The 144,179-nt window shown below is 41.2% G+C and overlaps 3 protein-coding genes across 8 annotated transcripts; all 3 read right to left on the bottom strand.

Moving 5' to 3' along the window:
* Nucleotides 1-6,808: 6,808 nt before the first annotated feature.
* Nucleotides 6,809-19,441, bottom strand: GREM1 (gremlin 1, DAN family BMP antagonist). 3 transcript variants are annotated; one of them, XM_036844841.1, is made up of 2 exons: nucleotides 19,257-19,441; nucleotides 6,809-10,743 (listed from the first exon to the last, which is right to left on the bottom strand). In XM_036844841.1, the coding sequence occupies exons 1-2, from the start codon at nucleotides 19,421-19,423 to the stop codon at nucleotides 10,188-10,190; spliced, it is 723 nt and encodes a 240-aa protein (XP_036700736.1). In that variant the 5' UTR covers nucleotides 19,424-19,441; the 3' UTR covers nucleotides 6,809-10,187. The 3 variants fall into 3 exon arrangements, with proteins under 3 accessions (XP_036700736.1, XP_036700737.1, XP_036700738.1); XM_036844842.1 differs by lacking the exon at nucleotides 19,257-19,441 and adding an exon at nucleotides 18,608-18,747; XM_036844843.1 differs by lacking the exon at nucleotides 19,257-19,441 and adding an exon at nucleotides 15,244-15,326.
* Nucleotides 19,442-50,235: 30,794 nt separating this feature from the next.
* Nucleotides 50,236-102,247, bottom strand: SCG5 (secretogranin V). Of its 2 annotated transcripts, none has more exons than XM_036844078.1 (6): nucleotides 102,149-102,247; nucleotides 100,111-100,343; nucleotides 65,123-65,272; nucleotides 61,552-61,664; nucleotides 54,694-54,747; nucleotides 50,236-50,809 (listed from the first exon to the last, which is right to left on the bottom strand). In XM_036844078.1, exons 2-6 carry the CDS (start codon nucleotides 100,334-100,336, stop codon nucleotides 50,714-50,716), a joined length of 639 nt encoding a protein of 212 aa, XP_036699973.1. In that variant the 5' UTR covers nucleotides 100,337-100,343; nucleotides 102,149-102,247; the 3' UTR covers nucleotides 50,236-50,713. The 2 variants fall into 2 exon arrangements, with proteins under 2 accessions (XP_036699973.1, XP_036699974.1); XM_036844079.1 differs by having other exon boundaries at nucleotides 50,434-50,809; nucleotides 61,552-61,661.
* Nucleotides 102,248-104,909: 2,662 nt separating this feature from the next.
* Nucleotides 104,910-137,360, bottom strand: LOC118890791 (rho GTPase-activating protein 11A-like). Of its 3 annotated transcripts, XM_036844074.1 has the most exons (13): nucleotides 137,350-137,360; nucleotides 131,405-131,925; nucleotides 127,238-127,308; nucleotides 125,347-125,443; nucleotides 124,559-124,812; nucleotides 123,719-123,882; nucleotides 123,406-123,552; nucleotides 115,539-115,613; nucleotides 114,580-114,744; nucleotides 111,239-111,368; nucleotides 110,643-110,751; nucleotides 107,844-107,982; nucleotides 104,910-107,440 (listed from the first exon to the last, which is right to left on the bottom strand). In XM_036844074.1, the coding sequence occupies exons 2-13, from the start codon at nucleotides 131,531-131,533 to the stop codon at nucleotides 105,855-105,857; spliced, it is 3,066 nt and encodes a 1,021-aa protein (XP_036699969.1). In that variant the 5' UTR covers nucleotides 131,534-131,925; nucleotides 137,350-137,360; the 3' UTR covers nucleotides 104,910-105,854. The 3 variants fall into 3 exon arrangements, with proteins under 3 accessions (XP_036699969.1, XP_036699972.1, XP_036699970.1); XM_036844077.1 differs by lacking the exons at nucleotides 131,405-131,925; nucleotides 137,350-137,360 and adding an exon at nucleotides 132,249-132,307; XM_036844075.1 differs by lacking the exon at nucleotides 137,350-137,360 and having other exon boundaries at nucleotides 114,616-114,744; nucleotides 131,405-131,977.
* Between the last annotated feature and the right edge of the window lie 6,819 nt (nucleotides 137,361-144,179).

Here is a 144,179-nt window from a genome sequence, read left to right as displayed (position 1 = left end):
ATTCTTCAGAAAGTTTTATCCATACACTTGGGAAAGATGGCTGTCAACAGATTTTGTTCTCCAGGCTTATTAGGACTTGTGATCCTAGAAGAGGAAATAGATCTCCCAGCCCTCATATTCAAATCTTAAGGAAGATTCTACGGACTCAGCTTGAGTTTCAAGCCCATTTCTAAAGCCAATCGTGGTGGCCAAGTGGAATGAGTATTCTGATTTTCTGCTGTGGCCTTATGTCACCCCTATGCCCAGAGAGGGATCAGGGAAAAAAGATACAGTGATTAGAAGCCTGGATGGCACCACATGGAATGAGGGAAGGATAGTTCTAAAAAAAATTAAGGAAAAGAGATGAAAGAAGTAACAAACAATAGGTATCTACTTGAAAGCTATTCCCATATTTAAACTTCTGCTGTCATTGTGCATAGTATAAACTTCTACATTCAAGGGATCAGTATTGACAGTTGTGTAATGGATTGTCTGGATGGCAGTGAAGCTCATTTCCAATGGACTCATGCTACATGCGTTTAGTGATAAGTAGGATAGAGAAGGTGGTTTTGATCATAAGCATGGAAGACGGTAGAGTCCTTTTGTGAGCATCAGAATCTAAGCCTTGTTTTTATGATGATAGGGAACAGTGAGAATAATTATTTTATCATTTTTTGTTTGTTTTTGTTTTTTATTAATTTTTATTGGAGTATAGTTGCTTTACAATGTTGTGTTAGTTTCTGCTGTACCGCAAAGTGAATCAGCTATACGTATACATATATCCCCTCTTTTTTGGATTTCCATACCATTTAGGTCACCACAGAGCACTGAGTAGAGTTCCCTGTGCTACGATAGGTTCTCATTATCTGTCTTATACGTAGTAGTATATGTATGTCAACCCCAATCTCCCAATTCATCCCACCCCCCATTCCCCCCTTGGTATCCATACGTTTGTTCTCTACATCTGCGTCTCTATTTCTGCATTGCAAATAAGTTCATCTGTATCATTTTTCTGGGAGAATAATTATTTTAAATACCTTGATACATCCAATTATTTTAACCTTTTTTCCCAGTAAACTTGTTGGTGCAACAGGAAGTGAACACTGGTAATCCTCTACTTGGTAATCACCATTAAGATCATAGGAAGGGGTTTAGCACTGCTGTAATTTAGGCTTTTATCTTTTCCCACTTAAACGTTTGCAACAAGACTAAACTGTAGAGTTTAGGGATTCACAATTTGGTGACAAAACTAAAGATATGCAAAGAAATTACTGTAAAAGTTAGGAGAGTGATTATTATTATGGTGTGAAAAAATGGTAAAATTGAGCTGGGGCATAGAAGAGCTTCTGGAGAGACTGGAAAAATTATATTTCTTAACCTAATGGCTGTTAAAAGAGTGTTCGCCTTATAGCAATTCTTTTTTTTTTTTTTTAATTTATTTAATTAATTTATTTATTTATGGCTGTGTTGGGTCTTCGTTTCTGTGCGAGGGCTTTCTCTAGTTGTGGCAAGTGGGGGCCACTCTTCATTGCAGTGAGCGGGCCTCTCATTATCGCGGCCTCTCTTCTTGTGGAGCACAGGCTCCAGACGCGCAGGCTCAGTAATTGTGGCTCACGGGCCTAGTTGCTCCGCGGCAGGTGGGATCTTCCCAGACCAGGGCTCGAACCCGTGTCCCCTGCACTGGCAGGCAGATTCTCAACCACTGCGCCACCAGGGAAGCCCCTACAGCAATTCTTTATTGTAAATTTTGAAATCAGGAAGTGTGAGTCCTTTAACTTTGTCCTTTTTCAAGAATATTTTGGCTATTCTGGGTCCCTTGCATTTTCATATAAATCTTAGGATTAGCTTGTTAATTTCTGCAAAGAAGCCATTTAAGGATTTTGATAGAGATTGTGTGAAATCTGTAGAGCAATATTAATTCTTCTAATTCATGAACACAAGGTGTCTTTCTGTTTATTTAGGTGTTCCTTAAATTCTTCAAACAGTGTTTTATAGTTTTATTATACTTCCTTTGTTAAATTTATTCCTATGTATTTTGTTCTTTTGATGCTATTGCAAATGGAATTTATTTTAATTCTGTTTCAGATTTTTCACTGCTAGTGTATAGAGTACAATTAATTTTTGAATATTGATCTTGTATCCTGCAACTTTGATATTAGCTTTTGCTATGGTCTGAATGTTTGTGTCCCATCAAATTCGTACGTTGAAATCCTAACCTCACCAAAGATAATGGAATTAGTAGGTGGGGCCTTTGGGAGGTGCTTAATTCATGAGGGTGGGACCCTTATGAATGAGATTAGTGCCTTATAAAAGGGGCTCCAGAAATATCCCTAGCCCCTTTCACCATGTGAGGACACATGAGAAGTCTAGGACCTGAAAGCAAGCCCTCAGCTGACCAATGTAGCACCCTGATCTTGGGTTCCCAGCCTCCCAAACTGTGAGAAGTTACGTTTGATGTTCATAAACTACCTAATCTGTGGTATTTTGTTATAGTAGCCTGAATAGACTAAGACAGCACTAATGCTTTTTTTGTGAATTCCTTAGGATTTCTACATATAAGATCATGTCATCTGAAAATAGAAATAGTTTTACTTCTTCCTTTTTAGTCTGGATGACTTTATTTTCCCTTACTTGCCTAATTACCCTGCTAGAGCCTCCAGTACAATATTGAAAAGAAGTGGTAAAGATATCTTAATGGGGAAAGTTTTCAGCCTTTCTTTCACCTTTAAGTAATGTTAGTTGTTGGTTTTTCATACATGCCCTTTTTCAGGTTGTGGAAATGCCCTTTTATTTCTAGTGTGTTGAGTGATTGTATCATGAAAGGGTGTTGGATTTTGTCAAGTGATTTTTCCATATGACTGTGTTTTTTTCCTATATTCTATTAATATGTCATATTGCATTGATTTATGATTAAACTAACCTAACATTCCTGGGCAAATCTCACTTGAGCATGGTGTATAATCCTTTGTATATGTTGCTGGATTCAGTTACTCAGTATTTTGCTGAGGACTTTTGCATCTATGTTTATAAGTGATATTTGTCTATAGTTTTCTTTTATGATGTTTTGTCTGGTTTTGGTTTTCATGGTAATACTGGTCTCAAAGGATGAGGTAGAAAGTGTTTCTATTTTCTTAGAAGAGGTTATAAAGAATTGGTATTAATTCTTTAAATATTTGGTAAAATTCACCAGTGAAGCCATATGGTCTTAGGGTTTTCTTTGTGCAAAGCTTTTTGAATATGAATTCAATCTCTTTATTTGTGATAGTTCTATTCAAATATCTGTTTCCTCTTGAGTCAGTTTCAGGAGTTTGTGTGTTTCTAGGTGTTGTGAACACCTGTATAAACAGAGTAGACCCTTACCCAAAGTTGGTTCAGACCGATGACACCACAAACACCCCAAGAGTATATGAAAAGATTTATTACTCACATAATGAGGCTTTCTGTGGAGAGCAGGGCAGGCCTCCCAACATGGTCTGAAAATGGCTTAAGAGAGCAGGGAAAGGAAACTGACTTGCAGTTTTTATGATGGTTAACAAATGATGCTGGGATGAGGGTTCCCACCTGGAGGAGAGGGGCCCTTGTATAGTTCAATCATCTCATCAGTGGTAAATGGAAGAGAACCTGGGCTTTCTTATCAGCTTGCTCAGATGTGGGACAGAAGGGGAAGAGAGAGGAGTAAGGCTTAAAAGACTAGGAATTTGTCTGTTTTATCAAAGTTTCTAACTTGTTGGCATACAATTGTTTATGGTATTCTTATAGTCCTTTTTATTTTTGTAAGTTTCATAGTACTGTTCCCTTTTTTATTACTGATTTTAATAGTCTTCTTCTCTCCCTCTTCTCTCTCTCTCTCTCTCTCTGTCTCTCATCAGTCTAGGTAAAGGTTTCTCAATTTTCTTTTGCCTGCTCAAATCTGCTGTTCAGCCCCTCTAGTACAATTTTTATTTCACTTACAATACTTTTCAACTTTAAAATTTCTATTTGGCTCTTTTTTATGATTTCTACTCTTTACTGATATTCAGGATTTGGTGAGATTTTATTCTATTTTTCTTAAATTCTTTAGAAATGGTTTTTCTTAGTTCTTGAACATATTTAAACAGTAGACTTGAAGTTTTTGTCTAAGTCTAATGTCTAGGCTTCCTAGGGGACAGCTTCTTTGTTTTTTGTTTGTTTGTTTGTTTGTTTTTCCTGTGTATGGGCCATACTTTCTCGGATTTTTTTTTTTTTTTTTTTGGCATGTCTCAACGTTCTGTTGAAAGGTGGGCATTTTAAGTAATATGATGTGGTGACTCTTAAAATCAGCCTCTCTCCCTCTCCCTAGGATTTGTTGTTGCTGCTGTTTGTTGCTATTTGTTTTTTTGTTTAGCAACTTTTCTGAACTAATTATGTAAAGTCTGTATTTTTTGTTGTACGTGGCCACTGAAGTCTCTGCTTGGCTAGCTTAGTGGTCAGCTAATAGTTGAACAGTAATTTCCTTAAACACTTGGAACCAGTAAGTCTTCCAGTCTTTGCTGAGGGGCTCTGTGTTCATGTTGGGGCACACCTTCAACACTCAGCCAAGCAGTCGACAACTCTGCCTTAGCCTTTGCTTTCTGCCTATGCAGAGCCTCAAGGTCAGCCTGAGGTAAGAGCTTAGGGCCTTCTCAGATTCTTCCTGATCATGTTGAAAGCCCTGGGCATGGACACAGCCCTATACCTGATTTGGCTTTCTAGATTCCCAGTAATATGTTGAAGCTTTTCAAAGTTCCCCCCCCAAAATTTCATTCTGTAGTCTCCTTTTAAGCTTTTTGTTTAGCCTATGGCTTGCCCCAACTGCTATCTACTGCCTCAGGCAGCCACAAAAATAATCAATTGCCTCTGTTTTCAACAGGGCTTTTCACACTTGGCAGTTTCCAATTAGGTCAAGTAAAGATACCTTTGCAAAGGGCGGAGGGGGGGGGCCTTCAGGGCCTGACAGGTCAAATAATTACAATTCTCTGGTATTTGGCTTTGAAAGAACTCCAATCCCATTCTACCTGTTCCAGTGGCTGCCAGATTGCTGGTATTCACTATAGTTGCCAGCTGTTGGTTTTCAAGTCTTCTATGGAACTGGAGAGGGCGATGAGAATAGGGCAAGTTACAGTATCAACAGTGCTCACTGTTGTTACAGAGATTCAGCTTTTTCTTCAATAAATGCTTCTCAGACTGCTGCAAGCCTTAGGTTAATTTCCAGAGTTCTAAACATTTTTGCCAGTTTCTCATTGCTTTTATGGAGGAAAACATTTTCAAAACTCCTCACTCCCACACTTTTGCTGATGTCTTTTTTTTTTAATATTTATTTATTTATTTATTTATTTATTTATTTATTTATTTATTTATTTATTTATTTATTTATGGCTGTGTTGGGTCTTCATTTCTGTGCAAGGGCTTTCTCCAGTTGCGGCAAGCGGGGGCCACTCTTCATCGCGGTGCGCGGGCCTCTCACCATCATGGCCTCTCTTGTTGCGGAGCACAGGCTCCAGACGCGCAGGCTCAGTAATTGTGGCTCACGGGCCTAGTCGCTCCGCAGCATGTGGGATCTTCCCAGACCAGGGCTCGAACCCGTGTCCCCTGCATTGGCAGGCAGATTCTCAACCACTGCGCCACCAGGGAAGCCCCTGATGTCTTATTGCATACTTTTTTTGACACCTAGAACGCATTTGTTTCCAATCCCACTACCTTTTCAAACCCTGTCCAGCCATTACCTCCGAGGTGTGAGTGTGGCTTTTCTGAGGGCACTGTGTCCTTGGTCCTTGCTGCCTTCTTTCCCCTCCAAGTCCAAGGAGGCCATGACAGAAAGAGAGGTGGCAAAGAGGCTTTGAATGCTTCAGAGCTGGGGCTCCTGATGACGCCATCTACAAACTCAGGGTGCCCTTCATCAGTAGATGAAATAAGCAAGAGTTGGATCTATTTTTAGACTGCTGCATTCTATCCTTAAAAAGAACAAACTGATAAGTTGAAAATCTCACAATTTCCCATAGTGTTGAAGCGCACAGCTACTGCAGTAAGACTTATGAGTTCACTACCTCCTAGCAGTGATGATAATGGTATACATATCGTTGAGTCACTATGAAAATTAAGTGGAAAACAAAATAAAATCCTTGACAGTGTCTGGCATAAGCACTCTATATATAGTTGCTGGCACTTTCATTATCACTGGCAGAGTACCAATACATAGTATAAATCCTGTATTGTACATCTGAGTAGAAAGGGACCTCAGAAACCCACTCATTCAATTGCATATCCAGGACAGTAAGTCACAATGCTGCAAATCCCTATCAAATGATATGTAGCATACGTTTTAATATTTCCAAGGACAGGGAGTTGATCATCTCAAAGGCAGCTCATTGCATTGCCGAATCACTCTCATCATTAGAAAGCTCTTTCTTCTACTGAGCCCCAAATCTTTCTCCCCCTTTTCCCTTGAACACCTCAAAATAAAGCTATTATCTTTTCAGTGTGACAATTCTTCCACTATCTGAAGGCTTCTCAGAAGCATTCTAACTCTTCTTTCTAGCTCTGGGGAAAAGGCTGGTACTTTCCACTACTCACCAGATTTCCCCTGCCTCTAATTGCCATGGCCTGAGGTGTCCTCCTGAAATCAAGTGGGACCTGGAAGGTCTGAGTGGAGAAAATAAATTTCCTTTCAGATCACAAGAGATCTCATGATCTGTTTTCTACCTCCCTTCCCATGACAAGTGAATCCCTGCCCCAGCCCTGCCCTGTGAACATGACCAGTGAAACACACACACACACACACACACACACACACACACACACAAAGAGAGAAGAGTTTCAATTTATTGATTGCTCTTTGGGAAAGGTTATATAGAACATTATTGGGGTGGAATTAAATTCTAGTCACAGATTCATAAAACGTTGCTTTCAACCCAATTAGCTTTTATGAGACTATCACATCCCCTCTCATCCTCATAGACAGCAAAGGACCCCAATCATAGTCTTCATAAATTTGTTGTTTTAAATGATTAAAGCAGACATAATACATAATGCAGTTGATATTAAATATATTGAGAATGACAAATCAGTAGAACTACTTTCACTCGTCAGCATTAACTGGTGATTTATAAATGTTCTGTACATACATTTTTTATTTTAGATTTTCTCCTTAAAGGAACTTGTGAACTATTCATTATTATCTGCTATTTGTTTGTATACACACATTTTAATTCTTCCAAAATAACATTTAAGATCTTTCTTAAATTGCCTCAGTTAACCTTTAAGGAACATTCAATTAAAAAAATAAAAGCTCAGGTCTTGACTCTGTAACACACGTTCAGATGTGTCAAGATTTTGTTTCCCTCTGATAAAATCCTCCAACAATATACAATGCGCCAGCCTCTTCTTTGCTCAACTCAGAGGAAGTCATATAAAGGAGAAAAAAAAAATGCTTGAAATCACAGTGACCAAAGGATTTGAGTTAATAATTACATTAAATAACCATAACTTTTTGATTAACTATTCACATTCCACACAGTGGAAATTATCCTTTCCTCCAGATTTTTCACTTACATTTTTAACTTTGCAGAACTACAATAACAAAAAACAACTTACAGACTTGCAGGATGTGTTTTTCTCTTTTAATGCCAAGCACAAAGTGTACATCATAAAATTCATATTTGGTGTTTGGCATTATTTTAATAGGAAAGATCTAGATCACAAATATCTTGCCATAAAAAATTCTACTATAGTAATGAAAAAAACATATCATTACATCATCGGTGACTCCAATACAAAATGTAACAGATATGGCACTTTCAATAAATGTTGGAAGACACACGGGACTTGGGCTAGTCTTAATGTAGGCACAATAAGAAAAGCAGACATTTCCCTCTTTGGCTAGTGCTGTGCTTTTAGGGCAGTTATGCTGCTGATTATCCCAGTGAAGCTCATTTTGAGGAAATTCTCTTTACTTAAGCCAAATCCAACTTACATGCAAGACTGTGGTACAAGCTACTAAAAGAAGATTCCTGCTGCCAACTGAAGTCATCTCTTTTTAACAAAACTGCATGCTTGTGGCAGAGTTAGAACAAGAGAGATTCGGTGTCTGCTGGTTCTGAGTGTCATTCTTCCTCTCTAGTGTGGTTTTATATTTTCAGCTCCTTCCCCTTTTTCCTCTCCCCCACCCTCAAAATTCTAGCTTAGCATTTGCATGCTTAATTAAATCCATTCTGTGTTTTATTGTTGGGAGGACGTGGATGACACAAGGATTTAGGGCAGGGGCGTACGGTGCATGTGACATGCACAGACTATGTGTTTGCACAAATTCGCCTAGTGTAGAATCATCAGTAGTGAATTTCAAAGTTTTAAAACTAGACCCAATATTTCGGGTGTTCAAGATGACTTCTGCCTCAAAGTATGGTTCCTATTTATTCGTTAGTAGGGAGAGCACTGGACCAAAACAAAAATAAAATAAAAGCAGCCTCTTTAGTTGCATTGGTTCTTTGAATGCTGGAGCCTTCATGGGCAACTGAAACACAAGTCTATGGTGTTTGTTTCTCATGTTCCACATGACTTGGCTGGTGAGACTGAGAGGATGCAAGGCAAAAAGAGTATCGGGGGTGTGGGGTGGTTTACATATAAAACCTCAGGCTTGAAGAGAGCAAGTTGTCCAAATCCAAAATGCAGGAAGCTTCACCCACCCTGTGCTTTGGCCATCAGATAAATACTAAATACGCATTGCAAACAACCTAAGTTTAATCAGGGAACAGTAGTTTCCAAATGGTTACAATGTTACATAAATCCTACCAGCTGTAGGACAGCTAATGCACACAAATACTCTGATTTCTTAACTGGGGGTTCCCATTAGACCCTTCAAGGGCAAAGGAAGAAGGGCTGGTGTATCCCTTACATGTCCTCCCTGACTTTTGACTACTCCTTAGCCAGAGGCAATCTCCTTCCTTTCCTTACTCTCCAGCTCAATCTCTTATAGATGGCTAAAACAAAAAGACCCCAAATATACTTCTTTCTAAAAAGGAGCAGGCCTAAACTCTCTTATCTTAGCCTGGTCCTTCACTGTCAGGTACATTCAGCAGAGGCAGAATCTTTACAATACAGGGTTGTGGCTCTCAGAAACATGACACAGGAATAATGAACTGGGAAAGAGGTTTATACCCCAGCCGAAAGGAAAGATAAGACCTTCTGCTTATAAGGGTTTTGTCTTTTTCCTATTCCTGTGGGGGGGGGTTTCTGAACTACATCTTTTGTCCATCTGAGGGGCAAAGCAGAAGGGGCTGTTTTGGTTTCACTCACTCCCTTGGTTCTGAAAATAGGAGTGGTCAATGTTTATGTTTTAAGTTTGGTATTGGGTTACAGCTAATTTCGACAGTCACAGTGACTCACAAAGTTAATGATTTTTTTTGGCAATTTCATTTCTCCTCTGTTCCCTTGGGTTCTTTAAATACCAGGAAAAAACTTGCTAAAGCATGGGTCTCACTGTGTTTGGGGGTTGGCCTTTCCAGGCTCTGCACATCTTCCTCCTGAATTTTGCTGGGTCAACTGGTGCTCACCTGTGATCTCTCCCTTCTCTCAATCCTCTAACCTTCCTGCCCTACCAGCCTCCCCAAGAGTCTGAAAGGTCTTCCCCAAATAGGAAACATTTGCATCTGTGGTCAAGCGAGTTACTTTAGAACCTCTGGCAGGTAGGGGATTAGACGGAAATAGTCACTGAGATCCTAAGAAGGGATGGTCTGTGACAGGGAAGAGGAAGGGGGAAAGCAAGCACAGGTTGAAATATCCTTTCTAAGGCCAAGGCAGCACTAAAACAGGTCTCTTGCCCTCAGAGCAGCCTCTTCCATTAACATTCATTCTGAAGGGAGGTTCTGGTCCCCAGGAGGGCACATGGAAGACCAAGGCAGAACCCGACCACAACCCTGCCCCTCCAAGTGTGCCTCAGGTGGTGCGGCTTTCTGTACCATCCCGCATGGAAGCAGATACGTCTACATAATAGGAAGTGCCCTCTAGCAGAGACTGTGTTTCCTCTGGTGTCTGCAAACACCCACAGGGACCCACGCACACTCACGCACACAAACTACGCACTAGCAGGCTCCTGGCAGGAGGCAGCTGGTGGTTCTTCTCGCCTCTAGATTTAAGCCAAGTGAGAATCAGGTTGATTTAGGTCTGGTTCTGGGCCCGCCCGGGGGCTGCACCCCAAGGACAGGCTGGGTAGGGCCGGCTTAATCCAAATCGATGGATATGCAACGACACTGCTTGACACGAGTGACCCTCTTCTTCTTGGTGGGTGGCTGTAGTTCGGGGCAGTTGAGCGTGACCATCATGGTGGTGAACTTCTTGGGCTTGCAGAAGGAGCAAGACTGAAAGGAGCCTTCCTCCTTCCGGATGTGCCTGGGGATGTAGAAGGAGTTGCACTGGCCGTAGCAGAAACGGTTGATGATGGTGCGGCTGTTGCAGCCTTCCTCGTGGATGGTCTGCTTCAGCGGCTGGGTTTTGCACCAGTCTCGCTTCAGGTATTTGCGCTCGGTCACATGCAGGGCCTCCTGGCTGGACTCCAGCACCTCCTCCCCGGGCACGGCAGTGCCCCGCCCCTGGCCCCGCCCCCGGTTCCTGGAGCCAGGCTGCTGGGGAGACTGAGTCTGTTCCGAGTCATTGTGCTGGGCCTTGTCTGGCGGGGGGATGGCCCCTTGGGACCCCTTCTTCTTCCCTTCAGAAGCCGGCAGCAGGGTCCCCAAGAGGAGAAGCAGGGCTCCCACAGTGTAGGCCGTACGGCTCATGCTAAAGGGGGGGGGGGGGGGAGACACAGAGAGGAGAGGCATGAAAAATGGAAAAGAGAATTCATGAAAACATTCGTAAAACAGCTAATGTTTTATCAGGCACTTGCTAAACACTTGACGTAAACGATTTCATTTCCTCTCACGGTATCTCCGTGCATTAGGTACTGTTATTCTCGTTACCCTCTGGGCCATTAAGCCATGGAGTAGCTTGCCCAGGGTCAGCCAGTGAATAAGCCAAGATGTGAACTCTGTCACTTGTCCTCCCAGGGGAATTGCTTCCTGGCTTCTGACACCAACTACGTTTGACTTTGTATTATGGTCACTGAACTGGATTCATTCTTTTTTTCTTTTAATTGAAGTATAGTTGATTTATAATGTGTTCGTTTCAGGTGTACAGCACAGTGATACAGTTATATATATTTATTCTTTTTCAGATTCTTTTCCATTATAGGTTATTACAAGATATTGAATGTAGTTGGGGTCCTTGTTGTTTATTTTATATATAGTTATTCATTCTCGTACTTGACAATACTTGGTAAGTTCCTACTATGTAAATAGATGAAGTAGCCTCGCCAGCCAGAGGGCTCATCTGACAGGAAAGGGTCTCACTCTTTCTCCCTGACTGGCCTGAGCCCTTCCTGAGTTCGCTTGGTTGGATGCTTATGAGAGGTTCGGTGTTATCAGGCATCGGAAGGAGATGTGTGGAGACCAGACGGAGGGAGAATCCTTCACAGGAAAAGCACTAGACGAAAAGTCAAGACTCAGCTTCTAGTCGAAGTCCTAGGATAACAGCTTGCTTTCTGACCTTGAGAATATTTCACTTTACTTTTCAATAAATGACTTTACTTAAGCAAAGATACAAACACCTCATATCCACAGATATGTTGTTCAGATCAACACTGATGTAAACCTGAAAGCGATTACAGAACTAACTAAATATGGTGGTACTGCAGACAGAACAAATTACTTTACCAGAAAGATCGCGTAATTCATAAGATTCCTGGATCACTCATTCTCATTTTTAAACTGGGCACAGATATTCATTATATCATTCCTAATACCACGATACACACTGTTCTACTTTTAAAATAATGAAATACGTCCTTCACATATGTGTGTGTGTGTGTATATAAAATTTAGAAGGTAGAAAATGGACACAAGAGAATAGGTATGTGCAAATATTTACATTAGTAAGGGCCACAGACATGCTGAATAAGTTAATGATAATGAATTATTGTGGATGGGTCTGGAGTTAGATATGGGTCAGTAGGAACAATGGCATATGAACAATGGCAAAAAAAAATTAAATAAGGGGAGTGGAGGCAAAGGGAAAACTGACAAAAAAACCAGAAAGCAAGGATGGAGAGAGAACAAAGTGAAAGGAGTGAGGAATGTAAATCAGAGAAAGGAGGATTATTCTAAAGCAGGATATTCAGGGAAGGCGGGGCAGATAGAGGAGGAGGAGGAGCTTATTTTTCAAAAGAGGGTGCAAGAGAGAAGCATCAGAGTCTTAAGATTCTCCTGGGACAGGGCTTCTCAAACCTGAGTGTGCAGACAGTCACCTGGGGATATTGTTAAAATGCAGATTATCATTCAGTAGGTCTGCCTTTCTAACAAGCTTTGAGCAGCAAGACCTATAGCACATGCAGCCACGGGGCACAGAGGGAGTTGTGAAAATGTGGAGGGATTTTCTTCTCAATGAGTGCAGTTTCAAATTCACAGCTTCCCTCCTCAGGCCATCACACCAAGTCTGACCTGAATCCAGAGGTTTCCCCTGTCTTCCACGCCCACCACAGTTCTGAACCCGAGGACACAGCTGTGAAGCACCCAGGTCCCTGCTCCCTTCTGTCCAGCAGGGTGACACATGATAACCACTAAATGCAATTTAATAGTAACCTCACCGTGGTCCCCAAGGAACTATCCAAGTTGGTATTAGTAGCTGCGGCAGTTACCTTTCAAAGACAAAGGCAGGGTGGAATCTACATTCTCTAAAGGGCAGCCCCTGTAAGTAAAGACCATGCAACCCTAAGGATAATGTCAAATTAAGATAATTAAATATTAAATTCAAAATATCCTTAAATGGCACCATCTTTTAAACATTAACCTAATACTTTTGAGCAAGTTCAAGTTTGGAGCTGATAATGTGACATTTAGCTCCTGCTCTGACTGTAGACTCCCTGGCTTTTGTCAGTTTATGTTACAGCATCTTTGTTCTTTAAACAGAGCATTTTTTGCCTCAACAACAGCAAAAAATTAATTTCCTTGTTTTGTCTTTAAAATATCGCTCATGAGGAAAGCCCAGTTATAAAACACTGCTGATTTTCTCCAGAGAGCAGGACAACTTGAGCCAGGACGGTCCAGTCTCCTGGGCAAACATATTGTGAATTCAAGAAGCTTTCACAAGTTTCTGTTTTTATTCAATTCTGGGCCAGGATCTAAACTAAAATTCAGTCTCTGCCCATTTCCAAGAGGAACACATAAGACAGCCCTAGGCCTCCACCCACCATCTTCCCCATCCTTCCTAAAAATGGCCTCCAGAACAATCCAAGCCTCCAGAGCAAGATTGCAGAGCCAACATCACAGAGGCCAATCTGAGACTTGACTGGGAAGGTATATTGACTGCATGGGAGAGGTTCAAGTCATGGGGCCAGCCATACCCACAAACATCTATCAAAAAAAATGCAATTTTCTTTCTCTACACCACTTAGGACCTTCTTTATACTCAGCTTTCGCTATCTGGCATTTCCCATCTGTCATTAAATAAATACCAAGTCTGAGAGTCATAAGGGCTTATTCATCACCTCTTCCTCCATGCCTGGCAGAGTAGATGCTCTTTTGTTCAATGAATGATTGTCATGGAACACACTGACCAACAGAGTTTCTGTTCTTTGCATTTAAAATGCCTTCACACATGCTGAAGATCAGCAGAGTCTAGTCTAGGGAGCTTCTTAATACTTCTCTTCCTTTTTCCAAAAAAACTCCAAATACCCACTTCTTTTTACCTGGTCCCATGGAGAACACCATAGGGTTTATATTTCCAATTAAAGCCATTGTATTCTCTCACTTCGTCCCAGCTTACCTTCCCCCTCCCCGTGTCCTCAAGTCCATTCTCTACGTCTGCATCTTTTTTCCAGTCCTGTCCCTAGGTTCTTCAGAACCTTTTTTTTTTTTTTTTTTTTTTAGAGAGAGAGTGGCATGGACATATATACACTACCAAATGTAAAATAGATAGCTAGTGGGAAGCAGCCGCATAGCACAGGGAGATCAGCTTGGTGCTTTGTGACCACCTAGAGGGGTAGGATAGAGAGGGTGGGAGGGAGACGCAAGGGGTGGGGGATATGGGGATATGTGTACATGTATAGCTGATTCACTTTGTTATACAGCAGAAACTAACACACCATTGTAAAGCAATTATACTCCAATAAAGATGTTAAAAAAAAAAGTCATTGTATTCACTCTGGAAGAAACCAACAATAAAGCAGTACATTCAAAATTAGTCAACTGTGCTTTTCTGTTTTAATTTGGACTGACTTCCTGTTCCTACGGGAGTGTGCAAACCCCATGAGAAAAAGGGGTCTGGAGTGACAGACTTTTTAAGAAAAGTAAATTTTTCTCAAAATTTATTAGGTGTGAAAAATATTATGAAATGGTTTTCATTTTCAAAAAGCCCTACTCTTTAAATATCTTTAGCTTTTGAGTTCTTAAATCTTATAACTGGTTATTTGGAGAGAGGAAAAAAACAACCTTAGGAATCTCAGTCAACAGAGACCTCAGCATCTTAGAGAACAAAGTGCTCTGAAGGACTCTTGCATATCCCACACAAGTCAGAGGGAGGGGGATGAGACCTATAACTGGTACTAGAACCAGGGCTCTGTCAAGTCACTGTGGTCAATCACCCAACCTCCTCCACACCAAAATGATCTTGATCACTCATTGAACGAAACAGGGCGGTTGTGTTCTTGAAATCCCAATTGTATTGCCGCCAAATAATTTGCACTCTGTAAATATCACAGACGTGGAGGAAACCAAGAAAATGTAAATTCCTTGAGGATAATTCTTTTTCCCATCAACACCTAGCAGAGTGCCTCGTTATCAAAAATGAATCCAAAGGTTAATCCAGATTTAGGTCTTATGAATTATCATCCATATCCAAACAAGAGCTGAAAACATTTCTGGTAATTTGCATTCATGAAATGACCCACTCACACTATTAAATTAAAGCTGCATCTCATGGACCCAGAGTGCATCAGACACCCACAAAGACCTCCCTTTATTCTCCTTTGCAGACAATATTCTTTTCAAATGCTACCTCAACTTCCCCTTAATGTATTTCTGCTTCTCCAACTAATGTGATCATATTTTCATGATGAGTTTCTCTGCAACTGTCTCCCACCAGCAAGACCCACCCACCCCTACCTTTTTTTTTTCCTTTACCACTGTTCTCCCCTCTAATCCATTTGTCCCAGAGGACATAGATACTCTCAAAGCATGTCTCCTCTACCTGATGCTTTCCTTCAGGTTGCCCCAAGTGATCAACAGCAAACATCTGCACAAAGATAAGCCATATCAGCCACCTCTGTCCTGTGCAGGTCATGGTGATTTATTCCAATCTTCACCAGGCTGTAAGAACACAATCATGTAATTCTGGGGAATCAGAAATAAAAGTGTTATGTGTAACCTGTTTCTAATATTCTCCATGTCTTTGGGAAAGTTTAGGCCAGCTCCTTTCAGCACTCTTCTTGCCGTATTTCTCATTTTAGCTAACCAACCTGCTTGTATTCAGTTAAATGGAGTGCTGAGTGGGATAAACAGTGAGGAGACAAGGATCAGCAAGCCAGATGTCTGTGGCTGATCAATTCCTCCTGATGAACTGAATTTTAGAAAGCTATTCAACAGGCATGACATCAAATTATTCCCCGGTATTAAAAAAATAATGGAAGTGACAGCACAGGCTCTAAGTGCAGGCCAGGTTTTAGAAGACCCTATTCCTATTTCTCAGAACTAAATCTTTGAGAAGGGCAACGGTTGTTTTTAAATTGGATCTTTAATTTTTAAAAAGATAGTCAACTTTTAGAAATTGAGCAGAGAAGCTCTTAAGAATATACTGCGTTGATTTTTTTTGTTTTCAGACAATTTGCACCAAAGGCAAACTAGTAGAGGATAAAGTCTCATCCTGTATGTATTGCAAGTACCCTAACTGTAACCTCCCTATTCTGGAGACCGTTCAGGCTAAGTCAGGCTGGGGCCCAACATCATATAGGGCAGGGAGGAGACCACCTAGTAGTTAAGTATCTCAGGAGCTCTCTAGGCTCATCCGAAGATTTTTTGGTGAAGTTAATGATGGTATACAATTCTTGTGGTCAACAGGACACAAGTTAGAAAGTAATAAATGTTAAATGTTCACTGAGCGGCCCTATTGAGAGTCGGTCAAGTCATAGGTTCTATATCGTAGTGAAAGATGTGTGTTGGTCCCTGTGTGAGTGGGATTTGTGATTTCATTTCAGAACCACCTTGTGGTACACGCTGATGTCCTATAATGTTACTGCCTCTCCCAATACCACCACTAAGAGCCACCTCTATTTTTTAAACCCTATGCCAGGCATTATGCTCAATTCTGACTGAATTTTATAATTGATTTTTCACAACAAAATATGAGGTAGATAATACCATCTTCCTTTTACCGATCAGGGAATCCAGACTCTGAAAAGTTGGGAATTTGTCCAAGGTCACACAGCCCCTCACGGGAAAGCCAGGGTTTGAGCCCCATTCTCCCTAGCCCCCAAACACATGTCCTTAACCTCTATTCTATGGACACTCAGCATGGTATTTAATAAGGGACACATGGACTTGTTTCTAATGCAATCAAATTTGAACAATATTGTGACTCAAATAATTCTCTATTTTGTTCACATGTAAAGAAAAAAAAAACCTTTCTGGTCCCAGGAATTATTGTTGTACTTTGTATTTCTAAGAGCATATGTTAAAACTAAAGACAATTCCTTGCAGATGTCAGACATAGGCTGATAACACTGGCCTGATTTGTGCTTTCAGTTGGATGCTACAGTCACCTCCCCTACCTCCCCCACTCCTTTTACATAAAAGGTTTAGGTTTTCCCGTCTGTCCTACACGCTCTATTCTGCACAGCTTTGCTGCTCCACAGCCTTGCTGCTGACAAGCATTTCTTGGGAGCAGGGTTTGTGGCATAAAATTTCGTGGCATTGTATCACTTTTCACACTTAAACCTTAAGATTAGGGCTTCAGTTCAGAAGACAAGGCAGGCAGCTCTCATTCAGAGAGGTGAGGATGTAATAGGTTTTTATTCTCCCCTGTGTAACCATTCACATAAGTCTATGTTAGCCAACTTGGATTTCCCATAGATCGTGCATGGGTTACCAAAACATTTCACTCAAAACGAACTTTTAAGAAAATAGGAAATCTGTGAAATTACAAAGTTTACAAAACACTTTAATTCCTACAATGACCTGGGGGATAAACACACACACACAGCCCTACACACAGCAACAAAGTTCTAAAGAGCCCTTAAATAATTAGTTAATACTAACAATTTGGAGTGTGCAATTTACCCAGTGATGGTAATCAAATCACCTATTACTGTAGGATGCAGTGTGCCGAGGAGGAGATGAGAATCTGTAGTTTTTTATAATATTCTTCTTTCCCTCCTTGCTTTGAAAAGTCCATCCTTTCAAGTCCTGCATCCCAGAAAGAGAGGCAGAGAGAGAGAGAAAGAAGGGAAGGAAGGAAGGAAGCAAGGAAGCAAGGAAGGAAGGAAGGAAGCAAGGAAGGAAGGAAGAAAGAAAGAAAGAAAGAAGAAAAAGAGGGTGCTGGAAAGTGGAAAGCCCTGGGGTGAAAGAAGACTCCTCACCCTGGGTTCAGGGTTATCTTAACCTCTTCTCCGCTATTTATTTAACTTGTGTGTACAGCCAAAGGGAAGCCACTACTCTGGGGTCCCTGGGACAGCTTAAATCCCTGGTGACCCACTTAACACAATAGATTGTTTTAATCAACTCGTGTCCTGGCACCATCTCGAAGGGGAACATAAACAGACGCGCACACCGCTTGGATCTGCTCTTTCCAGCGGGAGATCCAATTACCTACCGATGGTCGCCTCTCTGCCCTTGTAACATTTAAGAAGAGATTTTTAACCCCTAACTTCGAGGCTATATTTCTGTCTAAAAGAGAAGAAAGCAGCACCCAGATTTGACCGGGGAGCCCCTTCGAGCCAGCTCTGGGCGCGCTGGAAGGGCTTCACTGGAGAGGCTCCTGTCTGCCCCCTGCCTCGCCCGGGGGGCCGTCACCAGAGCCCTGCGCGGGGAAACGCCAGGCTGGGGCGCCCCCAAGGCAGAGCTGGGATCCGAAGACAATGCCAAGCCAGAGCGGTGGCGCGTCTGTTCTTCCTAAGCCAGAAATCTACAAATAACTCCGGCCGGCAAGGTGACGGCCCCGACACCCCACCGCCCCCCGGCCTTGCTCCGTGAGCTGCAGAGGGGTCAGCAAAGTGGCGGGGGAGGACGAGGGATGACCTGGGCGTCCAAGCCCGGGGACCAGCCTCCCGCCGCCAGTCCCGCCTAGTCCGTCTCTAGGAAGGCGCGGCGAGGTGCAGGCAGGGGCCTCTCGGACACAAATTAAGGGGTACCCGCACAAGTGGGACCCGGCAGGTTGTCACCGCCCATCGCCCGGACGTCCGCGGTTCAGCCGAGAAGCGCATGGGGCAGGGAGAAGCCTAGAAGAGGAAACAGCGCGCACGAGCGCGCAGTCAGTGTGTGCGGTGTTTGCTATGTGAGCACCGCGGGCTCGCGGGACTAGGCGTCCGGGACCGCGCGCCTCACTGCAGCTGTCCAGTTACCTGACCCTTGGGTTTCCGCCACGGCGGAACTCCGCAGCTCCGCTGGTGCACGAGTCTCCATCTTGGGGATACGCAAATGCATCGCTGATTCTCAGGATCCACCACCTCACGGCAGGATCTCTCACGGCCCTCCGACGTGCGCGCCCCGAAGTCCCCAGACCCAGCGCCCCGCCTCAAACAAATGAGACCCTCTCATTGCAACCTGCCCTGGCGTTTGCGGTCGAGCTGCAGGTCCCCGCAGCGCCTCACGGCTCCCGCTCTCCCATTATCCCTCTGCTCCTGCGCTCTGGACTCACGGACTCTGCGCCCTCACCCAGCGGGCGCGACTGGCAAGCGCGGCTGCCGAACACACCAGGAGCGTATTAGCGGAGCTCCGGGAGGTGGAAGTGGGATGCGGGGCTCTTGCTTTTGACATCCTCTTTCCCAGTCTTGCCCTGCAGACCGCGCAAGGTGAGGTCATGGCAGCCAAGACCTTGGCACGAAAGACCCCGCGATGGTTCTTCAGGGTTCACCCCAGGGATCGCGGGGCCTCGGCCTACGGCAAGTCTGCACGGAGCGGGACGCGGCAGTCGTTTGCCGACCCTTACACACACACACACACACACACACACACACACACACACACACACGCCCGCGCCTCCGCGCTCACCTGTCAGTGCTGCGGGCCTTCGGGGCCTGCGCTCTCGACGCGTGGCGCGGTGTGCGGCCGCGGCACGAGCCGCCCGGGCTCGGCGCGGGGTCAGCGGGACGGAGAGCACCGCTCTTGCTGCACACTAGGTCGCCCGGTCCGCGGAGGGCGCACCGAGTGCGGGGCATCGCTCCGTCTCCCGTTTAAATGCCGGCGGCGGAGCGCGGCGCCCGGGGCCGCGCCTCTCCATTGGCCAGGCGCCGCCGCCGCCGCGGGACCCGCTATCCGCCCCCTTTCCCGGTACTGCCCCCGCCCCCCGCACCCCTCCTGCCTCCCCGCGGGGTCCCCTCTCCGCCTGCCTCGCCTCTTTGTCTGCTCCCCCCGCCCGGGCCGGCTGGGAGAGGTCACCCCAGGGAACCGCGCCTGGAATGCACAGCAAATCACATTTTCCGCTCCCGTTGGAGGGGGAAGCGCGGGAGGAAATCCCCCCGGCTCCCGGCCCCTCATTCCTCCTCTGCCCCAGGCCTGGGCTTTTCCTCTCGCCGGCTCCGCTCCGCCTGCGTCGGCCCGGCGACGCTCTCGGTCCCGGAGACTGCTTGGGAAGAGCAAGACCTACGTGGGATCGCGACCAATTAGGCGATCCTTTCCCCGTGGAGGGAGCGGGACTGCAGGGCGCTCTGGTTGAGCGGTCGCCGCGGCTCTGGTGCGGCTCCGCCCGAGGCCCCCAACTTCGAGGGCGCTGACCCCTGCGCCCCCGTTAACCCCGGCGGGCTCGCCGGCCGCCAGCAGGAGCCTGTCGCCAACATGACACCCTCCTGTCCTCGCCCGCCACGGGTTCATTCAGCTCAGATGCCGGCGGCCTCGGGTGTGAGTGTACAGAAGGGAGTAACGGGGGGCAGAAAAAAACCTAAAAGGACCCTAAAAAATCTAAAATGGAAAGTCAAGCTTTCCATTCCTGAGCCATTTTTAAAAGGGAGAGAACAGTCGCTAGGAGAGAAGAGGTTTTCCGTAGCATGTTAAAGTTTAATAAATCAAGAAAATAAAACCTCAGACGAGGAAATAACTTCCCAGAAATGGAAGACAAAAACTTAACGTATGTGAAAAACCCATGTCACATTCTGTGTTCATTCCTGAGAACCCGATAAGAGTGGGAACATACCAAGCGCAGAAATATTTTTGAGAGATGAGCGAACACTTTAATTTGTTCTCTTAGCTTGGAAATTGGTTCCTCAAAGAGGCTGTAAAGTTTTGTGTGTCGAAGTTAGAGCCCGTGCAAAAATCAGCTCGGCTGCAAGGTCTGCAGACCAGCTCCATCAGCGAGGTCAAATGATGACTTTGAAAAACATCTGTTACAGAAGGAAATTTGAAGGTGTTTGTACTGACCACAGCAAAATAAACAAGGCAATGAAAGCCATCAAAAGGTACTTATGAGACATTCGTGATTTAAGTATTTGGCTTAAGAAAACAAAACAAAACCCCCAAACAGTGTGTTTTTCTGTTTTGTTTTTGTTTTTGTTTTTCTCTCTAGGCAGGCATTAGGGGGAGGGGGCAAGAAATACTGAACTTCTACTAGATACTGCTAGGAACTTGAAATCGATTTTTCAAAATAAATCAAACAAGAAGGAAGCCTGCATTAAATCAATATCTAGAGAATCTTCATCATCTGAATGTTTTGTTTGTGCAAACAGCGGTTTCTATCCATGAACTCAGTGCTGCACTTTAAATGTTTTCAATAATTTTTTGTTAAATCATCCCGTGAGCCATAGTTTGTAGTTGCCTGCGAGATGCAAACATTCAGTAGGGCTCAAAGACTTATCTTGGTCAAGTGGGCTGCAGGAGAGATACACAGTCAGAAATACACAAAATACTTACGCAGTTAACAGCCCAGCCAAAGTGCACCACCAAGTCCTAGGAGCCAGCTGTTCTCTCCCTGTGTAAACTATTCCGCCAAAGAAAAGGAAGCATATTTTACAAATTCATTAACTCCTTCTAATCTAAAATCAACGCTTTAGTCATGTTTTTTTTCCAAAACTCATATGAACTGCTCCAAATAAAAATACGAAGAGACAAGAGCTTACCTCCTACATTGGAAGTAATTGTTTAAGAGCCCGGACCCTGTGGCTTTATATATCCCATCTTTTTCTCACCATCTCTATCTAGTAAATGTTGTTCATCATTAGGATCCCTCCTCAGGAGGCTTCTCAGACCACACTCCCTACAATAGAAACATCCTGACCCCCATCCCACCAGCCCACAACTCCTGCCCCATTTCACTGCATCTTTTTTCTTCATTGTCACTTATCTCTCCCTGCCACTAGAATGTAAGCTTCATGAAGGTGGGCACTTTGTCAATCTTGGTCACTTTGATTACACGAGTATATAGAATACAGAAGTATCTAACACAGAATTGGTATTCAATAACTAGCTGTAGATTGGGAATATTCAGCACATGCTCACTCGGTAAGATTATCAGCTGAGCCAAGGCTGGGGATATAACTATCATGCAGATGGTAAAGACGGGCCCTCGTCTCGCCGTTTATAGTCTAGTATGTTGGTAAATATTTATCAAGCTTTCTGCCTCACATTTGTGTTTCCACAGCTCTCAACCAGTCATTGCAAACCATTATCCACTCAGGATGAAGGCATAAGAGTAAAAACTCTTCAGACCTCTTTAACCATAATTACATAATTGAAACCTGCTCTTAGTAAGAGAGGGAAGAAGTAGAATGACTCCATGTAGGCAAACTTAAAATTTGAAATCTGAGATGCCTAAACAATAATCACTAAATTATAAATTTCACTTACAGAAACCACTTTCAAATTAATTTGAGGCTCTTGTGAGAAGTGTTGGTGCTACTGGCTTGTAAAACGAAAGTCCGTTTCTCTTGTTTTGCTCTCCTATCTAAATATAAAAAGTGTTTCTCTCCATCTAACTCACAAGACGCTAAAAGGGGGCTACTCTCAAGATCTGGAGAATAAATTTGAAGGCCTTTGTAGGGAAGTTTTTGCTTAGATCTGCAAAACCTATTTATGCCTGTTCCCTCAATTGCAGAGACCGTGTATGCCATCTTGCATTGACTTAAAAAAAAGAATAAAGATCTTTACCCATTCGGAACTGACCTTGTATGGCCCTCTTTAAAAAAAAAACGTGATAATGAACTTGACAATGATTAAAGAAAAAGATATTTGCAATGGTCAAATAACAGTTAAATGATTCGTATCCAAAATGGATTCCTCTTATAAATTAACAAGAAAAAAACTCCTCAAATAACTCTGTAGGAGTTGGCAAAGCACATAACCAGGCATTTCACAAAAGAAGAAACCTGAATAGCCAATAAACATGAAAAGGTGCTAGATTATACTAGTAAATAGTGAAATGCAAACAGAAATAAGAAGGTACCCTTGCTTATCAAGCAGATTAGCAAAGATTTAAGTCTGTCCGTATCCAGCATTGAAAAGAGTATGGAGAAGCAGGTAATTAAATGCATTGACAATGAGACTGTAAATTGATACAACCATTTCAGAGAGTAATTTGTCAAAATGTGATAAAATTAAACATGTACCTAGTATACCATCTAGCCATTCCACTTCTAGGCAAACACCTTATAAGAATTTGAGCGCATGTATGAAGGATAGAAACTTGTGTGAGCACTTCTATTGTGGTTTGTTTATAACAATCTTAGTGCCAATTAACAGGAGTAAGAGAAGGCATAAGAAATTATTTTATTTATATAATAAAATGCTATACAGTTACTAAAAGGAATGGACTAGAGTCTTCTGTTTCAACACACAGCTCAAAAACTTAGTGATATTTGAAAAAAAAAAGCAAGTTGTAAAGTGATACAAGCAGTATGACACCATTATGTATATTTTATAATGAACATATAAAACAATAGTATAAATTGTTTATGGAAACATATGTGTTCATGTAAATACATAAATAGTGGATTGGAAACCAGACCCTTGACGGTGCCCACCAGAATGGAGTAGGGGATGGGGTTGGACTGGGGATAGAAGACAAAAGAGATTGCAATTTTATAATGCTTTTGAAAATTTTATTTTTAAAAAAATCTTGAAACTAATATGACAAAATGTTGACAATTTTCCTCTCTGGGTGGGGGTATGTGGATATTTGTTAGATTATTCTCTTTACATTTTGGTTATTTTTAAAAATTTCTCAAAGTTAAAAAAAAAAGGATCTGATCTTTCTATCGTGATTTCAAGAGTGATTTTGATGCTCATTTGGGCGCTGAGGAGTTTTCCTTCCTGAGTGTGCTCTGTAACCAGCTCTAATCAAGGTAGGCAGGCTTTCAGAACACATACAAGCCCTTACTGGGGTCTGTATGTCTGCAGATCTGTCTGAGGGTCAACTCCTGACTAGTCACCTTGCTCTCTACACATAAGCAGCAAAACGTTTACCAGTTGTCTGTATATAAAAAAATGCGTGTGAAAATTCTGAACAATGCTGCCAGATGCAAGCATATGAAAGGCTGAAGCATGCACATTTTAATACAGTTTGGACCTAATTCTAAACAAGTATTTATTGTGCACATTACACGTGCAGTGCAGTATATAAAAGGCGAAAGCATAAAAGTCCTTCCCAGTCAATATGTAGGCACAGTGGAAAACACACTGAACTGGGAATCAGAAAAATCAGAATGTCCCGACTCCTCCTCATAGGAACCGAGTGTCCCTGGGTTAGATATTTAAACCCTCTACCTAAATTCAATCATCTGTGTTACAAGAATGGGAATAATACCTACCTCTGGGTGGATGATGGAACTAAGTAAAATAAGCTCCATGAAAGTGCCAGACATGTAACAGACACGTAATAAACAGTGGTGTCTGTATGGATATTAGAGTTCAATTGGGAGCTCAACCAAGACAATGAAAGTATAATATCAGTATGGGTCGTGTCTTATGAGTCTTAATTTCACAATGCATAACGCAATGGATGCCACATAGTAGGTGGTTGATAAAGCTACTAAATGAGTACTTGCAGAGGGGAAAGGAAGAAAGGGAGGGAGGGAGGAATGGAGAAAGGGAGAAAGAAACAGAGGAAGGAAGGGAGGAGGGGGAGGGAGAGAAAGAAAAGAAAGGGAAAGTAAAGAAAAAGAAATGAAAAGAAGCAATCCCATTCCAGTAAATGGCACAGTGACTTCTATTTTTGGTAAAACCAGTGAATGGTATAAATACCCCACAGAGGGGCTCAAGCAGAACAGAAAACCCTTCTGGCGCTCTTCTGCCTGTGTCCTAAGAATCAGTTTAAACCAAAACTTACAACCCTCAGGATGTTTTCACTGCAGTGACAGAACTTGAGAAAAAGAGGCCAGAAGATTCCTGAACGTGTAACAGGAGAGGCTGAAGCTCCCCGGCCGAGGTCTGCCGGCAGAGACACGGGAGTGAAACAAGACAAAGGCAGAGACAGAAATGTATCTCAGCAAAAATTCACATCCCCGGTGCCAGAATATAACGGAACCTGCTGAAAATTAGGCTCCCATCTTTGTGTGCAGACTAGGTGACTTGTTAAGTCTGAAAAGTTTCTATTTGTTTTGAGCTCTTTGACGTGACCTCCCTCTTGGAAAAAACTGGATGGGATTTTAATCAGTTATTGATTTCCTGCTTTCCCTTACTGTTTGAACTGCTGTGGGTCTTCATTTTCTAAATCTTTTTTTGGGTACACTTCCCAAGAAAAGCTCATTCTACTGCAAATTTTAAATGCTGGCGCCTTGGAGAAGATCTACTGAAGGTGCTTATTAAACTGAAGTTCTCCGGGTTTTACCCCATTGTCTTGCACTGCCCTGTTCCTTCTTTTACTTTTGGCTCATTTAATTCACTTGCAGCCTTTGTTCCCTCAAGATCTCTGCTATTTACTAGGAACTATGTTTTAAGATTTATCTTTTTTTAAGGCATGGAAACATATACCTGATTTTGCTCTTGCTATAACTGTCCTAATAAGTCACTTGTTCTGGTTCATTACATTGAAAAAAAAAAGAGTTTATAACATTACAAGTATATTATAAACTCATCCTAGAAAACTTGGAAAATAGAGAAAATACAAAGAAATTTTCCATAAGCTCACAACCTCCCCCAAACCACTATTTACACATATACAACACATACACACACACAAGCCATATATACATATATGGATTTACTTCCAGTGATATAAAGTGTGTGTATGTGTGTGTGTATCTTAAAGTTGACTTTTATTAACTACTTAACATGTACCGAACACTAGGCTTTACATACATGATCTAATTTAATCTTTATTACAGTCCTATGAAGTTGCTTCTATTACTTGCTCTCTTTGAAGGTGAGGAAACCGGTGTCCAGAGAGGTTGTGTAACTGTCTCAAGGGCACACAGCTGTATGAGGCAGAGGAAGTATTCACAGCCGGCTGATTCCTAGGCCCCCTCCACTTACCTTCCACACCATACACTGTGTAGTTAAGAGTCTACACTGCACACTGTGTCAGAGCTGGTATTCAAACACCATGATCACTCCAAAAAACAGCACCCTAAATGCCAAGCGATTTAAATAATTCAATAGCTGGTATTGTCAAGACATTGGTTATGTAAGATATGAACATATATATGAGAAATATGAGTTAGATTCTACATGACTTTACTTATAAAAAATTCTGAACACGTGGTCATTGAAACCTCAGATATGCCCTGTCTTCTTGGGGTTTCATATGAAAACTGCTTTACTGCAATTATGATTGTTATTAGTGCCAGACAGTATCAGTCTGTTTTTAAAATTAGGAGCTCATCAATAAGCTCAGTGTTTGGGGGTCTGCTCAGGGCAGAGAAGCGCCAAGCTGGAGGTAGGAAAGTAAATTCAAGACCTACTTTTCCCATCTAAAGATCAATAGAAGCTCATATGTCAGTTTGCACTTGGCTCACAAAGCGTTCAAATTTAAATCTCTTTTAAGTCATGGTAACTTCTTCACTCCTTCCCTCCCTAGCTTAAAAGGTTGGATCATCTGGAATATGATTTCTCATTCCTTTTTAAAAGAAAGACAAAAAATGTAAACTGTGGGCTCCTCGCTGCTTATGTCAGAGTAATACATGTGTGCTTTATATAAACTAACCGTTTGTCTATTAATGTTTGTAAAGCTTCGTAGACATAAGGTATTTGGGACACACTCTCTAGAGAAATGTGGTGCCTTTGGAAAGAGGATCAGAGAAGGAAGAAACCAATGGGAAGAGAAATTCCTTTATCCTCACATCCAGAATGTGAAAGGACATCTCCAAACTGCATTTCCCCCTATATTGAAGGCCATGGCAGGAGCAGGAAACTTCCAAGGAGACTAGGCAGCCTGGCCTATAATGTTGGTTTCTAGATTCCATGTTACTTATCTGTGTGACAAGAAAGAGAAAAATACAGAGGACATACTTTGGACTGGACAACATGGCAGTGTGTCCCCAGGTACTGGCTTGCAGATGATCTCCCAGAGGTTTCCTGGTGACCGGTTACCCCATCAGCCTGAGTGGTGAGGGCATCTCAGGATCTCCCAGGGGCATGTGTCTACCTGCCCACAGGCCCACCATGTTGTAGGGAAGTGCAGGGCTGAGCACAGGCTCTTAAAGACTATAAAGCATGGACAAAACAAAGTAGTGAATATAACAAAAAAGAAGCAGACTCACAGATACAGAGAATAAACTAGTGGTTACCAGCAGGGAGAGGGAAAGGGGGAGGAGCAATATAGGGACAGGGGAGTAAGAGGTACAAACTATTAGGTATAAAATAAGATACAAGGATGTATTGTACAACACAGGGAATATAGCCAGTATTTTATAATAACTATTAATGGAGTATAACCTTTAAAAATTATGAATCACTATATTCTACACTGGTAACATATAAATATGTACAGCAACTATACTTCAATAAAAAATACTGTCAAGCATGGTTCTTAGTCACTGTTGCGTAGAGCCAAAAAAGAAAAACTTTCTGAAGATAAACCATGATTCCTGCTGCAGCTACTCTGCTAGCCAGAGAGATGCATGGGTCTGTGGACAGATTAGGATATACTTTCCCTCGACACATCTCTGTGACCACCTCTCGACACCAGCAGCCTCAAAAAGCCTGCCTAACCAAAACCTCAGGACACTAGCCTGAGCCCTTGTTAGGATGCCAATATTCTTGAAATGATGGAAGGGTGAGAGGGAGGGAGAGAAGGAGGGAAGGGATCACACCTTTTAAATAAGAAAGAAAAATTATTTCAGAAAACAACAGCTTCCCTTAATTGGTACCTAAACTTTGGCTCTGTCATTCTAAGTGTCTATATTAATAGCAGTGATTGCTATGTGAGCTCTGTGCTGTCAATCTAGGGAAAAGAATCTTGCCCTAGGAAGAGGAATTTCAGAGTTATAGAGTTTGCTTTTGATACAAACATTTGATACAAAGTTGCACCAATACAGCAGAGGAGGGTGGGAAAGGAGCTGCAAGTGTCCGCTCCTGCCCCTTTCTCACTTTCTGCAAATCCAACACTTGAGCCAAACTGGACCAAGGGCTGGTCCCCGAATACATACCCAGATCCCGGCTTCCAGGCTTTTGCTCCTGCTTTTCCTTCCACTTAGAATTTCCCACCCTCACATCTTTCTTTTAAATTCCTACTTCTACTTCAAGGCTCCTTTTCAGACGCTTTAGCATTTTCTGTGATTCTAGTCCCATTTTTACTTTGTTTTAGTTGCATGTTTATTTGACATATTTTGTCCATGGAACACAGACTCCTTGAGGTCTGGCATCATTTCTTTCCTCATCCTTGAGTTCGCTGTGGGTCTAGGGCTGTGTGCTGAGCAAAGAAGTTACTCACTCAGTAGATGTTTGTTGAACTGGAAGCAAGGATTTCACTTAAAATAAAGGAGGCTGAGTTGACTCGTAACAAAAGTGCCCCAAATCTCCCTATTGTTTCAGTCTTCTGTTTTATCCCATCACCTGTGGGAACTCTGTCAGAAGTACTAAGCGCTAGCATTCATCCACCAGCTAGTTGCTGGTGGTGGCCGTTAAGGTGCTGAGTTCGAATCCACCCCATCTCTTTGCTGCCAGCACCCCACCCCAGATCACGGACATTTCTCTCCTGGACAGATGCAGTGTCTTCTTTACTGACTCCTCTCCTCACTTCCACCGACGCTGACACAGAACTGTTGGAGTCAACTTCTTAAATCACATACCAGATCATGTCGTTCCCCAGCCTAAAAGCTTTCTTCCTAGCTCTTACTGAACTTGTACATTATTCCGTTTGTTAGCTTGCCTCGTTTCTGTCCGTCTCCTCCACAAGCTGTGTGAGGCAAGAACCGTCTCTGGTTCCCTGTCTGCCTGGGCCCTAGCATGGTGCTTGGAATATAGTAGTTGCTCACAGACATTTGTTGAATGAATAGATAAAAAGCGCGGAGTTATTATCATTCTCCTTCACTTTAGAAACCTTGCGCTACCTCGCATTTTCCTGGTTTCTGCGCTTTGCCTGGATCTCACTGGACAAATGAGCGTGGTATGGCTCTGGTTCTGAGCCTTCCAGTGGAACCTCAGTTCTTAGTTTTGTTGTGGAATCAGAGAGCACATCCCTGTGCTCTGTGTGTACCCCACCCGTACAGGACCAGCCAGCAATGATGGCACAGACTCACTCTGGGAACTTCAACTGCATCCCAACACCCCTTGTAAAACCAATCATGAGACAACATTCCAAGGCCCCAGCGAAGTGAGGAAGTTTCATTGCCTGCCAGATAGGATAGCATCCACTCCACTAAAAATATCACGGTAAAGTTTTGTGAGAAATTAATAATACACTGTTCCTCTTGTGTTTGGGGCAGACCTTAAAGACTTGCTGTAGGCAGATATTTTTGTTTTCTTAGCCTGATGAAATAGGGCACAAAAGAAGAAAGCGATATTGAACGAGAGAAGGAACATTTGTGCATGTAGCCAGGAATGATGCACATTTTGCCACTGATTTTATTTTTTACTCTTTTTTTGAAGCACGGTCTAGTAAGTACACTTTCAGGGCATCCATATTTCCAAATGCCTCTTCTTTTTCTTTTTTTTTTTTTTTTTTTTTTGCTGCATTGGGTCTTTGTTGCTGTACGCGGGCTTCCTTTAGTTGTGGCAAGCGGGGGCTGCTCTTTGTTAAGGTGCGCGGGCTCATTGCGATGGCTACTCTTGTTGCAGAGCACGGGCCCTAGGTCGCGCAGGCTTCAGTCGTCGTGGCGCGTGGGCTCAGTATTTGTGACAAAATACTCAGTGGCTCAGTAGTTGTGGTTCACGGGCTTAGTTGCTCCGCGGCATGTGGGATCTTCCTGGACCAGGGCTCGAACCCGTGTCCCCTGCATTGGCAGGCAGATTCTCAACCACTGCGCCACCAGGGAAGCCCCCTAGTTCATCTTGAGGAGACAGGATATAGCGACAGCATTTTATCATGGTTGTTGTGGCTTCTGAAAGCACAATTCCAAACCACAGGAGTATCCAATGGCCATTTGGAAGGAAGTGGGCTAGTTAGAAAGGTCTGGGGTCTCAGAAATAAATTCAGGTGATGCTAAGGCATATTTTTCAGATCTGGTAGAATTTTGTGAGACTGACTGTGGTTGGGTGTACTTTTGCCCACTGCTCACACAGCAGTGGAGTGCCTGTATTCCACCCCCTCCTCTCCTGGCCTCTTACCTTCACCCATTCTCACACTATCTCTGGTCATAAGTGTGGGCATTGTTTCCCCAAATGGACCATGCAGCAGAGTCATTGGAGGGACTTACTTTTTTTTTTTTTATTCTCAGAGCTTGCTCTAGACTATTGAATCAAAATTTCCTGGGCTAAGGCCCAAGAATCTGTATTTTTACAACATTCTTCAATGATTCTGACAAGTAGCCTGGATTGGAAATCACTGGTGTGGTGGAAAGAATTCTATTTTCCCCTAAACTCAACCACCAACTGCCTAACCAACTTTAGACAAGTCACCTCTAGGACTATCAGGAAAACAGAAGAAATGACACCTACATAACAAGGATGCACAGAATTAAAGGAAATTACATACGGGATCAATCCTTATGGGTATTTAATAGGCCAAGTTAGTTAATACTCTGCTGGTGACCTAGAGGCTTCCCAGAATCTTTTTCTGAAATAGTGTTTAGCTTCCTCTTCTGTGTTTAATTCCTTATGGAACTTCATTTCTCCCTTTGTCAGTCACTAAGAATAAGGCCATATGTAGATGAATCATAAGACCATTACGCCATGTGTTCTAAGAGCCTTCCAATTTCATTGCTGCAAGAAATGCTCAACATTTAATGCATATTGCTTCTCGCTATCTCTTTCCAAATTGCCAGTACAGTTTCCATTTCTGGGAAATTACATAGACATGTCTGGATCCAACTCTTTTATCTTTGCATTTCCAACTGCTCTGTTTTCCTTCTTTCTTCCCATCAAATTCTCATATTTTGACAGTTTTAAGACCAGCTCTTCCTTGATCTTTTCCTTCCTATAATATATTGAATTGAAATGAGCCCATTCTCCTTGGTGTGCCTTCTCTCCAAACACAAGATATTCTGAAGTTCAGATTCTCTGTCCGTGAGTGGGTTAACATCACAAAAAGTGTGGTTTCCTCCATCATAAACAAGAGTGTTTTAAATGAACTCTGTTTCTTTCCTTCCAAGCATCACAAAAAGGTTGGGACAAAATGAAATGAAGTTTCAGTAGGAAAAGTTACGTGTTAAAAATAGTGACAAGAAAAGTATGTAAATTGATTCAGGAGAAAGAATTTGTAAAATGCTTTAACTTAAAAGGAAATACTCTGGTAGACATTCACAATGAATCAGGAGGAAAACACTCCAGCCTCTTGAAAAAAGCTGTTACACTGTTTAGTATTGACAAAATGTATCAAAAAAAAAAAAAGCCCTTTCCTCTAATGATGTGAGGGAAGAAGACAAACTGCATGTGAGAGCATCTGATCATACATACTTCATTGGGGAATGTATACCCACTTGATCTGAGCATATTAACAAGCATAGTATTAGCTGCTGACAGTGTTTTGTATTGAACACACCCATTTGTAAAAATAAAAGAAATACTCTATTCACATTTTCAATTCTCCTCTTTATTAAAAAAAAAACCTGCAATGTGGTTTGAGTTGTGAATCTATTGAAGACAGCTTTGATGAATCAAGAGTCAAGACATATGTAAAAAGTGATTTGGAAAATTTCTTCTGGGTTATGGGAGGGGTGGGTAGGACATTGGGGCATCTCTCCACACTCTTTCTGGCTTTTCCATTGGCCCTTTCACTCTCTAAGTTCATCTGCTGTTACAATAAAAATAACTCCCTCCCTCCGATGCTAAACTCAGAGTTTTCTGGGGGTATGATTGACTAATTGAAAAGTAATCTGACCATTTTGGATAATGGGTGTCACCTGGATATGATGATGATTCCCCATCAGACACTCTAAAATAGCATCATCCAATTTGAAAGCTTCCCAAAGCTGTGGAGGACAAATAAGGTAGCAACCCAATCCAAATCTCAATCAAAAAAAGGACAAAGTATAGTGAAAAATGAAAAAGAAAACCCTCCATTTTTCACTTTTTTCATTCATACCATTGTACAAATGGGGGAGATGGCTCTTACGTCAATACCAATGATAAAGCTTGAGTCTGATTACATCTTTGCTGCAATTACTCATTTTCTTTAGAATACACTTTTTAATTTTATCAAACAAGAATGTTGTTTTAAAAAAAAAAGTAGTTGAAAATTCCACAGTCTTCTATTTGGCCAGACTTTCTCCTGTGGAGCTATTATAAAATGATGAACTGATGGCTAAACTGAGATCAGGTCAACGGGCTCTACTTGGACCTTTGACAGAGCATTCAACAGACCTGTGCTTCAGCCACTCCTAGATGGAAAATATAGATTTCCTGATGATTTACTTGACAGAGTGGAGCAAGGAAATGTGATGTGGACTACCTTTACTTCTAAGAATAATAGCTTATGAATGCTGGCCTAAATTTCTATATCTATTAATCACGATGATTAACATTTAAGATCTCTTATGTCAACACTGTGCTAAGTAGTTGAAACATTGGATGTGGTCAACTGGCACACAGTATTTAGTCCCATCACCTTCCATGCGCCTTCTTGTATAGCAGGCACTGGAAACCTCAAAACTGCATTTGCTAACTTATGGGCAGTGAGGATTCTGGAAGCAAAACAGAACACCAGATAGATGCATTCCCACAAGTTTTGGAAGAGGAGAGAGAACAACTATTTTTCTGCTGTTCTGCTATGAAAGACAGTAGCTGAAGGCAAACTCGGCACACCTGTGTCAAGACAGCTGCTTTGGGGGTGTCATAGCAGTGTGGTGTCGGCAGTTACAACAGTCACCGTTCCTGACCTCTGGATCCTGGTTATGCTGTTAACCTTGAACTGGCTAAGCCCAGCCATGGGCTCCTTCCTGCTCCTCCATATCTTCAAATAATTTTGTAAGCACCTAATTCTTTTCATTAAATTGCTTTCATCTGGAAATATCCAGAGTAGGGAATTCCCTGGTGGTCCAATGGTTAGGACTCCATGCATGCTCTCACTGCCGAGGGCCTGGGTTTAATCCCTGGTCAGGGAACAAAGATCCCACAAGCCGCATGGCATGGCCAAAAATTTAAAAAAAGAAAATTTAAAAAATGGAAATATCCAGAGTAAAGACTTTCTCATACTTTAATCTGACTAATTCTGAATTTGGCACCCAAATCAAGGTTTAATACAGGTGTGGTATCACAAGGAATTTGTCCTCACATCAGTTTAATGATCTAAGTATTATATTTCCCATTTGACAAATGAAAGAATTAAAATTTGGTGAGATAAAATAACTTGGTCAACATTCGTTCAAGATGGCAGAGTAGAAGGACGTGCTCTCACTGCCTCTTGCAAGAGCACCAGGATCACAGCTAACTGCTGAACAGTCATCGACAGGAAGATACTGGAACTCACCAAAAAAGATACCCCATATCCAAAGACAGAGGAGAAGCCACAATGAAATGGTAGGATGGGCACAATCACAGTAAAATCAAATCCCATAACTGCTGGGTGGGTGACTCACAAAATGGAGAACATTTACACCACAGAAGTCCACCCATGGGAGTGAAGGTTCTGAGCCCCATGTCCAGCTTCCCAACCTGGTGGTCCGGCAACAGAAGGAGGAATTCCTAGAGAATCAGACTTTGAAGGCTAGTGGGATTTGATTGCAGGACTTTGACAGGACTGGGGGAAACAGAGACTCCACTCTTAGAGGGCACACACAATGTAATGTGTGCATCGGGACCCAGGGGAAGGAGCAATGACCCCATAGGAAACTGAACCAGACCTACCTGCTAGTGTTGGGGGGTCTCCTGCAGAGGTGGGGGGTGGCTGTGGCTCACCGTGGGGACAAGGACACTGGCAGCAGAAGTTCTGGGAAGTAATCCTTGGCATGAACCCTCCCAGAGTCCGCCATTAGCCCCACCAAAGAGCCCGGGTAGGCTCGAGGGTTGGGTTGCCTCAGGCCAAACAACCAACCCAGCCCCACCCATCAACAGGCAAGCAGATTAAAGTTTTACTGAGCTCTGCCCACCAGAGCAACAGCCAGCTCTACCCACCACCAGACCCTCCTATCAGGAAGCTTGCACAAGTCTCTTAGGTGGCCTCATCCACCAGAGGGCAGACAGCAGAAGCAAGAAGAACTACAATCCTGCAGCCTGTGGAACAAAAATCACATTCACAGAAAGATAGACAAGATGAAAAGGCAGAGGGCTATGTACCAGATGAAGGAACAAGATAAAACCCCAGAAAAACAACTAAGTGAAATGGAGGTAGGCAACCTTCCAGAAAACGAATTCAGAATAATGATAGTGAAGATGATCCAGGACCTCGGAAAAAGAATGGAGACAAAGATCGAGAAGATGCAAGAAATGTTTAACAAATACCTAGAAGAATTAAAGAACAAACACCTAGAAGAATTAAAGAACAAACAAACAGAGATGAACAATACAATAACTGAAATGAAAAATACACTAGAAGGAATCAGTAGCAGAATAACTGAAGCAGAAGGACAGATAAGTAACCTGGAAGACAGAATGGTGGAATTCACTGCTGCCAAACAGAATAAAGAAAAAAGAATGAAAAGAAATGAAGACAGCCTAAGAGACCACTGGGACAACATTAAATGCAACAACATTTGCATTATAGAGGTCCCAGAAGGAGAAGAGAGAGAGAAAAGACCCAAGAAAGTATTTGAAGAGATTATAGTTGAAAACTTCCCTAACATGGGAAAGGAAATAGCCACCCAACTCCAGGAAGTGCAGAGAGTCCCAGGCAGGATACACCCAAGGAGAAACACGCCGAGACACATAGTAATCAAATTGACAAAAATTAAAGACAAGCAAAAATTATTGAAAGCAACAAGGGAAAAATGACAAATAACATACAAGAGAACTCCCATAAGGTTAACAGCTGATTTCTCAGCAGAAACTCTACAAGCCAGAAAGGTGTGGCAGGACATATTTAAAGTAATGAAAGGGAAAAACCTACAACCAAGGTTACTCTAGCCGGCAAGGATCTCATTCAGATTCGATGGAAAAATTAAAAGCTTTACAGACAAGCAAAAGCTAAGAGAATTCAGCACCACCAAACCAGCTCTACAACAAATGCTAAAGGAACTTCTCTAGGCAGGAAACACAAGAGAAGAAAAGGACCTACAAAAAGAAACCCATAACAATTAAGAAAATGGCAATAGGAACATACATATCAATAATTACCTTAAATGTGAATGCATTAAATGCTCCAACCAAAAGACACAGGCTCGCTGAATGGATACAAAAACAAGACCCATATATATGCTGTCTACAAGAGACCCACTTCAGACCTAGGGACACATACAGACTGAAAGTGAGGGGATGGAAAAAGATATTCCATGCAAATGGAAATCAAAAGAAAGCCGGAGTAGTAATACTCATATCAGATAAAATAGACTTTGAAATAAAGAACATTACAAGAGACAAGGAAGGACACTACATAATGATCAAGGGATCAATCCAAGAAGAAGATATAACAATTGTAAATATATATGCACCCAACATAGGAGCACCGCAATACATAAGGCAACTGCTAACAGCTATAAAAGAAGAAATTGACAGTAACACAATAATAGTGGGAGACTTTAACACCTCACTTACACCAATGGACAAATCATCCAGAGAGAAATTTAATAAGGAAACATAAGCTTTAAATGACACAATAGACCAGATAGATTTAATTGATATTTATAGGACATTCCATCCAAAAACTGCAGATTACACTTTCTTCCCAAGTGCACACGGAACATTCTCCAGGATAGATCACATCCTGGGTCACAAATCAAGCCTCAGTAAATTTAAGAATATTGAAATCATATCAAGCATCTTTTCTGACCACAACACTATGAGATTAGAAATCAATTACAGGGAAAAAAACGTAAGAAACACAAACACATGGAGGCTAAACAATACGTTACTAAATAACCAAGAGATCACTGAAGAAATCAAAGAGGAAATCAAAAAATACCTAGAGACAAATGACAATGAAAACACGACGATCCAAAACCTATGGGATGCAGCAAAAGCAGTTCTAAAAGGTAAGTTTATAGCAATACAAGCCTACCTCAAGAAACAAGAAAAATCTCAAATAAACAATCTAACCTTACACCTAAAGGAACTAGAGAAAGAAGAACAATCAAAACCGAAATTTAGCAGAAGGAAAGAAATCATAAAAATCAGATCAGAAATAAATAGAAACAAAGAAAACAACAGCAAAGATCAATAAAACTAAAAGCTGGTTCTTTGAGAAGATAAACAAAATTGATAAACCATTAGCCAGACTCATCAAGAAAAAAATGGAGAAGACTCAAATCAATAGAATTAGAAATGAAAAAGGAGAAGTAACAACTGACTGCAGAAATACAAAGGATCATGAGAGATTACTACAAACAACTATATGCCAACAAAATGGACAACCTGGAAGAAATGGACAAATTCTTAGAAAAGCACAACCTTCCGAGACTGAATCAGGAAGAAATAGAAAATATAAACAGACCAACCACAAGCACTGAAATTGGGACTGCGATTAAAAATCTTCCAAAAAGCAAAAGCCCAGGACCAGATGGCTTCACAGGCGAATTCTATCAAACATTTAGAGAAGAGCTAACACCTATCCTTCTCAAACTCTCCCAAAATATAGCAGAGGGAGAAACACTCCCAAACTCATTCTACGAGACCACCATTACCCTGATAAAAAAAACCAAAGATGCCACAAAAAAAGAAAACTACAGGCCAATATCTCTGATGAACATAGATGTAAAAATCCTCAACAAAATACTAGCAAACAGAATCCAACAACACATTAAAAGGATCATACACCATGATCAAGTGGGATTTATCCCAGGGATGCAAGGATTCTTCAATATACACAAATCAATCAATGTGATACACCATATTAACAAATTGAAGAATAAAAAACATATGATTATCTCAGTAGATGCAGAAAAAGCTTCTGACAACATTCAACACTGATTTATGATAAAAACTCTCTGGAAAGTGGGCACAGAGGGAACCTACCTCAACATAAAAAGGCCATATATGACAATTCCAGAGCAAACATTATTCTCCATGGTGAAAAACTGAAAGCACTTCCTCTAAGATCAGGAACAAGACAAGGATGTCCACTGTCGTCACCATTATTCAACATAGTCTTGGAAGTCTTAGCCATGGCAATCAGAGAAGAAAAGGAAATAAAAGGAATACAAGTTGGAAAAGAAGAAATAAAACTGTCACTGTTTGCAGATGACATGATACTCTACATAGAGAATCCTAAAGATGCCACCGGAAAACTTGTAGAGCTAATCAATGAATCTGGTAAAGTTGCAGGATGCAAAATTAATGCACAGAAATCTCTTGCATTCCTATACACTAATGATGAAAAATCTGAAAGAGAAATTAAGGAAACACTCCCATTTACCACTGCAACAAAAAGAATAAAATACCTAGGAATAAACCTACCTAAGGAGACAAAAGACCTGTATGCAGAAAACTATAAGACACTGATGAAAGAAATTAAAGATGATACAAACAGATGGAGAGATATACCATGTTCCTGGATTGGAAGAACCAATATTGTGAAAATGACTATACTACCCAAAGCAATCTACAGATTCAATGCAATCCCTATCAAATTACCAATGGCATTTTTTACAGAACTAGACAAAAAATCTTAAAATTTGTATGGCGACACAAAAACCCTGAATAGCCAAAGCAGCCCTGAGGGTAAAAAACGGAGCTGTAGGAATCAGGCTCTCTGACTTCAGACTATACTACAAAGCTACAGTAATCAAGACAGTATGGTACTGGCACAAAAACAGAAACATAGATCAATGGAACAGGATAGAAAGCCCAGAGATAAATCCATGCAGCGTTGGTCAACTAATCTATGACAACGGAGGCAAGGATATATAATGGAGAAAAGACAGTCTCTTCAATAAGTGGTGCTGGGAAAACTGGACTGCTATATGTAAAAGAATGAAATTAGAACACTCCTTAACACCATACACAAAAATAAACTCAAAATGGATTTGAGACCTAAATGTAAGACTGGACACTATAAAACTGTTAGAGGAAACATAGGCAGAACACTCTTTGACATAAATCACAGCAAGATCTTTTTTGATCCACCTCCTAGAGTAAAGAATAAACAAATGAGACCTAATGAAACTTAAAAGCTTTTGCAAAGCAAAGGAAACTACAAACAAGACAAAAAGACAACCCTCAGAATGGGAGAAAATATTTGCAAACAAATCAATGGACAAAGGATTAATCTCCAAGATATATAAACAGCTCATGCAGCTCAATATTAAAAAAACAAATAACCCAATCCAAAAATGGGCAGAAAACCTAAATAGACAGTTCTCCAAAGAAGACATACAGATGGCCAAGAAGCACATGAAAAGCTGCTCAATATCACAAATTATTAGAGAAATGCAAATCAAAACTACAATGAGGTATCACTTCACACCAGTTAGAATGGGCATCATCAGAGAATCTACAAACAACAAATGCTGGAGAGGGTGTGGAGAAAAGGGAACCCTCTTGCACTGTTGGTGGAAATGTAAATTGATACAGCCACTATGGAGAACAGTATGGAAGTTCCTTAAAAAACTAAAAATAGAATTACCATATGACTCAGCAATCCCACTACTGGGCATATACCCAGAGAAAACCATAATTCAAAAAGACACATGCACCCCAATGTTCATTGCAGCATTATTTACAATAGCCAGGTCATGGAAGCAACCTAAATGCCCATCGACAGATGAATGGATAAGGAAGATGTGGCACATATATACAATGGAATATTACTCAGCCATAAAAAGAAATGAAATTGGGACATTTGTAGAGACGTGGATGGATCTAGAGACTGTCATACAGAGTGAAGTAAGTCAGAAAGAGAAAAACAAATATCGTATATTAATGCATATATGTGGAACCTAGCAAAATGGTACAGAAGAACTGGTTTGCAGGGCAGAAATAGAGACACAGATGTAGAGAACAAACGTATGGACACCAAGGGGGGAATGTGGCCGTGGGGGGGGAGGGTGATGGTGTGATGAATTGGGAGATTGGGATTGACATATATATGCTAATATGTATAAAATGGATAACTAACAAGAACCTGCTGTATAAAAAAGTAAATAAAATAAATTCAAAAATTCAAAAAAAAAATAACTTGGTCAAGGTCACTCAATATGAAAGTAGCAGAACCCAAGGTCAAATGCAAATTTAATTACAAAATTTTTGTGCCTAACTACTCTGATGAACTCTGATGGTACAGGGTCAAATACATAATAATAGTGTACAAATAGCTGAAGATTTTTTATTATTTATTTGTTTATTTTGCTACAAAGTACATGAGGGAAGAGTCTACATCTTATACATCTTAGTATAAGAAGACTCCCAAATCCCAGAGCATGGCTCAGTATTTGGCACCTAGAATAGTTCCTTGACAAGTTACTGCTGAAAGAATAAATGAATTAATAAATGAACTGTAATGTGATGAATACTACCAAGGAAAGTGACACCAAAAATGACAATTCATATGATGGCCTGCTTGTGGTTTTATTAAGTTGTCAGACTGGTTTTATTAAGATGTTTCTCACTCCTCATGTGTTCAGTTGCCTCTACTAGGAGCTATTACAAATATTTTTCTCTTTCTTGTGTATATATTTTTAGTTTCTGTTGGGAGGAATAGCTAATCGACAAGCTCTCCTGCCTCATCAAAGGCATCAAACAATAGAACATTCAGTCTGTTAGTATGGACTTCCAGGTCTATTTATCTCATCCCATCCTGTAGCAGTTCTTTCCTAAAAAACCTCTTTTCAAGGACCTGTTTCTACTAGAACCTTTGCAAACACCTTGCCTTTGCTTCCGAAGCCAAAAGGTGACATCCACAAATCTCTTGCTAGTTTTCTCCAGTGTTTCCTCTGTGCCCATTAGCAATCCAGTTTTCTTTCACTAGTTATGGTAATTTTCAGAGGCCCCTGCCTTCTTTTAGGGCTGAGAGCTCCCAGATCTGCTATATTCTATACATTTTCTTTTCATTGCCAAACCCATGTGTATTGTAGGAGGAAATTTGATCCGTCTCTTTCTGATTCATCTACAACTCAGTCACCAAACTGGGGAGAGCAGCCTGACAGCCACAAAGTCCTGGTAGAGTCTCTTTTCTCCTTTAGAAACAGGAAGTTATGGATGTGAAGAGCGAGCCCTCCGAATCCTACTAGGCTCAGGCTGTTGGTAAAACCAAGGTTTCGGGAGGCTTCAGGGAATGATACTTTCTCAAAATATATGCCTCTTCAGAAGACCTAAATAGACATTTCTCCAAAGATATACAGATTGCCAACAAACACATGAAAGGATGCTCAACATCACTAATCATTAGAGGAATGCAAATCAAAACTACAATGAGGTATCATCTCACACTGGTCAGAATGGCCATCATCAAAAAATCTACAAACAACAAATGCTGGAAAGGGTGTGGAGAAAAGGGAACCCTCTTGCACTGTTGGTGGGAATGTAAATTGATACAGCCACTAAGGAGAACAGTATGAAGGTTCCTTAAAAAACTAAAAATAGAGCTACCATACGACCCAGCAATCCCACTACTGGGCATATACCCTGAGAAAACCATAATTCAAAAAGAGTCGTGTACCACAATGTTCACTGCAGCTCTATTTACAACAGCCAGGACATGGAAGCAACCTAAGTGTCTATCAACAGATGAATGGATAAAGAAGATGTGGCACATATTTACAATCAACTATTACTCAGCCATACAAAGAAATGAAACTGAACTATTTGTAGTGAGGTGGACGGACCTAGAGTCTGTCATACAGAGTGAAGTAAGTCAGAAAGAGAAGAACATATATTGTATGCTAACACATATAGATGGAATCTAAAAAAAAAAATGTTCTGAAGAACCTAGGGGCAGGACAGGAATAAAGACACAGACATAGAGAATGGACTTGAGGACACGGGGTTGGGGGAAGGGTAAGCTGGGACGAAGTGAGAGAGTAGAATTGACATATATACACTACCAAATGTAAAATAGATAGCTAGTGGGAAGCAGCCGCATAGCACAGGGAGATCATCTTGGTGCTCTGTGACCACCTAGAGGGGTGGGATAGGAAGGGTGGGAGGGAGACTCTAGAGGGAGGGGATATGGGGATATAAGTATACGTATAGCTGATTCACTCTGTCATACAGCAGAAACTAACACAACATTGTAAAGCAATTATACTCCAATAAAGATGTTAAAAAAAAGACACATGTACCCCAGTGTTCACTGCAGCACTATTTACAATAGCCAGGACATGGAAACAACCTAAATGTCCATTGACAGATGAATGGATAAAGAAGATGTGGTACATATATATTATGGAATATTACTCAGCCATAAAAAGAAATGCAGTTGAGTCTTTTGTAGAGATGTGGATGGACCTAGAGTCTGTCATACAGAGTGAAGTAAGTCAGAAAGAGAAAAACAAATACCGTATATTAATGCATATATGTGGGATCTAGAAAAATGGTACAGATGAAGCTATTTGTAGGGCAGGGATAGAAATGCAGAGGTAGAGAAAAAAAAAAAAAGAAAAAAAATATGCCTCTTTAAGTAGGGCTGGCTTTCATTATTTTTTGTGATGAATGTCCTGGGAGTTGCTTTTGAGGGGTGATGGAACTGACCCACCCTCCTGACTTCACCTTGGGGCTCCTCTGTGTGCTAAGCAAGCATCCATGGATTGGCCAATGTTTCCCAAGGTCTCACTGTTCTAACTCCAAAAGCAGTTGCCATAGCACTTGATATAGTTAACGGCTGACATATGCTCTGTGTGCTGTCCACATGGCTACTGGATATTCCCCTGGTCAGAGGAGCACCGGCAGTTGAAAGGCCATGGCATAACCTGATGCAGAGATCTGCCCTCGTGGTAAGCAGGACCACTACACCGGTCTGGTCTATTTCCCTGATGATTAAGTCATGCACAGCCATCGTTTGAGTCCAGCAAATGGAGATGCCTGACACTCCCCAGCTGTCGACATTTGGGCGGTGACTCAGGGAAGTAGGGAGCAGTCGTATCAGATGATTTTTCAAAGGACCTGACAATCGTATACACAGCTTATTGTCAATCTGTCAACCAATGCAAAGTAAGAGGTAATGCCAGTAATACCTTTCCTTCCTTTTGTTTTTGTTTTTGTTTTTGGCCGCACCACGCAGCTTGCAGGATCTTAGTTCCCTGACCAGGGATTGAACCCGGGTCCCAGCAGTGAAAGCACCGAGTCCCAACGACTGGACCACCAGGGAATTCCCCCACCCTTCCTTCTTTATACATAGTCTAAGATATTCAACCTTATATGACTTTTAAAAACATTCCATAATATCCATTCATTCAGCAGTTATTGCATTTGTCAACACCTAGGTAAGTACCATGATAGAATGAAAAATAAGACATAGTCCATGGCCTCAAGGAGTTTATAACCCTGTAGAGTGAGGCAGACACATAATAAGCAAACAAGTATTGGGAAGCCGTGTGGTACAAGGAAAAGAGTATTAACTGTGGAGATCAAGAGACTAAAATTCAAGTTCCAACTCCGCCACTTACTAGTTGTAGAGTTTTGGCTAAGCTATGTAACCTCTCTGCCTCAATTGCTTCATCTAGAAAATGTAAAGAGGGAGAATTAAATGAACCATGTATACATAAACTGCTCTACTTATATAGTAACTCATTATTATTATGCCCTGTTACAGGAACTGAGTGGAAGTATGTGTGAGGTCTCCTAGGAACACAAAGGGTTATAAAAGGGTCAACACTACTTGATGTTGGGGGGAAGAGTGACGTCTGACCTGACTGTATTTCCAGGTGAAAGTTGCTGGGAAGAAAATCTACCCAGTATGTTGGAGTTCATATCCTCTTAGAATGAGCCTTAACTATTCGGACATAGTGAGGTGGAGATGGTGCACTAGCCCAGCGCTGAGTCCACTTAGCTTTACAAATAGCTCCCAGGCATGACAAGACATGGAATTTCTATTTGCCCTGACATTTCAGTATTTCTAGTTCCCTTACCCCCTTCTCCTGTTTTTTGTTGTCTAGATTATAAACTTGAACAGCCTTTGGCCTGGTCCATACACTATGACCAGCGATCTTTCTAAAACATGAACTTGGTAATGTCCCTACCGCTTACGAAATCCTCCTGGGACTTTTCATCCTTCGGGATGAAATCCATACTCTTTAGTGTGGCCCATTTGGCTCTTCATGACAGTCTCTTCCTCCTCACCAGACTCCTCTCTTAGCTTTCCCCTCCGTGTTACCCTTAAAACTATCACCAGACTGGGCTCCCTCCACACGCTATTGCCTCTCTCTCCTCTGGAGTTTTGAACATGCGCTCCCTTGCCTGAAACATTCTGCCTTCCATCTCCTTCCTGGCTTTGAAGAACTCTTTTGAGACTCAGCTCGGGTGTAACCTTCTGGCTTCCTTTCCTAACCCTTTCCCTCTGGGTCAGCTGCCCCACTTCTGGGTCCTTGTGTTACCTGCACGGATTCTGCCATGACTCCTGTCACCCTATCAGTCTCTCTACATGGAGAGTTCCTCGGGCTCATAAATCATTTCTGTCTCCCCACCTGGCTCAGTCCTGACTCATAAAATGCTTGTGATCGTATCACAGAACCTGAGAGAATCTCAACCATCATCCTACATGGAGGTGCAGGAATGCCCTCTCCAGAGATTAAACTGAGTGCCTAACGAAAGAGCTGCTTCAAATGTCAGCTTCTTCTGTGTTTAGGGGGAGAGTGTGAAGACTGTCTGGAGCAGAGACCAAAGATGAGAACCATCATGGGGAGAGAGGCCATTGGCTCTTCTTGAGTATCTAAGGGTCCCGGGAAAGGGTGTAACTGGACCTGCTCTTTGTTAGCGTGGTCCTTGGAGATTGGGGGGGGGGAGAGGGTGATGGGGTGGCACGTGTTGGAGCAGCTCCACATGCTCCTGGACTGTGCTGTAGAAAGCAGCTGTTGACTGTGAATTGAGAGTATTTAACTCCATCGCCCAATCATGGAGCCCCATATCAGCCATCCTGTGGCCTGAGACCGGCATCCCACTAGGCAAGTGTCTATGCATTAGGCAAGACCAAAGATTTACCAACAAAGCTGTGTGGTAGCAAGATGCCTGCAGTAGCGGACAAGGATCTAGAAATCCCCCCCCCCCCTGCAGATGGATGAAGCACCCTGGGGTTCTTAAACTGTTGTTTGGAGGGGCCCAGAGGAAGGAGATTCTGGACTACTTGCTAGGTATGTGCTTGAATGGTTACTGAACATATAAAAGAACTCTGGAGTTGATAGAGAGTTCATGTTGATTGCACAGTGGTGAGGAACCCAGTAGCCCAGCAGGTGCCCCTTGCAGTTCTGATGCTCTGATGGCACATCTTTCCCTCTGAAATAGGTGTTCACTGAGTCCCAAAGGGCTCCAGGTGAGTTTTGGCTAAACAGGATACAGCTAAACTTAGAGTTCTTAGGTGTCAGAAGAAGTGCAGTATCTATTTTCTTTCGGTTTGCTTTAATTTTGTGGGAATCATGAGATTACTAGAGTCTAGAAGTGAGGGCTTTTGCAGATATGGAATGAACTAGGCTCTGAACTGCAGTTGCTACAACATCCTGCCCAATCCCCCACCCCCACCCCCCAGCCTCAGCTCGGCTCCAAGACTCCATCATCTTTATTCACTGTTCCACTTGACTCTGAAATGTCACCCCGATAGGTGGGTGTGGGCTTGTCTGAACCCTCACGTGCCTTTGCACTCTGCATTGGCTTTATTGCTTTAGTTTTACTGCTGCTACCTTCCCACCTTTTAGTAGTGTTCCTCTCCACCCCACACACGTTATATCTAGATCGGTATTTTCTGTAAGTCATTTAATGGAGAATCCCCAGAAACAGGGCTTCTCAATCTTTTTCAACCCACACCCCCTCCTATATTTTCTCTCTCTCTCTTCTGTGCATGCCCACCTGCCAAGTAGTAGGTATCTTGTTCTCCTTGTGAGTGTGTTGGGGGAGAGGGTGGGGATCTACAACCACCTTCCTTTTTCTTAAGATCCTTGGCTGAAGCATTGTGGTAAAATTGATAGACCCCAGAGGTGAGGTAAAGACCCTTCCAGCACCCAGAAAATTTAGTATTTCTGCTGTAGATGCAGCCCAAACTCCACCAGGAGGAAATGGCCTTTCTGAGTCTGTCATTCTGATGGAGGGTCCCTTTCCTTCCTGCCTCAAGTCGTCATCCTCTTTCCAGGAGGATCTCTTCTCCTCCCAGGGACTCTGACCCCTCACCATCCAGCTCACCGCCACCGCCAGATTCTGTCTCCTAGGAAAACCCCTGCTACTTCCTTCCCCAGCACCCCAGGGAAACATCAGTCTCCGTTTTTGCTTCCTCACATTTTCCACAGCCTTATCCAGTAAAGCTTTATACCTTGTCCGACATTGCTATTTTACCATTAATTGTGGTTTTATTGTGGAAAATTTCAAATATACCCAAATGTAGAGACAGAAGTTCAATGAACAACCATGTGCCCATGACCCAGCTTCAACAATTATCAATTTATGGCCAACCTTATCTATACCCCCAATTCCCTCCTTCACTATCACTACCACTGGATTATTTTAAAGCAACTCCAAGATATCTTATCACTTTATCTGTAAATAATTCAATATTTATCCCTAGGAGAGTTGTTTTAAAAAATATAGCCATATACAGAAGTAGACACATGGAGCAATGGAACAGAGTAGAGAGTCTAGAAAAAAACCCACACACCTACAGTCAATTAATCTATGACAAAGGTGGCAAGAATACACAATGGAGAAAAGACAGTCTCTCTAGCAAGTGGTGTTGGGAAAACTGGACAGTCACATGTACATTAATGAAGTTAGAACACTCCTTCTCAATATACACAAAAATAAACTCAAAGTGGCTTAAAGATATGACATGATACCATAAAACTTCTAGAAGGGAACATAGGCAAAACATTCTATGACATAAATCATAGTAATGTTTTTTTAGGTCAGTCTCCCAAGGCAAAAGAAATAAAAGCAAAAATAAATTAATGGGACCTAATCAAACTTAAAAGCTTTTTTACAGCAAAGGAAACCATAAACAAAATTAAAAGACAACCTACAAAGTGGGAGAAAATATTTGCAAATGATGTGACCGACAAGGGCTTAATTTCCCAAATATACAAACAGCTCATACAGCTCAATATCAAAAAATCAAACAACCCAATCAAAAAATGGGCAAAACGCCTAAACAGACATTTCACCAAAGGAGACATACAGATGGCCAACAGGCACATGAAAAAATGCTCAACATTGCTAATTATGTGAGAAATCAAAACTACAATGAAGTATGGTATCACCTCACACTAGTCAGAAGGGCTATCATAAAAAAATCTACAAACAATAAATGCTGGACAGGGTGTGGAGAAAAGGGAACCCTCCTACACTGTTGGTGGGAATGTAAATTTGTACAGCCACTATGGAGAACAATATGGACGTCCTTTAAAAAACTAAAAATAGAGCTATCATGTGATCCAGCAATCCCACTATTGGGCATATATCCGGAGAAAACCATACTTTGGAAAGATACATGCACCCCAGCGTTCATTGCAGAACTACTTATTATACAATAGCCAAGACATGGAAGCAACCTAAATGTCCATCAACAGACAAATGGATAAAGAAGATGTGGTACACATATACAATGGAATATTATTCAGCCATAAAAAAGAATGCAATAATGTCATTTGCAGCAACATGAATGGACCTAGAGATTATCATACTAAGTGAAGTAAGTCAGACAGAGAAAGACAAATGTCATATGATTTCACTTATATGTGGAAACTAAAAAAAATGATACAAGTGAACTTATTTGCAAAACAAAAACAGACTCACAGACATAGAAAACAAACCTATGGTTTCCAAAGTGGAAAGGGGAGATGGATAAATTAGGAGTTTGGGATTAATAGATACACACTATTATACATAAAATAAACCACAAGGTCCTACTGTATAGACCAGGGAACTATATTCAATACCTTGTAATAACTTATAATGGAAAAGAATCTGAAAAAGAATATATATATGTATAACCAAATCCTTTGCTGTATACCAGAAAGCAACACAACATTGTAAATAAACTGTACTTCAATAAAATAAATAATAAAAAATTAAAATCTCATAGTATCTCATAACACTTAAATACCACCAAATATCCAGTCATTACTCAAATTTCCCCAGTTGTCTGATCACTGTCTTTTTCATTTGAGTCAGGATACAATTAAGACTCACACATTGCATTTGGATTGTATGTCTCTTAAGTCATTCTAAATCTATAATAATAGTTCCCCATCTATTTTTTTATTCCTGCCATTTATTTGTTGAAAAATGCTGGGTCGCTTGTCCTGTAGAGTCTCCCCCATTCTGGATTTTGGTGATTGCTTCCTAGTGGTGTGTTTAACCTGTTTCTATTAGCAGGGAGTTAAACCCAGTGGTTCAGGTAAGATTGGGCAAGAGTATTTCATTGACAGTGCTTCATATTAATCACACCAGGAGGCACATAATATCTGTCTCTTGTTTGATCTGATTGACTAGTGGGTTCAGGTGCTGCTGGCCTGGTTGATCTATTAGCAATTAACTCTTTGGTCTTTCACCTGGTGGTTAGAAGCCGTTGACGATTATTGGCTCTGACAGTTTTCTTTTGAAATCCACATAAGAGAAGTTACTCTACCCTCTTCTTTCTTTCTCAAGGGCCCCTCAAAACAAACTTTACTGTTCCTCAGTGATGACCAACATGGCTCACACTACTACTCTCAGCAGTGATTTCTAAACTTTTGTGGGGTCACAGATCCCTTTGAGAATCTGGAACTTCTAAAGAAAAAAAAAAACACACCAGGTATGCATGGGTATGCATAGGCACACAGAATGCCAGTGTCAGAGGCTCTTGGACCCCAGATTCAGCCTGCACTCTACAAGCCTTGTGTGCAGCTTTGACCTCATACGGAATCTTACTCCCCTGATCTCCCCCCCTAACTCGAAGACTTTACCTCTCGCATTAGTGATCCTGTCTTTTGTTCTCTGACTTTACAGTTTTTCTACTTCCTCAAGCCCATTGATCTTCAGCTCCACTCAACTCTATCTCCTGTAGTTGTTACAACGGAGATGTCATTCATCGTCGCTCGAAATTTTTCCTTTGCCGAGAATCCAAACTCAGCTTTCCTCAGGTAACCAACTCTTTACCTTTCCCTCTTGTTTTCTTTTGTACCTATTGAAGCTAATTTCAAGCCACATCATTTCCGCTAATCTTTTGACCTTTCTCAGATCATTGATCCAACCCGACCCATTACGGAGCCTCATGTCTATAATGGGGTATCTCAGGGTTGCCTTCCCTCATGTTTTAGAATCTTGACTCCTTGACGTTCTACCATGTGCCAATCTGTGGGGCTCACTCTCACGTCTGCCCTGTCTGCTCTTCCTCCCAAGATACTGACAGTGGCTGGAGAAGGTTACTAAACAATGTTGGCAGGGTCCTTACGAATTCAGACTAAGTTATTAACTGGGCTCTCAGAGCAGTTCATGCACTTTCATCCATCCTCTCCTAATTCCCTATTTCTGTGCAACTCAAGGTGTTGCCCATGGACCAGGAGTACCAGCATCACCTATGAACTTATAAGAAATGCAAAATGTAAGGCCCTTCCTGGAACTACTGTGTCAGAGCGTGCATGTTTAACAATATCCCCATGTGAATCATATTACATTAATGATCGAGGGGAACTGTCCTCTTCGTTCTCCACAATGCTTGTTCTCAATTTTTCTCAGAATACTTAAACTTAATTCTTGATTTCCCCTATGGATGACTGCATCATTCAGGGGCCAACCAGGAAAACAGAAAACACTCTAAAGCTTTCAAACAGAAATAATTCAATGTAGAAAATGGGTTATACAGGTGATAGAAAGGCCAGGAAGCCGAACAGGAGTCGGTGAAATAACCCAGAGATTAACAATATGACAGAAGCCATGGCCTCCTTAGGCTGCAGGGACCAGTGGAAGAGGTGACATGACTGGGGCCCAGGGGCCGGGCTTACCTGGCAGGAGATGGAGCCTCAGAGAAGATGCAGCTACTGGGAGCAAAAATGAATTACCTTGTTTTCTCCCATTTTCTCACCTTCTACTCCGCCCTCAGCGACCTCACATTAAACCCAGCCTGAAGTCAGCTGACAAGGCAGCCTGCGAAACAGGGGAGGGCAGAAAAGGCATTGGAAGGCGAACAAGCCTAACCCAGGCATAATGACCTCCCCTTCTCCTGCTTCACTTCTACTTCCTTCCTCATGACCTCAGAGCATGTCTTTAGCCATTTTCCTTCCTTCTGTCCAATCTTGGAGAAAGAGATGTCCTTTGTTTCTTCTAAGAGGACCGGAACTGGTATAAAATGTAATTAAAATGCCTACAAAACACAGAATCCATAAAGGAGACCCTCCCAGCTCTATACGTCTCTAGGACTTGAGGGAGCTCTCTCTTAAGATCAGGTGGTAATGATGCTTCTGAAATGACACTACGGGTTGTGGAGAAATTGCCTGGTGAAACCCTCTGGGAAAAATGCCTCCTGCCGTAAAACAGGGGCCAATACCTTTCTTGATTTGTATAAGTAATAACAGACTCACATGCTAACTAGATATGGACAAGCTATTTCTATTAGACAAGTCACTGACATTTGGATTTAATATGCAGTTATTAAAATTAAAATCGAGAATGATCTTTCTCCCTGAGTCCTTTCTCACTGCCGTCTCCCTCTTATAGACAACGAAATTGAGGCCAATGATATCAAAGCCTGAAACCATCATCTCTTTTACAGTGAGGAGGTATAAAGAGCACGAAAATAATCTCACCAGTGAACCGATTCCTGCCAGCCTTTCACTGATTTTTCTGACTTGGGAGGACTCGGCTGAAAGAAAATTGCCTGCCTCTTCAGAAGCGTGCAGGAGAGCACGTCTGCATCTGCCATTCCAAGCTTTGAAAGCAGCATGGAGCTGACTGACCTACTCAGAGCTCATGGATTGGATGCTTTGCTGCCTGAGTGCCTGGCTGGTGTCAGTGTGAGTCCCCAGTGCACCCCCCAGAGCCCAGCCCTGTGCCTGGCACATGGTAGAAACAATGTTTGCTGAATAAAAAGCCAGAGTCAGCAGACCTTAGTCCCCGAGTACTGACTGTGCCACTTTCAGCTTTCCATGGAAGCTGAGTCTCAGTCCCACCATCTGTAAAATGGGAATAATAATCCCCCCCCCATTTACTTCACCGTATTATTGTTAAGATCAGATAAGGTCATATTTGTGAGTTTGTTCTAGTAAGCAAAGAAAGTGTTTTTATAATTCTCTAAATTAAAAAGAAATTCACATACTCATGCTTGCATACACATTTATTAAGATGCAGCCAAGTGAAATGTGTCAGCTCCTCCTGGGTACAATCTTCTTTATTGGTGTGTAATAATGCCCAAGGGCTGGATTAACTACATAATCAAAATCAAATGCCAGCCTTTTACAGACTTGGCCAAAACAGTGCCACCCGAAACACCATTTAAACCGTAAGAAATCGCAGGACATTTCATTCATTTGCTTTTTATTGTTATTGACACATACATTTTAATTTTAATGCTCACTGCAGCTCCACATTTAAAGAAAAAAAAGCTCTTACCCTAATTTAGCAGAAAGCAGAGCTATCGGTGTGAAGGACAATAGGATATCAAAATACAGCTGCTTTTCATCCATACTTGTCTAAATTAGAAACATGCTGCCATTCACAGGGGCTCTAACAATGCGTGCACATAAGCAACACCAAGGAGGTCTAACAGGTCGTGTGGGTTTCCACTCAGCATCTTCACTTTACTCTGGGTCCTTATCCTCATCTGAAAAATGAGGGACTGACTTCTTCGCCACAACATTGTCCAGTCTCTGTCCTTGCAGATATGGATTGACACTCTGAAAAAAATACATGGTTTGGAGTCATACGTGAACATCGGATACAGACATCGCACAGAAGTGAACGAGAATTGTTTCTGGCCTATTGGGTTAACAAGGTAACAGTGGTGCCTACTACCTACCAGATGATTACGCCGGTGCACTAATCAATACCTCAGTGGCCAGAGAAACATTGACTGACAGATGTGTCTCTGTCTTTCACACAACTATTTCACACAGCTAATCATCAGATACAATTTGGCTCCATCCCCTTTTTTGGCATAAAGATTTGAAGTGAACCAGCTAAGAAACCCTCACTATTAACTTAGATACAAAGCCTCACATGAAACAGAATTACTATCCTATGGCCTTATTTTAGGGGAGAGAGAATGTGAACTGCATTAAATCATTTTACAAGAAGAATGTTCTAAAGACGATGATAGAGCAGGGGCAAATGGGAATTAGTATCTGCAGAGTGGTCACAGATCACCTGTTGCTGTGACTGATTCTTTCAAAGCAGTATTCTACTTAAAGAGGACGCATCAGGGGCTCTAGCAATCATTTTCACCTTCCCTCAGTCAGATTCAAAACGCGAAGAAAAGAAGGAAGTTATACAGAAAGCTCCTTTATTTTTGACTCAAGACTCCACCATCTGAAATCCTTTTCAGCTGTTGGTATTCTGAATGAGTCAAGGTTTTTTCCATTCTTTCTCTAATTCATATCTATTCTTTGAGGTTTGGATTTGAACTAGTAACTGGAGCTTTACAACATAGTATTTAGCAAGCAGAAAAAATTCAGAAGTTTTGGACGGTATTTGTTTATTGAAGTTGCCTGCCAATAATTGAACAAAAACATAAGAAAGAAGCTGTAGTTACAAATAATCAGCAATCCCATCACACCTCTAGGCCCCATTGATGAATGCAGGCATTTTGCAGGGGGTCTCTCTTGCCCAGGGGACATTGTCTGCCATAACTTTCAAAGGGTGAGCAGACACTCTCCAAAAGAGAAGGCCTGGAATCTGAGTTTACTATTGATGAATGTCCTTCCACATTCGGACAGGTAAAAGCATGAATGATGAAAGGTCCCACACATTCTGCAAAAATGCATCACCAACAAGCTGAGAATTACAAAGTATGCAATGTCCTCATATATCTGAAAAGTGATATGTCACCAAATAACAGTACTTTGCTGGGAAGCATCTTTAAAATATTTTAAATAACTAAAATACCTTTTTATATCAGGAATTGTCAACTGGAATGGCCTGGCCTATCCCAGGGAATCGTATCAGAATCTCTGGCTAGGTGGAGCATGTGTGGACTGAAAAAGTGTATTCAGTATTATAAATATTTTGATTGTTTTTTAGTAAAAATATATTTTACTAAAAATTCTAATATATTTTAAAAGGATATGAGATATTCATGTTATCAAATATGGGAATAAAGGGTTGATAAACTCTTTAAATAATAGTAGATCTCAAATATCAACAAGATACATCTTAAGAGTTAAACAGTTTGCGAAGTCATTTAAAAGGTGAATTGACCTTTTACTCTGGAAGCAACTAGGAATTCAACCAGATTTGAGCAAGTATAGAAATTTGCATAAAACCACCTGAGGCTCTGTTGTAACTCTGGGGAGAATCCCTCCTGGTAAGGGACTGTCATGGCAGCAAGTCCTTCAGCCGAGACCCGGAACATGACAAATGATAGAGGGCAGGGGAAGTGAATTAATGAGGAAGTAACAGGAGCAATCACTTGAACTTTTTTTTTTTTTAATTTAAACTACGATAGTATTTTTTTTTAATATTTATTTATTTATTTGGCTGCACTGGGTCTTAGTTGCAGCATGCAGGGCTTGAACTTTTTTGATAAATGTCTATGAGTATTGAATCCTACACATAAGAGTAATAATAATGATGATACTTGGTTTTAATTATCCTCTGAAGAACTCAAGGCACTTAGATATTTACCTTCTCCCTTGGGTGAGAGACTGGCTAGGTTACACAGAGAACATTATTGCCACTTCACAACCGCCAGAACCACTGGGATGGGATCCCTGCTTTTAGTGACCTCTGGAAACCACAGCAGATGCTGAGCTTCGTTGGAGAAAGCCTTGATTTTTCACAAAAGCCCATAATTTCTTTATATTGATTCGCGCAATTGAGGGAGTCGTTTAAAGTCTTCAGCCTGGGAACACCACCCAAGGCCTGATGACAGGGAAGGCAAGTTCTGTTTCTCCACCAGACCTGAAAGGCCCCTGGTTTATGGCATGAGCATGGATCTTTGTATCAATAGATGCCTGAGAGTAGGAAGAACTTGATACCTCTGGATCAAAGTGATCTTTATTTTCATAAACTCTAAGCCTTTCCTATGTGGAGGAAGTTGAAGCCAAAGTAAAATCCTTTATAACATGTGTTCTAGCCAGAATCCTGAGTTTTGGTAATCACTGGTCTCATGGAAAAATGACCTAAATCATGACCCACAGTCATTAACTTAGTCAGGGCAGAAGGAATAGTGAGTCAGGACGTAGAGGCGATTAAAGCTTCATGCTAAGTTATTCATTTTGGTACGGTCATTGGTCTGATTTGGAAATGTCCTTGTTGTGCCATGGGGAGATGCTCAAGCCATCTTACTGGTAAATTATGGGTATTCTGAGCTCTTGGAATAGAATTTCTTGATGTTCTCTCAAGACCGCATTATACCCTTTGGACCCTTCCTGCCATCATCTGCCACTAGAAACTGTAATCACCCAAGAAAAACCCCTAATAACCCCATTAACTCTCTGAAGATCTGTTTACAAGCAAAACTTTGCTTCTCAAATAGAAAACTGGCCATGGGGCTTCTGTATTTTGTCAGGCAGCACAGGGGCTTGGAACTTTCTGTTTCAGGGACCTGAGGAATTAATGTTGAGTCCAGAAAATCCGCACCTCTTAAAGCATTCTCTGCCTGGATTCGGCAAAACTATTCAGAATGGCCACAATTACCACTGTCCAGATTCCCAAATTGTGCCAGGATCCAGGCACTTGCTATTCTAAATAAACAGTCAGTAGCCTTGGGTATACAGTTTGGTTTGTATATTTTAACTAAAACGCTTACTCCCTGGCAGCACTTTGCTATGGAATAAGCAGGACTTTAACTTTTTCCTCCATCTGATCCAAAACAAATGGCAGGTGGTTTTGTCTAGGAAGGCACCAACCACTGACCACTTGTTCAGTCTCAACACCATAAAATGCATTGGAAACCCAAAGCAAATTGACATCAGCTTTACAAGAGACATCACTGTAGTGGGTAAATGCACAGCACCTTGGGCAGCTCAGAGACGGTTAATAACTAAGCCTGCAGTAAATTCACCAGTCAGCGAACAAATATAATGGATCTAGTGAATTTTTACATCAATCTGGCTAGAGCAAGGGAAAAAAGTATGTAGAAGGAATGAGGTTTGTTCATCTCATCTTCTGCCCCTACATTCCTTCAAAATTATTGCCTGGAGCAGGCAGTTCAACAGTTCCTGGCTCCTGTCTCGAGTTTTTATATAATTGATGCAGAGGTGTGAGCAGTTTCCCCCAGTGGCCTACAGACCCTTTGAGGAAAGACATACCCTCCTGTACTCCCCGCATCCCTACACCCATGGTAGGGATGCAATGCAATTGACATTTTGTGAGTGCAATGGAGCTGGTGGAATTGCCACAGAACTTAGCATGCCACTAAAAATCACGTGCTAAAGCTTGGGGAAGACATCGCAGAAACCAAGGGCAGACGTTTTAGGCATGGCCCTTGTCTCTCGGGACTACTGTTCAGCACGTGAAAGGATTCTGCTACTTTCCAACCACTGAGGCTAACGGCCTGTCAACTGCCCCCGCTCAGAAAGCTCCAGGCGTCCCCACAGCCCGCCAGCCAGCCAGGCGTTACCCTCCGCTTGCGTCTCTGTCCTCCTTTCATCTTCTCATAAAGGAGCTTCTTGTTCTAGAGTGGGGAGAAAAGAAAACACAAATGCAGAAGTGTGGATCACATTTGGTCAACGTCTATTTTACACCTTGTGTGTCCCCCTGGATATCTGCATACACATACTTTGGAAACGAAGCCAGATGAAAGGAATGTCGTGGCAGAAAGATAGACCACAAGAGAAAAGCCGGTGGTTGTACAGCTTTTAATAAAGTGCTCTGCAATGCCCCGAGGCACCCCAGTGTCATCAACAATCACATAAACAAGAAAATACGACATTCTAACACACAAGGGGCACTGGAGACCCATCTCCTCACTTTGAACAGGCTTTGTTTAAAACAAACAACTTTATCTTATTTTACTTTGGTATCTAACTCCCTTTTTATGAGCTGTACACATAAATCGTTCTCTAGAGTAGGGTCTGACTATTAGTAACAATCCTCTGTGTAAGCAAACGAGACACCTGACTTCTGTGACCCTTCCTCTTGTGGCTTGAGTCAGTGCCCCCAGTCAAGGCAATTGGAAAAACATTCGGTCTATAACATTTTTAATAGAGTGAACCTTTTAAAAACTGCCAAAAAACTTCTTGGCAGAAGGAAAGTTGTGTTGGGGCTGGGTGGTGGGGACAGGCTCTGTTACCACAGTTTGTGTAAGTGTTTCCTCATATTGCTGGATTTCAAACACGTAGTGGACTTAAATGAGCTCTAGAATATCAGGCGCATGCTGAATAGATTTCCATTCTGTTGGGATTACAAGAGACAGAACACTTAACCTGAGGGAGAACGGGAGAAGGGGAATTGGGGGCTTTCTTAGGTTGTTTTATTTGATTTTTTTTAATCAGAAGGGAGATAATGTATAAAAGAGGTGATTCATCTTACTCTAAATAAAATACCCTGACATTGATTGAAAAAAAAAAAAGGAGACGACAGAGTTCTGGTAAGGAACAAGTTCCTACAATCCTAGTATCTCCTGAGCTGTCTGGATATCAAATTTTTTTTCATGATAGATTTGCAAATGAAAATGACAAATGCCAAGAACGAGCTTCATAGTTTTCATGTTCATTAAAATCTACTCCACCCACAATTTACAATGTGCATCTCTTGCCCAACCTCAGCTATGCACGGAGGCCGTGCCAGGGCGTCAAGGAGCCTCCACAGCCCCAAAGGCCGGTCCTGGCCGCAGCCTCCATCTCATGCTCATTTGGAGAACTGATCAGTTTAATCTCAGAAGGGAGAAAAGACGGACTTGCAGATCATTCACTCGAGGAATGAGGGTATTGCTGTGAAGCTCATTCCCATTGTCTGTACTTGCCTTTCTGTGGATGAAACACTTCCTGATGCAAGAGAATGTCCTGGGAGTTCGTGCTAAAGCTGGGGAAGGGGGTTGGGAGATAGGGGGCCAGGAAAGAGGCTTCTTCATGGGCATCACCGGGATCAGCTGCCTGAGTGGGAGGGAGGGCACAGGGGCCCTCGAGCTGGTACCACGGGGTGGGACAGACAATCAGCCATGGCAGAGGTCCACTGTGCCGCCAGCAGGGTTAAAGACAGCAGCATTTTAGTAACTCCCCTTTAGAAGGTCGTGGGACAGGTTATACTCATAAGAGGCTTCATTCAAAAAGAAATGCAGGGGCTTCCCTGGTGGCGCAGTGGTTGAGAATCTGCCTGCCAATGCAGGGGACACGGGTTCGAGCCCTGGTCTGGGAAGATCCCACATGCCGCGGAGCAACTAGGCCCGTGAGCCACAGTTACTGAGCCTGCGCGTCTGGAGCCTCTGCTCCGCAACAGGAGAGGCCACAATAATGAAAGGCCCGCGCACCGCGATGAAGAGTGGCCCCCACTTGCCGCAACTGGAGAAAGCCCTCGCACAGAAACGAAGACCCAACACAGCCATAAATAAATAAATAAAAATTGTATAACTTAAAAAAAAAAAAAAAAAAAAAAAAACAAAAAGAAATGCAAAGGTCTGTCAAGTCTTCCTCTCAAGGATGGTCCCTGTGTTTCCCTAAGAGCACAGGTTAGGATTAGCAGGATGCTTTCCAACTCCTGCCTGACAGCGGCCTTGGCATTCGCAATTAGCCCCGCTATCATATGGATTTAAAGGCAGGGACTGGCAGGTGGGTGAAAGAAGTATACAAAAACGAATGAGAAGAAACCAGCCCCTCTCCTAACACCCATTCTCTATAGGTGGGGTGGGGAGGGGGGAGCAGTGAGCCTGGTTTCCAGGTGAGTAGCAGGTTTGAGTTCATGGAGAGAGCTTTCCATGGTGCCATCAAGATTTTGGACAACTGCCCAGATCTTGGCTTCAAATTCCATTCCTAAATGGAACCAGAGAGGCTTCTTAGAGAAATGTCTGATTCTAGGGCTAGGGCAGGGAAAGTACAAGGATGAATGAAGTTGGGATATCTAATTGGGCCAGAAAGTAAGGAAGTACTCAAAAAGTGATGAGACATAGTGAAAGGAAAGAAAAGCCAGCCTGCAGAGACTCCCACTGGCTAAATCTAGGACAGTTTGAACAGCAAAATAAATAATAATAGGAAACAATGAATCTATACTGATAATAAATTTTAAAACAAATAAGTAAATGGAGGAGCAGGAAAAAAATCTTGCTTAGAAGAGAATGCCAACCAAGAAATGCCAAAAGAATAGTAGAGTTTTAAAAAAAAAATCACCATTTTACAACTACCATAGTTATCATTGATTCTGGTGAGTGTCATCAATGGATACTGAAATTGTTAGTTGAAAGTTTAATGGGTACAGAATATTTATACAGTCTTGAAGTAAATCCCCATAGATCAATGATTAATTTCGAAGGGAAAGATACTAATTTTACACTGGAGAAACTTGGCAGTCACCACGTTGCCCAAGTCACCACCAATTCTGGGACAAACTGGCTTCATGGGCCTCCCGAGGGAAACACTAAGAACATATGAGAAAGGCATAGCTCATGTCTAATGACACGGAAACATGAGAGAAACCCAAACTGAAGAGCATGCGACTCTTCAGACACATTGAGGGCATGAAAGATAAAGAAAGGCAGAGGGTCCTGTGTCTCATTTCTCCTATGGCTCAGGTTCACGGCTCCGTTCAAGTGCATCCAATTAAAGACCTGAGCTGCTGATGAAAAGATGTGGAAAGCACTTGGAAAGGAGAAACATTTGCTTTCGAGACAACTTTTTCCTAAGTGAGTAACACTCAGCAATGAATGTGTGGAGGGGGAGATGGCTGACATCTATGGTAGCCAGCCTTTGGTTATGGCCGCTCAATGCTGTGGATACACACATCGTCTGAAAGACAACCAGTCCTAGATAGGACTCGACAGGACTGCTGTACAGGACACACTATGAGCGATGAGCCAAGAAAAGATAAGGAATTTATCCAGTTTTTACAGAACTCTCAGAGTTGAATGGTCCTGTTCAAATCCAAGCTCTGCCAATCATCAGCTCTCTGGTATTGGGCACGCTATTCAAACTCCCTAAGCCTGTATTTTCTCATCTATAAAATGAGCATGATAGGGAAGGGCAGACTGAATGAAATAATTCATGTAAAGTATTTAGCATAGTGTCTGCCTCACAGTATGTGCTCAACAAATAGGACTATTTACTATCTTATTATAAAATACAATGACTATTATCATCATCTTTGTTTTTCCATCACCTAACACAGGGCCTGGAAGGCATATGATGTACATTTAATAAATGTATCTTGATGTATTAACAAAGAGAGAGGAATGCAGGAAATTAGACAGACACTGATATTTATAATATGTGAATCACTGCTCAAAACCCAGCTGCGCTCCAGCTAATATCAAAGACAGGGAAACATTACTAGCAAATAAGGAATCAGGGTCTTGTGTGCAGGTCTCTTGTGAAAGATAATTCCTTTGTTAACTTAAAGGGTAGTGGAGCTTAAGACAAGCTTGAGACCATCATTCTTTATAAACACTAAGGAAAGCTTCGGGACCCCAGCTTGCAAAAGCAAGACATACTCAATTCACACTTCCATGCGAAGATCAAGCAAATCATGTTTGACTGCTGGGTGGTAATGAGAAAATAAATGAAGGAAACTTAAGTTTAAACAGACACATAATTACAGATGAGAAAGGTGTGTAAACATTGTTCCTGGTCATTGATCTGTAATAGTCCTAACTTCTAGTCTTTAGCTCTGATGTAGACAAAGAATGGGAGTGACTGAGAGAAAACAAATCAGTATTTAGAGAAGGAAGCAAAAAAGAATGAGAGATGGAGGCTGTCCTTGTACTGGAGTCCTGGGAGTGAGTGGAACATGATGAGAGAAATCTGTAAAGGTTTTCAAGAAGAGGTGAGGAAAGTTGGCAACAGAGACGTTTCCATGTCTCCCACTTCCTCAGCTGGGCTCTCTGCCCTCACTCAGACTGTTCTCCATTTCCCCCTTGCATCCTTTCCCTCATTTCCAGCCAACCAGTCATGTGAGGTAGACATGTCACCCTAGAATTCAGTGCTGCCCTTTTTAGTGTCTTTGACGTCCTCAATTGTTACCATACAATTGACCACGTGAGTCCTCAGTCCTGGGTCTTCCTCTACCCTTCTCTTCCATTTTCCCCACTAATTTAACCTGGTATACTCATGGTATAGCTGGATCAGGAAGCTGAACAGTGCTAAGTTGGGTTGATTTTATTTTCATGCAATTCATCACAAGATGGTAAGCTCATCGAAGACCACTACCATGTTGATGACTACTGTATATCAAGCACCTAGCACAGTGCCTGGAACAAAGCAGGTTCCATCCTGGCCCTTGCTTCAGTTTGGCAATACTTTTGCCCATCTCTTATGGATTGCTTCCCAGTGCTCTGCTGTGGTCTTCTACTTTTTCCTACCCTGTCTCTGCTTCCTTCTTTCTCTCCTACCTCCCTCTCTTCTTCCTTTCTTTTTTTTTTTTAATTCCCTCAGAGGAAAAGTTCATACCTTCCATTTCTTATAAACCTGATATAGCTCTTTTTTCCTCCTCATGCTATGTATATGCCATATACCAATTCTAGTCAGTTCCCTGGCCCCCTTTGAAATGTCCTGGATTCTCATCGTGTTGGTGAGATTCACTTAAATTCTCTATGTTCACAGCCTTCATAACTAGAATTACCTTCTCTATTTTTTTCCTGCCTTTAGTCTCTTCTCTCTATATTTCATCATTCCCTATGCCACCCTAATAACTTTTATAGAAGACTTTCATGATTTCAGTCTCCTATTCAAGAACCTATAGATGATTGCCTATGTAATTCAACATATTTAAACACTGCTAGTGGGCTTCAGGATGGCTCTACAAATTCTCCCTAACAGAACTGCTTATGAAAAAGAAGAGAAATAGAATAACGCATAATAGAAGAAGCAAAATTAACTTAGAGCGTATTGTTGCTTTGTTGTTTTAAGACAGGAAACGTGCATGTTGACAGGAGAGGGAATCAAACTGCTTGGATGATGGAAAAGATGATGGAAAAATGAAAGTGGTTATTAATGAGGAAGGACCTCTCTCTCTGAAACAATGTAAAAGGAAGTGAGAGAATTTAGTCCTGAGATTACAGTATTCCTAGTAAAGTAGGCAGCAAGCCGGCTTCCAGTAATGAGCTGAGAAGAGACCTATAATTTTAGAGGGGCTTAGGCTATTAGGAGTATCTCCTCATTCCTCATTCACTCACTCCTTCCACAGATGTATTGACCACCTATGTATATGTGAACTAACACTTCTTAGTATTTTTCCACTTTGCTCACATGGCTTCAGCATTTGATTACATCATCCAAGCCACAGGAAGATAGATCTCTCTCCATTCAATTGTGATCTTGTTCAATTCATTGTTCCAGCTTGTTAGGATCTTCCTGAATCCCAACTCTGTCATTCAGTGCTCTCCCTTCCAACTTTGTGTCTTTCTGAAGAATCTGATAAGTTCATGTTCTATAGTTTTTATTACAAACATTTATAAAAATGTGGAGTGGGATAGCACTAAGACACACAGGATACCATGTGAAATCGCTCTCCCTCTTGACATGGACTCTTTAAGAAGCTCCCTTCTGGTAATGTTCTCCTGCCTAGGTTGTACCCCTCCACTTCTTCAAACAGGAGATCATGAAAGAGCTCATCAAACACTTGGCTGAAGTCCAAATGCACCACGCTCACTTCATTTCCCTCATCAAGCTGGCAAGTAAATGAATAATGCTGGCAAGCAGAAGAATACAATTAGATTGACAAAACTTGTTTTTTAGCAAACCTATGCCAAATGGTCATGATTTCTCTTCTAAGTGCTTATAAACAATTTCCTTAACTGGCAGTTACAGATTCTTGCCTGGTATTGACGGCAAGTTCACTGCTACACATTTTGGAATTTATCTTCTCTTTCCATAGAGCAGAATTACATGTCTGTTTCTCAGCTTCTGGCATGGTCTTCCCTTAGTTCTGCAGAGATCATCTCCCTCAGTCTAGAGATAAAACTTGCAAGTTTTCTTAGTATCCTTTTTTTTTAAAACAAAAATATCATATACTTCCTATAAGGGCTGCATGAAACACTGGTGAGACTTTAGGATGTGTTGTGACACAGGCTATGGAGTAGACCAGAGTAGAAGCCTCTGGGACTACAGCCGATGAGACTGGTTCAGGTCCCTGACTCTTCGGATGGATTGGTGTATTGAGCCCTAGACAGTGAGTGTGGTTTGGAATTAAAGTCCCTCTCAACCAGAGATTTCTGGAAAAAATCAGCTTCTAAGGAATTTTCCTTCTCTCTCCCCACCCGTGTTGCTCATCTCTGCCATCAGTACCTTCAGAGTACCAGAGTATAAGACCTATTAGCAATTAAGATTGGACTTACCCACTTGCCCAAGCCTGGATAGTCATGTTCTGGATCAAAAAGGTGCTGGTGTAACTGGAATTCTCGACTGAACTCTGCTGTGTCAGGGGTGTTTTCTAGACATCCATCATCTACTGCAAACAACAAAAGGTTTTTGAGGAACAGCCACGACATCTATTGTTATTCTAAGAGTTAATTTATTAAAAACAACTAGGCATCCAAAGGTCAGAATCAATTCACATCAGTCACTCTAAGTCACTTTCCTTCTGGGATTTGCTCATCCCAGACTCCCACTCCTCTCCTACCCATGGCCGACACTGGTCAGCTGCTCCCCAAACCCACTTCCTATTCCCCGTCGGCACACGGCTAATTTCCCAGCCTTGCTATGCAATCAGGTGGAGTCATATGCCTGGGTTTGGGCCAATGGAATGTGGGCAGAAGTGATGTACTCCACCTCCAGGTCTGGCCCATAGAAACCTTCTATATGACCCCCTCTCCTTCTCTCCCCAACCCCCCGTCATCTGTCGGTCTGCTTGCTACATGTTGCTGACCAGGGCAGCTGTAGATGTCAAGTGCAAAGATGAAAGATGGCAGTCTGCATTGTTGAACCATCCACCCCTACCACACCCTCACCCACCTTTGGCAGGACTTCACACAAATGAGAAATAAACTTCTATTGTGTTAAGCCACTATTATTTTTTATCTGTCATAACGGCAAGTATTTCCTTCACTGGTATACTTCCATTCCACATGACTCACTCTGTTTTCTCTTGGGTGGGCTCTTTAGAAATGATTCTGGTTTCTTGGAGAAATTCCATTATATAAGAACAATAATTATTAGACAGTACTTGATGTTGTGTGTTGTAGTGGTAACAGGGTAAGCTTGGAGTCAGAAAGATAGACCCAAGCTCAGGGTTCAAATCCTAGCTCAAGAGTGATAGATGAGTTTAGTTTCTCGGGAAAGTTAAGTTAGTCTAAGTCCATTTATTCATCTATGAGATGGGAATAATCAAATCCTTACCTTACAGGGTAGCTATGAGGAATAAAGATGATCATATATAGAGCATCTGGCACATAACAGGTTTCCTCCATGTTTTAGTTCCCTTCTCACCACCTTTCTTTAAATGACAGTTCATATTATCAATGCTCTTTGAAATAAAGCATGTCTTCCATTCAAACCCAAGAAAGGTTATCCCTCTTGGCTGCTGCTTTTACCTAAGCCCTATCATTACTAGACACAATACGCTGAAAATAAGCCTTTTTTTTTTCTGTCTCTAATGTGTTTTAGACAACAGCTTTAAAAAGGGGGGCTGGGGAGGGATGTGAATTTTGTGCAGGACTAGAATGAAAGAGACTTCCTTTCGAAGGGATAGTGAGGCATCAAAGTCAGTACTAAAGGGGGTCTAATACAATCAGCCAGGTAGTCTGGTCTCTTGAGACTGCTCTGATGCCTTCCAGCAGCTTTAAGCATCCAGTCTCTCAGCCCTTAACAGCATGAAGCCCCTGAGGAAGGCACTAGCATTTGGAACAAATCCCTAGTGTGGCTCTGACGTGGCTCCCCACTTCTCACTGAACTATTTATCTAACTTCATCTAGAGCAATTAACATGGAGGAAAGGGATAGCAAAGCAAGAGAGGTCAGGCAATCTGCATATGGCAGCGTATGTTAGCTTAATGAAAAGACAGGGAAGGAAATGGCAGGTAATCTCGGACAAGAAAGGTCCTGGGAGCTGGGTCCTTTTATCCAACTCTATCAGCCCACCCTGATTGTTCCATCTCGGAGCTCCTAAGTGCTCCTAATTATTGCTTGATCACATAGATCTGTATATTGCTTTTTTTTCAGGATAAGCTAGGACTACATTGAATTTTTTTTTTAAGGCACTGACTATGTCTTCATTTTACAGATGAAGAAACTGAGGTCCAGGGAAGTAAACTGACATATTATGATTAGGACAAGAACTCAGATCTCTTGGCTCAACCTCTGGTTCTCTTTCCATTCTCCAACAACAGTTCTCAAAACTTTGGTATGCTCCAGAATCACATGAAAGGCAGGTTAGAATATGAATTTCTGGGTCCTACCCCCAGAGCTTCTGATTCAACAGGTCTGGAGTAGGGCCTGAAAATCTGCATTTCCAGTAAGTTTCAGGTAATGCTGATATTGCTGGGACTATATATTAAGAACCACTGTATTATATGATATCGAATCAATTTAACCAAATCCCCATGGAGCCTGAACTGGCCTTTCTTCCTTCCCATCCAAAGTCCCACAAGCAAGTAAAAGGTGGCTGATTCAGATTTTCCTGTGGTCCTGGGCCTGTGTCCCCGCATTAGCTTGGCCACATCCAAATACTCTGGTTGTCCCATGCCTGTCCCCCATGGAAAACAGAGACCTTGCCCTAAATGAAAAGAGGAATATCTTTCAGAGAGAGCCTGTATTGTGTTTCAGAAAAGCTGAGGGGCCAACACTGACAGAATTTTCAGAACAAGGCAGCATGACATGGTGGTTGCATGCACAGTCCTGAATCAGGTAGATTCGGGTTTGAGCCTTGGCTCAACTACTTGCTACATGGATAACCTTGGTGAAGTTACTGTCTAAGTTTCCTTATATGTAAATTAGGGATAATAAATACTACCTAGTCTTATTATTAGGTTGTGGGGAAAAGACTACTCTGTTGCTGGAAGTGAGTACAAGCCCAAGGAAAGAGATTCATTTCTTACTAGTGGCAAAGCTATTTATAATCAGGATGACATTTAATGAGTCCTTACTCTGTGCTGGGTGCCGTACCAAGTGTTTAACATGGATAATTTCATTTAATTCCCCAATAACCCCCATTTTGCAAATAAGGAAACTGAGGTGCAAGTGGTTCACTAACGTGTTCGAGGTCACACATCTTGATCTTGGGTTTGAATTCAGGTAGTCGTCAGTCTAGAGCCACTACTCTGAACCACCAAGGTAAGCTGCTCAAAGCCCAGGATAAGTGTAGCACACTCACCATTCATTCTCTTTGGAACTGGGTGGTAGGAAAGTGGGAGTGATACATGAGGAGCAAGGAAAGTTTCAACCTTCTCCCTTAACCAACTTCTTCCCTTCTGGGGCCCCCTCTCTCTCATGCCACCTCCCAGCCCCCAAAGAAATATTTCAGGACAGATGCTCACTGGTTACAACATAGTTGAAATATCGATTGTCAAGAGAAGGTAAGGAAAACAAATGAGCATGGATCATCCACATACCTAAAAGTTCCAAAGACACTAAAAGTGGGCAGTGATTGTATCATAGAAGAGGCAAAAAAAAGAGAAAATCCGTCTCCCTTTTTATAAAAAATGGAGCAAGTGCAGAAAAGAGCATCAATTCCCAAAGAGGGAGAGAGACAGAAGATAAAGCCTTGGCTAGGGGAGTCCTCTGTGGGTGTATCGGAACACCAGAACTCACCAAGGGTTCTAGAGTCAACTTCCCTTTCCAACCCACATACAAATACACAGGGGTCATCGGAATAGAAATACTATTTCTCTGAACATGTGCAGCCAATGTTAGAATTTTTAATTTCCTCCCAAAGGCTCTACATTTCATGAGAACCCAAGGGCATGCCCACTACCTGTTTTTCCAACGGGACAGGGATTTGGAGGGTCTGGGTAGCCCTGATCTTCACTGAAGTCCTTGGGAATGTTGTCACCGGTCAACTCTGCCACAATGTTTGGGATGTTGCCAAAGGGACCCAAGTGCTGAAGACCTTCATGAGCTCCACCTGCCAGGGAATCAGAAGTAGTTCATTTCAGTGCAATGACATTCATTTCAACTAATATTTATTCAGGCATACCATACAGACAAAGCACTGTGCCCTATGCTGTGGAAAGAAAAAAAGGAAATCCAACAGTTCCTACCCTCTAGGGGGTTAAAATCTTAGTTGTGGAAACAGACACATACTGCAAATATATCATTTCCACACAGGGCACACTGTATATGTGCTATAATAGACATGTTAAAATATAGCATTGGGAGCAGAGTAAAGGGAGAGTTTCATTTGGCTGATAGGATGGGGAGGGCTTCTTGAATGAGTTGGAGCTTGAGTGGCACTGACACGGATGGGCTGGGGTTTGGAAGCTGGGCATGGAGCTCAGGGAAGAGAAAAGGATGCAACTGGCATCCAGGTAAAAGAACAGGCTGAATGACAACCAATTACCACAAAAAAGGGAGATGAAGAAAAAGGTCTTTGTCCTCCTGCCATTCTAGACCAACCACTTAAAACTGGGTGTATTTACTTCAATTTTCTTCTCTGCACATCTTTTTATATCTAAGTGTTTATTGGTTTTCCACTTACTATTAAAGCATGTGGCTGCATGGCCTCTATCCCCTTGATTATAAATGAATATGTAGTCTTCTATCCAGTGGCTCTACCACATTTTAATCATTCCCACTTTGTGGGATGTTTAGTGTTTCCCAATTTACTCTTGGGCATTTAATTTTTTCCATATTTTGGATTAGTTTTCCTCAGGAGAGACTCCCAGAAGTCAAATTACTGGGTGAAAGGCTATAAATATTTTATGGCTCTTTATATTGCCAAACTGTTTTCCAAAAAGGAGGTACCAATTAATAAAATATCATCAACAAAATCTGAGAATACCATTTTTATAACATCTTAACCAGCATTGGGTTCTACAAAAATAAAGTTTTATGTTGTCTTTGTTAATTTAAAATCTTTTAGAAGAATTACTGTTTTATTTTGAATGTCTTTGATTACTAGCTCAAATATTTTTCCATGTGTTTATTTACTAGCTTTAATTTCTTTTCTGTGAGTTGTCTGTTTATGCTCTTGGAATTTTAGTGTTTCTCTTATCAATTGCATGAACATTTTACATAATAAAGATATCAGGCCTTTGGCCATTACATTTCCTGCAAACACTTCCCCATGTTGTCTGATTGAATTCTGGTTATTAAATTTGTAATATCGATAGTTTGCTAACATAAGTTTTTAATATTTATGCAGTCAGACTTGTTGTTGTTACCCTTTGCGATTTCTTCTCACCTTCTAAACTTACAAAACTATTGCCACTTCAAAAGTACTATCAACATTTAGATATTTCTTTCAGTTTTTCTATTTTTAAAATTAACCCTTTGGTACAGCCACTATGAAAACAGGGTGGAGGTTCCTCAAAAAATGAAAAATAGAACTACCATAGGATCCAGCAATTCCACTCCTGGGTATTTATCCAAAGAAACTGAAAACACTAATTCAAAAAGATATATGCAGCCCAATACTCATTGCAGCATTATTTACAATAGCCAAGATATGAAAGCAACCTAAGTGTCCATCAACAGATGAATGGATAAAGAAGATATATATATCTTTATATATATATATATAAATAAAGAAGATATCTATATATCTATATCTATCTATCTATCTATTGAGAGAGTCAGTAGAATATTACTCAGCCATAAAAAAGAATGAAATCTTGCCACTTATGACAACATGGATGGACCTGGAGGGTATTAAGCTAAGTGAAATACTGTATGTTTTCACTTATATATGGCATCTAAAAAACAAAACAAATGAACAAATATAACAAAACAGAAACAGATTTGCAGATACAGAGAACAAACTAGTAGTTGCCAGAGAGGAATGGGGGTGGCAGGGGGTTGGGTGAAATAAATGAAGGAGATTAAGAGGCACAAGCTTGAGGTTATAAAATAAATAAGTCACAGGGATGTAACGGGCAGCACAGGGAATATATGCAATGATATTATAATAAATTTGTACATTACATAATCTATAAAGATATTGAATCACTGGGACTCTCCTGGTGGTCCAGTGGTAAAGAATCTGCCTTCCAATGCAGGGGATGTGGTTTCGATCCCTGGTCGGGGAACTAAGATCCCACATGCTGCAGGGCAACTAAGCCCGCGTGCAAACTACAGAGCCCATGTGCTCTGGAGACTGCGCCACAACTAGAGAGAAACTCAAGCAGACCGCACGCTGTAATGAAAAAGATCCTACATGCCTCAACAAAGATTCCGTGTGCCGCAACTAAGACCCGACGTAGCCAAAAAAAGGAAAAGAAATAAATATTTTTAAAAAACATCGAATCACTATGTTGTGCACCTGAAACTAATATAATATTGCAAGTCAACTATACTTCAAAAAAAAGAAAAGAAAGAATTAACTCTGTAATCTATATGCTATGTGTTTTAGTGCATGTAAAATAATTAACCATTTTCCCATTTGTTAAGTGATTCTGTTCTTCCCCACATATTTCATTCCTTCAACAAATATTTAGGTGCCCCACAGATACCAAAACCTGCTCTGAATACCAAGGCACAGCAGTGAATAAGAGCAACTTATGTTGTATAACTTGCTTTACTTAAATATAATGCATGTCAGCTTCTGGACTCTTCTCTTGTAGCCTTAATATCCTATAAGGTTCAGGAACCTTACTTTTCCAACCCTAGAGCAGCCATTTCAGGAATGAATTCCTATTTATTAACCTTATTGTGACACAGCTCCCTAGATGCACAATCACCCTGTACATAGACCTATACACAAAGGGCCAAATCAAAAGGTGCTTGCTTGATGTGCATGAAATTAGAACAAAATCAGGCTGAGGTAACCATACTTCCACCTTCATGAGAAGAATGGTCTTGCCAATAGTTTATATTACTTAAGTCTAGCTGGGTGAGGCTCTATTTTCCCCTGGATGAGCTGAGCCAAGGTGTGCCCTCTGACACTTGCTTTATATTTTTCTCTTTTTTGGTTGAACTAGCTCCCCTTTGGATCAACACAATTTTTCTTTGGAAATATTAATATATTCAGTAGGATCATGGCTAGCTCTTAGTGTCCTGGGAATCATATTGTCTCTTTGAAGTGACATTGCATCTTTTTGTCTTAATTTATTATGTTTGATTAACACTTATTCTTTTTTGTTTGTTTCTTTGTTTTTTTGACCTCACAGCGTGGCATGTGGGATCTTAGCTCCCCAACCAGGGATCGAACCTGCATCCCCTGCACTGGAAGTGTGGAGTCTTAACCACTGGACCACTGGGGAAGTCCTGACTAACACTTATTCTTAAAAGGATAATTGTACCTCCTTTAATTCCAAATTCCTCTATCTTCCAAATGTAGACACTGTAAAGTAACTGGGTTGTTTTGTTTACATTTATACAATATTTCACTGCTTTGTGAGCGAGCCTGCAAAATTTCTACACTTCAAGAAAAAGATATTATTTTTATAAATTTTCCTTGTGAGTATTTAAGATGTATTTTTATATAATCCATAAACATCTAAATATAGCCAAGGGCTTCCCTGGTGGCGCAGTAGTTAAGAATCCGCCTGCCAATGCAGGGGACACGGGTTCGAGCCCTGGTCTGGGAAGATCCCACATGCCGCGGAGCAACTAAACCCGTGCGCCACAACTACTGAGCCTGCGAGCCACAACTACTGAAGCCCGTGCACCTAGAGCCTGTGCTCTGCAAGAGAGAAGCTACCGCAATGAGAAGCCTGCGCACCGCAACAAAGAGTAGCCCGCACTCGCTGCAACTAGAGAAAGCCCGCACACAGCAGTGAAGACCCAACACAGCCAAAAATAAATAAATACATAAAATAAATAAATTAAAAAATATATATAGCCAATTATTCAACATTCTTAATCATATTCTTTTATGTCCTTATTCATATTTTATCTATCATAATCTGATGGCTATGTGTTAAAATCTATTACTACCAAAAAGTGTCTGTCAGTATCTTTTAGTTCTCACCATTTTTGCTTTAGCATTTTGATGCTATGCTAATTGGCATGTCCAAGAGTATAAATTCTTCATTTTAATTGTGTTATTAATTGGCAAAGTAAAAAATTAATTGACAAATCATATCTTTTTTTTTAAACATCTTTATTGGAGTATAATTGGTTTACAATGGTGTGTTAGTTTCTGCTTTATAACAAAGTGAATCAGTTATACATATACATATGTTCCCATATCTCTTCCCTCTTGTGTCTCCCTCCCTCCCACCCTCCTTATCCCACCCCTCTAGGTGATCACAGAGCACAGAGCTGATCTCCCTGTGCTATGTGGCTGCTTCCCACTAGCTATCTATTTTACATTTGGTAGTGTATATATGTCCATGACACTCTCTCACTTCGTCCCAGCTTACCTTCCCCACCTCGGTGTCCTCAAGTCCGTTCTCTACGTCTGTGTCTTTATTCCTGTCCTGCTCCTAGGTTCTTCATAACTTTTTTTTTTTTTTTTTTTAGATTTCATACATATGTGTTAGCATATGGTATTTGTTTTTCTCTTTCTGACTTACTTCACTCTGTATGACATACTCTAGGTCCATCCCCCTCACTACAAATAACTCAATTTCGTTTCTTTTTATGGCTGAGTAATATTCCATTGTATATATGTGCCACATCTTCTTTATCCATTCATCTGTCAACGGACACTTAGGTTGCTTCCACGTCCTGGTTATTGTAAATAGAGCTGCAATGAACATTGTGGTACATGACTCTTTTGGAATTATGGTTTTCTCAGGGTATATGCCCAGTAGTGGGATTGCTGGGTCGTATGGTAGTTCTATTTTTAGTTTTTTAAGGAACCTCCATACTGTTCTCCATAGTGGCTGTATCAATTTACATTCCCACCAACAGTGCAAGAGGGTTCCCTTTTCTCCACACCCTCTCCAGCATTTATTGTTTGTAGATTTTTTGATGATGGCCATTCTGACTGGTGTGAGGTGATACCTCATTGTAGTTTTGATTTGCATTTCTCTAATTAGTGATGTTGAGCATCCTTTCATGTGTTTGTTGGCAATCTGTATATCTTCTTTGGAGAAATGTCTGTTTAGGTCTTCTGCCCATTTTTGGATTGGGTTGTTTGTCTTTTGGATATTGAGCTGCATGAGCTGCTTGTAAATTTTGGAGATTAATCCTTTGTCAGTTGCTTCATTTGCAAATATTTTCTCCTATTCTGAGGGTTGACTTTTCGTCTTGTTTATGGTTTCCTTTGCTGTGCAGAAGCTTTTAAGTTTCATTAGGTCCCATTTGTTTATTTGTGTTTTTATTTCCATTTCTCTAGGAGGTGGGTCAAAAAGATCTTGCTGTGATTTATGTCATAGAGTATTCTGCCTATGTTTTCCTCTAAGAGTTTTATAGTGTCTGGCCTTACATTTAGGTCTTTAATCCATTTTGAGTTTATTTTTGTGTATGGTGTTAGGGAGTGTTCTAATTTCATTCTTTTACATGTAGCTGTCCAGTTTTCCCAGCACCACTTATTGAAGAGGCTGTCTTTTCTCCATTGTATATTCTTGTCTCCTTTATCAAAAGTAAGGTGACCATATGTGCGTGGGTTTATCTCTGGGCTTTCTATCCTGTTCCATTGATGTATATTTCTGTTTTTGTGCCAGTACCGTACTGTCCTGATTACTGTAGCTCTGTAGTATAGTGAAGTCTGGGAGCCTGATTCCTCCAGCTCTGTGACAAATCATATCTTGATACATATTTCTTCTATTAGCATTGCTACTCTCATTCTGTTGTTTTGTCTGGTGAATCTTTGATCATTCTTTTATATTTAACCTTTCTGTATCTCTCTGATGATTTTTCCAATTCATACTGAGGTGCCTGCCTTCAGAGACATTCTAGAAATTCACATTTATTAACTCACATTAACCCAAGACCTGCAAAAAGTTAGAGAGACAGATCAGTACACTTGGTATTGATATATTCGAAGTTGTGTACAATCTTGGCATTAGAGCCACCACTGTGCTTGCTATAGGGCATGCCTTCTGGTGTGTCAATACATGTCTCAACTTTTGAAAGCACCCTAGCCTTAAGTGCCAGGAATAATCCAACTTGGCTTCAGGGATAGCGCATGTCTTAATGCTCCATTAGTAATTAATGAAAGAAGCAAACACAGTTTCCTTTATGGAAGACCTGCCAAGGCTCTGTTTACCTCTGTGTACCAGTGCCATTAGAATGAATGGCACTCTTGTTAGGAAGCAACAGATGTTTAGCACCAGGCAAATACATTATAACACAGGCTCTTTTAAAACTATATTTAATGACATCAAATCAAGAAATACTGAGGAATTATGGGAGACAGATGGAAGTAAAAAAAAAATGCTATCCTTTGCTCTCCAAGAGCTTGAATTTTATAGACAAGTAACCACATATAGAAAATAATTAGAAAAAGATATAATTGAGTATACAATCAAATGCTAGTTATCTGGTTCAGTATAATGTTTAGATTATGCTGATCTATTGCACCTGAAACCAAGTCAACCAAACTGTTAGGATGCCATGGATGCTATTTGGTCCATTCGTCTCATACTCAACCAAACATATTTTAAAATCATTATTCAGTCAGCTTAAAAAAATATGTACTGAGTACATACTACGCATCAAGACGTGGACGAGAGGGTCAGTGATGAACCAGGTAAATATGGGCCCTGCTCTCACAGAGCTTACAGTCTGTAAGAGATACATAATGAAACACATATTTAATGATACAGATGAACTTATTTACGAAACAGAAATAGACTCACAGACGTAGAAAACAAACTTATAGTTACCAAAGGGGAAAGGGTGGCGGGGGGGGGGGGGATAAATTAGGAGTTTGGGATTAACATATACACACTAATATATATAAAATAGGTTACTCTATAGCACAGGGAACGATACTCGATATTTTGTAATAACCTATAATGGAAAAGAATCTGAAAAAGAATATATATATATATTATATATATATATAGGTATATAACTGAGTCACTTTGCTGTACACTTGAAATTAACACAACATTGTAAATTAACTATAACTCAATAAAAAAAAGAAGCACAGATTTAAGATGCAGAGTTGTGATGCACTTATAGTGTAACTGGGATACAGTGAGATGTCACAGGTGTGTAGAGAAGAAACATCTAACCCAGATCTAGGATGTGGAGGACTGCCTGAGGGAAGCAATGTACCAATGATTATGTGCAGCGCTGTAGAAGACACAAATGTAAAAGACACGATTCCTGCTCTCTACTTGGTTCTTCATTCCAGTTGGTTGTTTAGCACCAACACAATAAGCCAGTGGTACGTGATAAGATACATTCCCTGATATAATTCATTATGGCATAGACTATAAATGATGTAGAAATTCAGGAAATAGGGAACCTTCCAGGAAAAATTCCATGGAAGAGGTGACACTTGAGTTGAATCATGAAAGGCAGGATCCATCCTTATAGGTGGCAAAGGAAAAACCACACGTGAGGGCACAGAGGTAGGTGTGAGCATGGGATATTTGAGCACCAGCGATGAGCACTGCTGGGGAAGGGAGAAGATGGCTGGGAGAGGAGAAGGCCAATGCCAAGCCGAAAAGTATGAATTGATATAATAACAAATAGCAACCAAAGCTTTCTGGGCAGGAGAGTGATATAATAATTGGATGTTGTATAGAACATTAATTTAGCAACAGTTTAAAGCCTCCTTTCCTACCTCGGGGTGCACATCAGTATCACTTGTGGAGTTTTTCAAAATTCCAATGCCCTCTAGTCCAGATCCACTGTACCCAAGCATCTTTCTGAAGACCACTGTACATAGGTAGATTGGAAGGAAGTTAAGACCTAATAAAATGCTATTGCTAAAACTCAGGGGAGAAGCGACAAGGATTGGGGCTGGGGTGGCCACAGCATGAGTAGAAATAAGAGAAATTTCAAAGAGCGCACAAGGGAGAGATGAGTCAAGAGTCCATGAGGGGCTTCCCTGGTGGCGCAGTGGTTGAGAATCTGCCTGCCAATGCAGGGGACATGGGTTCGAGCCCTGGTCTGGGAAGATCCCACATGCCATGGAGCAACTGGGCCCGTGAGCCACAATTACTGAGCCTGCGCGTCTGGAGCCTGTGCTCCGCAACAAGAGAGGCTGCGATAGTGAGAGGCCCGCGCACCGCGATGAAGAGTGGTCCCCACTTGCCGCAACTAGAGAAAGCCCTCACACAGAAACGAAGACCCAACACAGCCAAAAATAAATAAATAATAAATAAATAAATAAATAAATAAAGTCCATGAGGTTTCCAAAGTCTAGAGTCCCCTTGATTTGGGAAAATAATGCCATTGGCAAAGACAGGATCTTTCACGACAGCTTTTAAATTATTTCAGGCAATTAATTATTTCTATCCTGTGATGATGCTTTATTTGTTTCCGTCACAGCCATACATGATAGAAAATATTTAATTCTTGCCAAATAAGTTATAAGCCCTTTTGCTTACATAAACCTTGCTTTATACAATAAAACTGGTACCACCCAGCTGTTTATTTTCAAATTCTAGATATCAAATCATTGGTAGGTTTTCTCTGCATTGTTATGGCAATAAAGTGCCAGTCAGTTGTGATGTTCAGAGGCAAGGGAGAGCAGGGAAGGGGAAGAAGGGAAAGAGACCTGGGTTGGTCTGACCTAGGCCAAGGCCCTTAAATCTCCTTCTTGGCCCGCACTGGAGCCCTCCATAAAAATCTGCCAAGGCTTTTTCCACATCTTAGGGAATTTCTCCAATATCGCTCAGCTCTTTCCTGCACTCTCATTCCTGCTTTGTGCTGGGATTCTCCCTCCTCTGTGTGTCCTTTTAGTTTGGCAATTCTAATGGGTGGTTGATCTTGCTGGTTTCAGACAGCTATCTGGTCAGCCTCAGCTCCATGCTTTGCCACCTGTAGCCTTGGCCGGTCTCAGCATGGCAGCTCCCAGCAAGACTACAGAGGACCACCAGCCGGGAACCAGCACCACCAGTACTCACTTATCCAGAAAAAGGCACTCACCTTTCTGGTTAATTTAAAACTCCATTCAGTTTCAAATCCATTTTCCTGCCTTAGTGATTCTGAAGATCAGTTGTCATTATCTAGTAAATGAAAATATGAAAACTGAATACTATTTACCGACCCCTAAAATTTTACCCGGCTCTGGACAGTCATGGGTTTTTTTTTTTTTGTTATAACAGTTGAATTTTTTAGTTAGGCAGTAAATCTCCTGTATCACACCTTATCTTGATGTCATCTAACTCTCCTAAATGTAGTGCCTAAAAAACAAAATCTGATAAGAACCTGCTGTATAAAAAAATAAATAAAATTCTAAAATTCAAAACAAAAACAAAAACAACAAAATCTGAGCGAACTGGGGTTTCCAATTATAGTAACATCTCACTTATCTCTTTACTGGAGAATGTGGTTTTCCACATAGTATCCAGATCACTGAAACATCCCCATTAACATCAATATTCTTTTATTTAACCACTTTAAGGGAAAATTTTCACCATGAATTTTAGGTAAATACTGTAAACAGCAGCTTTGGAATATGGCTTTACCTCTCCTTGGTAACTTGGGCCTAGTATTGGGAATATCCGTGACTATATAGTGTTGTAGCAGTGTGTTCTCAGAGCATGAAAATGTATACAGCAATACAACCGTATTAAGTGGTCCCAGCTGCTAGGGCTTTTAAAGTTCTTTGTCTCCTCCCTCTTTGTAAGCTATTAATCCCAGTCATCCCCAGTGCTTTTCATAATAAAGCTCAGTGCATAAATAAATAAACTGAGAGTGGGTCAAGGCCCTGTAAGTCCCGTCTTCAAATTTGCTTTACCACACACATACGCATCACACGAGGATCTTCCTCGTCAAAATGCAGAGTCTGATCAAAAGATGGGGTGGACCTGCCTCTGCATTTCTCACGAGCCCCCAGGTGATGCTGATGATATTGTTCCATTAACCACACTTTCAGCAGCAAGGGCTCGAAAACCAGAGGGCCAGGCTTATTCGAATTATATGCAAAATAAGAGTCAATTAGCACTGGGAGAGACCTTGGAGTGACCATCCTGGTTCATGGAGTTTGTAACATGCAGCATGGCTGCTGAGAGGCTTTTGAAAAGTCACTTGAGGTTTCAGATAAGGGAGCTCTAGCTACAGCTGAAGTCCCTTTATTTAAGGTTGTATCTTAATTATAGAGGCACTCGCACACATGTGACAAGAAAAGGAGCCCACTGCACCCTTTCCCATTCAGATTAATTCTGTGGGGAATGGAAGTAAAGACCTGCTCATGAAGCATGAAGGTACGTTCTCACGGAATAAGCGATGTCCTCCGCGGGGCCCGTTGGGTCGCGCCATGATGCAAGAGCCCGGGGCTGAGGGGGATGGTTTTGGTGGAAGTCAAGGTTGGTCCGAAAAGGAAAAAATGAACAGGGGCTGCACCACTCCCCCGCCTTTTTGTAACGCTATGATTTCAACACTTTCCAAGTACTTCCATCTCCTTATTAAAACCATTTTAGTGAGGTCAGTAGGACGAGAGTTACTACTCATAACTGTGAGAAAGTGAGTCCTAGGAGATCCTTACTTGCCTAAAGCCGCTCAGCAAGTCAGTGCTACTGGGAGCCTGGGATCCCAGCGCTGTTTCCAGGCACCAGGAGAGCCCCCCCGGGGGCCTCCTGCAGTCCATCCAGACCCTTTCCAGCCGTGTCCATCATCCAAAGATCAGCTCGTGCTCCCGAGCAACAGTTGGTAGGACGGCCTATCAGCATAAAAGGGGCCTCTCTCGTATTTTCTAGCTCACTCTGAGGCTCCAGAGTGTCAGCGACCAGGGTGGGGTCGACGGCCCCCTCGAGCCAGGCACCAGCGGGGTGACTCTAAGACAGGGCTCCAGCCGCGGGCCTCACCACCCTGGGTCCCGCGTGTCTGAGCGCCAGCCTCACGCCAGAAGGTTGAGATCGGCCGGGCACAGCCCCTGCCCTGCAGACTCGGCTTCACAATCCGGCAACACCCGGCCAGTCTCGCAGCCAGGAGTCTCACCCGCAGCCCCGCGCTGGGGCCGCCGGGGGAACCGTGCGGCGGGGCAGCCTGGTGCCAGGGAGCCGGTCCCCCACCTCCTAAAGAGGGAGTTCCGTGAGGAGAGGTTGGCAGGCAGCAGGCACACTCGCCTGAATACCAGCCATTCAGCTGAAGGGAACGGATCCAGCAGTTTTCACTTATGTTACCACAAACAGCAGATGCTAAAAATACACTGCGGTCTGGGCCTTCATTCCAACCGCGTGTCTCCATACATCATTTATAAAGCGATGTCCAGCTTTCCTTTTGTTCACGGTCTGGGAGACTGAAGCAGTCAGAGAGGGGATTCCAACTAATGCTGCCCTCTTTTGGTTTCTCCCTTTGAAGGGACAAAGGAGGGGGCAGCTGAGAAAGAGGAAAGAAAGCCGAAAGACAGCAAAGGCCCCCGGCCGGCGCTGAGGAGGAAAGAAAAGTGAGGCAGGCGGGGCCCCTGATACTGGTTTCCGTAGGCCACAGGGCAGGTGGGGACGCTGTGATCACACAGCCCCGGCTGGACATGAGGGGACAGAGGGGGCCTTAAGGAGGAAGGGCTGGCTGGCCCCAAAAGTTTGCGGGTTTTTTCCCACAACCTGTAAACACATACACTTTTGCAAAAAGTGCCGTCACTTCTCAGCTTGGAGGACAACAGGCGGGCCTTGGGGATGTGGCGGGTTCGGTTCCAGACCACCACAATCAAGCAAATATCACAATAAAGCCAGTCACACAAATGCGCGGGTTTCCCAGCGCATATAAAAGTTATGTTCCCCCTATACTGTAGTCTATTAGGTGTGCAATAGCATCATGCCTAAAAAAAAATGTGCACACCTTCATTAAAAAATACCGTCTTGCTAAAAAGTGCTAACCATCCTCCAAGCCTTCAGCAAGTTGTAGTAGTAACATCAAAGATCACTGATCACAGATCACCATAACAAATACAATAAAGATGAAAAAGTTGGACTTATTGCGAGAATTACCAAAATGTGACACAGACACAAAGTGAGCCAATGCTGTTGGGAAAATGGCGCCGATAGACTTGCTCGTCACAGGGTTGCCACGGACCTTCAATTTGTCAAAAACGCAATATCTGTGCAGTGCAATAAAATGAGATATGCCTGTAACCTGTCACCTCCTGGACAGCCATGGGTTTCTCCTTAGCGCAGCATTCAGGCAAGTTTCAGTGCACACGACTGTCTGCACTGGAACAAAGACAGAAGCAAGGAGAAAGGGCTAGAAAGAGACAAACAACTTAGCCCTTATTAACGGGGGAAAAACACCTGAAAGAAACGGCCAACTTAAGGGGCAGATTTTTAAATTTTTGATGTCTGACATTTGTTTCTTCTTCCTTCAAGCCCAATAATTTAAGTGGGCTAAAAGGAAGAAATGAAAACAAGAGTAGTTTCTGCAGATTCACAGACATAGAAAACAGACTTGTAGTTGCCAAGGAGGAGGTGGGGTGGGGGAAGGAAGGATTGGGAGTTTGGGATTAGCAGATGCAAACTATTATACATAGGATGGATAAACAACAAGGTCCTACTGTATAGCACAGGGAACTATATTCAATATCCTGTGATAAACCATAATGGAAAAGAATAGGAAAAAGAGTATATATGTAGATGTATAACTGAATCACTCTGCTGTACAGCAGAAATTAACACAACATAGTAAATCAACTATACTTCAATACAATTTTTCTTTAAAAAAGTAGTTTTCTGTACATGTCCATTCTCAAAACTAACTCTGTGCATTAAGGCCTTTTTTGCCTTGATTCCTGGTGAGAAATGAGAGTCCTAAAATTCAAACATAGTTAGGAAAAGCAACTGATTTTCATTTACTGAAGACCCACAGACAAGAGAGCACCTTTTATATAAAGAACATTTATAGCCTCCCTTTGTTCAGGCCCTGGGTTCAAATCCACATGCTGTCGCACATCTGATGACATCCCAAACCCTTTTTAACTTGGGCATAGCTTGCTACATGCATAGCTAAGTGCCTGGAATGTAGTAAGAACTCAATAAATGTTAACTGCTTTCATTATCCAATCAATGTTTCCTAACAGCACAATTAACAGAGCCCAAATTCACGATCCTACATATTTTTCATTCTGATGCCCACAGTTCTGTATTTGGGGCAGTGAGAAACAGGGGCTCTAAAACAGTTGAACTTTTTATTTACAGCAGCGCCTCCTCATCCACTTAAAACTAAAAAATTAATGCTTGAACTCATTCTACTCATTTTTTTCAGGGCAAGCACCCCCCTGCCTCAACCAGGCAGCATAATCTCTTTCTCAAGGCTTTGCCATCCACTTACAGGGGACAAAACACATCCACATAAACACATATAAGTGCCAATTTCATGGAACAGACCATGAGCACAGTGGGGGAAAAGAAATACGTATCCTAGAATGAGAAAATGAGCATCTGATCACGTACAATTAGAGATGGATGTTATGTCCTCAACTCTCCTCCTCCCTAGTAACAGAATGTAGTTTAGGCTGTTTAGAATGGTGAGGACTTATGTTGCAACATTCACATTCTCTAAACTCATGACAAGTGACCCCAAAGCACACAACATTTGGTAATTGAGAAAAACAAAGGAATGATTCTATCTATGCTGAACTGGCTTATTCATCGATTTGCCCCAGGGCAGGGGGCTGGTCCAGGCGGCTTGTTAAAGCTATCCTAATGCTCTGAGTGCGAGCCTGGTCCCTCAACAGGGACTTACCCACGTAGCCTGCATCACTGGCAAATGCACCCCATTTCAGCGGCATCATCCTATACATGCCGGACAGATCTGAATTGAGTTGCGCCTGCTGGCAAGTAAGCAAAAATGAAACTCACTGTTCAGATATTTTGTCTTGAAAGGCATTTGTTTTCATGGCTTTTCTTTCTTCTTTTGCTTCCTCCCTCATCCTAGGATCTAAAAGACTCAGGCTCCTTTGGGACCAAAGGCAACATTATCAGCTTCTACTCGGAGGCACGCAAACAGTGAAGGCAGAAAGTCGGAGTTGAAGTGTACTGCGTTTGTAGCTTTCACATCTCCATATGGTCCCAATTTAGGATCACAAGCAGAGTTGTTTATTTTAGAAAAGCTTTTTAGTTCACTTTTAAGGTATTTTGCTTAGGCATTGCTTGCTTTTCAAAAGTAGAAAATGGGTATTTTTTTCCAAAGTGGTGTTTGTTTTGGCTGTTTACTCATTTGCAAAAGTTCAGATTCTATTCTGTGAATTTAACTCATTTTCCTGCAGCCACAAGCCCCGCCCCTGCCCAACACGTACACCCCAAACTCCAAATTAAAGCAAAATACATTAATTTGAAAATGAGGCATTTTTAGGGTAGCTGTGAATTTTGTGGGTTTTGAAAAAATCATTTTAACAGGTAATTTACAGTAGCATTTTCAGTCCCTTCATGTAACTTCATTTGCTGCCTGAAATGAAGTCTCTATTTGGCAATTTGTATCGAGGCCAGGTATGTTTTTGTACTGAGGTTAAAACCCATTTAGGGTCCTTTAAAACCTGTAGTCTACGATTCTTGCTGAAATTATATGACTTAACTGGGAGGCAGTGGAGCTTAAGTTGAGGTATCAACTAATGTTGAAAAAATGGGACATACAGACAAAATTGTGGTGGGGATTGGTATTAGGTGAGGATATTGGTAAAAAAGTCAAACTATGAACTTGGACCCTCTAGCACCTGGTTCCATCCAGGAGTCCTGCTGTCTCCAACTATTCAAAGCCCCCAACTGCATCTTCCTTTCTGAAACTTCACTTACTGATGACATCCTCTGTCCAGAGCTTGGGCGTCATTCCTGACACAAATCCTGGGTGTCATTCCTCTCCTAAGAAGTATGAATTAACACGTGGTACTCTGCTCCTGTATAATATATTTGCACCTTAGAGAATTCTTGGGATAATTATTTTAACTTAAAGTCATGACTTCACTAACAGGAGTTCCAGGCCCCCTGGTGTACCAGCTAAAGAGACAAGCAGGCTATGTCAGGTTCTCAGGTCAGGAGAAAGGACAATGGCAGTGACGATCCTGATAGGCAGGCAGAAATCAACGTAAGGAGGACATCAGAGGCCAAACCGGAGCCAAGTGCATGGCTGCAAGGTTCATGATTAGTGATCAAGCATCCAAGGAAATAGCTTCCAACACAAAGGAAAAAAAAGGAGGTCTGCAGAAGTGTAGAAAATAGGGAAGCAATGACTGGGTGAGCCAACAGGTGACGTCAACAAGCCATTTGGGATCATGGAGGTGGTCCTCTGCTCCGGACTTAAAGCTCTTTGATAATTTCTTTCCCACCAGCTTGAGTGTTACAGGGGCAGCAGGTCACTAGGAACACAGGGCTGAGAAGGAGGCGTGAATAAGGGGTAGCAGAGGCCATGGCGGGTCCATTCTGGATGGGATGGAGATGGGAGGTGCCAGGGCTTGGCAGTCCTGTGCTTGGTGTCAAGAGTCTCCGTTCTGAGGTTCTGCACTGGCCAGAGGAGCAGCAACCTAGCCCAGAAGGTACATGCCCAGGAATGCAATCATTTCCTATGGCAGTCCCCTTGTCTGTAGATTAAGACAAAGGAACTCAACTCCGGTCAGGGAAGGCCTCTGGGCCGTGACAAAGAATGTTCCCACCTGGTCTTACCAATTGGTATCTGCATTATCGATCCCCTATTTCCCTTTCTCCATCCAAAGCTGCTGTAAGTAACTAAGCATCTTATAAAGAGCTAGCATAAACATTTGTTTTGGACAAACAGTGATCTCCTTATAGCACATTCTTTTCTGAGTTTCTAGCAGTTATTACCTTTTTTCTTTCTTTCTTTTTTGTTTTTGAATTGCAGCCTCGGGAGGAGAGGGCAGGTGGTGTGTGTGTTGGAGGGTTGGTGGGCAGGGGGGACACCGGGACTAAATTCTCCACAAACATTTGGTATAGTTTTTCTGGCCTGTAGTTTTCCCATCTCACACACATATTCCCAACTTCTTCCTTTTGTAGCCATGTAATCTCTGCCTGGCAACGTTATTAAGAATAAAACAACATCCTCGCACACTGTGGATGGGAATGTACTAGGATACAGCTGCTTCGGGAAACAATCTGGCAGCTCTTCAAACGGTTCAACAGAGCTATCATATGACCCAGCAATTCCAGGTCTAGGTATATACCCAAGAGAAATTAAAACATACACCCACACAAAACTCGTACTCAATGTTCATAGCCACATTATCCATAATAGCCAAAAAATGGAAATAAACTAAATGTCCATCAATTTTAAAAAGGAATAAGACAACGTCAAAACCAACAAAAAATGCTTAGCTACTTACTGAGTATAAACTAAGTGCCAGCACCATACCCGGAGCTAGGGGCCCATGGCATGCTGGAGGAGACACAAAGTTGGTTGTCACAAAGCTGTGTGGAAAGTGGAAGCAGCTCCCCACCAGGGAGGACAGAAGAAGGGCATATGCCATGCAACACTGAAGTCATAACTCACGTGTTTCTTCTGAACCTTAAAAATGGCAATCTTTCTTACCCACAAATGGTAATGGGAGTGAAGAAAGCATAATTCAAATTCATTCATAAATCCAGACTTACATTTTAAAATAGCCTTAAAAAATAATTTAAAAAAATTTTAAATGGCTTCAGCCTCCCCACCCACCCTACCAACCAAAATTTTAACTAGAACTACTGATGAGAAACAATTAAATTTCATAGTCTCTCTTTACTTGCAATAGTAGATAGCAGCTCTGTCCTATAGAAATATAATGAAAGCCACATAGGTAATTTTAAATTGTCTAGTAGTCTCATTTCAAAAAAATAAAGAGGAACAGATGAAGTTAAATTTAATAATTTTAAAAATTTATCTCAAACTATGCAAATTGCTATCATATCAACATGTAATCAATATAAAAAATGACTGATGAGATATTTTGCATTCTTTCTTTTTTTTTTTTGGTACTGCCTTCAAAATCTGGTGTGTAGTGTATATTTAGAGTATATCGCAATTCCAAACAGCCATATGTCAAGTGTGTAGTAGTCACCCATGGCTGGGGTCTGTGTGGACAGCTCAAGTTCACAGAGGAGGTGAGGCATGGTGTGCAAAAGTGGAGGCTCTGCAGTCTGAATGCATGAGTTTGAATCTTGGCTCCGTCACACTGCTGTATGACCTCATCTGTAAAATGAGAATACAAATAATGCCAATTTGAAGGGGTTGGTATGAGGATAAAATAAAAATAAAATAAATACATAAAGTAGATTTTAAAATAACAAAATAATTTTAAAAATTCAATTTAAAAATAAAAAATTAAAAAATTAAAAATAAAACAAATAATAAAAATATAAAAACTAAAAAGATAAAATAAAATAAAATAGACCTTGTGAGGTTTTTTGCATGGATCTTGGCAAATATTAAGTTGTTGTAATTTTACGATGCATGTGCTCCCTACTTAAAAACTTAATGTGATCCTGGACAAGTTATCTTACCCCTTTAAATATTCATTTTCCTTTTCTGTAAAACAGAGGTGATAATAACACGTCATTAAGAAGATTAACTTGTACAAACATAGCACTTAATAAATGTTCATCTCTTTCCCCTAGGATTCAGGTGTCAACAAACAGAGAAATAGCCAAAGGGCCAGCAGAGTTGGAACAGAGGTAAATGGGCCTGGGTAATTGGCAAACTGGATTGTCACAAGGTAACTGTGCGACAGGCAAGCACCTAGATGGTTCCAACCTACCTCGGGCAGTTTGAGAGTGCCCACGAGATGTGCTTCTTTTGTAGTCCCTGTACTAGAAGCCGTCTAACAACAAGCAGACTCACTGTTTCATAGGCTGATGGAGGATGGATTTGCATCTTATATGATACGTCCCTATGTATGCCCAATTCAATAGGCAGCCATTCGGTATTTTAAAGCTACAGCCATGACTTGATTCTCTTGGTGTTAATAAGAAGAAAAACAAACTATTCATTTACTACGTAATTCAAAATCTCTAATGGTAACGGCCTTGACTGCTTTCCTACACCGAGGCTTGTTTTTTTTCATATTTAATGCCTTATACAAGATTTTGAGAAGGAAAACTTAAAAATTTTAATTAGAACCATATCCTAAATATCCTCTGCTCCTCTGCATATTTGTTTATTTTTTCTTAGGATTGATTTGTTAAGAGTTTTGGAATTACCGGAGAAGAGCTTTTGAGAATGTTTGAAATCCATGATTCAAAACAGGGAAGGTCACAAGAGTGATGGGATTGGTTATGACACCAGAAGGATCCAGCCATTCCTCAAACCAGGGGCTCAGAACGCTCCACCCTGCACTTCAAGGAGATGTTGTAAACCCTCCCAAGGTTTTAATGCCCCTTCGTGCTTTAACGTTCCAGAAGGCTCATTTCTGAATAATAATAAAACTGCCACGAAAAACAAAGTGAGCTTTAGATGATACCAAGGGCTCAGCCATTCCTCCCACCAATGGAAAGGGAAATTTCGATAAGACACGAACAGTACTTGATTTTACCTAAAGGGACTCACAGCTCTGACTCCTCACTTCTCCAAGGAATTCAATAAAACTAAGTGTAACAATAAAAAATGAAATAAAACAAACATCACAAAAACACCCTCCGCTAAACGAGGTCCCCTCTTGAGCCTAGATTTATCTCTGTAGCCATGTTATATTTTTCAGAAAGTGGCAAAAACCACTCTTTTTTTTTAAATACAGGAGTTAATGCTGATATGATCAATTAAATAAAACAGAATTGGGCACAGACAGATGCCTTACCAAAATGGAAATAAATATCCTGAGAATTTGCATAGAGATTATTCGGGATACTCATGTTATTCTAACTACTTCAGTGGCATCAGGCACAGTTTTAGGGAAAAGGGGCCCTGATGAATAAATGTACTTTTAATTCATTTAAAGGCAGTGATTTGAGATTTAAGGGACTTTGGGGTGGGTTGGGGAGGGGTGTGCAACCACAGAAATGTCATTTAAACCATGAACAGTTTTTCATCCAGAAATCCCAAGGGTTTTACTTATGTTGATGTCTATTCCCCACCTGATAGAGGGAGAAGAATGATTATGAGAGGAAGAAGGGTCTCTGAGACCAAAACTGGAGGCACAGATAGAGGCTGGGTTTCCTTAGGCATCCCTGGCCCAGCCCACAGTTGTGAAGAAATTATTATGGATTTATTATTATGCTTTGGAGCCTCATCTCCTAAGTGAGACTGTAGCCTCCTCACCCCTCTCTGTCCCCTTCAGTATTTTTTTTTTTTTTTTTTTTTTGGCCACACGGCTTGTGGGATCTCAGTTCCCTGACCAGGGGTTGAACCCAGGCCATGGCAGTGAAAGCCCAGAATCCTAACCACTTAGCCACCAGGGAACTCCCCCCTTCAGTATTCTTTACGTACAGCAGCTATTCAAGACATATTTGTTGATGGAACGGCCTCTGTTCTGTGAGACTGGAGGTAACTAAACGGTTCTCAGCAGGTTATGTGTTATTTATACAAACAAAATATTCTAGCAGAACACACATGACTAGTTGCTATAACTGCTCCTAGAGGTGGATTTACAGTGAAGTGAACGCAGCTGAAGATTCAAAACCTCTCATTTGCGTAGACTGCTTCCAAGGCCCTGGACCTAATTTTGTAATTTGGTGTTACTTGCCTTAAAAAGGGTTTCCAAATTACATAAGCTTCAGGCCTCACAAAGCTTGGATCTGCTCTGGGCTGTTCTTAAAAGCCATCCATGAATACCATCGTGGAGTTTTTATCTGCCATTATTTTAACTCCTACTTATCCAAAGCAAATATAAATCAATTAGTTCTGGAACCATGGACAAATTAGGCCTGGGTTTCCTCGCTTCTGAAAATGACAAGCAACTGCATAGGATTCCTCAAGTCCCAAAAGAGAGAGATGCGGAGAAGTAAGATACAGTGGGGTAAGAAGGCAGCAAAGGACCTGAGCCCCCAGCCCCAGTCCTGGCTGCACTGCTAATAGCTGGTATGTGACCTTCAGTGAGGAACTTCACCTCTCCAGGCCACACTTTTCTCTACTGTGAAACGAGCCAGGTGGACAAGATGCTCTCTGAAGCCCCATCTCGTCCTGTGCTTCCAGTACCCTAATTTATGCCGTAGGCCACACCTCTCACCTACTCTCACCAGATGTTCACAAGAGCCCCAGGGAGTATTCAGTGGGGTATTCTGGTGAGCTTCTGGCTTCTAATTCAGTGTTCTTTCTGCTATACCCCACTGCAGACATTTGCCAGCCGAACAGTAAATAAGGCTGATGTCACTGGCTTTGATGGCCTTCAAAAAATGCGCTGTTGTCATGCCGAGTCAAAGATGACGCTCTGACATGAACCAGCCTTGTAGCGTGTGGACGTGGTGATCACAAGCGAGCAGCTCCCTTCCCACGAGAGGCAGTGGGTTTGAAGCTGCAGCTGGTACAGCTGGTCTGCAGGGAAACGTCATTTTTTTCTCATGCCTCCATTCCAAACCACGTTTCCTTTTCTCCATTACTTGACTGTCCATTGTTGACAGCTAGACAATCATTGGAATCACCTGGGGCACCAAAAAAAAAAAAAAAAAATCCTCAGCAGCCCCAACTCCCCAGAACTACCAAATTTACATTCCTGGAGATATCGGGGGCCAGGGATCTTTAATTCTAAAAGCTTCCCAGCTGATTCTGATTACCCAGCGGGTGAGAATATCGCTGTTCTCGGTAGTTTTCTCTGTCTTAACAGGCCTGGAAATGCCACAGCACTTGAAACAGTCTATCCCGCTACTCTGATGCCTCTTGTTACAAAGTCAGCTGGGGCAGTGTTGGCTGGGACAAGTAATAACAGACAGAGAACACCCCTATCACAAAAGACCGTGCGTTGTACGATCCCGTTATATGAAGTGTCCAGAGTAGACAAATCCATAGAGTAGATTAGTGGTTGCCAGGGGTTGGGAAAGGGGAATAGGAAGTAAAGGGAGGGGACGAGGGGGCAGAGATGGAAGGGGTGGTGATGGCTAAGGGGAATGGGGTTTTATCTGGGGATGATAAAAATGGTCTAAAGTTGACTGTGGTGATGTGAATATGCTGAAAACCATTAAAATGTATGCCAGAAATGGGTGAATTGTATGGTATGTGAATTATATCTCAATAAATATATAAGTAAATGACCAGCCCTAACCTTCCCTTCCTCCTCTGCACACACACATAAACACACACCCACACACGTACCATGCCAACTTGTGATCGCTGGCAGGTTAATTACAAACACCCAACAAGTGAATGTCCTCCGTGTTTGGCATTCAGCCTCCTTATCACCTCACTCACCTGTGACCACTTGTTATGACCCTCCTCCCACCCTCCCAGACCAGATCCCAAATTGTCCCAGGCCAATGGCACCACCTGGTGGCCAATCCAGGAACTCTCTGACTAGGTATTTCTGCACTACCTCCTCTCTCACTGTCTGAGGACCTCAGGCATAAGCCATTCTCTCCTTTTTTCTTCTGCCAGCTTCAGGGTTCAGTTAATTCTCATTTAGGTAATCTCCAATTTATACACAAGCATTCCCTTCCATCTCTTCTCCCAACTCTTTCCCAGAGTCCAACCCGTCAACTGCTGCTAAAAAGCTTAAGGAACTTCAGTTATAAGCCTGCGCTGTGAAGAAAGCAAAATCTGAAAGTGGTTAGTCACAATCTGATCTACTAAAGAACAACGCACCTTATTAACAAATATTTTGGACAATAAGAAAAGCAAATAGCTACATAATAGATGGAAAGATGGTCAGTTTTGCTGGTAATCAAATAAATACAAGCTGAAACAATGAGTGTCATTTTTGCCTGTCAAAAGATTTAAAAAGGTAATACTAATAGTTAACAAGGGAGACAAGATTCCTACAAACAGAGGAAGAGAGAGCAGCCCTATTACTCCAACATTTACAGAAATCAATCTGACAGTAGGTAGGAAATGGAGCCTAAAAATATGCATGGAGCTTGACCCAATTTTTCTTTTCATAGAAATACATACCCTAGAGAATTTATCAGGAGTCTACACAAAGATTCATATGCACATATGATCACTGAAGCAATGTTTTTGATGGGGACAAACTGGAACAACTCTAAATGTCCTGTATTTGGGGAATACTTAACTGAACGTGGGATAAACATATAATAGAATATAATTCAGTTACTAAGAATAATTACAGTGATTTTTAAAAATGATAAACAAAAAAGTTCTTGATATCATATTAAGTATAAAAATCCAGATTAAAATATTTACAGTATGGGGGGAGGGATAAATTAGGTTAGAATTAATGCATACATACTATTACATATAAACTAGATAACCAACAAGTACCTGCTGTATAGCACAGGGAACTATACTCAGTATTTTGTAATAACCTATAAGGGAAAAGAATCTGAAAAAAATATATATATGTATGTATAACTGAATCACTGTGCTGTACACCTGAAACTAACACGACATTGTAAATCAACTACACTTCAATAAAAAAATATTTACAGTATGATTTTTTAAAATTACATATATATGCATAGAAAAAGAGATTGGAAAGAAGCACAATAAATGTTGAAAGTAGGTATCTCTCCGTGCTAAGACTGTAAATAATTTATTTTCCAAATCATCCACAGTGGCCTTTATTACTTTTATAATAAGAAAAATTACTATAAATATAAGTAGTCCATACCACCTAGAGAGTCTTTAAAGGTACCCCAAATTTCCTTCTGAAGTGTGCTGCACCAGGAAAAATAAAGCCTGCAGAGTAGTGGTTCTCCACAGGGGGCGATGTTGACCCACAGATGACATTAGTTCTGGTTGTCACAAGTCAGGGAGTTCTGCCGGCATGTAGAGGACGGGTGCCAGAGATGAAGCCCTCACAGCAGAGAAGTCTCTGGCCCAATGTCACGGGTGCTGAGAGTGAAAACCCTGCTCTCAAGTCAAACTCACACGATTTGAATCCAGACCTGTATCTGTATCCCCCTTAGCTGGTCAGTCCTGGCCAATTACTCACCGACTCTGCAGGTCAACTTGCCCTTGTGAGAGAGAAGCATCTGCATAGGATTTCTGAGGGCAAAAGTAACCATATATATATATATATATACATATATATATATGTGTGTATATATATATATATATATATATATATGTATATATATATATATATGGTGTCTGGCACATAGTAGATGCAAAATAAACATTAGTTCTCTTCCCCTAGAACCACATTTAAGGAAAAAATACTATTACGTATTCCAGTTTGTGTTTCCTTTTGTTAGGTATTATAAAAAGAGAGCTTCTTAACCTTTTAACTAACCTCAATTACCCTTTTCAAACGTACATTTGGAGTCAAGTCAGCTTTGATGTGCTCTCCCCAGATTCTAGAGCTTTAATATCAGGTTGATAGGATGAAAAAAAGTGAATTCTTGAATCTACCAAAAACTCATGGAGGCAAATGTTCTAAGTACTGGGGCTAATGTAGGTGAAAAGCTGATCTTCTGTCCTGACACTGCCCACTGGGTCCACCCTGGGCTCTGGAGGGGGACACAGGGCACCAAAGGACACACAGGTGTTGTGTGTGCATCTCTGCTTAAATCAGAGGGAGGCTGACAGTCATCACGTGCTCTCCTCGGTGCTGTAACTGGGGGTGAGGGATGAGATCCGACCCGTCTTGGACCACAGATGAAGGCACTGAAGCAGGGTGGGGAGGCCTGGGTGGGTAGGCGGGCTGCAGAGAGAGTTGCGTGGGTACCAGGTACCGATCACTTACTCTGCTCAAGGCCTGGATCTGGAGAGCTGGGAGGAGCTGACCACTCCCTACCTGCAGGCACGTCTTGCACAGCCCAGACTCCTGGGCTCCACAGCTCTGCCTGTAACAAAAGAGCCAGAGGCGCTGACCTGGCTCCGGCGTGCTGTATACAGACCCAGTTCAATGAGAACCAACCGCCAAAAATTCTCTTCACTGACCCCATGCGAAGAAAAAGAATCCTTCTGATATTTGTATAATGCATCATTTACCGTCAGAAGAACTGCTCTTTTCCCCATCCCTTTGGAAACATTTTCAGGCAATAGCACCTGCACTGTTGCCATATTTTTGCACACTCCAGCGACCAAGGACTATTCAGAGTCTGGACAAACTCAACAAGTGGTCCTTCCCATCATCTGCTGAAGGATTAAAAAAAGAAGAAGGCAGGCAGGCAAGAGTCAGGAGAAGCGACCCGCTGGTTCAGTTCAGGAGACGGGCGTCTCCGGTAGTTTACAGCAAAGGGGCTCCTCCCAGCAGGCCCATCCACTCCTGCTGCTCAGGTGGAAAACGTGAGTCACCCACATCTCGTCCAAACCGTGCCGGGCTTGTCGACACAGGCCTGCTGAGCTCTCGGACCAGGAAGGTCCCCTGGGCCTCTACAGGGCAGGCCATTCTACTGGACTGACCGTCTCCTCAGCCACAATCTGTCTCATGCAAAGATAAACTCGGACAGGCCACCGGGGGAGATGGCCAGTAGCGCCCCGAGCCTGTCACGGATCCCTGCTGGAAGGGCCCGTCACCTTGGTTGTTTCCAGCCCTGGGGGAGTATCACTCTGCCTTGCTCAGGCCAAACACCCTGCCAAAGTTCTCACTGCACGCTGTGCCACACCCACTGGGCACCGGCGTCCTCTGAAGTGCTGGGAGGGGTCAGTCTCTGGCCCCCTGAGAGCTTACGATCCAGTGTGTCCAACACAGAACAGGTGGAGCGGCTAGAGGAAAGAGCCGGTCCACAGACCATCCAGCCCGTGCTGCGCAGGGCGGGAGGCACGCTCCCTCGATTCTCTCTCTGACGTCCACACGCGCTGAATGACGGAAGCAACACCCGCCTCCGTCCCCCGAGATCCCGATGGTGTTGGTGCCTAATGCGCACGTATCTGACCGAGACACAAAGAAATACCCCACCCACCTCCCACCGAAAACCACCACCGCCGCGGCTGCCGGCCAGGCTCGGGGCAGCGTTTTTACCTGCAAGGAGGCAGACGAGGTGCAGGACACTCTGCAGACAAGGGGACAGGCAGAGCCACACGCACCATGTACCCCTGTCCCCGGATGCTGTTAAGTAGAAAAACTCGGTGACAACCCTCAAAGTGACCAGCTTTCCTGCCACCTCCCCTCCACCCCTAACCACCCTGCACTCAACACATTCTGGATAAAATGTCTATTTCTTCCCGCCTCCTCCTGCCTGAACCTGAGGCCCCATGATCCGCAAGATCCTTCCTCAAGGAAGCCCGGCTCAAGTTCAACTGACCTGCGGCGTGTTTTTTTTGGGGGGGGTGGGTGGGGTGCGTAGGGCAACGCCTTACCTCCCCTCAGAGCTCCTGTCGTGGTGACTGCGAGATGCCCGATGCCTAGTTAGGTTTCTCTCCCTGTGCAACCTCTCCTGTGATCTATGGAGAGCAAGGTGGGGGGCTGGGTGTTGCTGGGAACAGTGAGAAATAAAATGGAAAGCTCTGTTTTCCTAAAACTCTCCAGGGCTTAGGGGCACAAGGTACACTGACGGGTCTCACCCTGCCCTCGCCACCCAGCACTTTACGACAGGCTCCCTGAGGTTGTAACAGCTCAGTGGCTGGAGTCTGGAGGATGAGGTGGTGCACAGCTGAAGGGGACAAGGAAGGGAAGAAGGGAAACATGGGTAAGTGCTCCATGGTAGGGGCCAATGCACTATGGTCAGAATCACACGTGGGTTTAGGGCACTTTGCAGGAGCTGAGGTCCTACATGAGCAGGTGGGAGAAGAGCCAGTGAATTTTGAATTATTAGGGTTAAAATGCTCAAAATAGGGACTTCCTGGCGGTCCCGTGTGTCCACTGCAGAGGGCAGGGGTTCAATCTCTGGCTGGGGAACTAAGATCCCACAAGCTGCGTGGTGCGACCAAAGAAATAAATAATAAAAATAAAATAAAATGCTCGAAATATAGTTACAGGCTGGATGATCTTGACTGATCTAACACTAGTTTCACCTGCTGGCATCTCAGAGGTCAATGTTGTTTCCAAAGAGCAAATACAGTGAGAGGTTCTTTCAAAAGATATTTTGTGAGCATCTATTATGTGCCTGGCCCTGTCTAGGCCCTGCAGATACAAAAAGCAGGGCAGACATTGTGTCTGCTCCTGCAGATCTTACAGTCTGGTGAGGAAGGCAAGCAGCACCTCATCATAAATGCCAATTCACAGGCATTCTATATAGAGCAGCAAATTCAAAGAAAGATCAATAATGAGCCCAGGAACAAGGATCATCCTTAAAGATAAACCTATTTCCCCAGTTTGGTCCAAGATCAAGCCTGTCCTCAACCACACCATTAATCAACTAGCCTAAGCAGCAGCATGCTCTGTTGGACAGAACAGAAGAAGGGTACACCAGGGTCCAGCTCAGGCTCTGAAACACATTCAAATACTAGCTGCATCCCTGGACAAGTCACTTCTCTGACCTTCTGCTTCCACATCTGTAAAATGTGGCAAAGAGTACCTGCCCTCCTTGCCTGAATCAAGGAAGCAATTGTGAGGGGCAAGCATGAACTTCACGGCATCCCGACATACTCCTGCCTCTTCCCTTTTTTCCCAGCTGAGGAAAGACCTAAATCCAGGCCTCCATCTGAGGTCCCGGTTTCATCTCCTCCCACCTCCTCAGGAATGTTCACCCCTCAGTCATCTGCTCTTCATCCCACATCTTTAACTCTCTATGGGGTCTTGCCAATTAGCACTTCAACAAGTTCAAATCTCTAAAACGACCACCTACACAAAAACCTTCCTCATCTCTACATCACCAGCCCCCCATCCTTCCACAACTGTTACTCAGTCTTCTCCCCACTACCCGACATTCTGGAACAGATGTTTACATCGTGTCTTCTCTCCTGTTTCCTGCACTGTGGTTTCTGCCCCCACTACTCCGCAGAACCCGTTCTGCCCAGAGACCCCCGGGAACTTCAGTGTTGCTACACTCAGTGTACACTTTACACCCAATGGTCCTTATTTCACACAACCTCTCTGCTGATTTTGACAAAGGTGACCACTGCCCCTTCCTGAAACACTCTTTCCTTGTTTACACTGCACCTTTCTGGTCCTCCTTAATGCCCAATCTTTCTTGGTTTCCTTCACAGATCCTTCTACCTGGCCCTGCAGACTGAGTCATCCGGGCCTTTTCTCAGGTGTCTGCTCTTCTTACTTGATACTCACCCAGGTAATCTCATCCATTTCTATGGCATCAGCTGCCACTAATATGGGGATGACTCCCAAACCCCTTTCTTTACCCAGACAGCTCTCCTGTGTCAGATACATCTGAGTGCCTTCTGGACACCTGCACCTGGATGTCCCAGGGCACCTTAAACACAACAAAGTCATCATTTTCATCTCCTTATCCTGTCCCCCGCAACCAGAAAAAAACCCCAGACCTTCCCCTATTCCTTTTCAATTTCTTATCACTATCCGTGCAATTGCCTAAGACAAAAAACTGGAAATCATCCAGGGAAATTTTAAGGATTTGAGTTCAGGGTGGTCTCAATGGAACCCCAAAGGACATGGGCCAAACTGGAGGCCCTGGTCCACTCAAAGACAACCCTTCAAGCCCATTGCTCTCATTGGCTCTCCCAGGATGAGGATAACCTAGAAAGAGATTTTAGTCAGGATACCTGGGTCAAGAGTCAGCCCCACCCCTTCCTCCAAATGCAGAGAGAGGCTAGCCTGAAACTTTGAGAGGCCCAGGTCGGTTGTTCAATGTTAACACTCTTCCCTCCAACCTTCAAATGGGAAGCAACTATTGCCACCCCGTGGCCAAGTGGAGGCACTGCGGCTCCTTTACGCGGCCAAAGGTTGGCCAAGTAGAGACTCCTTAGGATCTGCCCCTTCAAATAGACCTTATCTTACAAAGACTCTCCCCCTGATATTTATTAAGAAAATAATCTTGGTTCTCTTTATTTTAAAATAAGAAAGATGAAGCCCAAAATTTAGTGTTATAAAAAGGAATTTTGGTATTTTTAGGTTTGGCAATACTGGTTTAAATTTAATCGGGATCCATCAAGTGCCAGTATTTATAAATTTCCCAGTGGCTTGGTATCTGGGGTTATCATGTGGTCTAGAATGGTGGGGAAAATGAACCAGTGGTATTGAGGAGACCCTCTTTTACCTGAGGCTGCTATTCTGAAGACTGAAGCACGTTTTCTGGTTGGATTCATCAAAAGCTAACATTAGTGTCAGCTGGCAGAGCCACTTCTGATTCCCACGCATCTCTATCCCATAGCTAATGGCTCTCTGAATCAATCCCTTGGACAGCTGGTGGCTTTATTTGTTTCTGGGGATAATATAACAGCAGTAGCCATTTAGCTATGTCATAGGGACCAATGAGCCACTTTGAGCTTGGAGGGAGGTGGGCACTGCTGAGATACAAGGTGCACTGAAACGCAGCTGAACTGTACTGCTAACTGGGTGAGTCATCCAAAATAATATCAGGGAAAGCCATTAAAGACTGGACGCGTGTTCCTGATATCCACAAAGTGAGAGGAGGCAGGCCTACATTCAGTTACTAACGGAACCCACTTGTGAGAGCGGGCTGAAGCCCCACTTTATGAGAAAACCAGGTTTCAGAACAGTCGCTGAGATCACACACAGCTAGTAAATAGTATGGTTAAGACTCAACCCGTGACCACCTAGAGGGGTGGGATAGGGAGGGTGGGAGGGAGGCTCAAGAGGGAGGGGATATGGGGATATATGTATATGTATAGCTGATTCACTTTGTGATATAGCAGAAACTAACACACCATTGTAAAGCAATTATACTCCAATAAAGATGTATTTAAAAAAAAAAAAGACTCAACCTGGCTTTTCCTTACCATCAAAGTGTGTTTTCTTCTCTATAAAACAAGTTGGTGCCTGTTTGTCTTTACTTTGTATTTTTGTTTTGCTTTGGGTTAAGAATTTACACATTTGATGGCCATCCTTTAATAATACAGTCTCTCTTTTTCCCCAGACAGAAGATGAGCACAAACCACAACTCTCCATTAATTACTTAATGGTTAGCAATTCTCATGCTAGAAGATGTTTCTCATACAAATTTTTAAACTCCATGATTATTTTCTCTATACTATATGCAAGGCTATGTAAAATCAATTAATTTGGGGGCAAAGTATGATTAATCCTCACAATGTTTATAACATCATAAAAAATCTTTACAATTGTAATTAAAGGAATACATTTATTTATGAAGTTTCGAAAAAAGAAAAAAAAGAATTTACACATTTGAAAGATGCTCCTTACCAAGTCATGTTTAAGGTACCTACGGAGAAGTGAAAAATAACCTCCAACCCCTTAGGATGTTTTGGGCAAATGCTTCCTCCCCAGGGACCACTTAGAGCAGGTCAACCAGGAGGCTGGCTTAACAACCGGTGACTTAACAACCAGGAGGCTGGGTACCAGGTTTCAGGAATCCTCTATCTATTGCCTCAAGTCTAGTTGGCCCCCTGCTGGTTTCATTCCATAACTGCAAAAAGCCTTTCCCATTTCTCAATAGGCCCCTGTACAGAAGGTTCAAACCTTGCACCCTGGTGATCAGTCACAGTCAAAGTAAATAGACCTTTTGCCAAGCACATTATCACTGAGTTCCTGGCAAAAACTTCTAGGTAGATTTTTTAAAACATAGAACAGAAATGGAATATTTTCCTTGAACTGAAAGGAATAAAGTCTCAAAAGATCCAGAAGTGAAATAGAATTTATATACTTATTGCTGCCAGATATACTTATTTTTTAAATATTTATTCAAATATACATTCATTCTTCAAATATTTACCAAGTGCCTACTATGTGTCTGGGTATAAAGCAGTAAATAAAATAGATATTGCCTCATGGAACTGCCGTTCCAGTGGGGAGACAGACAATAAATAAGCAAGGAAACAAACATTCATTATAAATTTTTAAAATGCTATAGAGTTTTAAAAAAACAAAAGGGCACTGTGGCAGAGAAGGGGGGGCTACTCAGAGAAGCCGGGTAGGCCTCTCTGAGCGGATGACTTTGAAGCTGAGCCTTGCAGAGGAGGACAGGTGTACGCAGAGTGGAAAGAACAGGTGAGAGCCTGGAGGAGGGAAGACACTGGTGTGGGTGTGGGGCTGCAGGGAGGTTGGGAGGGATGAAGGCAGAGTGCAGGTGAAACGGGCAAGGGAGTTGTTGGCCTTCACAAGCACAGCCTAAAAGGCATCTCAACATTAACACGTGCAGGGCTTCCCTGGTGGTGCAGTGGTTAAGAATCCGCCTGCCAATGCAGGGGACACAGGTTCGAGCCCTGGTCCAGGAAGATCCCACATGCTGCAGAGCAACTAAGCCCGTGCGCCGCAACTACTGAGCCTGTTCTCTAGAGCCCGCGAGCCACAACTACTGAGCCCGCGTGCCACAACTACTGAGCCGACACACCACAACTACTGAAGCCCGTGCGCCTAGAGCCCATGCTCTGCAACAAGAGAAGCCACCGCAATGAGAAGCCTGCACTCTGCAACAAAGAGTAGCCCCCGCTCGCCGCAACTAGAGAAAGCCCGCGCACAGCAACGAAGACCCAACACAGCCAAAAATAAGAAACAAAAAAAACAAAGAAAGTTCCTTTCCAGGATATCATGCCAATATCCTGGCATCATCCCTGGCTCCTCACTGTTTTTCAGTTCCTACCTCCAACCCACCGGCAAATCCTATTGGCTCCAAATTCAAATATACCCATCCTCCGACCATGCCTCGCCACTTCTCTAGCTGCCATGCTAGTACACCCCTCACCTGGATTATTACCTTAGTCTCCTAACTCATCTCCCCCATTGCAGTCCTCCCTCCCTACAGAGTATTTTCAAGACAGCAGTTGGAGTGGTCCTTTTCAAAGGAAGGCTGATCACATCACTGTCCAAAGTCTCCAATGGCCTCAGATACACGCTCAAAGAAAAAGCCAAAGTCGCTGTAGGACTGTAAGACCCTATGACACGATCTGTCCCCACACACCACCTCCCACCTCCCCTTCCTGCCCTTACCCCAGTCTCATGTCTTCCTGCGCTCCTGAGTCCTGGGCTACAGCCACACTAGCCTCCTTGCTCTAACCTTATGGCTTTCGCATTTGCAGCCCTCTCCATCTGGAAGGTCACGGATCACACAGCTGACTCTCTCAACTCTTATTTTTGCCTGTCTTCCCAGTGAGGAGTCCCCTGCCCCTATTTTGTTTCCTCCATCCCCCTCTTCTGCTTTATATTTTTATAGCACTTATGACCATTTGACTTATTACACATTTTACTTATTTCTTTATGTAATGACTCTATCTCCCCTGTCCTGCCAATCTTTCAGGTTCATGTTCATTTCTTCAGTACCTAAAACAGTGCCTGGCATTCAAAAAATGCTTGTTGACTTGACAAATGAGTGATGAGAACAGTGGACTACAATGGACTAGGAGAGAACAGGAGGTGAGGAAGTACATTAGCATGTGTGGAAAGGTTGCTGTGGAAGAAAATTGGTAGAGTAACTCGAAGGGATATGGGATCAAAGGAGGAAATATTTTTTTAGTGGGATATATGACCCCAGTGTCCTAATAGTAATTTACACTGATACCACATCCTATTTTAAAAGGAGAGTTTATAATGTTATGTTTGAGAGCTTATATACATCTTCAATAGTGAGATTAATCTAAGGATTATACAATTAATTAATCAGAGTAGACACAATAAGAGGAAATTGTCTTCCATGTGCCACTTATTAGACAATGAACAGCCCTGCATGCAAAGAATTGAAGAGTCCAGTAATTGTCACCTAAAATGACAATGATGATTCCTTTAGAAATGATTTCATGGTAGAATAGTTGGAGTATGCTAAAACTTTATTTTTGTTTCTCTGAACTGGAATATTACCTGCTTGCAGGTGAATAAATTTAAATCCTACCCCCAAGCTAAATGGAAGCTTCAAGAAGTAATTCACTCAAGGTCACGTTACTGATAAATGATGGAGCTGCCGGTTAAATCCAGATATCTTTGGGAACAGTTTATGTTAAATGTGCATTAAAATTCACACCAGAATATATGTATGTATATATATATATATATATCATATTGTTTCTATAAAAATTAGAAAGAAAAACTTTCTAACTTGGTCCTTCATAACAAAATACTAAAATAAATGTTGAAGGGATATGGAAGATACCCCATGTATCTGTCAGACACCTGGGAATTAGCATGAATGAATGTCAGCAGAGACAATGCAAATAAACGGATGAGTTGAAACAATCCTACACTCACATGAGAAAATATTAGACCACCCAATAAATTAAATGCCAAAGTCCAGGACAGGGAAAAATCCCAGGCTTCTTATTTTGTTTCCCTGTTAGCTTGCACCCAAGCTGTCATAGGCAGAATTCTAAGATGATCCCCAAGATTCCCACCTACCGGTGTACACGCCCTGCATAATCCTCTGCCTTTGAGTGTGGGTAGGACCTGTGGGCTATCACTCCCTTGATAAATGACAAAAGTAATGAGATAGTCCCTCCTATAATTATATTGTATTATGATTAGCAGACTAAAGGGATATTCTCCTTCCAGATTTGAGGAAGTAAGCTGCCATGTTGTGAGAGGGCCAGTGGCTTACAACCAACCTAAGAGTGGCCTCTGAGAGCTGAAAGGGACCCTGCTGACAGCCAGCAAGAGAAAGGGGACCTTGATCCCACAACAGCAAAAAACTGAATTCTGCCAACAACCTAGATGAGTCTGGAAGAGGACCCCAAGCTCCAGCCAAGACTGCATCTCCTGTCAGCACTGTGATTTCAGCCTGATGAGACTGAGCAGAGGGCCCAGCTAACCCATGCCTGACTCCTGACCAAAGGACACTGTGAGCTGATCAATGGGTATTGTGTTAAGCTGCTAAATGTGTGGTAATAGGAAACCAAAACACAAGCCGATATTCATCCCTTCCACAGACACTGTTGGAGGAGACCCAGCATGGCTATGACATCATATTACCCCAAGGGTAATAATGAAAGCAGAGTTTTTAATTCTGAATTGTTCTAATCCATGCTCTTTCACACCTCCAATGCCTTTTCACTTGACATTCCCTGATGAATTCCTATTCAAACTTCAAGACCCAGGTCAAATGTTGCTTCTTCAAAACAGCATTTCCTTACAGACACCCCCATCCACTCCCAAGCAGAATAAATTACTCTGTTCTTTACTTCCATGGCAGCAGCTTGCCTGTCCATCTATCAAAACACTGGCCATGAGGCACTGTAATAACCTCTCCCGGCTCCCACCCCCCAGACTGAGAATCTTTTAGGGCAGAGCTGCCTCAGTCTCCTGCACGGTGGCCGGCACAGAGCGGGTACTGAATAGCTGGCTACTGAGTGAAGGAAAGGAGGCTGTGGATACACATAGGCTGTTGATGCCCAGGGAGTTGCTGTTTCTTTTCCACACAGATGATCAGGCCTCCAGTATTAATGGAAACCTGGAAAGCCGTCTCCATGACAACAGCTGGGTGACTAATCAAGCACTTTTACTGGTTAAAAGGGCAGATATTTACTATCTTGAAAGAGCTGGTCTGAAATGGGTAGGTGTACTTGAAGCCAGAGTTGGCAGCAGATGCTGGAAAGGATTTAGATTCACCTCAGAAGGGGTGGCGTGAAGCTCTGTCTGATTTGTTCTGCCTCAAGCCCTGTGCTAGATTTGCATGCTTCTGATTCAAATCATCTGTGTTAATCCATTCCTGAAATCAAATGTCAGCCTAAATAGACAACAACTCCACAGAGTTAGTTTTACTCAATGGTTTAAAACTATGGGTAACAAGACAGAAATGAGAATCATATATCAACAATATCCATGGCATTCCCAGGACCCCCAAAGCAGATAGCTGTTTTAGGAAATTATGGACTCAGGCAAAATTATACAAAATCAATGCACAGGAAATAGTATTTGCTGGGTGTGTGTTTTGACAAAACTCAGAGAAAGAATTCATGTTTTTCCTTAGGACCCACTCCCGTGGGCAAACACTTGAAGTGATCCTTTGTGTTCAGACTAAATTAACCATGCTACTGCTTTAGGGCTCCACCTCGGTGGAGAAAGACAGCATTCAGAATCAGAGGGATACAAAGCAAGGCATGGAAATAAGGCACCTCCTCTTAAGAGCTGCTCATCACCACCTCATAAGAGCGAGATTCCAATTCTCTCTATAAGAAAATCACTAAACAAAAGAAGTATCACTTTCTAATAAAAGGATTACAATCATATTGCCAGAAACTTAGAAGAATTCAGGTGGGAAATGGTCTTACCACCCTAAAACAGTTAAATTAACATCTGTTATATTAAAAACAATTTTTTTTAAAGTTATTGACATAAACTCTTAATATCAGTACCTCTTTTGGCTCCCTTGGGTTTATCTGACATCATCCCTAAGAATCAAATCAGATCCTTTAGGTCCTATATTTTGAAGATCTTTTACAAATACTGGCTGGCAGTGGCTCAGAGACAGCCAGCTGGGGACACAATTTCCCAAAGATCAGTTTGGGAGAAGACCTGGGGTCTGGGTTCTAATCTTTTTTTAGGGATAACGCTAGATGCTCCTTCATTCACTTACTAAATATTAATGTACCAGATTTTGTGCTAGATGCTAGGGCTACAGCTGTGAATTAGATAAGGTCCCTGCTCTCACAGGACTTATATTCTCATGTGTATGTATGTATCTATATACTGTGTAGTATAAGAAGAAAGGGAAAACAGAAGGAGGAAGTAGAGTTTCTTCAATATGCATTAATTATTTTACTGCTAATGGAAACTGCAAACTGGCAGAACACAGTAAATACCTTCGATGCTCTGTGGGCCCACAAGGTTCATGGCCTGGTGAGCTGGATACTCTACCCGTGGCCTGGCAATGCCCAGCTGCTCCATCACACCATGGAGCAGCCTCTGGATATCTGTTTCTGAGACCCGGTCAGGGGTTCTCGGGCTATAAGCAGCTGTTGGAGTCCATCCAAATGTCAGCCAAAACACTAGGCCAGACAGCATGGTAGAAACCATCCTGGCAACCATTTTTAACCTGCAGAAAAAAGACCAAACATATATCGATTGGCCACAACTGGCAATTGTGATGATGCAATCATGTAATCACTCCAGGGAGTGATTCAAGGACCGCCCAGGAAGGGACTGCAATGAAAAATTCTTAAGGATTTGCTTAGGCCTTATGTGTCCACCCTAGCCAGGACATCAGCTGTGAGAAGGTATTAAAGAAACAGAATAGTCTATCTGAGATAGCAGCCAATTCCCTCTGTCCTCACATTCTTGGGGAGACTAGACTATAATGGCACTTCTGACTTATTTTTTATTGTCCTTACAGCTCCCTGGAAGCTCTGCATTATGCCTACCCCACCACTCTCTCCCTCCCTTAAACAAACAAAAACAAACAACAACAAAAATTTGCCTCAATTTTGAGAAAGGGAGACGGAGAGTGACATCTTGACTTTTCTAGTGCTGGTGAAGAAAAGGCTCAGGGGAAGGAGTTGGAAGACACAAATGGTAAAGAAGCACAGAAAGCTTAGGAGTGGTACAAGGGAACCTCAATACACACAACTCAGGCCTGCCCTCTAATCTGGGAAGGAAGATGCAGGATGCTTGCTGCACCACATGCTAGCAGGGCGAACTTGGGCAAATGCCTCAACTTCCTTCTCTGCAAAAGGGGATGAGAGGGCTTCCCTGGTGGCGCAGTGGTTGAGAGTCTGCCTGCCAATGCAGGGGACACGGGTTCGAGCCCTGGTCTGGGAAGATCCCACATGCCGCGGAGCGGCTGGGGCCGTGAGCCACAATTGCTGAGCCTGCGCGTCTGGAGCCTGTGCTCCGCAGCGGGAGAGGCCGCGACAGTGAGAGGCCCGCGCACCGCGATGAAGAGTGGCCCCCACTTGCCGCAAATGGAGAAAGCCCTGGCACAGAAACGAAGACCCAACACAGCCATAAATATAAAAATAAATAAATTAAAAAAAAAAAAAGGGGGATGAGAAAAGCATCCGTCTTATAGGGTTACTGTGAGGTAAGTTTGAGGGCACACGTAAGAGGACTGAAAACAATGCCAGACACAGAGCCCCCCAGATTGCTATTATTATGTTGGCAATATTGCCTTACTGTTCCGGAGGTTTGAATTTGGGGAATCGAAGGGTGATGAGAGAGAAAACAGAACAGGTGAAGGAGACTGAAGAAACCTAGTCTGGGGAGTCAACCTGTCCTGAATGTTGGCTTCCACGCAACCAGAAGCCTGCAGAACAAGAGAAGAAATATTCACGCAAGTTCCCTCTGCAGCTGCTGAACCTTAGGGCGGAGACTGCAGCCAGTGGCCATGCAAACCCTCTTTCGACCATCCTTCTACGGGAGCGCGCGGGGGGGGGGGGGGGGGGAGAAGGTGGTGGCGGCATGCATTTCTTCCCTGAAACTGAAATATTCATAATCCCCAATATCTACTTCTGTAAAGGAAAGGCTTTCTAAAAAGCCACTCAGATGTAAAACCCTGTACTACAAAGAGCTGAGACAGCAAAGCCTGCAAAATCTGACGAACAAGGCCAGAGGCAGACACCAGCCTCTCCGGCCATCTCCATCTTTCCCTCCTCCGCTCTGAATGCGGGATGTCTTTGTTTCATTTACACCCCCAGCCAACAGCGTTCTGATTTTTTCTCCTTCCTCGGTACTCTTTCCCTCTCATTTAGAGCCGAACCTCCGATTCCCGCACCCATCCTTTGTCTGCCCCCAGCCTCCAGCTCAAGGATTTCAGCACGACGCCCTCCCCCACTCCCGATCGTGAAGAGCCCGTTGGTCTGGGTGGGCGTCAGGAGGTCGAGCCGGCCTCAGCGCAGCACTCACCGAGCGGCAGCCGGAGGAGCCTGCTGCGGTCTGGGCCTCGGTGGGGGTCGGGCGCGAAGCGGGGAGATCTGGGTCGCTGGTGCGTCACCTCCCTCCTCATCTTAGCCCCGCCCCGTCCCTCCTCCAGCAGGTGGAGGTCGCCTGGCCAGGACTCCCCAGAGCTCAACTCAGATGCTGGGGCCTTCCGCCCACGCATTCCACATACACATCTCCCAGAGACCCTCTTCCTCTATCGACCCCTGTGTAAGTAATTAACCTTTTCTCAAGCAGTTATCCAAACAATGTGCCAGATCGCCTCGCCATTTCTGTCTTTCGTTCTCAATAGCACACCTTCAACTTTGCCACCTTCCAGCTTTTTAGAAGTCTTTTAGCTTGAAGAGAAAAGAGGCACTGGGGCAATAGGAGAGACAAACAAAAGTTGAAGAGGCCTTAAGAGCTTTTAATGATGGCAATGATTAGGCAAATCATGAGTGCTTTCAGAAGCCTTTTCATTGAGCAGGAAACCTATGGGGATATTTAATACAAGATAGAAATTTTTGTTAAAGTGATAAACCAAAACCACGTGAAAACCTCTAGGAATATTAGTTCTGAGAGCTACTTCTAAACTTCCACACCAACTATCGAGTAAGATTCCTTTTGCCGGAAGAGAAACCATACTCCCTGCACATTGCGGAAATGTATCCAGGTAGATCCAGAATACCTTCTGTAAAAGATTTATAGGGCAACTTTGAAAATTTGAATTTTGTTCAAACACAAGAATTGAAATAGAAAACCATACAATGAATATAAGTATTTAAATTTCTTTCGTCAAGACGGGGGATTGAGGGACTTCCCTGGCAGTCCAGTAGTTAAGACTCCCCCTTCCAATGCAGGGGGTGCAGGTTCAATCCCTGGTTGGTGAGCTAAGATCCCACACGTTTCTGTGGCCAAAAAACCAAAACATAAAACAGAAGCAATATTGTAACAAATTCAATAAAGACTTTAAAAATGGTCCACATCAAAGAAAAAATCTTTAAAAAAAAAAAAAAGACTGGGGATGAGTAAAGTACCTGGAGGTCCAAGAATAAGTACCTTGAGGAGGTTAGAATCCAGAACTCTGTACATACCCTAGCTCTGTTCCCCAAATCCATTACCATCTACAGCAATTTTATGCAGTGAAGAGGGGGCCTGCAGAATTCATCCATGGCCTTTTGGTCCTTCCTAGCACCTTTTCTTCCATGGATGCTCTTCGGTTTCCAGCTTTTTGTTTCAGTGCATGCTAAATCAACTGGACAAATATTGTCTATTGGTTCTAGGCTCAAAAGATCATGCTGGGGTTTAATATTTATTATTCACACATACTGAGGTTTTATTCAATTCTGAATTTTACATTAATGTTGTTTCACTGTTATCTTCATTTTGTGCTTGGAAAAATGGAGAAGCCATTACAACTTACCGCCTTTGTGCTGAATGGAAATTTGACTGAAATACACTAAATTGTTTATGCTTCATATGAAATTTGATTTTCTAAAAACAAAACATCTATTATATGTCCTGGGCTTGATGATTTTCAAAATCCTATACCAAATTTTTAGTGATTTTAGAATAATGCCAAGCAGTCTATTAAGTTCTATGTATAATTGTATTGTTTGTTGCTCATAATAATCAAATTAATATTATTAATTTATTTACTTGTAAGAACAAAGTGAAAATAGTTCTTGGAGTTACTGCACATGTCCACTTTAACTTTGTTAAGTATGTTTGTATATCATTTGATCAAATATCCCCATGAGACTGGTAACATTATCTCTATTTTTTATAAGAAAAAATGAAAGCAGGAATATTAAATCAAGTCTAAAACTCAGCTTTCCCGACTCTCCAATTACCACATCTCCAAGGTTTGCACCTTCATAATCCTTTACTCTGTATTGCAGCTTTCAGCTAACAAAAAATGGGAGTGACATGTGGGTAGTTTTCTTTTTTAAATAAATATCTTTTATTATTAATGATTAATCTCTCAGAAAATCCACTAATGCAGGTAATTTGTACAGTTAATTTCCTATGACTTCTTACTGAATTAGTCTTCCAATTCGACATTTCACCTACCCCCGTGGATATAAAAGGACACTGATGCATTTTTAAAAGTTTAAAAGTAAAGTTTAAAAAAACTCTTTGAACCAGACAACAAATATCTCAGAATTTATAAATATTTTCTATATCCACTTACTCTTAGAAATACCATAAACATCTGAAATGCATACCCAGTCTATAGTAAAAATATGTTTTGATGTCAGATAAACATGATGTTTATATCTACAGATTTTTAGTTTTTATGTAAGTAAATACTTACTAATTCTGAGAAAGGGTCGATTCCTAGGTAGTGAATATAGAAGCAGGAAATAGCTTTAAAATAAAACAGATGTACTGCTATTAGGGAGACCTTGGTAGAGCAAACCTCTGACGACTTTAAATTCCTCACACAAATTCACACTGCCTGGTCGCTCCGAATGGGGTGCAGTGTGGTTCTATTCTGCCCCAAGCTTGAATGTGGCACCCTAACAACTGACCTGCAAAAGTATCTTTAGTGCTTGAGTCTGCCTGCATATTCCTTCCTCCAAAACTCAGAGAATACCCTCTAATGTTGATATTATTCTTTCCTTAAAGATTTGTTATTTCTAATAATTTAAAATATAAATTTAGATAGATTTGCTTGACAATTTGGGTCAAATTCTAAAAGGTTATTTTGAATTTCATTAGAGTCTCAGGCAAGTCATTTTCCAGAAAGTTATCTTTAATGTCTTTGCTAAATAAATAACATTTACACACACAACAAAACCATCACAGGCTCCTGTAGGAATCCAAAGTGTAAGAATCCAAGGTAAATGTACAGAGGTGCATCAACTATTTCAAAGTCTAAAATCAAGCATCTGTATATAAGCAATCACTTTGATTAAAATCTTCCAAGCTTAATTACTCCCTCTTAAAACATTTTAAATTCTATACTGGACAAAACAGATATAAATGTACTTGTGCAAATTAACTTTAAAAAACATAGTATGGCTTTAAAGTCACAGTTACTTCTGCAGCATCATACTATATGAGCACACTTGAGTCGTCATTCTGCATTAGCCATTATTCTTAGTTCAAGTGAACACACTGTCACATCTATAGACAATATATGTCTAACTACTCTGCACCCAAAAGGAATAAAGGATTAAGATGCTATTGAAACAAATTAATGTCTGGGGACTTTGATAAAGACAATAAACATTAATGGAATTTGGGAATTAAGATTTGCAGGGCTTATCTCTCTCTCTTCTCTGTGTGTTAGACATTTCTTAGAGAAACCTCATCTGACTTAGGAGTAACAGGAAATAGGCACAACTCATTCCATTCTTCCTATCGCACGTTAAAAAATAAAATTCAAGCAATTTTCAAAAATTAATTTCTTATAAACCCAGTCAACAATTTCTTTAAAAAAGTAAAGTGTAACCTCTGCTTTGAGAGATGACAATAAAATTAATAAGCTTAAATATTGCCGTAATTAAGAAAAACACAGTCATCATTTATACAAGTTTAAGAATTCAAGTTGCTTGTGCAATGAAATTAAAATTTATCACATACCAATCATTCTGAGCTACAAACTAACACGTAGATTACCTTGCAAGTCATATCACCAATTGCTAATTTTATTTACATTAATGACAAGTAGTATAACATTTACCAATTACAAGTCTACAGGTCTACTTGTTGGTAGTAGTTGAGCTTTTCCAATAGGATTTTTTGGAGAACCTTTATACCAGACCCTCTCTTTTTCTGATGGTCTTCTAAGGACCCTGTTACTTATGCCACGAGAAAAGCCCATATCATTATTTACAACAGATTTTACTATATCATGATTTGTCAGATCATCCAAGGGAACCTTAATTTGGCCATTAGATATCACTTCCTGCTTACAAACTCTGGTGGACCCAAGAGAAGCATTCCCAGAGTTTGGGTGCCTCTTCATTTGTGAGAAAGATGTAGAAGTTACCTCCATGCTTGATTTTGAAATCGTATCAACATTCGACTGTTTGCATGACGTAGACTTCTGTTCTTTAGGACTCGATCTGGTACATGGAATAGAGGAATCTTTTGGCACACACTCGACACGCGAGGGAAGAGCACTATCACAGCTCACTGATTTAACCAGAGGAGAAGCAGCTTCACCAAGACTCGCTAATTTATGTCTTGGAGGTTGTCCACCATACAACAACAAAGAATTAATTCTTCTGACAGACTGACGGACAGGCATACGCTGAAACTTAAGAGGTGACTTAACTTTTGTCCTATTTGGTTCATTTAAAGAAAGATTGTTAAACCACTGTATGTGGTCTGAAACCTTTCCATGCTCTGTCATTTGTAAATGTTCAGAAACCGTTTTATCACATGTTTCCACCAGTGACTGCTGCTTAACAGTTCTCACAGGCCTAGGTTTTGACAGGTTTGCGCTATTACACGTAATCTGCTCTGAGGAAGAGGCGCTAGCCACGTCCTCTCCAGAAGCTGCACAGTTCAGTAAGTTCTCTTCAATCATATTTTCATTCTCCTTCAATTTAGTATTTAGTGTATCCCTTGGGGACTCTTGTTTCTTTATTTGTTCATCACTGGGCAATTCCTGCTTGCTTAAATAATCTTTTGGTATATTCGAATGAATGTTGTCTTCTAGTTCTATCTTCATCTGAGTTGAGTAACATTTTATAGTGGCTTCTCTACCCAATTTTTGAGTTTGATGTAGTGAGAAGTCTCTTTCTGAAAAACTATTTTCATCTTTACTAGTGTGGTGTTCATTGGATTCTATCACAGTGAAATTGTTAGTTTCAAATAGATTTTCTTCTGGGCTACATTTGATAGAAGATGTTTCATTAAATTTTACTTTCCCTACATTAGTTAATGATGACTGCCTGTGATTTATCAATGCATGAAGATTATTTCCAGATTCAGAAAATGCTTTCTGAATTTTCACCACAGTCTCTGTGGTCAGGTTATTTTCATCCCCACTAAGAGAGCTGCCAGTTACGTTGTTATTATGCCTACTGTGTACATTAGAAGGGGCAAGCTCATATGACATAACAGGTGACTTTTCAACCATCATATTGGGCTCCAAGGAAGAGTTTTCCACCTCAAGAATTGCATCTATTGGAGAAGCTTCATTTCCATCTATTTCTTGAAAACTTGAATTACTAGGTCCTGTCCAAGACATCCGGTAATTTCTTCCACCTAGTTGCTCTGGAGTTAATAAGTTTTCCTCAGACTTACTGATCTTTTTTGAACCTAAAATAAAGCAGTTCAGTGTTTTTAATCATTTATATCTGACCTAGTTTTGAAATGTTATTCAAATACATGACAAATTAAATACTAAGCATTTAATTCTGATAAACTAGATTTGTGTTAAAAGAGATAATTTTTATCTATAAATATGTCAAACATCTTTATATTTACATTTGTAGAGATCCTCCAATTAGTCATAGAAAAATACATGGCAATTCCAATATTTTCACTATTCAAACACAAATTTTCAATTTCTAGAACAGTAAATTACTTAATATATTTTATCATTAAAAACAACTAAAGGTTATATGTCAATTATATCTCACTAAAATGGGAAGAAAATTTTTAAAAAAACAACTAAAGTAGGCTTTTGGGGTAAAACTCCAACAATATCATGTAAATGTACCTTTTTTTGTTAATCTTTCATCAATATATGGGCTAAAAAGCAGACCTGTTTTTACAGATTCAATCCTATTTTTTAAACTTTGTTGATTTGCAAGTCGTCGACCAACATTTTCAGATCTATCGACACCAGAACACACATTCTGTACAGAACAAATTGAAGAAGTTTTGGTTAAGAAATAAACCTAGTTAATTCAAAATATTACTTTGTAGTTATCAGAATCCTCTACAGCTGATTTTAAAAGGTGTGTATATAATTGAGGAACAATTTTATAGCAAACACAATATACTTGCATGCATGCTGATGAAAATTATAATCATTTGACTTGGCTATTAGTGGATATTTTATGATCTAAAATAAAAACAGCCTCACACATTAACTTAAAAAAATTTTTGTGTGTGTGATGACTCTGTGCCAGTGCCTGTTCACACAGTGAAAGAAAACAGAAAACAAAAAAACACAAAAACACAGAATAAAATCTTACCTCATGGAATGTACATTCTTGATGGGCAGATTTAGACCAGAAGAAGACAGACAATAAACTATAAAGTATAATATACAATACATAAGGTGAAAAGTGCCAAGGACAAAAGCAAAGCAGGGTAAGGAGGATACGGAGTGGTGAAGGGTAGGGGGTATAATTTTAAACACAGTGAACAGAAGATGATTTGTGAATAAAGAAAAATGAGAGCGACAGTCATGAAGGTATGAGGGGGAAGAACATTCCAGGAGAGGAAAATGCCAGTGCAGTCTCTAAGGCTGAAGCAAGGTCTGGCACATTTAAGAAACTGCAGGAGACAAAAGTGAATGAAGCCAAGTGAGCAAGGGAGGGTGGCAGGAGGAGAGCTCCAAGAGGGAGGCCAGGAACAGGATCATGCGGGGCACTGCAGATCAGTGTAAGAACTTTGGCTTTTCTTTTTTTCCCCTCAGAGTGAAGCAAGGAGTCACTGAAGGGTTCTGAGCAGAGGAGTGACATGAGTGACATGATTTAACTCTGGTTTTTAGAGGATAATTTTGGCTCTAGTACTGCAGCAAGGTAGAAGCAGGTAGACCTACTAGTAGGAACTTGTAGTAATCCAAGTTCCAGATGACATAACTTAGAGAAGGTTAGAAATGTAGTACTGGTGAGAAATGGTCAGCCTGGACAGACTGAAAGCAGAAGTTAGACAGGATTCCCTAATGGTTTCGACGGTACATGTGAGAGAAAGTGAGGGGTCAAGAATGTCTGCATGCTGTTGGTGGGAATGTAAATTGATACAGCCACTATGGAGAACAGTATGGAGGTTCCTTAAAAAACTAAATACAGAACTACCAAATGACCCAGCAATCCCACTACTGGTCATATACCCTGAGAAAACCATAATTCAAAAAGAGTCATGTACCACAGTGTTCATTGCAGCACTATTTACAATAGCCAGGACGTGGAAGCTACCTCAATGTCCATCGACAGATGAATGGATAAAGAAGATGTGGCACATATATACAATGGAATATTACTCAGCCATAAAAAGAAACGAAATTGAGTTATTTGTAGTGAGGTGGATGGACCTAGAGTCTGTCATACAGAGTGAAGTAAGTCAGAAAGAGAAAAACAAATACTGTATGCTAACACATATATATGGAATCTAAAATTTTTAAAAATGGTTCTGAAGAACCTAGGGGCAGGACAGGAATAAAGACACAAACATAGAGAATGGACTTGAGGACATGGGGAGGGGGAAGGGTAAGCTGGGACGAAGTGAGAGAGTGGCATGGACATATACACACTACCAAATGTAAAACAGATAGCTAGTGGGAAGCAGCCGTATAGCACAGGGAGATCAGCTTGGTGCTTTGTGACCACCTAGAGGGGTGGGATAGGGAGGGTGGGAGGGAGACGCAAGAGGGAGGGGATGTGGGGATATATGCATATGTATAGCTGATTCACTTTGTTATACAGCAGCAACTAACACAACAATGTAAAGCAATTATACTCCAATAAAGATGTTAAAAAAAAAAAAAGAATGCCTGCATGGTTTTTGGCCTAAGTGATTAGAAGAATGAGTTGCCATAAGTGAGATGGTGAAGACTGCAGGTAGAAGTGTGGGTGGAGGAGACGGGGAGGAGTGGAGAAATAGCAACAGTGGAGAAATGCATCTTGGGAGCTCTATTTGGGGCAGGTTACACTTGAGATGTCAACACCTCCCTACTTGGGATCAACACCCAAGTAGGGAGGTCAAGTAGGTAGGTGTTAAACAGTCAAGTTGTTCAGGAGAGCATTTTGGGCTAGAGATATAAACTTGAAGTCGTAAGTACATACATGATGTTTAGAGCTGATGATCACCCTGAGTGAGTAGAGTGAGAAAAGAGAAACCCAAGGGCAAAGCTTTGGGCACTCCAATGTAAAGGAATTAGAAAATTAACTGACAAAGAAGGAAGAAAATCATGAGACTATATGTCCCTGAAGCAAGGAAAGAAAGTATGCCAGAGAGGACCAAGTCATCAGCCAGGTTACATGCTGCTGACATATCAAGGCTAACAAGGACTGGTATTTGTCCACCTGTTTGAGCAATGCTGAATTCATGAGTGATCTTATGAGAGCTGTTTCAGTGAGTGTTGGGGATGAAAGCTTCACTGGAATTGATTTCAGCAGAATACAAAAGGAGGAACTGGAGATAACAACTCAAGTGTAAGGGCTGGTATAAAGAAGAGCAGAGAATGGGACAGTAGATGGAAGAGAGGCAGGGTTGAGAGAGTCTTTTAGCATCAAGTCTTCAGCTTTATCCTAATATAAACTTCAATGAAATGGTGAAAGACACTTACTCCATCTTTGCAACTTTTCCCTAGATTAAATTTCAAACGAAGAGATCTTCGAACCTTTTCTTTACGGCTGATTTTAGGAGAGAAGCAGTCTGCTTTTCCTGATTCCACCCTAGAAAGAGTCAAATTAAAAACATCAGTTTATAGCATAAGAACTGGAATTCCTACAAAATAAAGTTTGAAAGTCCAGAGCAAATCACACATTGTTAGTAATTGAATAGAGTAATAATTTTTTAGGTTTAAGATACCATATATGAACACATTGTATTTGCATAAAAAATACAAATATTTTATAAAATAAACTTTCCTGTTTATCACAAGAGTTTAGTCACTTATAAACCAGAATCATTAGGTAGACTAGCTTTTTATATTAACAGGAAATTTAAAAATTACACACATCAACATAAAATAGGATTTTAAGCAAGCAAAATGGATTCAAATTAGGAATCTTTCTCTAGAGGATATGCACTTGATTCATAAGACTATAAAGGCTAAAGGGATTTTGAAAAATTATGATTCAATTATGATTCTCAGTAGAAAGACACAAAGTATTTTATTAACCATATATACCAAATTTTTATCCAACCTGGATAAATTACCTGCAAACTTTTTTGCTTGCAAGCCTTTTACTTCGCCTTAGCACACCTGTACTGATCAAATGGTTTCCATTGACGGCGACAGGAGAGAGTGAACTCTGAGATGACCCTTCTGGGCTTGTATCAAAGTGAACTACAAAAATAACCACACGTGATAGACCACACATACTCATTTTCTTTTCAAAGTATAAAATATTAATAGCAACTAGATTTAAAGTCTTAATTTCCACCCCTAAACAACCGCAAAATCACATAATTTCTGGTTAGAATCTTCAGGGGTCAAATAACCCCAAGTCAACTAAAAAAAAAAAAAAAAAAAAATCAATTTCTTACTTTTTAGTTACCAATTAAAGGTCAGATTAAACATCATTTTTATATTAGAGTTTTGCTTTAAACTCTTTTAATACTACAAGGGAGAGGTGGGCACTGTTGCAGATTGGAGAAAGAGCAAGCTTTCGAGACAGACTTGAGTTTGTCCACCACTTACTAAACGGCTTTAGGCTCTAAAATTGGACTTCTATGTTGAATATAAATATTACTGTAACGTATATAAGATGTCTAGCACAGTATCTGGTACATAAGATTAATTAATGCTGTTATCAAAAATAAACTACTGAAAAACAATTTAGTATCTGAGTATCCAGTATGCACCTGCTAGCCAACTTGCTATCTACCTGACTCTCGAGTGCAATTTGTCCAAAATTTTTGGCAAACAAACAAAAACTGATGATCCATAACATACACCTAACCATTTGGCTACTGCCATGTTCCATGATAACAACTGGAGGTTACAACAGCTCATTTTGATTAAGTTATTTAACACTAAACCATGAAACCAACTATAATAAAAAATTAGGGAAAAGTACAGTTATGAGCAAAGGCTCCATATACATTTGACTTGTATTTGAATATTTCCCAGGATACACTCAACAAACATGAACCCTCTCAACTTATCATTGATATCGATAAAGAATTCACACAGGTCCCCAAACAGAGATATCCATGTTTTTTCAATTATAAAAACAGAAAATAATACAACCATTACAGTGACTTTTGGGGTGCATTTGGCTAAAAAAAAAGCTTGGAGGCAATATGATATATCCAATGTGACACAGGTAGCTTTATTCTAGGGCTGCAGTCTAGTTATCTCGAAAATCTATCAGTGGTGACAAGGAGGCACAGTCAGAATAGATGGAATAACACACAGTTACAACACATATTAGAAAAAAATTAAAAATAAGTACACTATGTACTGTAGAGTAATATTGTTGCCTACATATATTAAAGAAAAGCATCATATCTGTTATAATCCAAACCTAGAAACCAACTCATTTTCAATTTTGCAGATGCAATTTATTGAATTGTGGCTGAGAAAGTAGGGTCAAAGAAAAATGGTGAGTAAAAATAATAGAATTACTGATGCTGAACTTGTTAATTTTTTTATAAAAAAAGTTTCCCTGGTTAAGCAGGCTCATACTAATGTTACAGTAACATAATGTTTAATCTATTTTTTGGGAGCTTGGAGAGAAGGAACCAGCAGGTTCATTTCTTGGGGAAGATGATGTATTGCTAATAAACAAAGGCAGGTAGAATTATGATTCACATCTGTCATTTGGAAGTAGTCCTCCAAAGCAGAAAACCTTTAAATACTAAAAACACACTAAGTTACTTTAAAGGAGTTTAAGTCTCCAGCCTGTGAATACTGATAGAACTACAGACGTAGCTTCAGAGTTCTTATCATTACACTTTAATGAACCACAGAGAACCTGAAGGACCATAGAGAACAAGTTGCTATTCTGTTCACCTTTTTAATAAAACAAACAAGGAAAATGTAAACCTTTCGGATATCAAAAGCGAAAGAGAGGCTTTTGGGAAGAAAACCTCATAACCCAGCTAACAAATTCAAATTGAAACTCTTAACATTGTCTGAAACCAAAGAAAATCTAAAAGAATCAGAGGCTACTCACATTTTGTCTAAATGTGACACAAATATGAGATGGAAGACTCTGGGCTTAGAGTTTCAATTCATTTTGGGTTGACCATAGGTTAATACGAGCCAACTTGTATTCTACACATGCTAAAGGAGCCAACTCAATCCAAGATCACACTAACAAAAATTTGGTATTCAAATTAGCATGATTATATTTTTCTCTGGAGGCTCTGGTTGGCCACATTAGGAACTTATATTTCATTTGGAATAAAATGGCTGGGCTAGTAAGGGATGTAGAAACCATGCCATAAGGATGGCTTTTTATAAAAGCCACTTGAGTATAAAACTTTAAAAATACTGCCCCTCCTTGGGGCTTCCCTGGTGGCGCAGTGGTTGAGAGTCTGCCTGCCAATGCAGGGGACACGGGTTTGAGCCCTGGTCTGGGAAGATCCCACATGCCGCGGAGCAACTAGGCCCGTGAGCCACAACTACTGAGCCTGCGCATCTGCAGCCTGTGCTCCGCAACAAGAGAGGCCGCAACAGTGAGAGGTGCGCACCGCGATGAAGAGTGGCCCCCACTTGCCACAACTAGAGAAAGCCCTCACACAGAAACGAAGACCCAACACAGCCAAAAATAAGTAAAATAAATAAATAAATTTAAAAAAAAATATCGCTCCTCAAATTAACCCACAATGGTACTTCAATGGTAACACCCCTACTCTGGATTCAGAGATGCTCAAACGCTGGTGACCTCAACTCAACAAAAGACAGCAATCCAGCCACAGCTACAGATCCAGAAGTAACTAAAGTAGAATTTAGGATGTTCAATCACGTAAAACCTGAGCACAGGGGCTTCCCTGGTGGTGCAGTGGTTGAGAATCTGCCTGCCAATGCAGGGGACACGGGTTCGAGCCGCGGGCTGGGAAGATCCCACATGCCGCGGAGCAACTGTGCCTGTGCGCCACAACTACTGAGCCTGCGCGTCTGGAGCCTGTGCTCCGCAACAAGAGAGGCTGCGATAGTGAGAGGCCTGCGCACTGCAATGAAGAGTGGCCCCCGCTTGCTGCAACTAGAGAAAGCCCACGCACAGAAATGAAGACCCAACACAGCCAAAAGTAAATAAATAAATTAATTAAAAAAAAAAAACAAACCTGAGCACAAGTGCTATCCTATCCACAGTGACCCATAACTTTCAATAGGCATGGCAGTAAAACACACACACACACACACGCTAATTATACTGAACCACTGTCTATTTTAAAAGTTAGGGGACTTTATAAAATTCAGAGATTTGATAAAACAGAGAATAAAACTCTGGCTCCTAAAGGGTCATATTAATATGAAATAGCACTTTGCCCAGAATAGGCACTCATGTTAATGTTTATAACCCAATTATATAAATTCTATTTGTTACCTGATACTGGTGTAGAAGTGCTACTGAAGAGATTACCTGGCAACAACTCAAAGTTAAAATTGTGCTTGATGGACTTCCTTTTCTTACTTGAGAAACCATGGGAATCTACCGGTAGTTTACGCTTAGCATTTGGTGTAAGAATCATTGGTGAAATGGATAGCTGGGCTGAAAAAAAGAAAACTTGTTTTTTCTCCCACAAAGTCGATAAAATACAAACACTTTATATAATTTCTTCTTATAAAGCTATTTCTTAGAACCAAAAATGGGGGGATATGTTTACATTATCAAATATATATTATAAAACTAAATTAACACTATGCAATTACTTAAAATAAAAACAGTGAAGTTGCAAAGAGGCAAGATTCTTAGTAACTTCAACACCAAATAGACTAAAAGATGCATATAATTCACATTAAAGAGTATTAAATAGGCATGAAAAATTATAATCAAGGTGTTGAAACAAAAACTGATCTAAATATTTTTGCTTTTCATCATAACTGAGTATTAACCAGTTAATGTCTTCAATCTAGAAAACAAAACAAGTAATCAAATTTTCTATTGCTGGGTTGAATAATTTCAGCCACAAGCAAACCAAAAAAAAAAAAAAAATTGGAACAAATACTAATAAACTTCTGGTTCTAAAATAAAAATGAGATTGAGTTATTTTCACATGTTCAATATCATCCAACTTACAAATGGAAGAACGTGATTCAGAAGATCAAAGATATAACGATAGACTAAAATAAATTCATACCTACAATTTTAGGTTAATTATATCCAATGTAATTATATATTATGTATTACATATATATATATCCAATGTCATAATATTACAGTACAATATCTCCACTGAAAATTACATTTGGAATTGATTAAACAAAATAAGTTAGGTAATCATTATCGTAATTTTTGTATAATATATATAAATGTCCACTTAAATAAATATATATAATACCTACCAGTTCTTTCCTGTTGAGGTGTAATAGAGGGTGTCCTGTTAGATTTAAGTTTATTTAATGCTCCACTAACAAAATCTGAAATGCAAGGCATATTTATAATCATATAATCAATTATAACAACATTTACCTAACTTTCATCAATAATTCATATTGCTATTTGTGGTCTTTTAGCATCTAAGTTTATATCAGCTTATATGTTTTAAAGTCACTTAAGGTCATTTAAAAGGAATTATTTCAAAATAGGGGAAAAAACTAAAGGATATATTTGTATTCCATTCCCCTTATACTCCCATATCTCTCAAAAAATAAATAAATAAATAAATAAATAGGAAGACATTAAATACAGAATGAGGGACTTCCCTGGTGGTCCAGTGGTTAAGACTTTGCCTTCCAATGCATGGGGTGTGGGTTCGATCCCAGGTCGGGGAGCTAAGATCCCACATGTCTCACAGTCAAAAAACTAAAACATAACTTTAAAAATGGTCCACATCAAAAAACAAAAACAAAAACAAAAAACATACAAATAAATAAATACAGAATGAATTGTAAAACAAGTATCTATAATGTATAGAAAGAGTATGGAAGAGTAAATCATTACTTTTTGAGGAAGGAAAGAAATGGCATTAAGAGAGGAAGCTTTGCAAAGGAAATAAAACCTGGACAGTGTTCTGAAGGATTTGTAGGTGTTGATTAGGGTGGAAGGTAGAATTCAGGCAAGGTGACTAGTATATGCAAAGGTATGTAAGAAAAAACAGAATTTATGTATACTAGAAACCAGGAGTTTGATACCGCTAGAGCAAATAGTGAACAGTGGATATGGTAAGAGATAAGTCTTGTGTATTAGGCAGAACAGGGCTGTGTGTCATTTTGAAGAACTTGAACTTCTCCAAAGGCAAAAAGGAACAAAGTCATCATTTCTGCACTTTAGGAAAATCACTTTGGCAGCAGTATGACAGATTTATTGGAGGGTAAGCCTCCTTGGATGGAGACAGGCAAACTAGCTAAAGGTTCTTCTAAGTATGCTATTCAGTCATTCAACAAATATCTATTTTGTACCTATTATATGTCAGACACAATGAAGATACAACAGTGGCCAAAATATGAAACAGTGACCTTTACAAAACTTATTCTATTGGAGGAAACAAACATTAAATATACTAAGGAAATAAATACCTATTGACAAATGGGTAAATAGTGTGAAGTACAAATATAACAACGGATTTAGATTGTGGAGTTAGAGGAGGTATCCTTGAGGAACTGGTATTTAAGCTGAGACCTGAAGGAAGAGGGGGAATTAGCCAGGCAAGAGAAGAAGGTCTGAACTGAGGTAGGAGCTGTGGAAATGGAGGCAGTATTAAAGGTATTTAAGAGATCAAAGTGATAAAACTTGGTAGACAGTGGGATGTGCAAATGAGGAAAGAGCAGATAAGGACATCTAGAATTCTGATTTTGATGACTGAGTAGACAATGGTGCCATCCAAAGAAACTCAACAGGCCAGGAAAGAATGGAATGACATACTCAAAATATTTAAAGATAAAAACTGTCAGCTATATCATTCAGATATGAAGGAGAAATAAAGGGTTTCCCAGATGAACAGAAGCTGAGGGACTTCATCAGTGCTAGACCTGCCTTACAAGAAATGCTGGAAGGAGCTCTTCTACCAGAAACAAAAAGGCAAAAGTAAACAAAATTTTGAGTAAGATGATAAACAGAATCAGAAAATTGCAACTCAATATCAAAATAAGTTGTCAAACAATTCTATAATAAAGGTTAAAGGGAAAAAAGCAGTAAAACTATAGCTACTTCAATTTGGTAGAGAACACAAAACATAAAGAGACAATTTGAGACAACGAAAACATAAAAGGTAAAAGGAAAAGGATGAAACTCATATAGGCAAATGAAGGTAGTAAGATGCTATTGGCAGAAAAAGGACTTTTATCTATAAGACAATTTATACAAACCTCATAGTAATCACAAAATATAAATCTAGAGGGACTTCCCTGGTGGTGCAGTGGTTAAGAATCCACCTGCTAATGAAGGGGACATGGGTTCGAGCCCTGGTCTGGGAAGATCCCACATGCTACGGAGTAACAAAGCCTGTGCGCCACAACTACTGAGGCTGCGCTCTAGAGCCCACATGCCACACTACTGAAGCCCGCATGCCTAGAGCCTGTGCTCCGCAACAAGAGAAGCCACCGCAATGAGAAGCCCACACATAACGAAGAGTAGCCCCTGCTTGCTGCAATTAGAGAAAGCCCTCGTGCAACAATGAAGACCCAACACAGCCAAAAATAAACAAACAAAATAAATAAATTTATTAAAAAAAATATATATATATATATATAAATCTAGAGCAGAGACACAGAACATAAAAGAGAAAACTGAGAAAAACATCATAGAAAACCACCGAACCAAAATGGCAGACAGAAACACAAAGAAAAAGAAACAATGGAGATACAGAACAACCAGAAAACAAAAGATAAAATGGCAGTACTAAGTCTTCATCTATCAATAATCATCCTAAATGTAAATGGATTGAATTCACCAATCGAAAGACAGAGTGGCTGGATGGATTAAAAAACAAGACCCACCTATATGTTGCCTCCAGGAGACTTACTTCAGCTCTAAAGACAAACATAGGCTCAAAGTGAAGGGATGGAAGATGATACTCCAAGCAAATGGCAGCCAAAAGAAAGTGGATATAGCCATACTCATATTAGACAAAAATGACTTCAAGCTAAAAAAGTTAACAAGAGACAAAGGTGGACATATATAATGATAAAGGGGGCAATTCACCAAGAAGAAACAACAGTTAATATATATGCACCTAACATATGAGTGCCCAAATATATAAAGCAAGTATTAACAGACCTAAAGGGAGAAATTGACAACACAATAACGGTAGGGACTTTAACACCCCACTTACATCAATGGATAGTTCATCCAGAAAGAAAGTAGCAGTTTTAAATGAAACATCAGGCCAGATGAACTCAATAGATTTATAAAGAACATCCCATCCAAATACAGCAGCACACACATTCTTCTCAAGAGCACATGGGACATTCTCGTGGATCGACCATAATTTGCGACACAAGTCTCAATAAGTTTAAGAAGACGGATATCATATCAAGCATCTTTTCCGATAATAATGGTATGAAACTAGAAATCAACTACAAGAAGAAAGCTTGAAAAATCAGAAATATGTGAAGACTAAACAACATGTTACTGAACTACTAGGTCAATCAAGAAATCAAAGGCGAAAAACAAAACAAAACAGGTGAATCCTACCAAACATTCAAAACAGATTTAACACCTATCCTTCTCGAATGCTTCCAAAAGACTGAAGAGGAGGGAGCACGTGCTAACTCATTTTATAAGGCCAAATTTCCCTGACACCAAAACCAGGCAAGACAATGCAAAAAAAAGAAAATTATAGGCCAGTATCTCTGATGAACATAGATGCAAAAACCCTCAACAAAATATTGGCAAACTGAATACAACACTACATTAAAAGGATCAAACACCCGCAAATCAATCAACATGATACACCGCATTAATAAAATGAAAGATAAAAATCATATGATCATCTCAATAGATGTAAAAAGCATTTGACAAGATTCAACATCCATCTGTGACAAAAACTTTCAATAAAATGGGTATAAAAGGAAAGTACCTCAACATAATAAAGGCCATATATGATAAACCCACAATCAACCTTATACTCAATAGAAAAAAGGTGAAAGCTTTCCCTCTAATATCAGGAACAAGATAAGGATGCCCACTGTCACCCCTCTTATTCAATATAGTATGGAAAGTCCTAACCAGAGCAAATAGGAAAGGAAAAAATAAATACATAAAAGATATCCAAATTGAAAGGAAGAAGTAAAACTGTAACTATTTGCAGAGGACATATTTTATATATATATATATAAAACCCTGAAGACTCCGCTAAAAACCTATTTGAAATAATAAGAAAACAATCCCATTTTACAATCACAACAAAAGGAATAAAGTACCTAGGAACAAATTTAACCAAGGAAGTAAAAGACCTTTACATTGAAAATGCTAAGACACTGTTGAAAGAAACTGAAGAAGACACAAAGAAATGGAAAGATACTCTGTGTTCATACGTTAGAAGAATTAACACTATTAAAATGTCCATAGTACCTAAAGCAACCGAAAGACTCAATGCAATCCCTGTCAAAATCCCAATGACATTTTTCATGTCAACAGAATTAAAAATCCTAAACTTCATATGGAAACAAAAATTCCTGAAAAGCCAAAGCAATCCTCAGAAAAAAGAACAAAGCTGAAGGTATCACACTCCCAGATTTCAAATTATATTACAAAGCTATATAGTATTCAGAACAGCCTGGCATTGGCAGAAAAACAGACACATATCAGTGGAACAAAATTCAAAGCCCAGAAATAAATTCATACATATATGAACAATTAATTTATGACAAAGATGGCCAACAGGCACATGAAAAGATGTCCAACATTACTAATCATTAGGGAAATGCAAATCAAAACCACAATGAGATACCATCTTACACCTGTTAGAATGGCTATTATCAAAAAGGCAAGAAATAACAAGTGTTGGAGAGGGTGTGGAGAAAAGGGAACCCCTGCACACTGTTGGTGGGAGTGTAAATTGGTGCAGCCACTGTGGAAAACATTATGGAGATTCCTCAAAAAATTAAGACTAGAACCACCTTATGATCCAACCATTCCATATGAGAGTATTTATCCAAAGAATATGAAAACACTAATTCGAGAAGACACATGCACCCCTATGTTCATCGCAGAATTATTTTCAATAGCCACGATACAGAAACAACCTAAGTGTCCATCAATGGATGAACAGATAAAGAAGATGTGGTATATATATACACAATGAATACTACTCAGCCATAAAAAAGGACAAAATCTTGCCATCTGTGACAATATGGGTGGACCTTGAGGGTACTATGCTAAGTGAAATAAGTCAGACAAAGACAGACAAACACCGTATGCTTCCACTCATACGTGGAACAAAAATCCCAAACAAACTAAAACAACCAAAATAAATGAACAAACCAAATAAACCAAAACAAACACATAGATACAGAGAACTGAGTTATGGTTACCAGAGGGAAAGAGAGGTGTGGGAAGGGCGAAACAGGTAAAGGGGGTCAACTGTATGGTGATGGATGGAAATGAAACTTTTGGTGGTGAGCACACCATAGTGTATATATAAGTCGAAATTTAATGTCCACATGAAACTTACAATAATGTTATAGACCAATGTCAGATCAATAAAAATACATAAACAGTAAATTTTTAAAAGGGAAGGGGGAAGCTTGCTGGATAAGACATTTAGGCTGGGTTTTGACAAGTGGATATTATTTGAACAGTAGAGGTAGATGGAAGTAAAAAATTATATCAATAAAAAGTATAAGCAAAAGAACAAAGTGTCTGAAAAACAATGAATAAAGAAAGCAGTTTGACTAAAGTGTAGACTGCACAAAGGAGAGACAGGATACAGCAGAAAGGCATGGTAAAGCAATCCTATGAAAGATCCTTAACGTCAGGCTACACATATCAGTACTAATGAAAGTTTCTGAAGGGCATGCATGTGAGATACATGATTAGAGTTATATATTAAGAATATCAGCCTTGACAGCAATAAGCAGGGCAGATTCAAGGAGGAGGCACAAAGACCAAGAAGGAAATTCTTACAGTAAACACTGCAGATAGAATCTTACAGAACCTGAAAACTGTGTGAATATAGATGGTAAAGTAAGAGTTAGGCAACTATGGCTTAAAGCTGTGACTAGAGAATGGTGGTACCATTAATAGAAAAAAGAATTTGAGAAGAACCAGTTTAAAGAAGGTGAAGATGATCATTTCAAAATGCTGAGCTCAAGCACCAAGGAAAAGCAGAAGTGTGATGTCTGCCTAGTAGAGACTTTTACTAAAGTGGTTTGACATTTGTGAGATAACAGTGGTAGAGATTTAAGTGTTCATCTATTTAGATGCAATAAGTGAAACTTACAGGAGTGAATGAAATCACAAAGGGAAAAGGGTAATAAAGATGATCTGTATCCAAGAATATCTGAATTTGGGGTAGGGAGTTTTATGGGTTGAATTGTGTGCTCCAGAAAGATATGTTTAAGTCCTAACTCCCAGTACTTGTGAATGTGACCTCACTTAGAATTAGGGTCTATGCAGATGAACTCAAGTTAAGATGAGGTCATTAGTACACCCACTGGTGCCATGACAGTTCAGAGGCCGATCATAAGAGGCCAAAAAGTGGGTGGTACTCCAACTCCTGGAAATCCCCTCCCCTCCTCCAAGATAGTTAGAATATTCCTCCCACTTGTTAGCCTATGAAATTACCCAGCCCATAAAAACTAACGACCCTCACACCTCAGGGCCGCCGCGCTCGCCCTTGGAGACAGTCTACCTATTGCCTTCTGAGATGGCCCACACTCTGTCTGCGGAGTGTGTATCTCTAAAATAAACCTGCTTTCACTTAAAAAAAAAAAAAAAAAAAAAGATGAGGTCATTAGGGTAGGCCCTAATTCAATGTGATTGGTGTCACTACAGGAAAAGTTGGACAGAGAGACACCTAGGGAGTTCGCCATATGACAACACAGGCAGAGACTGGAGTGATGCAGCTGCAAATCAAAGGATGGCAAGACTCGATAGCCACCACCAGAAGCCCGAAGAGGCATGAAAAGATTCTCCCTTAAAGGTTTCAGAGGGAGCATGGCCCAGGTAACACCTTGATTTCAGACTTCTAGCTTCCAGAACTGTGAAGCAATAAATTTTGATTGTTTTAAGCCACCCAGTTTGTGGCACTTTGTGGTACTTTGTTACAGTACCGTACTGTACTGTACAGTACGGTACTGTACAGTACAGTACTTTGTAACAGAACAAAGAAGGCATAAGGGAAATCTACAAAGGAGGCAAAAAAAAACCAGAAGGAGGCAAAACCATACAAGCCAAAAGATTCAAAAAGGCATTGGACAGTTAATAGCAATTGGTTCTGATACTCAAAAGATAAGAAATTTCCTAAGGCAACAGGAGGAATAGCCTGTCTTCCGGATCAAGAAGATTAAGAAGTCTCATGATTGATTCCACCATGAGGAAACTTTGGTTCTTTTTGATTCTTCCTTGGTAACATTTCCTTCATTATTTAGTTCATATTACTAATTCATATTATTGTTTCAAATCATGATCTCACACATGGACTATTGCCACACATTTCTGACTATTCTCTGTACCTCCAAGTCTCAATTCTCCAAACCAGATGATTTTCTAAAATAGTGTAATCATGTTATGCCTCTCTCCAAACTTTCAATGGTCCTCCAATACCCAGTTTAATGTTCTAATTCTTTAGTGTGAGTTCAAGCTTATCATAATACCATCCTAATCCCTAGGATGAGCCACTCAAGTCATGCAGACATAGATTACTTCTACCTTACAGACACAGACATAGATTACTTCTAGCTTACAAAAATCTTTCTTCATAGCATCCTCGAATAGGATACAAATATTCTGACCCTCCACCCAGTTCTCCTAGATTCTACCCATTCTTCAAAAAGGTTCAGTTTAACTTTCTTTTTATAGTGTCCCTGGTCATTACAACCAGGGAACTTTTCTCCCTGGAATGCAGTTTATGTTTGTGCTAAACATCCAGCACATAATATCAGATTATATTGTCATTTTTATTTTTCACATGCATATGTCATGCCTCTCCAACTATGCTGTAAGCACCAAAAAGGCATACACCATAGCTTATGCTTTTTTATGTCAAACACATTTCAGGCAAAAGCAAATTGCTGTACGTCCACAAACAGGACTGCCACGACCACTTACCTCCTACACTTTGTCTTCGCTTTCTCTTATAGTCACCAGGAGTTTCATAATCACCTTCTTCAAAGCCTTCTAGTGATGGAGTAGCACAGAGATCATCAATACCCAACATAGCTGGTATCTTTCCTAGGATAAAATCTGGAACATGCCCTAAACGAAAATGTTCACAGTTAAGATTTTTCCTCTACTCCCCCTCAGAACATTTCAATAGTATATAGCCACTTTCTAACAGTTGTCTTCATAGTTCACTTAGAAAAAGCTGGGATCTCCCTCATTTAAACAAATCCCATTATTTAATAATGCAACTACATCTTACCAATATCTGATGCATAATCAATAAGAGTTTGTACTACTGCAGCCTGTAATCGTAGCTTCTTTTCTGTGTTAGCAGACATCTTCTCATGCCCTTCACTTGTCTGAAGAAGATTTGGTGCAAATATCACAGCTAGATTGCTGCTATCCATCTTATTCTCACTGCACCTTAAAGGAAAAAAGGTTTTATGAGATGGAGCTAAAGATAAAAATACAGAGTTAAAATAACTTATTGGGCACATTTTGAAGACCTCTTATTTTATCAATTAAATACAAATCAAGATACAGTTACCCTTCATCTACCCATGTACATGACTGGCTTGAAATAAGACAGAACCAGAAATACACAGCCTCTCTGTGCTTAAATATATGTCATAAAAACATTGCTACCCATAGAGTTCACGCTTTGTTTTTCCACACAAATTGAACACATTTCTTTGATTTTTCAAACCCACACACAGAAAATTCAAAGTACTGAAGGCAGCAAGTATGTCTAAAACAAGCAGGCTCAATGACAGCAGGGAGAAGGGACAAATTTGAAAAGCAAATCGCAAATATTTTAGAAACACAATAATCTGAAGCCATTCAATGGACTAAGAAGCCTATAAACACCAATAAGCCATTAAGGCATTCAGCAGGACAACCCTAAGACAGCAAGGAAAGATTATATTTGGTATATTGTTTTTAAAAATTATACAGGGTACACCTCTTATAGTAAGGAAAAATATAATATTTTTAAGAAAAATTTCCATGCCAAATGAAATTTAACTTCTTATCATAAGGGTAAATCTAGCTAGTTGATAAATTAAACTACCATCTCCCAAAACTTTTAGTTACTACTCACCTAAGAGAAACTTTCCTGAGAAAATTAAAGAAGTATCTTAATATATCAATTGTGTGGTCAGCCATAAGACAGGAAAGCAACAATGTAGCTTTATTCTTCTCCTCCGTTCTTAATTGTTGAGCTTTGAAAAGTGCTTCATGCAAATCAGCTGGGAGAATGGGCTCTGGCAATTCCCTAAAAAACTGCTTAAGAAGCCCTGCAATATCACAAGGAGGTGCAGAAGACAGGCATCTTTCACCATGATCCAGTTTATTCTGAAATAAATACAACAATCTTGAGCGTTCAGGGGCTTAAGGGTTGAATGCAAACAAAGTATCTATCCTTTCTTATACTCTAAAGAGCTTTCTTTAATATATTTCTCTGAACTCTTGTTTTAGTATTTATCACTTCTCTTTAGAAGGCTAAAAACAAAATTTAAAAAAATTTTCATTTCATATAGTACATTATAGGAACAAGGACCATGAATTTGGAAGTACTCTGTAAACTTTTAAAGCATTATATAAATAGCTTGATTGTGACAATCATTTCACAACATATACATATATCAAAACATCAAGTTGTACACCTTAAATGTATTTGTCAATTATACCTCAATTTTTAAAAAAAAAGCATTATATGAATGATATACATTTTGGAAAAAAGAAAAAGGGTTCTTCTGCCATGAAAAAAAGCTATCTGCAAACTCAATTTCTGTCCATAATTCATGTAATAGTTCTAAATATTTCAATCCTAAAAACCAAATTAAAAAGTGGTACAAATGAAAAATTATAGTTCAAGAATATGCTTACCTTTAGTGCTTTTAGACGAATAACAGATCCTGATTTCCTAAAAAGCCCTTCTGTATGAATATGTTCTTCTAAAGATGTGCAAGCATCAACAAGAAAACTGAAAGAGAGAACTCTTTTTAGGTGGTAAGACACACATCTCACTAAATCCTATTCTCCTGCCCGAGACTACACCCCTTTCAGCTCTGATGCTACAAATCCCTTTAATCTCTGTGATAGAAGGTTACTTTTAGTTTTCCTTCTTGCTTCCTAAATTCTTCTCTAAAGCCCATCTTTTTACCCATGACAACTTCAGTGAGCCCGCTCAATCCTTGATCCTTGCCAATCTTAATCCATTTCTCTGCTTCTGCTCAGAGCACAAGATTTGTCTTTTTTTTACTGCCTTCACTTCTTCATATCCCAGTCTTTGCTCAACCCTCTGCAATCAGACTCTTCCCCATTACACCATCAAGATCACTAATGGCCTCTGCCTTGCCAAATCCACGGTCAATTCACTGTCTTTATCTTGCTTGTCCTACCAGCAGTTGATATACTCGACCACTCCGTGATGATCTACTCTTCTTCACTACACTTCTGGAATTTCTGCTGTCTCCCTGACTGCTCTTTCTCAAACTTCTTTTCTGGCTCCTCTTTTTCTGCCAGACTTCTCCATCCTAGGATCACCCAGGGCTCTAAGGCCTTCTCCATTTCTTTACCTATTCTCTCTCCACAAGTGATCTTGCACAGCACACATAGCTTAAAAAACCTACCATCAACTACATTTGCCCAAAAATAAGGCAAGGCTTTGTTTTTTTCTCACCAACATTACCTGTCAGAAAGTCAGATATATCCATCCCAGTCCTCACAATCCTTCCCACATCTAGAGGTGTGTGCTCAATTTCTTTATACTGAATAATTTTTAACAATCAATATTGGCTTTAGATGCTTAGGTAACAGCTGGTAACAAAAAATTTGAATGGATGTCAGCTGCAAGCAAATGAAAGCATTGTACTGGTGCATAGTGGCTGAATGTTGCAGAGTAACTGACAGAAAAATTTTCTTTTTAAAAAAGCGGACACAGAAACTACAACAAAAATTTAGTCATTATTACTAGAGATATGACTGCAATTCTAAACGTTGAAAATCATCATTAAAAAAAACCTTTCATAGGCCATTTAAAAAGCAAAATAGTAAGTGGTTACCTCATGAAGATTGTGAATCTGTATCTATAGGGTGAGTGAGGGAAAATTGTTCTAAGGCAGCAAGGTGTTCAACAAATACTTTTGGACAATGCACCAATTAAAAACCTAAGTTATTAGACTAGAGTAGCCAGAATGAACCTTACTTTGGATAGAGGGGAAATGAATTAGTAAGAGCTAAGGTAGTATCTTTCTACTACGCATTTTTAAACTATTTTCTTAAGCCGTAAACTTCCCTAGCAACTTCTGATGCAGTTAGTCCAAAAGGTTATTTACAAATAGTGACACAGAAAAGCTCAAGTGTTAAATAATTTATATTCACAAATACTCCAATAGTTAAATATTCTTTTGTCCAACATTTCTAAGACAAAAAATATTAAAATTATAAATGAATTGGTAGTTTAGTATATTACTGAGTATCAAAACAGCAATGAAAAAATAGGTACAGAACGGAAAACTCTGCCTTAATAGAACAAAAATAATTTGCTTTCTAACATTTATTCATCACTAAACCTTAAAATTCAATCCTGAAAATGAGTACAAATTAAAAAGTTAAAATATGTAAAAGTTTAAAAAACAACTTTTAACATTAGTTAATGTTGAGAAATAAAATCATTTGCTAGTTCCAACTAATTGTGTGCGTCATTCAACTATTTATTTTTAAACATTCCAATACCAGTTTGAAATATTTACTCTTCATTTCAAAGTTTGCTCACCTTGGAATATGTCCATATTCTGGAACAACAGACTGGGGCAATGCATTAAAAGGTACTCCAAATATTTTACCCTAAAATGACAAAGGCAGTTACTCTAACACAAATATTAGGCTCAATATAAGTTTTCTTAAACATTAGGCAAATTAAAAACCTCACAAAATAAAACAAGATAGCAGAAATAAACTATTGGTCAAGACAAAAAACAATTACATCAAGTATATTTGTTAAAAAGTAACTACTTTATACTAGATATTATGCTAGGTGCTGGGAGCACAAAAATGGTCAAGATAGAGTCACTGCCCTTAAGCAACGCAGCAAATTCCCTCAGTTTCCAATCCCACAACAGAAAATCAATCCATTTAGTGTTCAGTAAGGAAATTCTTAAATAGAATTTGGCCCAATATGCTAACATTTCTGGAAAATACTACAAGCTCCTTTAGTAACTATATAAATACCGACCTTAAACTTTCTGTTGGTCACCTTATAAATACTAACTTGAACAAAAGGCCAAATTGGCCGATAACAGTAATTCCTGTCACTCAGTGAGTACTTCCTAAAATTATATCAGGGTGGTTACTTTTAGACCTGATTATCTTTTCCACAGTCAATGGGAGAGTACTAATCAAACTGTTCTGAGGTATCCAAGGAAGGGATTCTGCAAACAATTTAAATTTCATGTCGTACTTTCAAAACCAATTTTAAAAAGTCAGAGTCGAATGTATTACTCGCATTCAAATTTTAATACATTTGAAGATCCCAAGAGTACATTTGTATGTTGGTTAACTTGAGTGTTTGTGCACACCTCTGAATAAAGAATCTGCCACTATCTTTGGGCATATATTCAAACTTCTTAAAAACGAGTCACTGATTAAGAAGGTTGTAGCTTTGCCTTGGACTTAAAAGTAAATTCAAGGGATTTCCTTGGTGGCTCAGTGGTTAAGAATCCGCCTGCCGGGGGCTACCCTGGTGGCGCAGTGGTTGAGAATCTGCCTGCTAATGCAGGGCACACGGGTTCGAGCCCTGGTCTGGGAAGATCCCACATGCCGCGGAGCAACTAGGCCCGTGAGCCACAATTACTGAGCCTGCGCGTCCGGAGCCCGTGCTCCGCAACAAGAGAGGCCGCGATAGTGAGAGGCCCGCGCATCGCGATGAAGAGTGGCCCCCGCTTGCCGCAACTAGAGAAAGCCCTTGCACAGAAACGAAGACCCAACACAGCCAAAAATAAATAAATAAGTTAAAAAAAAAAAAAAAGTCTTCCTTGAAAGTGACTGTTAAAATTTAAAAAAAAAAAAAAAAAAAAAAAAAGAATCCGCCTGCCAATGCAGGGGACACGGGTTCGAGCCCTGGTCCGGGAAGATCCCACATGCCCGCGAGTGGAGCAACTAAGCCTGCGCGCCACAGCTACTGAGCCTGTGCCCTAGAGCCCGTGAGCCACAACTACTGAGCCCGTGTGCCACAACTACTGAAGCCCGAGTGCCTAGAGCCCGTGCTCTGCAACAAGAGAAGCCACCCCAAATGAGAAGTCCGCGCACCACAGGGAAGAGTAGCCCCTTCTTGCCGCAACTAGAGAAAGCCCGCACCCAGCAACAAAGACCCAACGTAGCCAAAAATAAATAAATAAATTAAAAAAAAAAATTCAAGCCTGTATATGTCTGCTTATATGAAATTAGATTAAGTGGGCATACCTAATCACTCATATGTTAATTTCGTTTAGATACATCTGCTCTCCATGAATGCTCTTGAAGCACTTGTGTTGTAAGAGCACCTTATTTAACCTGTTACTTATAATAAGAAATCATTCAGGGAATTCCCTGGCGGTCCAGTGGTTAGGACTCCACGCTTTCACTGCTGTGAGCCTGGGTTCCATCCCTGGTAGGGGAACTAAGATCCCACAAACCACGGTGCAGCCAAAATCATTCAGCATTCTTAATGATTTGACAAAATCTTACTAGTCCTTTTTCAAGTAGCTGGCTCAATTTAATTGACGAATATAGAAAAGACTGTAGCACAGTGCTTAAGTGAGCAGGCTCCTAGAGGCAGGACTGCCAAGTTTTAAATCCTGGCTCTTCCACTTACTAGCTGAGTGACCTGGATTAAATGATCATTCTCTGTGCCTCAGTATCCTTATATAGGTCTTAAGTCATAGAGTTGCAGAGAGAATTAAATGAATTAAAAGATGTAAAACATCAGTGTCTGACAAAGCAAACATTCAAAGAATATTTGTTGTTGTTACAATTATCATTTCAAGGTGAACTATTAAAAAAAAAAAAAGTTAGGGGGACTTCCCTGGTAGTCCAGTAGTTAAGACTCCGTGCTTTCACTGCAGGGGGGCACGGGTTCGATCCCAGGTTGGGGAACTAAGATCCCGCATGCCGCATGGTGCAGCCAAAAAAAAAAATTAAATTAAAAAAAAGAAAGTTAGTATGGGCAACCCCTTATTTGGGTAAATCAGAATTTTCTTGATACTGTGCAACCAAACAAAATGCAAAAATAAATCAGATGCTGAAGCTGACTGTAAGTTTACAAATGTCTTACATAACCAGAATTCAGGGTTGGTTTTTTTTTTTTCAAGTCTCATTACGCTCAATAACTGGCTTCACAAGTTAGTGCTACAATTTAATCTCATAAAATAAAACTAATAACATGCTTTTAAAATTTTATGTATTAGAACATCACTTACAATATCATCTTTAAAAAGATGTCTGTCTAGCACGTTTCTTAAAGAGCTCAAAATTATCATTAGATAACAAACACCAAAGAGCCAAAGAAATCTAGTATTCAAATAATTACCTAACATGTTAGATCTTGTTCGTGTTAACACAGTGATCTTCTGTATTTCTCTATTAGAATATTTTTATTAGGGTTTCTAGCATGACTACCAATTAGGATGAGGACCTCTGATTATCATAACAACTCGCTGAATAAGTGGCATGTGACAGGCATTGTGTGCTAGTATCATCTACAGATCTTATAATTTTTTTAAATCCCCTAAACAACTCAACGAGAGATACCATTCCCCTTTTATAGAGTAGGAAACTAAAGTTTAGGACAAGCAGCCCAAGATCACACCCCAAGTAGGGGTAGAGCAGGAATCAAACTCAGGTCTATCTGACTCTAAAGGCCAAGTGTCAGTTTTTCTTGAGGGGTAAGAAAAAAATCTGCATACAAATTCTTTCATATACTTACAAAACCTACTGTATTTGAGATCTTGGAAAGCCAGTTTTACAATCAGAAGAAACCACTTAGTTTTTAAATATAAACAAGTGTGTTGCCAATAAGTTGCAAACAACAAAAATAATTTCTCCAGAATTTATAAGCTGTTAAGAGGAATATAAATTATTTGTCAGTTTTCTTCTCCAAGTACTTATTTTCTTTCAGACACTATAAACTATAAGAGTTATGAAAATTAATTTTTAGTTTTCATCTGTAAGTATTTAGAAAGCACCATATAATTAGGCAAGTAAATCTAAAACAAAATGCTTTATATTCAACTTATTTTTCACAATGAAATTCTTGATGATTCTGTAGAGATATTAAAATCTCATTCTAAATCCCCTAATCTCAACCACCCAAAAATCAACAGCTTCTGAATCATTCCACTGTGGTTTCTCAATTTACTCGTTTAAAAAAAAAACCTTTATGTCTCAAAAATATGATACAGCCAAGCAGCAAGCATGTTCTTTTCAAATCGGTGAATATAAAGTTATTATCTAAAGCCTATTTCTAATACTGTCACACCTCATCTACTGATTCGTTTAGAAAATGTACTGGTACCCCTTGTCCCTCTCCAAATGTTACTCACACAGTGGTGGTGGGGTAGTGTTTGTCTCCCTTCCCACGTGCAACTTGTTCAAAATATTTACAATAACTTAGCAGTATCTGGAGGCATTTTTAATTGTCACAATTGGAACACGCTACGGGCATCTAGTGCCTAGAAGCCAGAGATGCTGCTAAACATCCTATAATGCACAGAACAGCTAACCCCAATGTCCCCCAAAGAATTATCTAGTTCAAAATGTCAGTGTTGCTGAAGTTGACACACTTAAACATATTCTCTTTTGGATCCATACAGAATGAACATTTTAGCATGACCTGGTAATAAGTGATGGTAGGGAATACGTCTGCCTCCCCCCTTTTTTAAACTAAACCTCTTTCCTCAGAACTTACCACGATTTCCGTGGCTGCTGTCTCCGGTCTCCTGCGATCGCACTGCCCACGGCCACCCTTGACCTTAATGCCATAAACAGCCCGAAGCTGCTGTACAACGGCCAACCGCACCAGCCTCTGATCCCACATCCCGGACACGTCGCCCACTCTCCGAGGTGGGATCTGAGTCCTGACCCTCTTTCGCCACCAAGTCTTCCAATTTCCGAACACTCTCAGTTTTGCGCTCAGCTCCGCTGCCTTCTGGCCACGTCTGGCACTCTTCCGGCCCCGGACCCCAGCCACCTCCACGGCTTTTTCCTTGCTCCACCAACCGTCTTCTCTTAGCCCTTTGACCTAGCCACACCTCACGTTTCCTTCACTTACACCGGCATTCTTTCTTATCACTTAATCCTTTCAGCTACTTACACAGACCTCCCTTTCTTCCAGATCCTTTCGGTTCCTTGTACCACGCCCGTTACCAGCTTCTCACTATTTCAGGCTACCTTCCTCCAAACCTCCCTTCGCCCTCGTCTCTCTCCGAACTGTAAAGACAACCCTTCTCCTCGCCCCTCCAGCGCCCCCCCCCGCAGACTCAGCTGGGCGTTAGTCCCTGCGGCCCCGAGTCCCCCGCCCTAGCCCAGTCGCCGGACCAGCCGGCTGTTCAGGGGCCTCTTCCAGTCCCGGTCCCCGCCCGGGCTGGTGGCCGCCGTCACCCCGTTTCACAGGCTGCTCCTTCCCTCCTCCATCAACCTGACTGCCGCCCCCGGCCAGCACATCCGGGTGCGCTCACTGAAGTCAAGTGTCCCTCCTCATGCCTCCGCCCCACCGCGTCGACAGACAACCGGAGACACCGCAGCCGGCCCACCTTCAGTTCCAGTCCAGCCTCAAACGGCAGCGCCAAAAAACGTTCCACACTCTGATTGGCCCGCTCCTCTTTTCAAAATCAGGACCCCCGGAAGGTGGCCAGGAACTGCCTGTCTAGTGAGTTACGGGCAAAGGGGCGGGACCACGAAGGGTGTGGCGGGCAAAACTAAGAAACACGAAAAGACGAGTTACACTTGCTCCTTCTTAGCCATATGTTGGAGGAAAATACTGCTTATCGTGTATTTTAAAACACCCGGCCTGCTCCTGAGACAATATATTCGGGGATATGTAATAGACACCTCATTCTCATTTTTTTCAGAACTTGGCTGAGGCGGAAGGCCCTTTTACGGGGAAACCTGTTCTACGGAACCGGAGGGGAGACAATTTGGGTCAGAATTCACAAACGCTGATTTTAGTAACCCTCAGCCGGGGCGTTTGGTGGGAACGTCTGCTATGGCAACTGGTCCATACTTGGCGGGGGGCTGATGTGACGCCCCAATCTTAGCTCTTAGGTAGTTAAATACAACAAAGAAAACCTGTCATGAGAGAGTATAGAGTGCGGGAGGAATGCGAAGTCCGCGGAAGGCGGCAGCTGCAGAACCTTCATTTGGTGGGATATGGATTTAGGACACCAGGGAGGAGCCTGGCTCCGGGCCCACACAGTGCAGAAACCTTGCTTATCTTGTTGACAGACAAGATTGCACATACTCGGCCCTCGTTCCCGGGCTGCTTTTCCATTCTCAAACATCAGCAATCCCATCAGGGTGTTTTCTGTCTTTTGGGGTTGTAATTTGTTTAGGGCTGGAGACTTGGACTCAAATACTACAGACAATACAGCATACATTTACTACCACCCTTGCCTCACGCCCATGTAAACTTGGTAAGAGTATCAACAGAACTTTATCTGCATTATCCACTTGTGTGCCTATTACCTAACTGTGCCAGGGGCCAAATGCCTATTTAAGGACATGAACGGATTTAAGTGGGAAACAGTTTTCTTAGAAGCATTTTGCTCCTTTTGGAGTTCAGGTCCTTAGGTGTGCTACCCTTCTCAATCTAAAGAGGATTCTCTGAAGAAGTGGGAACAAAATGGAAGTTAAACATTTTGCTTTATTTTAACAGTTGTTTATTGAGCCCCTGTTATGCAGTTTGGTATAGGATGATGAGCAAAACCAGACACAATTTTGGCCCTCGAAGGGAGCGGGGAAGAATATCAACCAAGTAACTATATGAATGGGGGCATAATTATTAACTGAGAGGCGTGCACTAGGAAAAGAATATTATTCCATGACAGGGTACAATGAAAGATCCTTGATGGGGGAGGGGCAGTGTTCCAATTGACTGATCTGAAGAATCAGCAGAAATTAACTTAGTAAAAAGTGAAGGTGGGATGGTGGAATGGGACCAGCATTTAGGAGACAAAGGCACTGCAGAAAAAGCCATCAGTTTTAACAGGAACCAGTGCATCAGAGGCTATGCTGAACCCATTTCTCCTCTTCTTGCTTCAGACATAACTATAAAAAATTACTTATGTTATCTTTAGCCTCCTCCCGTCCCCAAACTTCACATTGTTTTGGGCTTTAGGACCCCCTATGTATCTTAATATTAATTTTTCTAACTATGTCTTAATGCTTTTTTAAAGCTGAGCTCTTTGATTTTGTGTTTTGTCCTTTCTCTTAAGATGAAAATATTAGTTCTTAATGATATTAACATAATTACTTATTTGCTTTATCCATGTATATAAATATATACACACATATACATATATATATATATAACAGAATAGGAATAGTAATATTGCTAACATAAGACTGCTGAAAGAAGTTTAAATTTGTATTTTTTTTTTCCTTCACATTATATCCCATTGGAAATGTACAGACAAAATATTGTGTTTTAAATGAACTGGACATACATCTTCTCTTTGGTTATTATGAATGTACCGTAGTTTAATCAACCAGACCTATATTGATGGATACATGGGCTATTGCCAGTCTTTGCTATCACAAAAAGTTACTTGCTAATGGATCTTTAGCATAGATTGGGACAAATGGGATTACTAGGTTAGAAAGTAAAAGAATGTTATTTTCTTTATTATTCCCAAATTCACCTTCATAGAAGTGGTGTGATTTTGTATTCATACTAATAATATATGAGTTCCTATTCTCCCACATCCTCTCCCATAGAATGGATTGTCAAACTCCTAGATTTTTGCTAATATGATAGGTGAGAAATGGTATCTCAGTATAGTTTTGCATTTATCTTTTTATGAATGAGATGGAGCATCTTTTTGAATGAATAAAATGAATGCATATAATGAAACGTGAGGATGAATCTGTTAAGGAATATGGAAGACACACAGCTATGAAGTGGAAAAAGCAAGGCACAGAAGACCATGTGCAGTATGTATGTAAGAAGGGGTAGAAATACATACACAAATGTAAACTTGCTTATATTTTTAAAAATAAACAATGGAGGGGACTTCCCCGGCAGTCCAGTGATTAAGATTCCACACTTCCACTGCAGGGGCCACAGGTTCGATCCCTGGTCAGGGAACTAAGATCCCGCGTGATCCCACATGCTTCATGGTGTAGCCAAAAAAAAAAAAAAAAAAAAGATTAAAAAAATGGAAACGTAAATCAAAATCTAATAAAAATGGGAACCAATAGGGGAAGAGCAAGGGGAGGGAGAGAGCAGGAATGGAAGCTAGATTTCTGAATATATCTTGTCTTATAGTTTGACCTTGGAGTCATGTAAATGGTTAACATGTTTAGAATATAAAATAAAGTTTAAAAGCAACCACTGAGTGGAAAACAAACTGAAATAAGTGAATCAACCTTTTCATCTGTTTCTATTTCAATTTTATTTCTTTTTATTTGACTTGTCCATCGATTACCTATTTTCCATCAAGATGGCCTTCTTTTTTAAAAAAAATTTAGAAACTTTTTATATATTAGCCCTATGTGATATGGCTTGCACTTTTAAAAACTAACCTTTATTGGACTTTTTGCTTTGCTTGTTTAAATTATAGTTAAAATAATCAACCTCGTCCCTCACTGAGACTCTGAATGATAGGAATGTTTTCTCCACTCCCAAGTTACAAAATAATTCATTTATTCTGTTTTAAAAAATGCCAGTTTTTAAATGCCAGGTTTGTTTGTTTCTTTTTCTTTTAAAATATTTAGATCTCTGATCCATTTGGAATTTATCCAGTGTAGAATAAAGAATGGATCAAATTTTATCATTTTCCATATGGCCACCCAGTCCTAGACATTTTAATTTTATCTCACTTCAGCAACCCCCCACACCTGCCTCTGAAGGTAGCAAAACACTACTACTGAATGCCCACAGAGTACCTTGACTGGGTAAGGGGAAATCGCTTTTACTTGAACATTAGATTATGCTTTTATTATTTTATTTTCATTTTTATTTTTGGCTGTGCTGCGTGGCTTACGGGATCTTAGTTCCCCTACCAGGGATCGAACCTGGGCCCTCAGCAGGGGCAGCATGGAGGCCTAACTACCGGACCACCAGGGAATTACCTAGACTTTGCTTTTAGTTAGTGCCACTAGATGGCACACATCTTTTTCTTTAGATATCTCACTTAGCTCTCTTTTCCATGAAATCAATCACGTATCTGCCAGGGGGCCTCCCTAAATTTTCTTCTTGCACCCCTGCTTGGGAACAGGTGACTCGGGTAGCTTTTCAAGTCAGATACAGAGCGTTTCTCTGTAAAGCTAAAGTGATTGTCCTTGAAATCACTGCCTCCAAGGCCTGGCACATCGCACAGACACAATTTCATTGATGAATAAACCCAAAACATTTGGGGAAATGTCTAAAATTCAGACTTGACTAAAATAGAAAATACTACAATGATTTTCTCAGGTCACTGGAGCTCTCACCAGAATAATGGACACAGCGATGCTTCACCTGGATCCCCCTCCAGGGCTGAGGTGCTTGCTTTCCCTGGCTCGCAGGAATGTTGGCTACAGATGGCTCACAGCCAAGTCCCCTGTGAGAAGTGAGAGCTGCTCTCACAGAAGGGAGCTGCCCCACCCCAGATGATGCCTCCTGGGGGCGGTCTGCAGTGTGCTCACCGTGTCTGGTTTACGTGGGGGGTCCGTTGGCCTGGCCCCTTGCCTCAATCCAGGACAACTGAAGGGCCTCCCAGCTCCGGAGCTTCCTGTGGGATGGGCTGAGGCCTATGTGGCAACCGTATCGCAGCTCAGCCTTCCCATCTGTCCAGCCCTACTCTCTTCACTCCTTTACTCTTGTTATTCCAAGGGTTTGACCCAGTAAGACTCCTGCTCACAAATCTCCACCTCAGTGTCTGTTGTTCAGGCAGCCCAACTTAAGATACAGGGTGGAAGGTTCTCCCTAACCAGTGCTCTCAACTAGAGTCTTGCTACCAAAATGTGGCCCGTGGACCAGCAGCACTGTTGTCAACACGGAGAAGTTAGAAAAGGAGAAACTCGGGTCTCACTCAGACCTACTGAATCAGAACCTGCCTTTTTCTAAGGTTCCCAGATGATCTGTCTGTACACTAAAGTTTACGAACCTGTGGACTAGGCTCAAAGGACAATGGTCTAAGTTCAGAAATGCTTCTTCCTCTGGGTTATTAGGTGGGAAAACCAAACAAAATGTTTTGTTGTATCTTGTATTACACAAATTAAACAAATAAAAGTGGGGGGCATCCAGAGAGTAAATGTCATCATCTGACTAGTCAATTTTAGGTCTTTTAGTCTCAAGTCACAGGGTTTTTTCTTGCCTTTAAGATTGCCTTGTGTGGTGTTCCGATATCCAAAAGAATAGTCCAGGACTTGTGCCAACCCTGAAACGACTGACAAAAAATGTCAAACAGGGCTTCCCTTGTGGCGCAGTGGTTGAGAATCTGCCTGCCAATGCAGGGGACATGGGTTCGAGCCCTGGTCTGGGAAGATCCCACATGCCACGGAGCAACTGGGCCCGTGAGCCACAATTACTGAGCCTGCGCGTCTGGAGCCTGTGCTCCGCAACAAGAGAGGCCGTGATAGTGAGAGGCCCGCACACCGCGATGAAGAGTGGCCCCCACTTGCCACAACTAGAGAAAGTCCTCGCACAGAAACGAAGACCCAACACAGCCATAAATAAAATAAATTAAAAAAAAAAAAATTCACCTATGCTGACTCCTGTCCCTTCCCTTCTTAAAAAAAAAAAAAAAAAATGTCAAACAGAGAAAAATAGCCTTCTGAGACTTGTGAGTGGAAGAGACACATACAAATTTCTGTTCTGTTCTAGAGCAAGAAATTCAAGCTGCTTTTTTGGGGGGGAAGGGGGAGCGTGGGGGAAGGTAGGAAAAATGAGATGGAAAAAGATAATGATAGGTAAGCCAAAATGATAAAATAAAAACTGTAAGTACAGAAAAGCTTAAGAATTTTTCTGTCTTTGACAAAACTACGAAATGGACAGTTTAATAGTGCCATCAACCACAGTACAGGCTTGATTAGATAAGTTATTGTGCACCAATTACATAGATGATATATTTATATTGATTGATTTGGAGGGTGTCCAGGATATAATTTGAGAAAAGGAAGTCACAAAGTTGTGTGTATAATATGATTGTTGTGCTTTATATGTGTATATGCAAAGAAAAATGGAAAGATATTAACAGTAGTTATGTCTGAGTGGTAACTTTGCAAGTGACTTTTGCATTCTTCTTTGTGCTTTTCTGCTATTATCATTTGAATATTTCATAATGGGTTTATTGTTAGGGGTTGAATTGTGTCCCCCCCCCAAAAGATGTGTTGATTTCTTAACCCCCAGTATCTAAAAATGGGACCTTATTAGCAGATGTACTTAGTTAAGATGAGGTCATACCAAAGTAGGGTGACCCGTTAATCCAATATAACTAATATCCTTGTAAGAAGAGAAGAGACACAGCCATGTGAGGTGAGAACGCATTTGATGATGAAGAGAGAGACTGAAGTGCTGCATCTGCACACCAAGAAACACCAAAGATTGGTGGCCACCGCCGGAAGCTAGGAGGAGGCGAAGAAGGGTTCTCCCCTACGAGTTTCAGAGGGAGCACTGCCCTAGCAACCTTGACTTCTAGTTTCCAGAATTGTGAGAAAATAAATTTCTGTTGTTTGAAGGCACCCAGCTTGTGGTACTTTGTTAAGGTAGCCCTAAGTGACTAATACACATGTTACTTGATAATCATTAAAAAGTAAAGTCATTGCCATTTTGAGAATTAAATGGAGCTATAATTGAGGTGAAGGAAGATGACACTTGTCAGCCAGCACAAAGGTGACTTCTCTCACAGAACCTTCCCTGACAGTTCAGAGGGCAACACCAGAGTCCTTGTCCGGAGCAGCTATTTGCACGCCTTACATTTTCTCCTCCAGGTCTAAGTCCCACAGGTGGGCAGGGGCCAGGTTCACGTTCACTTCCCATGAAGTGTAGCCCTGAATTTTGAATAAAGATCTTAATGAATGCTCTTTGAATTACTGAATGAGGAATTCCTATTAGCAAGAAAAGCTTTCCCTCCCACTCTTACAGAGTAGGATAAACAAACAAACAAAAGCAACAAAACACCTAAAGGATGAAAATGGAAAGACTCTAGATTTGGGAAGAGAGGAAGGCAGGGGAACCAACATGTCTATGGGCACAGACTCCAGATTCCTAGTTGTGTGGAATGTTAAAAAGATCTGTCAAATAAATGTGGGGATTTAAACCAGTTTCCTTACCATAGGGTCTCTAGGGGCCTTTAATACACCATTGTGCATTGGGACTTTCCAATAAGAGGAGGGAGTTGGACTGCACTTCCTAGTATTTTGCTGTTAAATTCTTTTTCTCATTATTTCAAAGCACTTGGTGGTTAGTGTCTGAGAAGTGACCTTTGGTGCCCTGTGCACCGTGTTCATGTAAACCCATTGAGACACCCTTCAGCAATGCTCTTCTCATTATTGGTGGGCTTTCCTATCTCTATACCCACACTGGGTCTGCAAGCTTTAGTCAAATGTTTATGTGGTCTCTCAGATCTAAGAAGTTTGGACATAGTTGTAGATCATATATGTTTCCCATTAAAGGAAGGAGAAAATAGAGTGGGTATGAGGAAAGTAACAGTTTGAAATCATCAAAAGCCTTTCAAAGACAGACGTTCCATCAATCTAAATATCCCTGGCAATTCTTGCTTGACCCTTGGAGTAAGCAGACAAGGATAGGGAGGTTGATGCTACTCTTCAGAGTAAGACCCGGGTAACGTATTCTTTGGGTCCTCTAAGAAACTGATGCCAAGACATGATTAGATGTGCAAGAGAATTATTGGGGGAAGTGCTTGTGAAGGATAAAGGAGAGGAAGCAGGAGCAGACAGGGAGAGCCTTTAGATCCTGAGGCAGTTCTGACACCCGTGAATGTGGAAGGGGAAAGAAGGAGGATTGGGTAAGAACCACCTCCAACCACAGCACAGTTCTAAGAAATTTTGGCCAGGCTGATGGGGAGTTCTTCCCTTAAAGTCACATGTTAGAGGAGTCCTGTGTCCCACAGGAATGGGCCAGCACTTGTAACCCTCAGTCATTGGCTGGGAGCAGCCCGTGGTGCTAATGCTGTGGTGGATCCAGAGGGCCCGGGGCAGGGGCTGTCCCTCAGCTATCCTCCTCCCAGCAGGAAATCTGAGGGCTGAATCTTTATGGCCACCAGGGAGAGTGAAGTCAGATGACCAGAGTTTGAATTCCAGCTCTACCACTTAATTATGGGAAAGTTACCTAACTTGTCTGAACTCCAAATTCCTCATCTGTAAAATGGAAATTATTAGAGTATCCACGTCATTGGGTTCTTATGAGACATTTACATGACTCATGAAATTCTTAGTATTTTGCCCAGTGCGTTGAAGACCTCAATAAATGTTAACTATTATTATTACAGGTACTTGTAGCTGATACAAACTCAGAACTCTCAGCCCTCAGGGAATTCTGACAGCTGGAGGAAATGCTGAAAGGTAGGAGAAGTCTCTACCCTGTGTGCCATTCCATGTGTAGAACTCTTCTCCAGGACCTTTCGAATGTGATCCTTTCTCTCTGCTCCTTAGAACAAAGGCATTCACTTCCAAATGCTTAAAATAAGGGAGAAGGACAGCATCCCCATTTCCCTGCTAGACTGACATGGCTGGTGTGAGGCTCCCCCTTTGCAAGATTCCCTTGAAGAGTTTAGTGTGTTTATCTATTTGTTCTGTCTGCCTCATGCAGAGGTCAATAATGCTGTAAACAGAGAAGAGCTCCAGGTTCAGTTAAGCAAATTACAGAATACTGAAAAAGTCATGGCAGTAAAGTACATTACTATAATCCACAGAATATATGAGGCGTTAAAATCCTAATGCCTTGACTCTTGATCAGAATTTATTGGAGATGGGAAGAACAAACTACCTCAGTGCATTTTTATGGACAAAATTAAAACAGGGGTGGATTCACTTAACCCCTGCCAGCAGTCTTAAATTCATTGAACCACCTTCTGTGTTCATAGAATTCTGTCTCTATGGAACTTGGTGTGATGGGGAACTGTTATTGCTTTGGAACTTTCCCTGAAGGTGAAAGGTGAGGTAAGTGATAGGTGATAATAGGACCAGCTGGTGAGACATGTTCACACATTTGAAACCAGGATGATGGTTAAGGGGATGCTGATGGTTTCTCAAGGGTGCTGGGCACATAATAGAGGACTCCCTTTCAATCCCACCATATACACAACATCTCCTTTTCTGGATGAAGACCGGCCTTTGGTGTGGTTGGTGGTGGTTCATTTCGCTTGCCCCACATCTCTTCCGTTCCACACTGTCGTACAGTATCCACTTTTCATCGCCCATCACAATTTGTTTTAAAAACGGCACATTTTCGTTATGTTTAAGTAGAGAATCGCATGTGGAAATACGGTCAAGAAGGTTTTTTTCACTTAACTTATGTGGAACCCAAACATCAAAGCGATTTACATAACCAAGCTGGTGCAAATGATTTTCAGTGCTTGATTTGGATATTTTTGAGTATGTCGGCTATCTCCCGCGTGGTATAACATTGATTGTTCTCAATTAATGTCTCAATTTGATCGCCATGAACTTCAACTGGTCTACCCGACTGTGGAGCATCATCCAGAGAGAAATCTCCAGCATGAAACTTCACAAACCACTTTTGACATGTGCGATCAGTCCCAGCACCTTCTCCATACACTGCACAAATCTTTTTTTGGATTTCAGTTTTGTTTTTACCTTTCTTGAAATAATAAAGCATAATATGCTGAAAACGTTGCTTTTTTCCTTCCATCTTCAATGTTAAAATGGCTACACAAAAATTCACCAATTTTGATAAGCCTTTTTTAAAATGCCTGCTGATATGACAGCTGTCACATACAATCTAACAAAATTGTTTCGAATGAAGTTAAAGGCAACTAAGTGCTACTAGAGCCATCTTACGGAAAAAACTGAACGAACCTTTTGGCCAACCCAATATCTAGTCTCTGTAATTTCCTGTTAGTGGCTAGTTGCTTTGGCTTTCCTTCTGACTTTCTTTTAAAACTCAAATTATGCTGAGAGACAAGACACTTACTGTGAATAAATGTTTCAGATACTTTATTTCCTAAAGGAAGACCTTGATAGTATTAGACCATGGGTCACCTGGGGAAGAAACAGAGGGCTTTATAAAGGAAATGGCAAAAAAGGGAGCAGTTGGAGGTGCCAAGTACTTGAGTCTACTTCAGAAGTTTACCTGTGGCCAACCCCAGTGATCCTTTTTGCTTTTTAGGAAAAGTAAGTTCTGTATTTTAGAATGTGCATATCTATCTCGTGCCATTGTGAGAAATAAATGAGACAGACACGAGAATGTTTTGTGAATTAAATGGCTTATACAAACAAGGTGTGGTACTATTTCAACTTGTGAATGAACTCAGTCTTATGGCTAAATGCCCTCTTCCTGTTCCATGTGGTCCATTCTCTTGACCATGCATCAAATATAAGTGGGGGGAAAAGCCATATGTGGACACTAGAAACAAATGATATAGACCAATGATTTATTCTAGAAAATAATGTTTAATAATTCAAACTGAAAGAATTGCATTATGGAAAATCTTTTCATGATTTTCAACATTACTTTCTTATAGTTTTAAAAACACAATGTTTCTATCAACTTTTTAAAAATTAAGCACTATATTAGAACTTACCAGCAGAGGGGAGTAAAGGAACACAAAACACCTTTCAGTTTTAGGCTAATTTTTGTGCATAAACAGGGCAGAAAAGTCCTCAAATCCATGCTTTTCTTTTATTAGCCAGTGGATCCACATGAACACATTAAATTTTACGAACAGCCCAGTCTCTGACAGAGGCAGACAAACAGATCTGTAGGCCACAAAGGCATTGACTTTTGATCAAAAGTTATGGTTGATGAGAAGAATGAACTACCAAGTTTCTTAGAACTGTGGTAAAATCGATTTTACTGTATTAAAATCAATTTCTTTTCTTAATTTTGCATGCCTAGTTTTGAATACTCATTTAGAATGACATTCCAGTGAAATGCACTTTTCAAGGCAGCTCTGTGTTACTGTGGGTGTTAATCTGACTCTCACAGACTGTATCTCAGACATATACAGTCTTTATTCAGATGAAGAGGGGATGTGGGAACACAATCTGATGCCTGTTCCAAGTGTACCAGAAGCACATAGGCAGACACACCTTTGAGAAGCCAGTTATTTACCTCTAGATGGATGGTAGTTAATGTTCCAAAATCTTGTTCTCTAGATCTTGAAGGAAGGTGACTATAGATTACAAGGTCTGAACCCTTTCCTAGAGGGAAGAGATCTCAGGGAACATTGTCAGCAACCCGACATATACATTGAGCGATTCCCGTGCTAGGCATCAGAGACACAGCAATACTGAAGAGGCCATTACCTTGAGAGGGAACATCTAGTTGAGGTGGCAGACCAGAGTATATTTTGCAGTGAGATATCCCTTGAAGGAAAGAGAAGACCAATCACCAATAGGTGAGAATTGCAAAAGCAAACCAAGGTATTATTCACCAAGTTTTCCCCTCACGTTCATTCAGTCCATAGTTTTCATAGAGTGGTGTTAACAGATGAACTGAGGCATATTAAAAAAAACTTAAGAGTTTATCTGAGCAAAAATATATTTGAATCAGACAGTGCCAAACCAGAAGTGGTTAGGAGTGCTCCACTAACAGGAGCTCAGGGAAAGACTTCTATAGAGAAAGGGCGGAGCAAAGCAAGGAAATGATTGATCAGGTGTAGTTGAAGCCTAGTTGGCTGTCTGTGACTAGTTGTCCTTAGGCTTCAATTTTGCAACCTGGAGGCATTTATACGCTAAGACTGCAGTGTGCTTATGTGGGCCACAACAGCAGTAGAGCCACCTCGGCCTCATGGTCTCCTTGTTCAATTAATTTAACAGTGGTAACCAGAGTTTTGTGCTCTTACTAATCTGGTAGGTGAGAGAAGGAAAGTGATAGCTTTAGATTTCATCTCAAGAAATGTCCACTCACCAGTTTCATCTTCATTGGTTATTTTTTTATACAGGATCTAGAAGTAATACCATCCTCTTTCCTTTAATGAGTATACAGTACACATTGTTATTTACCTGTTTAGCAGCTTTGAAGTTCTTCTATTCATATTGATATTTTCCAGTCCCAGAACATCAAGTCTTGATAGAGGTCTTGATAGAAGACTTGATATCTAATGATCCATCATGGTTCCAGCATGTGTTGTCAGTTGATAAGATAGGCTTGATTTGTTAGTGGCCTTAGTGAGGGCCTTAGTCAGCACACCAGACGATCAAAGAATTCTGGGACTGTTGGGGAGGTCCTGATAAGAAAATGGAATGATAGCAGGCTTCAAAGATAAGGTAAGAATAAGAGCATTAAAGGAGTAAAAAACTCAGTCCAGGGAGGAGAGTGCTTGGTAAGTAAGAAAGCA

The sequence above is a fragment of the Balaenoptera musculus genome, chromosome 2 (assembly GCF_009873245.2).
Source record: "Balaenoptera musculus isolate JJ_BM4_2016_0621 chromosome 2, mBalMus1.pri.v3, whole genome shotgun sequence".
In the NCBI taxonomy this organism is placed as follows: domain Eukaryota; kingdom Metazoa; phylum Chordata; class Mammalia; order Artiodactyla; family Balaenopteridae; genus Balaenoptera; species Balaenoptera musculus.
Note: the sequence above shows the minus strand (reverse complement) of the source record. Positions and strands in the feature narration are given on the sequence as shown.

Bases quoted from the DNA above. Each gene is read 5' to 3' on its own strand.
- GREM1 (XM_036844841.1), bottom strand. From the start codon at position 19,423: ATGCCCCGCACTCGGTGCGCCCTCCGCGGACCGGGCGACCTAGTGTGC. The intron at 10,744-19,256 runs GTGAGCGCGGAG...CCCCCCCTTTAG, and splicing joins AAGGCCCGCAGCACTGACAG to CATGAGCCGTACGGCCTACA.
- SCG5 (XM_036844078.1), bottom strand. From the start codon at position 100,336: ATGGTTGCCAGGATGGTTTCTACCATGCTGTCTGGCCTAGTGTTTTGG. The intron at 54,748-61,551 runs GTAAGTCCAATC...TCCCCACTCTAG, and splicing joins ATCCAGGCTTGGGCAAGTGG to AACAAGAAGCTCCTTTATGA. The intron at 50,810-54,693 runs GTAACGCCTGGC...TATTTTTTTCAG, and splicing joins GACAGAGACGCAAGCGGAGG to AGTGTCAATCCATATCTGCA.
- LOC118890791 (XM_036844074.1), bottom strand. From the start codon at position 131,533: ATGTGGGATCAGAGGCTGGTGCGGTTGGCCGTTGTACAGCAGCTTCGG. The intron at 114,745-115,538 runs GTAGGTATTATA...TCTTTTTTTCAG, and splicing joins ACCTCAACAGGAAAGAACTG to CCCAGCTATCCATTTCACCA. The intron at 111,369-114,579 runs GTAACAAATAGA...TTATTTTTGTAG, and splicing joins CACTTCTACACCAGTATCAG to TTCACTTTGATACAAGCCCA.